Genomic DNA, 126,243 nt, shown 5'->3' with positions numbered 1-126,243 from the left:
TTGCTCCCCACTGGAATTCTCTTCGGGCAGTTTATTTACATGCAAACCAAAAAAAAAAAAAATCTCCTATTTTTCTGCCCCCCCCCCCCCCCCCCCCCCCAGCTGTTAACAATGCTCCGTTGTGCTTTTTGTTACTGACACACCCCCGGGGAGCCCCTTTCCATGCTGGAGCGTGTTGGGCCCATGGCAGTAGTAACACTGGGAGCCTCAGTTCGTCTCACGTTAGCTTTGGGAGAGGGATTATGTGTCACCAGAGCTGCCTCGGTGAACACCGCAGGGGCTTCCACTCTTCCCATTTGGTAGAAAACCCATGGGGGCTGGAGGTTCCCATTTTAATTCCACCACGAAAATTTTGTATCGGGGGGGAAATGCCTAAAAACTGGTCATTCGCCACACCCTCAGCACAGCCCACTGCTGCACCACCACGTGGTTTTTCTAGGAAACCCAGCGCTCCGGGAGGAACATCCTGGGGTTTTCTATATTCAAGGGGAAAAGGAGTGAATTCGGCTTCTTGCCGCATCTGGAGGGGTGCCTGGATGAGTCCCTTTGTCTTCATCCACCAGTGGAGGGAGCAGCCCAAATGGCAGCACTGGGAATGGATTTTTGGTGGGTGCAATCACAGTAAAAAACCAAAAACCTGCAAATGCATGAGCACCTGGACATGCCGGGACCCGCACCATGCATCCCATGCCCAGGACCAGCTCACCCAAGGGCATCCCTGGCTGAGCCTCCCCATCCCAGTGCTCCCGGGGCTTCACCATCCCGGTTTGGCACCCGATGAAGCTCAACGTGGGTCTGGGGAGCAGCTGGCGGGGAGGAAAACGCACCTTCCCCAAACCTCACCTGCATCCCCTCCCTGCGGCACAGTGGGATGCTGCGGGTGCTCACCGCAACCTTGGGGCACAGGGGAGGGGAGACCACGCACTTCATTTCACCAGCGCCTTCTTGGAGCACCAAAACCCACCGGGAGATGATGCCTGGGGTAAAGGCAGGCGGCTGGGAGCCAGCACCGGCACACGCCGCGACGCACGGCCGGCCAGCTGGAGCTTGCTGATCCGGCTGGATAGAGGTAGGGAGATGCCAAGCAGAACTGGATATTCGACAGGATTAAGTTTGGCTTGTTCTGGTAGTGTCTCACAGTAGCCGGGATGCCGTGAAGGTGCTGCTGAGGGGCCGCCGGCTGAGGTGATGCCAACCATCCACCTTTCTTAATCACTTTGATTAATTTGGCCACCGTCACCCATCAGGCTCCGGCAGCGGGTCTGCCAGGACCGGGATTTTCCAGCATCCTGAGAATTTCCAGCATCGCGGGACCATGACTTTAGCTGTGTGCATCAGGGTGCTTCTGTCCAGAAAACAGTAACGATACTAATCCTGGCAAGCTCTAAACCGAGTCTGACATTTACTGTGGTTCCGGTTTCACTGGGTATAAGCTGCCTTTTATTAAACTGGGAAGCCGGATTTCTAGCCCTGCTTGCAGAGTTCAAACTCACCTCATTAGCCAAGGAAAGCCTGGATGGGAACTGCGGGGTCATGCAATTTATTTTCACTAATCACTCCCCATGATTCCTTTAAAAAATAAACTCCTCATCAAAAGTCCGAATTCGTTAATTATTTCTCTGTTTGATCAGCAATAGAAACCATCAGCAAAAATCCATGCTGACACCTTCTGCTGAAAAACACTGGGGTTTCTCTTCTCCCACAGGGAAGCTGGCATTCCACAGGGTTTAACAACAAAATATAATAATCCGAGGGCTGCGAGTTTTGGACATGTGATGCCTGATATTTTCTGCCGGTTCACGGAGGGGTGACATCTCCCTGGAGGGGGGACATCTCCCTGCCTGGGCTGGTGCTTCCCTCAGCAGCGGCTGTGCCGAGAGCGGGGCTGAGGCACTCCAAGTGCCCAGCACCGAGGCAGAGGCATTCGTTGAAGAGGTCTCTAATTATTTCGTGTCCTTCTTCCCTAGGGAATGGGAAGAGCTATAAATTCCTGCTAAAAAGGGTTTAAAATCTGGCCACGGATCTGTCAGAGGGTGAGCCGAAATGCTCGTGGCGCCGCATCCCTGGGTGGTGGGATGGGGTCGAGATGCGCTTTGGCTGGGAGATGCTGGAGATGTGATGCCGGAGCAGGGCCCTCCTCGCTGCTCCCTTTTGGGGACCAACTCGTTTCAGCTCTTAAAACCAAGCAGACCAGCAGCTTCCAGCCTCACGGCACTGGCAGCATCCCTGGGAATCCTCACATGGGGATGGAGAGCGGTACAGGGAGACTTTATCCCAGCCCCGCTTTGTTGCCCTGCGGTGCCGCAGCCCCTGCCTTGGGGCTGGGATCCGGCTGAAGCCGTGGGGACCCCAAGAGACTGGCAAAGAGGATCCCTCCCTGGGATGGTGGGGAAGCACACCACCGCTTCCAGGGGGTCTCAGATTCCCTGAGTGCCGGGGATCCACTGGAAGCCTCATGCACAAGACTCAAACCCGCAGGCAGAGCAGCTGATCCTGCTGGAACACGCTGCCTTCGTGTCAGAGAGCAATTACCCTGATCCATCTCCCTCCGGCCCGAGCACTTAACTCTTCACACCTCCAAAAGCAGTAAAACATGCAGCACCGCAACAAAAAGCCATGCAAACCCTTCGCTCCATCTCTCCTGGCACACCACACCCTGGGGTGGGGGGCCTGGGGTGGGTGCCGACCCCCTGTCTGCAAAAAACAGCTGCAAAGGGGTCAGAGCCCAGGCAGGCAGGATTTAGGCTGGTTTGAGGTCCCCCAGTATCATCCAGCTGGGTCTGGTGGTGGGTATCAAGCCTGCAAATGTGGGTGAAGGATACCAGTTGTGCCAGTATAACCAGTTACAGAATCTGGGTATAGGTCAGGTCTAACTGCAAACAGCAGTTAATGGAGTCAGTGCCCTTAGGGAGGAATATTATTTTCAGCGTGCGGATGGGGAAACTGAGGCCAAGAAGCATTAACCAGTTGCCCACCAGCAAGCGGTAAGGATGGGGACACCCACAGGAGCCCTGACCCCCCACAGCACCGACCCCAAAACCCCAAGGGACCTCCAGGGTGGGGGGTGCAGTGCCCAGAAACTCAAACCAGGATGGAAGAGAAGAAGAGGAACAAGCCCCAGACAGATTGTCCTCCTGCTGGTTCGGATGCTCACACTGTCCACGCCTAAAGCAAGAGGCAGGTCCTTGTTTTGCCAGAGCTGGCACCATGGTGATGCCACCGTGTCCCCAGGATGGCTGCGTGGGGCGGGGGGGGGGGGGGGGGGGGGGGAGGGCAGGGAAAGGCGAGGGGGTGGGTTTGTTGGAACCAGCCCTGGTGGGTTCCTTGTGCTCCGGCCAGCGGTGCATCATCTCTGCCAAGCTGCATCATCTCCTGTGGCTTCTTCCTCTTCCAAAACCCCCAAAGCCTCCCATGATGGGGCAGGGATCCCGTGCTGGCGGCGATGCCAGTCCGAAACCAGCAGGAAGGTGACCTGGTCCCACTGAGTTTACACCCGGAGCTTGGGGAACCTCAGCTCCATCACAAAAGCCACCCATCCCAGGGGTGAAAGGCACCCAGATGGTGCCAGGGCGGCCGGCTCGGACCTCAGCCATCCCCCAGTTCCCTCCCAGCTGCTTCTGGCAAACTGGGAAGGGGGGAGGAGCTGGGATTCTGCCCGGGGAGACATTACACCGCAGCGGTCATTAAAAATCTTCCCAGGCCCCCAACTCCCTCATTCAACCAGACAACCATCAATCTACAAATTATTTTAAAGCACCGTGCCAGAGCGGAAGGTTGATTTATGCCTTACAAGGCTCGAGCTATTTTCATTTGTCTGATTTATTAACGTTACATAAAATTACAGAGAGCTGCTGATTTATTGGCAGTGGGGCTGCTGGATCCTCACCGCTCGTGTTCTCTCCCGGGATTCGGGGATACCTGCTCCCGGTGACAAGACCAAAAAACACGCCAGTTCCTAAGAGGGACCATCTCTGCTGAGTCCTCGCGTGAAGCAGTCCTTCAGCCTCCAGCAATTGCGATTTGCCTCTTGGAAATGGGTCTGCCGTTTCTCAAGGGCTTGCACAGAATTTCTGGAGGAGGTGATGCTCATAAATAAGGAAGAAACGGGGAAGAAGCTCGTGGCACGAGCCTTGAGCTTGGTTTTAGCAACGAGAGGCTCCCCGCATCCTCACATGTGAAAGAGCTGAAGCGGCATCGTCCCCCCCCCAAGGCCAAGCGAAGCCCCTGGTTTCAGTAACCACAGTGGAGGGGGCATGGGGAGGAGTGGGGGCCCAGGACCCCCCCGCCTTAGCCTCTGCTGAGAGCACAAAAGGAGTTTAACAGCTTCATCTCCCACATCTGGTTGTGCTTAAAATTCATGGAGCTAATAGGGCTTTTTCCAGCCCAGCTCAAGCAGAAGGCTGGAGCCGGGGGCTGTGCTGCTGGCGGCTGGGGCGCGTCCCCCATCCCGAGCATCCCTGCTCCCGTTTGCAATTAAAGCCGGCTCCTCCTCTCCGGCGAGAGGGGAAACTGCCTCAGTTCCCTTCCCTTTCCCCGTGGCTGGTTGCTTTGCTCCCCACTGTGATGGAGAAGGGCAGTGGTCCCCGAAGGGGAGCAGCACCACGGGCGAGCCCCGAGCCCCAGAGCATCACCCCCAGCACGGGGACCCCCTGCACGCCAAAGCATGGGAAGATGGAGAAGGCAGAGGGTCCTTTAGCAGCTTTATTTATTTCAAACAGCTCCCGGGGATAAATAAAGCTGCTCGAGGATCCCACTCCATCCCAAGGAGGGTCCTCGTGGGCTTATCTCTGTTGCAAGGCAGAGGGGAGCGGGGAGACGATTTCCAGGAGCTCTTTGTTTAGTCCGTTCATGTAAGGAAAATCGTAATTCAGACTCAAGACCTTACCCCAGGGCAAAGGTGTCCCCTGAATTAAAAAAAAAAAAAAAAAAAAATTCCCATGACTATGAGAACGATTTGGGCATCAGCCACCAGCATGGACCCAACCGAGCGGCCACCACCCCGCAGCTGGGTGCTACCCCCCATGGGGGTCCAGCCGTGGGGTGCCAGCCCCCCAAAATGCCCCATGGAGCAACAGCAGCCGCAGAAACAAGGGCTGCGCTCTGCAGGCACAAAGGGAAAAGATTTATCTGGAGAGGCTAAATCCACTTAGAGGAGCTTTAGGGGCCATAAATTGATTGCTCAGGGGACACGGCGACGGCAACAGGAAACAGCTCCATATTTACCGAGGTTTCTGTGTTTTTTCTGCGTCATACGGGGCTGGAAGCGCAATCAAAGCCCACGCTGGCAGGGTTGGGATTAAAAGGAGGTGGCTGGAGCCTTGGCAAAGGGGGATCCAGCATCCCCGAGGCTGCGGCAGCCCCCATCCACTCTGCCGGGGGGGCTCAGGGCAAGATGTGGCATGAAAGCCTCAGCGAAGGCAGGGAGATGGTGGCTCTCCCTGCAGCTTCCTGTGTCCCAGGTGACCTTGAGCATCCCCAGGCCACCTCGAGCATCCCCAGGTCACCTTGAGCATCCCCAGGCCACCTCGAGCATCCCCAGGTCACCTTGAGCATCCCCAGGTCACCTCGAGCATCCCCCGGCCACCTCCAGCATCCCCAGGTCACCTCAAACATCCCAGTGGGCTGCATGTCCCGCGGCTGCAGCTGGACCAGCACCTGGTGCTTGGAGCTGGGAGAGCAAAAGCAAGATGCAAAAAGCTGAACACTCAGAATCAAAGCCCCTGGTGAAGAACTGCATCCTCGCCGAGTGGAGCAAAAGAGCAAAAACCAAGTAAATCGTACTTTTTCTGCTCATTTCATCCATCTGACTCAATTCTTCTTCTTTCTAACCCTGTGTCTTATTTTCAGCCAAGGAGATGTTTGCATCTGAAGTGAGAAACAGGGGGGAATTTTTCCCTGAAGGATTTGGTTCCCCAGGAGGTCAAACAACAACCAGCGCATTCCCCCCGTGCAACCTCAGCACGATCCCCCCCCGCCCTGACCCATTTTCCACTCCTTTGCAGAATATAGCGTATCATTTTAAAAAAAAAAAAAAAAAAAAAAAAAAGACACTCATTTCCCCTGCACCAGTTTTTTTTCCAGGGGCCAGAAATTCCTCTGAGCAAGTGGCCTCATTGCTGGTAAACATCAGCCGAGCATCTCTGGCTCCGCGTGTTAAACAGAGCGGAGCGACATGAGCAACGGCTGCGTTTAAGGGTGGACGTGGATGGGGCCAAGCACGGGGATGGGGTCTTGCACCACGTTCCTCGTGGGGTGGGAGCTAACACTGACCCGAGCCTCAGAGGAGTTGAATTGAGGCATGCGCTTGCAGATGTGGAGCTGGGAGGCAGAAGAGGACAGGACACCGGAGCATCCCACGCAGATGATAAAAAAAAAAACAAACCGAAAACATTGCAAAACCCCAGAGCATCCTCTGCACGTGGTACCCAGCGCCCGGCGGGCACCCTGCCCTCCAGAGCATCAGTCGAGGGGGGTTTTGCTTCAGATATATATCAAAATTTTTGTCATTAAAGGCTAGTTTGCCCCTTGTGTTTAACCCAGGCGGTTTCTAAACATTCACAGCCCGCTTCCCTGCACCAAGGCGAAGCCCCAACGGGAGCACAATGGAGTCTTGTTTCTGGTAACCCGAGATGCTTTCGTCCCAGCTCTTTAATTTTAGACTCCAACACGCTTGCATTCCTCAGCACTACAATGGCAGATATTTATACTCTGGAATGCAGAGCCCAGTGCTAATTTAACAGGGCTGGGTAACCCAGGGCTGCTCTCCAAACTGGGCTCTCGCCGAGATAAAATTGGACCCGGCGGAGTTTTATGGGTTTACAAATCTCTGCGTTTGTCGCCTCGTCCCCTCACATCCCCGTAAAAGTTAAACGATGCTCCTGGTGAAGGTAGCGGCCACCTCGCCGAGCCGATGGACGGGGCAGCTGGGTTGGGTGGGAGAGGGTGGCACGGTCACGGCCGGCCACTACCCGAGGAACCTCTGACAAGGGGCCATAGAGGGAGGTCCAAACCCCTTGGTGGTTCGTCTGGACATGATCCCATCTTCTGGCTGCAGGAGAGAGCTGGCCCGGAGTGCAGAGCATGAAGGACCTGCAGAGGCTGGTTTAGCTCGTGACACGGGACCTCTTGCTGGAGCTGATGTGATCATGGAAGGTCCCATGTCTCAGATCTTCTTGCAAGGCCAAAAAAAATCTCTTTTATGACCCTCAGCAGGACACAACTCTCCTAGCAAGAGTTTCCCACTGTGGCCCTTGGGAAGGACCTTCTGGCTGGACCACAGCAGCAGCTCGAGCTAGTCCAGAGGGGTCACCTCCCTTTGGTTCACCAGGGCAGGTGGGATCTCAAGCTGTTCCTCCTGGTGCCCTTCAACATCCAGGGAAATGAGGAAAATGCCCTGGAAGTCTCCTTCGATGTGGTTGAGGAGGCTGGAGCTGTAACAGGACCTTCACAGCAGCTTCATCTTCGTGTCACCCCCTGCCACGCCTCAGCTCCCCCCACCTATAAAAGACAAGGAGGATGGGTTTTTGGGTGCTGGTGCCCAGGTGGACATCCCTGCCTGGAGGCCTGTCCCTGAGGAAGGATGCTGTAGGACAGTGACAGCAAACCTCAAGGGAGCAGCTATGATCTCCGTTTCAGAGCCATGGAGGTGAGCATCCTTGGGTGTGGAGGAAGCCCCACAGATGCCTGCAAAGTGGTCCCTAACTTCACCGGGTCGGGGGGACGGCAGCTAATTGAGAGAGGAGCAGTATTAGCAGATAAGGGAAGAGGTCAGCGCTGCAAAGCTAAATCCTTGACCTGTTATTTAAAAGGTCAGGCAGAGTTCAATAGACTACTCCAGGTCAATTCACTCAATTAAAATATTAAAAGTTCGAGGCAGGAGCATAGAGATGGAGGTTATTCCCCTCTTCTCCTCGCAGGGGGAGAGAGATTAGGGATTATGGGGGGCGGGGTCCTGGGTCCTGGTGGGCAAGGGGTGTGCACCAAGAGGCAAGGAGCAGAGATTTATTCCCAAGTTGACCGATTGTAAACCCAAATCTCTGGCAGTACCCAAATCTACAGAATCCAGCCTTTACCAGAGCTCCCACCAGCCCCAGGAGCCCGGACCCTGTCGATGGCATCAGGGAGAAGAGAGGAGAACCCCTGCCACGGCGTGGTCCTCAGCCTGACGCTGCTGGGAGGCAGCAGCCACCCCCACCAATGTGCTCCACCACCAGCCCTCAGGGAGGGAAGACCCCAACTCCCACCCCCGGCGCTAGTGAAGACACAGAAAACCCATCCCAGCCAGGGTCCTCCTCGGTACTCCAGCTGGCTAAAAAAAGGGCTGGGATTTGGGTTGAGATGGCAGAAAATGGGTGCAAAAGGTGATGAAGAGGTGGGTTTGCTTCCGAACCAAAGAGCCAGCACTGCCACCAATGAGCATCACCTGGAGATCCTTCTGTACCCCCCACCATGTCGGTGTCCAGAAGGATCTCCAAGAGTTACGGATTCATGTTCTGTGCCTCCATGGGTTTCTGGGCTTTTCTGCCGACGGTGGCCAGGACCCTTGGCCATGGCACAGCTGGAGCACACAGGAGACGTTCAGGCTCCTGGCACTGTAAGTCACCCACTCACACCCCCACCAAAAGTGCTTCTCGCACCCTCCCGCAGCAAGTCCAATTAATCTTTGTCACAGGGTAATCAAAAGGAGAGGAGAGAGGGGCATAGAGATGCGTCAGCAATTAATCTAATTCCATTTAATGGAAAGAAGGGAAGGGCAGGCTCTCGGGCCAGAGGCATCGCCTGGGAGGACCCCCAGACCCCCACAGTGGTCAAGGCTGAGGACACCATGGGGTGCTCCTGCCTCCGCGGGGGTGGGGAACGATTTAGACCCCAGCACTGCTGTACTCGGAGGAGAGGATTACTCAGACCACAGAAACAGCATCTTCAAAATCCCAACTCCCTCATCCATCCCTACCACAGCCGCATCTCCTCCATGAAAGTGGGGTCGTGACAACGGCCCCCACGAGCTGCCTGCGAAACTCAAGGACCGAGCAGCAAAGCAGGGATGAAATCCTCAAGAACTGCTCTATCTTCCATAAATACTCGAGGAGAAGCTGGGATTCTTCTTCCTCCTGCCCCAATACTCGGCCAGCTCCAAGCCTGGCCGGTTAGATCCCATGGTCTTCTCAGCAGCCAAGCTGTGGTCAAACAAACCATCAGCTCCATCAGGAAAAACCATTCCAAAATGACTGAAAATTGGCCAGATCTCACCAGCTGGATGAAAGCAAGCAGTGTCCTGCCTCATCTGGAGTGATGCCACCCATGGTTTGTGTCCGTGATGTCCCACGTGAGCCATGGGAGAGCAGCCAGGGCTTTGGCCGTAGAGGATAAACAAAAGTTCCTCCTCTCCATGTGGACCTTGCACCGAGCCAGCACGCTTTATAAGAATAAATAAAAGCTTTCAGCAAAATTAGCAACAGAAGGAATAGATAAACACTAAGGAGATATTGACTTCTGTTGAGGTGAACGTCAAGATTTATTGACCTGGGGAGGTAAATATTGACCAAGGCAAAGCTAAGGTCAATAATTAACTCAAGGGATGATAAATCAACGCGCAATGAAACATGAACTCCCAGCAGGCGTTGTTACAGACGTTTTGAACATCTCCGTTGAGGAACCTCTTGACTTTTTTTGGTTAGTTAGCAGGACTTCAAACACATCGTGGATGTGCCTACCGACCTCCAGGAACTGAGGAAAGAAGAACAGTATTTTGAAGAAAAAAAGTCCTAAATCTGAAGATTCTACAGCTCTGGGCATTGGATTTGGTTTGGGTTTGGAAGAAGCAAGCCATGGGTCTAGGGGGGATTTATACTGGCAGCGATGTTACTTGAATTCAGGGCAAAGCACCAATTGTATGACTAATTCCAGGCTTATGCAAGTCCAGATTTGGTCCTTCTTGCTCAGGAACCCGTCGAGGCAAAGCTTTTATTCTGGGCTGAGGCTGTGGTGGAAGCAGAAGAAGGCTGAGAAGGCAATGGCTGGTCCAGCACCCAGGACAACGGTGTTTCCCGTCCAGTTTCATCCCAACTCCTCGAACCGAAGGGCTCAGAGGGAGGAGGAGCCGCAGGTCTGCTCCGAGCTGAAGGATCCCGAGCGGGTGGATCTCAGCAGGCAGATGCAGGACCCCAAACCTCTCCTCCCTCCGCAGGGCAAGGAGGGCGAGTGGGGTCAAAAGCCTGTTCAAACGAAGCGGGAGGGAGGAACGTGCCGGGGCAGCTCCGCTGGCACAGAGCCCCCGTGTCCCAGCAGCTCCATCGCTTCCTCACATCCCCAGGGTCCATCCAGCCACATCCCACCTCTCCAGCTGGTTTGACTCCTTCTGTCCCCAAGGTCTGGGGACACCAGATGAGCTTCTGGGGTCTCCCCTTGCACGGTAAAAGCTGGGCAACAGCGGCAGCCCTCTCCCTTCCCCACACCCCTTCCCCTCTGCTATTTTTCATGCTTGGTTGAGGTGCAGCACCTGGATCTGCTTTCCCACAACAAGCCTCTGCAAGCAGCTACCTCCTCAAATTTTTTTTTATTATTCTTTTCCCCCCCCAGCCCTGGGCAGTCCTGCCAGCGCCGTGGCTCAGCGCAGCCCAGCGGCCGGCACCTCCAGCGGCCGTGGCATCAGACGGGCATGCAGAGCCGTGTCCTGCCCTCGCTGCTGGCACGGGTAAGACCAAACCTCACCGTAACACAGGCAGCACCGGTCCCTGGCATCATCCCCCGGTGAATCCCCCAGTGCCGCATCCCTGGCCAGCGGCTCGGCTCCGACACCAAAGGGAAACGCTGATGGCCGAAGGGCTGACACTTGATGGAAAGCAGAGCAAGATCTCCGTTGTCAAGAGCTTTTCTCACTCTGCTTGCAGCGCCCTGCACCCTGGCTGACCTCGATGTATACGAGAATAAATTAGTTAAGATAGAAGAAACACCCTCGTTAAGCTCTTTGGCGTGAAACCGTAGCATGGGGGTTGTGCCGGGAGCAGGGAGCTGATGGCCTGACACCAGCGGATGGTGGTACCCAGCACATCACCCCCAGCTGAGGATGCAGAGGTGGGGGGGGATCTCCACCAGCGGGCAGAGCATCCTTCACCAAACGCTTTGTGCTGCTCGCCTCAACTTCCAGAATATTTTTGCCCTGGAAATTGCTAAGAAGCAAATTCTGATGCCGCAGCTTTCCCAGCGGAGCCTGGCTGCAGCGGAGGAGGGATAAGGATGAGTTTTCCCAAGCTCAGGAGATCCTGGGCAGCCCACCCTGCCCCTGCCCAGCTCCCCACGTGTGCAACTACGTCCCCAGGGAGCATGGGGACGGGGCCAAGCAATCTGGCAGTAATTAGGCAGGGAAAGTCAAAACCCTGCTGGGTTGCTTCAACCATCAACGTGTCACGACTCAGAAGGGAGATATTCCAAACGCCGAATTCAGATGTCATCAGCAATAACCTGATATACGTACAAGGGGCAAGAGGCCCATCGGTGGCACCAGCAGCACCAGCCCTGCCCTGGCTGCTCCGTCGTTTCTCTCTGGAAAAAAGGGGAAAATGGGAATGAGAGCAGAGCGCTGGGATGCAAAAGGCACAGGGAACCCCCAGAAACCCAGCACAGAGAGGGACAGCCCCAACGCTTTCCTTCAAGCTGCTCACAGGCTTAAAAAGCAAAGCTTAATTAGTTAATTAATTAAGAAAGCAAGCAAAGTTTAATTGCCACTGAGGATGGTGGGTATTAGGCATGTAACAAGGGCCAGGGAGGCACCCAGGCACTCCAAACCTGTTCCCATCCCTATCCCCATGCTCATCCCCGAGACCCTGCCGGGGATGTCCATGTGTGCCCGCACGTGGAGCCGAGCTTGACCGGAATTTTCCTTGGATCCTGGAGCTGCCGATGCCGGCGCTCCCTGACAGCGTTATTAGGAAGGCGAGGGTGAGGAATGGCAGGGGTTTGACCTTGGAGAGAAGCTTCGCTGTCATCCCTCTCCTTGCCCCCCCGAGCCGTAACAAGGGGCTTTGCAATCTGTCAGCGCTCCTGAGGCGCAAGCAGAAAGCACTTTTTATCGAAGTAATTCATTTAAAACCTATTAAATAATATTAGAAAGATGCTTGTGGGCATCTCGAGGTGAGGAGCGTTGCAGAAGAGGCAACCTGGAGTACAAGCACCCTCGGGATGTTCAACACAACCCACCCATGAAGGCAGCAAACCCCAACGGGACAGGGCAGATCGCTCGGTCCATATAGCATCCATAGTGCCTGGGCAGGGATCAGGTACCTGAGCAGGGATCAAGTACCTGGGCAGGGATCAGGTGCCCGGGCAGGGATCAGGTGCCAGGGCAGAGATCAGGTGCCCGGGCAGGGATCAGGTGCCCGGGCAGGAATCAAGTACCCGGGCAGGGATCAGGCACCCGGGCAGGGATCAGGTGCCCAGGCAGGGATCAGGTACCCAGGCAGGGATCAGGTGCCAGGGCAGAGATCAGGTGCTCGGGCAGGGATCAGGTGCCCTGACAGGGACCAGATGCCCAGGCAAGGTTCGGGTGCCCGGGAAGGGAACAGGTACCCAGGCAGGGATCAGGTGCCCAGGCAAGGATCAGATATCTGGGCAGGGATCAGGTACCTGGGCAGGGACCAGGTGCCCGGGCAGGGATCAGGTGCCCGAGAAGCTCAGTCTTCCCATCCCAAACCCAAACCCACGCACAGGAGCTGCTTTCACCTTGTACAAACCAAACTGGGGGCATTTCACCCCACACACCCCCCCCCCAGATTCTTCCCCGAGAGGCTGGGGTTGGGTGAAGGGGACTCCCCTCTGGTCGGGGGAGAGCGCGGAGGGTCTGCATTGTTTTTTCCGCGTCCATAAATCACTGCTCTTTGTGGCCCCTTCCCCATCCATCGCCCAATTCAGGTTAGGTTATAAATAGGGTCCTGGGCTCTTTCAGGTTGATAAAGGCCAAGGGGGGTGGAGCAGCAGGGAGGCGTCACGACTACATAACACTTTCATTGCCCTGTCAAAATAAAGAATACCGGCGCTGCCGACCCCTTTTTTTGCAGCATATATCAGCCGGGCTTCTGACACCACATTTCAGGCCAAAACAGGGATTGAAAACCCTGCCCACAACACCCTCTCCCCCTGTTTCCCAACAGAGCAGGGATGCTGGTTGCCCAACCCCGTGGCTGGTAGCCCAGTGGCCGCTGGACATTGATGGGAGCTCAGTTTCGTGCTGGTTGTGCCCAGAGGGTGGTCCCCCCCAGGGGCCATCTATGTGCCGTGTGGCATCGGGGTGGGGATGCTGGAGATGCGGGAGCACAACCAGACCTTCACCTCCGGGCAGTGGAAGGGGCAGAAGCCCCCGGGGGAGGATGGGGTGGCAGGAGGAGGCGGAGGAGGAGGAGGAGGAGGAGGCAGCAGCTGTGGGGGCATGAGATGGAGCTGCCATCCCACCGGCAGCCACAGCACGAACCCCATCCCTGCTGGAGCATCCAAGGCTGGAAAGGTTTAAAACGGAGCCGCCTGCCCCACCGTGGTCTCCTGGAGAGGATTTTGCCCAGGGATGCGGCGTGTGGTGATGTTCACAGCCAACACACGGAGCTTTTGGGCAGACCCAGACCCCCAGTAACCCTGCCTGGACCCCCTTCTGAAATGCCGCACGCATCCGTCTCAGCTCTGTCACCCAAGCATCCTTGTTAAGGCATCAGCACACGCTCGGACCTTGTCCCCAGACATCCCAGGACATGGGGACTTCCCCCTCCTCAGACACCCCAGGCCACCTCCTCCTGCAGAGAGGAGCGGGGCTGATGCTTCAACCAAAACCCAGCTCCCCCAGGGACCCCCCGCCAGGGCTGAGCACCCCGAAGCTTTGTGTGCTGCCAGCATCACTGGCAGCAGCAGCCACCGCAGGGGCCGGGGACCGACCTGTGAACGTGATGGAGGAGATGCCCTGAGACAGGGGAGGTTTATGCTCCATCCTTGGGTGACAACGATAATCAGAGAGATTTATATTAGTGAAAGGACAGGGGGGAACCCCAGGGAGATGAAGAGCGTGTTTGTGAGCAGGTGAGGTGGGTCTCATCCTAACATCCCGGCAAGATGCTATCAGAAGAAGGGAGGTCCTTGCTTCTGGGCTGCTCCTCATGGAAGGACTCTGGGTTGCATTGCCTGCACAACCTTTGGCCATCACATCATTTCAGCTGCAAAATTAGGGGCTGGGAGGGAAAAAATAATTTAAAAAAAAAAAAAAGAGAGATGCCCGATCTCACCCCCAAGGAGCCCAGGCTTCCCGCATCCCTGCGAGAGGCACTTGAACGTGGATGAGAAGCACTTCTGGAGAGGCCAGGCTGCGAGGAGGAGCCGCGGTCAGGCAGCTGGGGGTCCCCAGGGTCGTGGTGGTCCCAGCCCAGTGTTCAGCCCCACCTGATGTGGGACCAGCACACAGGCAGCATCCCATTCCCTGGGGAGCATCACCCCATTCCCTGGGGAGCATCACCCCATTCCCTGGGGAGCATCACGCCGGACCAGGGAGAGGTGCCATCGCTGTGGCAGCTGCGTCCCCTCTCACCCCCGTTCCCAGATACAATGAGCCCCTTTACAAGGGCAGGGACGTTACCCCCCAGCCGAGCCCAGGGACAAATCTGACACAGATCTGCCTTTAACAGCTCCAGTGATAAAAATGCCAGTTTATTGGAAACACATGGAGTATTTATAGGGGACATCAAAGCAGGAAGGAGGTTTACATAGCAACAGGCCAGATTAAGCAGAAGGCATCTGCTTTTTCGGCAGCCATGGGGCTCTCGGGAGGCACAATAAATTGGCGGCACACTGGCCCTTTCATTCCCTCCTTTGGGAAAAGCAAAGGTTGGCAAAACAAAATATAACCACATGCCCGGCCCTGTAAAACACGACAGGAATGGGAGCGTCAGGTTACCGGCTGTGCGGCTGCACCCCGACACGCAGGGCTTGCAGGGACCCCGAGGGGTTAAATAGCCTTGGCGACGTGGTGTCCCCAGTCCGGCTTGGTTTGCCACCCCAGTTTCTCCATCCTCGCCTTGGGAATGGCACCCAGTGTCTCCCACCGGCTCCAGCGCGGTGATGCTGAAGCCCCCACCAAGCTGCCAGGCGCGGGATTTCCCTCTAAATGCAGTTTATGTGGAAGGGATAAACCATTGCCCTGCCCACAGCGCATCGTTCCGAGCTGTTTCTGGGTTTATCCGTGCCTCGGGGCTCACAGGGGATGAGAGGCAGCACCCAGGCAGGGTGATGAGGTGGCTTCTTGCTGCTGAGCTCCCCTCACAGCTCCATCCCTCAGTTTCCCCACTGATGAAGCACATCCCCTACATACCTGGTACCTATAGGGCTGGGATAACCGGGCAGCATCACACCAGGGATGCTCTGAGGATGCTCTGAGGATGTTCTAAGGATGCTCTGAGGATGTTCTGAGGATGCTCTGAGGATGCTCTGACACCTCAGTGAACCATCGAAGGACTGGACGGTGCCAGGTCTAATCCTGCACAAAGGAGGCTGTACAAAGGCACCGGGTGGTCCTGGGCGCACCGTACCGGGACAGGTTTTATTTCAGGGTGACAGCCTGAACTCGGCTGGCCGAGCGCTAACCCACCGGTGCCACCGCTTCCCATGCTGCGGTGCCTTGTGTTAATTAACCTTCCAAACACATATTTTGCCAAATCTAATAAGGCGGCGCTGGCCGAGGAGCTGCAGGAGGGAGCGGCAATGCCGGGGGCTGGGAGGGTCCCTCGGGCTCCAGCTGCCGGTCACAGTTTGCTGCCCCCACCCCCCCAACACCCCCACACCCCCCCATTACCTCCCCTCCCCACACAGGCCATGCTGGGGCTCATCATCCTCACTCCTGTGATGAGCTGCCGATCTCAGCCTGCCCACCCTGTGCACCCCTCCCTGCTGGCTGGTGCTCCCCCCGCAGCACCCCAAGCCCCCAAAAAACCTGGAAAAAGAGAAAAACCTGTGTTTTCCATCTCGGATCCAGCCCTCCCAGCCCCTGCCTGCTTTGTTCGGAGCAGCAGCATCCCACCCATCTGTGGGTGTTTTGGGGGCAAAACCAGAGAACCAGAGCAAAACCGCATCCTCCAGGATACACGCAACGGAGTTTTACCCCCCAGGCATCCTCAGAAAGGGTTAACCCCCCCACCGGGTGCTGGACACTGGGTGTTCACAGTCATACGGGGGCCTGGGGAAACATGATAAATAGCTGGGGATGTCCTCTCCCCTCCAGTAACACCAGCGGAGCCCAGCTGGGCAGCGGCGTTACCCACCTCCTATCCATCATTTTCAGCTGCTCTTGTCACATCTTGTAAATCACCGAACCCAGCTTCATCCCCATCCCTTCCCCAAGCTCGGGGCATCCCACCCATCCCATCCGTGCGGTGACGCTCTGGCTGGATGCGGCTCCCATCACTTCACTCTCCTGTTTCTATTTATTGCCTGCGTGATCAGATAACTTGGGATTTTATTTACAGAGCCTGGCATGCGGCACCTCTTTTACCTCCCCATGGCCACTCCAGGACAGTTTAGGTACCCAAAAGAGACCCTGGTGTGGCTGGATTAAGCATCCTGGAGGTGGGGGAAAAAATTGAGGTGTTTTTTTTAATTTTTTTTCAGCCCCAGGAGCTGTTTTTACCCCGGCTGCGGATCGCACGGAGCCGTTGGAAAACCCTTGGTGAGCGTTTGGAGGAAGAGGATGGGTGTGGGAGCATGGCTGTGCACGCCTGCGGTCCTGGGAGATACCCAGGCAGCTGCTCCAGAAACTGTTTTATAACGATGGGGAAATACCTGCAAGTGTCACAACCGTTTTCCCTGCCACAAGCATTAAAAAAAAAAAAAAAAAAAAAAATCAATTCCTTCGTTCACGGTCACCACCAGCCCATGGGAGCTCCACTGCTGTCCTTGGGCTCATTTCCAGGCTTTTCTTTGCAGCCCTGATGGCCAGGCTCTTCCTCAGCCTGCACCTAACAGCTTTTCCAAGATATTTTCCAAGAATTAGCCTGAATATCAGGCAAATCCTGCACAGAGACATGTGTGACCGTGCAGCCACCACGGTGCTACATCACCCTTAGCTGGACCTGGGCTCCTGGTGAAAAGCTGGTTTTATGGAGATAGGCTGAAGGATGCGATGCCAACAGGGAAAAATGGGCTGGGGAAAAAAAAAATAAATAAAAACAGGTGGATGCAGGGCCACTGGCTGGGGCTAGTGGCCACTGGATGTGGTGGCCTTTACCTGCTGGGCAATTCCTTATTGTCCCGGCTCCCGCTGCCTTGTAAAGGGCCTGATGGATAATGCTCATCATGAAGGCGAGAGAGCGATGCCGTCACCTCGCCTCCCTCCACGCGCCGCGATCCATCTTCTTTATAGCCAGGATCCGGAGCCAGCACCATCTGCGGCACCAGAAATACAATTACTGGGGGGGGGGTGGGGGGGTGGGGGGGGAGGAGGGGGGGAGCAGCCCCTTTCCTTCCAAATTTCCTAGAGGCCTCACAAAATTACTCTTTGCACACCAGGGACCTCACGCAGCATCGTTTCTCTTTAGCTATAATTACAGCTGGGGAATTAGCAAGTCTGATTTTCTGGCCCCCCCCCCCCGCCCCCCTTCTGTGACGTCCCCCGGTGCATCCCCCCTCCAAAAAAAAAAAAAAGGGGGGGGGAGAAATTGAAATTGATCCCCAGCACTGGCCAGCTGTAATTTAATCAGAAAAGCCTCTCTCTTGGCATTTATTTATTTTTTTTAACCCCAAGGTCCTAAATTAAAATGGACGGTGGCAGGGTGGAAAGGGGAGCAGCCGGAGGGGACCCGCAGCATCTCACCAGCCCCAGCACGTGGAGACTGGTTTGGGCATTGCTGCTGGGCGTCCAGCAGTGCCGGGGCGCTGTGCCCAGCTGCTGGATAACCTGGACCCCAGGGCCCAATCCTGCACCCTACTCCGCATGGACACCCCCCACCCAGCGGCTCTGTTTTGGGCTGGGGGCCGTTAGTCGTGCTGGGCTCCAAAAACAAAAAGGCAAACGGCACGAGGGCGATGCAAAAACCTCGGAAAAACCCTCTGACCTGCTGCTGGTTTTATGGGAGCAGAAATGAGAAAGAAATTACTTCTAAGGAAGGCGCCCAAGTCCTTAATTGCATTTTCAGGCAACGAAGCTGGGCTGTGCCAGGGCTGCATACCCCTCTGCCTGCACTGGGGTTGGGAAACTGTAAAATAAAATGTAAAAAAAAAAAAAAAAAACCAAAAAAAAAACCCAACAGATTTCCCTTGGATTTTCTATTTTATCGCTGCCAATGACAACTTTTGCTCGCAGACGCCCGAGCGCTGCCGGGTGGCTTTGGACCAGGAGGCAGGAGAAAACATCCCTGCCCAGCGCACCTGCCTGGATAAGGCGCTTTATGGTCTTAACCTGCCTTTAAGGTAAATCCCGGTGCAATCCCTGGGGCTGGAGCACGTGCCGGAGTGGGCAGGTGGGCTGCTGCTTCCCCGCTCGACGTGGGGCACCGGCGGGGGGGTCCTGGCACAGCCCCCAGCAGGGAAAAGACAAGGGGGTTCTCGTCCCAGCACCCCGAACCCGGCGGGCAGCAGGTCCCCAAGGTGGGCAGCAGAGTGTGAGGGATGCAGGGCTGGCTTTGTCCTCGCTGGTGGCAGGGGGGGACATTTCTCAGCACGGCCGGACCCCCCCGGGTGGGGGGCAGTCCCCCCCCTCCGCTGTGTTTTAGGTAAGGAAAGGGGATGCAGGCAGCGGGGAAGGGGTGGTTTGGTGTCTGGCCACGTGGTGGATGGGAAAGGTGGAGAGGATTCTACACCAGGGTGTAGGCGGAGAGGATTTTGCACCAAGGTGTAGGAACCTCTGCACACACGTCGTGCACAAATCCCGCTGCTGCCCCCAGCAACCTCCTGGATGGGAAAGCAGCGAGGATTTTGCACCAGGGTGTAGGAACCTCCGCTCACAGGTTATGCACAAATCCTGCTGCTGCCCCCAGCAAATTCCTGGATGGGAAAGCAGCAAGGATTTTGCACCAGGGTGTAGGAACCTCCACTCACACGTCATCATGCACAAATCCTGCTGCTGCCCACCCTGTGTTCTCCATGGTTTGGCTGCCCGTGCAGGAGCAGCCACCCACTGGCACAACCGCCCTGGCACCACCGCGGCGATGTAAATCCCGGCTTGACCCCCGGGTTGCACCAGCTGCCGGCCTCTGCCAAGGGTTGGCTTTGTCACCTTGGCCGGTGACACCCGCTGCTGATTTACCACCCGGTTGGGAGCAGGGCTGTGACACTCCAGCCCCCTCCTCACCCCTCGGGCAGCATCCAGCCCTTGGGCTGTCGCTCAGCTCCTCCATCGGGCATCACCCCAGCGCGGAGGCAGCGGGGCTGGATGCGGCCACGCAGCGAAGCGTGTCCCCGTGTCCCCACGGCCCTCGGGAGCTGCACTCGGCCGTGACCCAGCCCTGACCGCGGTGGGGAGGGCCAGGGTTAGGAGACCCCGTCCCCAGGTTTAAATCAACGCCCTCCACTTCCCTTCCACGCTGAGTTATTGCGCGCCGGTTTTGTGATGGAGATGACCAGGCAGTGAGGGAGGAGTGACCTGGGCCAGACCACCGGGCTCGGCGTTCCCAGCCGGACCCTGGGCGAGGGGTGAAAGATCAGGGCTGGCCTCCAGCCCCTTCCCAGCCCCTTCCCACCCCCCACCCCCCACCTGTGCAGATGCTCCTGAGTGTCGGCTGTGATTTAGTGCGTGTGGGTTCACCCAGAGATGCTCCGCTGCTGGAGGAGCCGCTCTTCAGCAGCATCCCACAGCAAAAGAGCCAGTACCGGTGCTCTGGCCAGGGCTGTCCTCCCCATCACCGCTTCCACCTGTCACCTGGGTTGTTCATCCCCCAGCTGCGCTTCCCTCCCTCCCTCTCTCCGGGATATCCTTAAGGAAGAGGTTCCCAAGCTGTGAGGCTCAGGTATGTGCAATGGAGCCTGAGAGGATGCCGTCACATCTGGGAAGATGCTATGATGTCTCAGAGGGTGGCATCACATCTGGGAAGACACTATGAGATCTGGAAGGATGCTATGATGTCTGGGAGGATGCCAGCACATCTGGAAGGATGCTATGGTGCCTGGGAGAGTGACATCACATCTGGAAGGATGCTACGATGGCTGGGAGGATGCTATGACATCTGGAAGGATGCTATGATGTCTGGAAGGATGCTATGATGTCTCAGAGGATGCCATCACATCTGGGAAGATGCCATGAGTTCTGGAAGGATGCTATGACATCTGGGAGGTTGCCATCACATCTTGGAAGATACTATGATGTCTGGGAAGATACCACCACATCTGGAAGGATGCTACGATGTTTGGGAGGATGCCATCACATCTGGAAGGATGCTACGATGTCTGGGAAGATGCTATGATGTCTCGAAGGATGGTACAATGGCTGGGAGGGTGCCATCACATCTGGAAGGATGCTATGACATCTGGAAGGACGCTATGATGTCTGAGAGGATGACATCACATCTGGGAAGATGCTACAATAGCTGGGAGGATGCTCTGACTTCTGGAAAGATACCATCACATCTAGGAAGGTACTATGAGATCTGGAAGGATGCTATGACATCTGGGAGGTTGCCATCACATCTAAGAAGATACTATGACCTCTGGAAAGATGCCACCACATCTGGAAGGTTGTTACAACACCTGGGAGGGTGCCATCACATCTGGAAGGATGCTACGAAGGCGGGGAGGATTCGTCCAACGTCTACAAACTTCTTATAAAAAAAAAAAAAGTCAATAATAAAAAGAGATCAGATTTAACCCCAAGATGGGGGGGGGGGGGGGGGGGACACGACCGGGGCGCAGCCTCCTCCCGCGGCCTCCGGCATCCCCTTGTGGCAGCCGGAGGCTTTGCAAAGCCCCACCGGTGCCAAAAGGCTTTGCCAGAAAGATCTGTCCCCTGCTGCCACCCCTCCTTGTCCCCTCCTTGGCCTGGCTGCCCCCATAGGACTGCACCGTGCTGGGGAAAACCCCCTCCCCACCGCAGGTACCAGCAAAAGGAGGGGGGGGGAGGGTGTGCTGCACCCATGGCACCCCAGACCTCATCCTTATGCAACCGGCTCACCACCTCACGCTCACGGCAGATTACGGTGCTCCCCAGATAACTCCCTAAGCCCTAAATCTGCTCCCGGTCCTCTCCCGAGCTAAAGCAGCATGGGAGGGGGGCTGTGGGGCAGGGGGTGTCACAGCGGGGTGACACCCAGCCGGCCACACGGTGACACAGGGCTGGGGGGGGACACACTGGGTGCAGAGCCCAGCTCCAGCTCCGCAGCGTTCTGCATCGGAATCCCGATGTTCTGCATTGGGATCCCAACATCCAGCATTAGAATCCTAACATTCTGCATCGGGATCCTGATGTTCTGTATCAGGACCCCAACATTCAGCATCAGAATCCTAATGTTCTGCACTGGGATCCTGACATTCAGCATCAGAATCCTAATGTTTGTTCTGCATCGGGATCCTGATGTTCTGCATTGGGATCCCAACATCCAGCATCAGAATCCTAACATTCTGTGTCAGGATCCTGATGTTCTGCATCGGGATCCTGATGTTTTGAATTGGGATCCCAACATTCAGCATTAGAATCCTAACATTCTGCATCGGGATCCTGATGTTCTGGATTGGGATCCCAACATGCAGCATCAGAACCCTAACGTTCTGCATTCAGAATCCTAACATTCTGCATCGGGATCCTGATGTTCTGCATTGGGATCCTGATGTTCTGCATCGGGATCCTGATATTCTGGATTAGGATCCCAACATTCTGCATCAGAATCTTAACATTCTGCATCAGGATCCTGATGTTCCACATTGGGATCTTAACATTCTGCATTGGGATCCTCATGTTCTGCATCGAGATCCTGAAGTTCAGCATTAGGATCCTGATGTTCTGCATTGGGATTCCAACGTTCTGCATCAGAATCCCAACACTGAGCATCAGCAGCCCCGTCAGGATGCGCCCAGCACAGAGGAAACAGCTGGGATCCTTCATCTGCTCCGTATTTTCATCCTCACGGATGCGAACACAGTGACCTTTGGGATCCCGCCTTAACGGCTCCTTTCCATGGAGAACGTGACTTCCCACAATCTACTCCGGGATCACGCTCCAGCCTTTTTGCTGTGAAAACAGCTGATCCAGGGACTCAAAGCACCTTTTCCCAGATCCCACAGGCCAGCTGGCCACCGTACCTCAGAAAACACGTTAAAAAAACCCAAAACCAAACAAAGGAAAAAAAAACTTTATAAAAAATGAAAGATGAAGATGAGACAGTGGTCAGGTTTCACCTGGAATTCAGGAAACCAGTTTTTGCAGCTCCTTGGCTGAGGTTGCTCTGAGGGGTTTGGTATGGTGATGCCTGGAGGAGGAGGAGGAGGGTGAGGATGAGGGTGAGGATGAGGATGAGAATGAGGATGAGGATGATAAGGAGGATGAGGATGAGGATGAGGAGGAGGATGAGGATGAGGAGGAGAAGGAGGAGGAGGAGGAGGAGGAGGTGATGGTGGGCTGGATGCTGCACAGCACCTCCTGAGGGGGGGTTGCAGAGTTTATTTAGTCCCACTGCACGGTCACAGGTATCAGTGCCCTTGGCTGAAGCAGCAGTTCCCAGTTTTTCCTGCTCAGCAGACTCACCTGCTTGTAAAGGAGTTGGAAGGGGGGTGTTTTATTTGGGGGGGGGGGGGGGGGGGGGCGCGTTTAGCAGAGCTCTGGGAGCTGCTCAGGCAGCAGCATCTTCTCGAGGTGAGCTGGGTATAAAAAGCCCAGGACTGCCAACAGCTCCTCAGCTAAAGATGCTAAATCCTGCCGGAGCAGCCCTGATCCTGCTCAGGATGGATGGAGCCATTTTAAGCAACGGTTTAAATTAAGATACCTTGGCCAGCTGAGCCCGCGGCAACGTGCCACTCGTCACAGCTTTGGTGCCTAAAGGCCACCTCAGAGCCGGAGCAGCCACCTCTTTCTCACTGCCAGGGGTAGGGGTGATTTTTTTTTTTTCCCTGCTCTTTCTCGTCAAGTTTTCCTCCCCGGTTGGAGCTGGGATGGTCTCCGGCTGAGGAGGGACCCGTGGGGAAGGTCTGAGCAGCCCCCAGGTAAGATCAGGGTATGGCGAGAGGAGCATCCTTCATCCCCAAAGCCTGCTCTGGGATGCCTGAGAGGGGTGGGAGAGTGAAATTTGGTGGAATTGTGAAGGTTTTCCTCCTTTCACAGCACCAATCAATTCATAGTTAGGGCCTAATTAGAAGCAAAAATGGTTTAATTTCTGCTGCTGGGCTGTAGCCAGTGGGTTCCGGCCCCAGGGCTGTGGGTTGCCCTGTGCAGTGCTGTTCAAGAGGCTCCTCAGGAGCTGCTCCAGCCCCTGCTCCTTGGTCCTAAGGAGCAGGATTTAACCCTTCTCTCTAGTTCTGCAGCTAGGAAAGGTCTGCAGCTGCTTTGGTGTGCACCGGATTAAGTGGGGAGGGGCTCAGACCCCCACCGTGTGGCATGGGGAGGGATGGAGATGTCCCCATCCTGATAGCACTGGGCATGACAGCCCGGATGCCCCCATCAGCATCCCTACCGCCCTGTAGCCATTCCCAGTGTCCCCATCCTGATGGCACTGGGCATGACAGCCCCAATACCCCCATCAGCATCCCGGAGCCATTCCCAGTGTCCCCATCCTGCCGGTGCTGGGCACAACAGCCCCAGTGCCACCATCAGCATCCCAGAGCCATTCCCAGTGTCCCCATCCTGATGGCACTGGGCACGACAGCCCCGATACCCCCATCAGCATCCCAGAGCCATTCCCAGTGTCCCCATCCTGATGGTGCTGGGCACAACAGCCCCAGTGCCCCCATCAGCATCAAGGAGCCATTCCCAGTGTCCCCATCCTGCTGGTGCTGGGCACGACAGCCCCAATGCCCCCACCAGCACCCCTGGAGCCATTCCCAGTGTCCCCATCCTGATGGCACTGGGCATGACAGCCCCGAGGCCCCCACCAGCATCCCTGGAGCCATTCCCAGTGTCCCCATCCTGATGGTGCTGGGCACGACAGCCCTGATGCCCCAATCAGCACCCCTGGAGCCATTCCCAGTGTCCCCATCCTGATGGCACTGGGCATGACAGCCCCAGTGCCCCCACCAGCATCCCTGGAGCCATTCCCAGTGTCCCCATCCTGATGGCACTGGGCATGACAGCCCCAGTGCCCCCACCAGCATCCCTGGAGCCATTCCCAGTGTCCCCATCCTGATGGTGCTGGGCACGACAGCCCCAATGCCCCCACCAGCATCCCTGGAGCCATTCCCAGTGTGCCCACTCCTGTGGTTCAACGCCTAGATCGTGGGACATCTGTCCCCCTTTTGGACCCCCAAGTTGTCCCCTCATTTTCCCCACTCGGTGCCGTGGGGAGCTGCTCTCCCCGCCAGGCTTTCGCAGCATCCAAACCCCCAGTACAAACGTTTACATGGAACAGAGGATGGAAACTGGACCCACTGGTTGTGCCGGCGGCGGCTGGGAACCAACTGACGCTTCCCAGTGGGATGAGGGATGCCGGAGCCCACACTATTCCCACGCCCCCTCTGTGTCTGCGCAGGGGGGTGATCGGCGCGGAGTGTCCCCTCGTCCCCCGCAGAGGGGCTCCTGGCCCCAGACAGGGCTCGGGGCCAAGCCGGGCGCGCTCCCCCCGGCCGGGCCGGATGACAGATGCCTGCGGTGGAGGAGAAGATGCTGCAGCCCCCGCTTCCAGCCTGGATGCCTCCGACCCGGAGCTGCACTACGAGGAGGAAGAGGAGGAGGAGAATGAGTCAGAGCCCTCGGACAGCAGCAGCATCTTCTCCGATGACTCCGTTTACCCTTGCTACGAGCTCTCCCCGGGGGCTGGTGGTGCCGGGGGTCTCAGCCTCTACCAGTGCTGTGCCAGGAATGATGCCAAGCTGGTGCAGGAGAGGCTGGAGCACGGGGTGACCCGGAGTGAGGCCACGGAGCTGGACATCAATGGGAGGGTGAGTGGTACCCTACAGAGGTGGTGTGGGTACCCTACGGAGTAGAAAGAGGATTCCCTGGGAATAGACAAATCCTGAAGGATGGTGGTTGCAAAAGCAGGTGGGGAAGCCCTGGGTGGGATGGTTTGGGAAGCCCTGGGTGGGATGGGTTTGGAAGCCCTGGGTGGGATGGTTATGGAAGCCCTGGGTGGGATGGTTATGGAAGCCCTGGGTGGGATGGTTATGGAAGCCCTGGGTGGGATGGGTTCAGAAGCCCTGGGTGGGATGGGTTTGGAAGCCCTGGGTGGGATGGGTTTGGAAGCCCTGGGTGGGATGGTTATGGAAGCCCTGGGTGGGATGGTTATGGAAGCCCTGGGTGGGATGGTTATGGAAGCCCTGGGTGGGATGGGTTCAGAAGCCCTGGGTGGGATGGGTTTGGAAGCCCTGGGTGGGATGGGTTTGGAAGCCCTGGGTGGGATGGTTATGGAAGCCCTGGGTGGGATGGGTTTGGAAGCCCTGGGTGGGATGGTTATGGAAGCCCTGGGTGGGATGGTTATGGAAGCCCTGGGTGGGATGGTTATGGAAGCCCTGGGTGGGATGGGTTCGGAAGCCCTGGGTGGGATGGGTTTGGAAGCCCTGGGTGGGATGGTTATGGAAGCCCTGGGTGGGATGGGTTTGGAAGCCCTGGGTGGGACGGATTTGACGATGGATGAGTCCCCTGGGATTGATCCACTCCTTGCGGCAGACCCTCATCTGTCTTCCTATCCTGAGCCTGTCTGCTTTGGGGTGGGGGGACCACGGGGAGCACCGTGGTGGGGAGGATGATGCTGTGCCAACCCCGGTGCTGAGTGCTGCTCCCTCTCCAGAACGGGCTGATGGTCGCCTGCTGCAAGGGCTTTGTGGACATCGTGCCGCTGCTGCAGAAGTGCCCCTACCTAAATGTCAACCAGCAGGACAAGGATGGCAACACGGCCCTCATGATGGCAGCCCAGGCAGGTAGGCACGGCGCTCAGCCTGGGCACGGGGCAGCCCCCTGAGACCCCTCCAGTGATGTGACCCTGCGTGCCCCCTTCAAAAACCCGAAAATCAGGAAAGCTGAGTATCCCAAGGGATGTGACCCTCTCTGGCTAAAGCCTACAGTTGGTCTTAGCACCATTATAAAACCAGGCAGATGAGGGAAAAATGGGAATTCCTACAGGAATATTGTCTGGCTTGATGTGTCACATCCAGCAGCGGTGCTGAGCCCGAGCTGCCCTGTGTGTTCTGGAAAAGTCCCACGAACCACAGGGATTTATTTCCCTGCGCCAGGGCTCCGAGCTGGCAAACGTCACGTGCAGGGACCAAATCTCCCATCTCAATGGTTTTCCTCATGGCAGGAGAAGAGTCCAGCTCCCTCCATCCCGACTAACGGTGGGGAAAAGGAGGATCTCAAAGTCAGGATCACGCTTTATTCCCACTTTATCCTTGATGCTGATTTTATTTATTTTTTTTCCCTGCTTTTTTGGACTCTTTCCTGCCTTCTCTGCTGAAGCAGCTGGTGCGCCAGCACTGCTCCCTGCACGGCCAAAGCCCTCAAAAAAATAACCCCAAACCCTTTCAGTCCTGATCCCTCCGAGTTTCTGCATCTTTGTCCTCATGGGATGCGGTTGCTAAATATTTTCTCCTGCAGGCATCAGTGGTTATCACTCGTTAACTGTCGAAACTCTAACGCAGCTTCTCTCTGGCTGTTAAGGACACATCACCATCGTCAACTACCTCCTCAACTACTACCCCGCACTTGAGGTGGACAAGCGAGACCCCAGGGGCCTGACGGCGCTGATGAAGGCTGCGGTGCAGGGGCGGCAGGACTGCGTGGCCACCCTGCTCCTGGCCGGTGAGCATCCCCCCAAGGACATCCCGGGATTTTGGGGGGAAGGGGTGGCATGGCTGCTCACTCTGCGCTTGGACCCAGCGCTCCAGGGTGGGACAGGGTGGGATGCTGCGGTGATGCTGTCTGCATCCCGGTGTCTCCAGGGGCAGACTTGGAAGCGGTGGATCCCATTAAGGGGAAGACTGCCAGGGAGTGGGCCAGCTTCACCGGCCGCTTCGAGACAACCGTGAGGATCAGAACCCTCCTGCGGCGCCCGCGGGCAGAGCAGTTTGGCACCCAGTACCGGCCCGAGTGGCCAGCCCTGGCCGAACTGGTAGCCAAAGCCCTGAGCCCCAAATCCAGGACCAAGAGGCTGTCAGAGAAGATCCGATCCATATTCACCTTCAACTTCCCCCGCAACCCTGAGGAGGACGGCGTGATGGACCACATGGTGAGGATGACCACCTCCCTCGCCAGCCCCTTCGTGGCCACCGCTTGCCAAACCATCTGCCCCAACAGCCCCCCCGAGGTGGGCAAGCGCAGGCTGTCCGTGCCGGAGATCCTCGGGCAACACGTGCCGGATCCAGATGTTGAGCCAGAATCGTGCCCCAGCACCGGGGCATCCTCTTGCAATGGCCAAGCCGTGTCGGAGATCCGGCTCCTGCAGCCGCGCCAGCCGGCTGGTGGCCTCCTGCGCTTCCTGCCCCCGCGGCTGCGGCGCATCAACAGCATCTTCCCTGGGGAGCCCATCCCCAAAATCAAAGTGAGCAAAGCCTCCTGCCCTCCTGCCGGCTCGAGGGAGCGCAGGCAGCGCGGGAAGGACAAGCACCTGCTGCAGCCACCCAAGTGGAGGTACAAGGAGCTGAAGGAGGAGAAGAAGAAGGCGGAGGAGGAGAAGAACGAGGGGAAAAAGAAGAAAGGGGAGAAGAAACGCTAAGGTGGGAGGTGGCAGGGTGGGGGCAAGGTCCCCACTGGCCCCTTGGACCTGCTTAAGTTCTTGGCACGGGGTGGTTTCCTTGCACAGCAGGATGGCGATGCTCAAGGGAGAAGGATGCTGTGGACATACCCAGCTACGATGCCACAGCCCCTGTGGTCCCAGGTCCCCGGCCCCTCGTCCTCTCCCACCTCAAGGGCAGCCACCCTGGCCTGGCACTGGTCATACTGGGCTCTGCCGTGCTGAGACCCTGCCCTAAGCCAGGTTCTGGGTCTGCCGGGGAGCAGATCTGTGGCAGAAGTGGCTCTTTTCTCCTCTCTTTTTTCCTCTTTTTTTTTTTTTCCCCCCTCTGCTCTTCCTGAGATCTTGATATCGCAGCGTGTGGTGGAATGTGGCTGTGCGAATTAAAATGGAAGCGGTTGCCATGTTAACAGCATTGATTTCATGAATAAAGCTCAGGGTTGCTTGTCAGGCTGGCAGGAACACTTCCCCCTCGCTGCCAGCATCCCCTGGCCCCCCTGTCACCCCCTCGGTGACATTCGCTTCCCTGTTCCCACGTATTCCTGGGTTGCAGAAGGACAAACCAAGGCTCGGCATGGGGAAGCATCTCTGCTGGAGGAAGGTTGACCTGAGCTCCGGGTGCCAGGCAAGGGCTGGAAACCAAACCTGGGGGGGGGGGGTCCCAGGCTCCCTCCCCCGCTGCCCTCCGGGGCAGGGGTGATAGGAGGGGAGGCAGCTCTTGTGTTCCAACATTACCCGGGATGGGACCTAGTGCTCCCTCTTCCCAAGCAAACCACCCTCCAGGAGCTCCAGCCTGTGCCCACACGGAGCCCTGGGACCCCTCACCTGCACCCACGAAGCCCTCGGGACCCCCTCCCACGGGGAGCCGTGCAGATGCTTTTTTTGGTAGGTGCTGGCATCCCCTGGATGTGCTGCAGTGGCGGGGAGTTTGTGCTCCCTGGATTCCAACCCCTTAAATCAGGCTTTTTATAGGAATAAATCGATCCAAAAAAAAAAAAAAAATAGGAAGGTGAAAGTGGGGTGCTGGCTCCTGGAGCACCCAGGGTTTGATCCCCAGGGAGAGTGACCAGCAGCGAGAGCGGCTTGATTATACTAAATAAGTAATATAAAAGAATATAAAATACAGCAAATAACCCTTGGCCAGGCACGCAGCCCAGGACGGAGCCCCTTCCCCTCGCTGCCCCCTTCTTTAGGGGGACAGAAGCCCCCCTCCCTGCTTTTGGAGGGCGGGGGGAGGTTTGGGGTGCGTTGTGGGCAGGCAGGGAAGGATGAGCGTCAGGAAGGAGCCGTAACCTCCCCGTCTGTTCCCCTCCAGCCCTTGGCTCACGTTGGGCTCCCCGGCACGTGGCTGCCCTCCTTCGCCAGCTCCCGGCGGCTGGCAGATGAGCCGGGGGCGGACGGCACATGGAGAAGCCGCGGCACGCACGGTGCCAGCCGGGCTCCTGCCACGTAGGGGGAAGGGAGAGCCGGGTCCCACCGGCCCCTCAACCCCCTCTGCCACAGCGGTGGAACCATGGTAGGGGTCCGACCACGCTCCGGGGATGCCGGAGCCCCGTTGTGGGGTGAAGTCGTGGCGCTGAGAACCCAAACGACAGCAGAAAAGTCTTGTCTTTGACGTCGAGGGGGTGGGGGAAGGTTGCGCCACGGCCGCCGCGGGACGGTGAGGTGCGGTGCTGCCGACGTGCCGGCGCTCAGCCCAGTGCCGAGGCGGGGGCCCAGCCCCGCTGATTCACCCTGTCTGCCCCAGCCGGGGGCTGGCACCGGCACCGGTGCAACCGGGAGCATGGGGTGCGTTGGGTATCTTCGTTAATGCACCTTTAGTCCTGGATTAATTTGCTTTCCCACCACGGCAGTGCCAGAGCTGCAGCCTGGCTTGGGGCTCCCACCCCTCCCTGCCCTTCAGGTCACCCAGGATTAAGACTTAGTAACTTCTAGATTGTTTTAAGCAATTATTTCTCCCCGCAGTGATGATTATGGTTTAAAAAAAAGCGCTGCCGCCCCATTTGGAAGATGAAAGCTCAGGGACCGAAGCAGCCAGCACCAGCCGTCACCAGAGAGCTGGGCTGCGAAGGGAAAATCCTGCCCAACGTGTGCCTGCACCCATGGGAGGCAGCTGGGACACAGGAGCCACCCAGGAATAACCCCAGGAGGGGCTGATCACCAGTCAGCTCCCCAAGACCCGCTCACCGGAGCAAAGATGGTCACGGCGATACAGTGTCTGCAGGCACCGGCTCCCTCCCGGGTGGATTCTATCTGATGGAAACTGCCCGTTTCCCCTGCGCCGGTCCTGCAAAGCTCCCGGCCCCCGCGCGGGCAAGGTCACCCATGAAGGTCCCTCCTGTTTTATCCTGGTTTTGTGCTTTTGTTTGTTTGAACTTCCTAGATCATGGGCGATAAGCTGGGAAGAGGCGGCTGGCAAGACTCGAAGCTTCTCGGCTGCCCTCCCCCCTCCGGCGCCGGGAGGCTCCGGGTGCCAGTTGGGTTCATGGTGCAACTGGGGTTGGTGGTGCAACGGGGAACAGGGAGGGAAATCAGGCCCTGTAAGTTCGTTAGGGAAGAGGTTGCGATGCCAGCCCATGCGTTGCTGCCTGCCCGTGGGAGTGGGTCACTGTGCTGGGGGAATGGCTGGGACCAAGGCAGGGATGGGGCTCGGGAAGGCGCTGGAAGGAGAGGAGGGGGCCGGGAGGAGCGTGAAGCTGCTGAAAGTGGGGTGGCCCAAAGACCAACCCCGAAATGACAAAAGGGGAAGCGATGCTTCTGCTGCCCGCAGCCCCACATGTCCTGGGGGAGCGGGAAGTGCCCAGCCTCCCCCCGTGGGAACAGCCCCGCTGCCGGCATCCCAGCCCCCATCGCTACAGCATCTCAAGGACCACGGCGGGGAACGTGTCGGCAGGAGGCACTGAGCAAACCCTCTGGGCCCACCCCAGCCCTGCTCCGTGCCCACAGACAGGGCAGAGCATCCCTATGGGGGGTGGGGGTGTTCCCCCCCCCTCCAGCACAGCACCCTAAAAGCGTTGTGGCCAGCATCGAATAACTGGGGAGCCCCTTGGCTCCATCGTGATGCTCCCATCCCCAGGAGGGATGGATGCTGCGGCAGGAGGGATGGCCAAGCACATCAAGGTCATTCCCACAGCATCTCTCCAGACCATTCCCACCCCCGGCACCATCAAAGCAACTGGCAGCGTTTCTGCCCAAGGTTTTATGATGCTCGGGGTGGGAGACGTGGTGGACATCCCCCCACCAAGGCTTTGGGGTTGCCTTGCCAGCTGGAAAATGGGATTGGAAAGCAGCCGGTGAAGGGCAGGAGCAGGAGGAACGGGTTGAGGGAGAGCAACCAGGATGGAGCTGGGGCCCGGGGTGCGGGAGGAAGGGAGGCTGGCCCTGGATGTGTGCTCAGCAATAGGAAATGCTTTATTAGCTGGGAGTGGTGGAGAGAAGCCAGGCAGGAAGAGGCAGTAATAAGAAACATTTTTTTGACTTCTCCCACATCCAGACCACAGAGCACTTGCCAAGCAGCTGCGTTCGGACAACGGGGGCCGCTGAGCCAAGCCCCTGGGGCTGGGACAACATCGGAGACCTTCCGCCACTGGGACAGGCAACGCGGCGGCCACGGGAGCCCCCACCGGGACGGGACGGGTGGCGGGAGGGGAGCAGATCCATGAAGCTCCTCCAAACCGGGGCGCACGGCACGGAGCAGAGCTGCCCTGGCTGAGCTGCGCACGCCGCTGCCGAGCTCAGGACCGCAGCCGGGAGAGCCTTGCCGGGGCCCGGCGGTGCCGTGAGCGCCTGCAGGACGCGGATGCTGTAGGTGAGTGGGGAAGCACCGCGTGTCCGTGGGGTCCAGGGCTGCACCGAGCTCAGCACCTCCCTCCTGATTTACCCCTGGGCAGCTGAAGTCAGGATTTGAGCCCATTTCCTTCATGTTCGGTGCAACACCGGGGTTGACGTCAGGATTAGCAATGGCTGGAACTGGGGCACTGGTGGAGTTGGGCACATAAATCTGGGTTTACACCGGTGCAGTGGTAGCAGGATGCACCCCCAGGTCCTTGCTAAAGAGCTGCAATAATACACGGCTGCTGCTGAAAGCCTGGCGCTGACACGGGAAACGGGGAGTTTGGGTGTATTTGGAAAAGCCATGGGGAAAAATTGAGGAAAAGTTGACAATTCAGCTAGCCGGGGGTTGGAGCAAGGGCAATGGGGCACCGAGGGCAGCGCCGCTGCAGAACGCAACGCCTCCACACACCCCTTTTACAAAGCCAACCCCCGGGTCCCTGGAAGGAGGGGTGGGCGAGGAAGAGCCAAACAGCCCCTCAAGAGGCTCCGTTCGCGGAACAAAGCCCCTAAAGCGAAGCTGGTGCCGGCCACACTGTGGGAGCTGTGCCCCGTCGCCGGCATCCAAACTCCACCACAGGGCAGGAGCACCCCCCTCATCCCCACGCTGCACGAGGAGCCACGCGTGATGCCAGCCCCGCGGAGAGATGAACACCAGCCGCTTTGCCACGCTCCGTGCGTGGCTCTGGTTTACGGTGCAGCGATGCCCAGCGGTGTAGGAGGCACCGGGGCGGCGCAGCCCACCCGTGGGGGTCCCCGAGTCGAACCGGAGGATGCCAGCGGGTGTGTGTGACCAAGCCGCATCTATGGGGAGCGGGGAGAAAAACCTCTCCTTGTTGCCTGAAACCAGGAGAATCCGTGGCAAAGCTCTTGTTGACTCCAACGTGGTGTCCAACCTGCCCTTCAGACCTGCAGCCGGCCGGCGCCCGCCTGGCTCATCCTGCTTCCCACCGGCTCTCCGGCACAAGGGTCTCTGCGGTGCCTGGCTCCCTGCGAAAAGGCAACAGGGGGGAACTGAGTCACGAGCCGCATCCTGCAGCAAAACCCCCCTGGGAGCAGCAGAAACCGCAGGGCAGAGCAGAAGCAGGGGACTGCAGAGCTCCGCCGAGCCGCCCTGGTAAAGCCAGGGCTCCTTTAGCCATCCTGCATGTCCCCAGGGACACCTCCTGCTCCATCTCCCCACCACCACCACCAGCCCCTTCACTTTTCTCTCCGCAGGGTTTCCCCATCCCTGAAAATTTCCCATCCCTGGGTTTGGGTCTTGCTCCAGACCCCCCACGGCTGCCTATGGTTCCCAGCCACCTCTGCCAGCACCCGCGCCCCATCCAAGAGGTTCCAGTTGGGTTTTTTTTCCTTCTCCTCCTGCTGCTGCAAATCCCAAAGGATGGAAGGATGTAACATGGCACCATGACTTGCCATCGCCCCCCAGCCAGGCTGGGAAAGATGCTCTGGACACCAGGAGGGTGCGTGAGCTGCAGCTCCAGCATGGAAAAGGAGGGAGAAAGGCTGGGATGGGGATGCGCAGGCTGGTTTGACCTGTTACAGAAGCACCAGGGATACTTTTCCCATGGGATGCCAGGGATGGCTCTGGGTTGTTTGCTCAGTTCTGGGTGAGGTTTCAGGGCAAATATCCCGCAGCCGTCTAATGGCTCCGGATTTTATGGAAGTGGCCCCGAGGAGGGAAAGCATCACCTGGGAGTCTCAGCTTCCCTTTAAAAAGATGCGTTTTGCAGCTCTCGGGATTGCAAGGAGAAGCGCTGTGCCTGGGAGCATCCCGGAGGCTGGGAGAGCAGCAGCCCCCCTCCAAGGGGAATTAATTTTATAAAATCAAGCTGATCCCAAGCCAGCCGAGGGAGAAGTGCTGCTTCAGCTGGTCATTGCTCCTGGTGCATGGGACCAGATCCTGCTCCTGCCCTCCAGCCCCAGGACCCAGTTGCCGTTTCCTCCCCACCAAGCGAGCTATTTTGGGGAGGAAAAGCCCGTTTTATGCACAGCCGGAGCCTGCCTGGGTCAGCCGCAGACATGCGTGCTCCTGAGGGCTGGGCTTGCGTGACTTCGCTTCCCCATCAAGGCCAAAATCTAAACAATCTTGATTCCTGTCCCGGCAGCCCTGGGCAGGGCTCCTTCAATTGCAGGAAACGGCGACTTTGGCGTGTTTATGTCGGGAATCACGAAGAATGAACCGAGGAGGGGCTGGGGAGCCCCGGTCGCCGCCAGCCAAGCTCTCAGCCATGTGAAAGGGGCAGCGATGCCGTGGGGTGGAGGGCAACGCCGGTTCCGCCGTGTTTGGCTTGGCAGAAATGTCTCTTTCACTCGGAAAAAAATAGAAGAGAGAGAGAGAGAAAAAATAGCCAAACTTCCCCCAAAGGCACAGCGGAGGAATTTTTGGCTTCCCGCAGCACCTCTGCTTGTGTCATGGATAAACTCCGTACAAAAGCCCCCCTGGGAGCCAGCGCTGCTTTTACCCGTCGGCTGCGGTGCTGGTGGGGGGGTGCAGAGCAGCGTGGGGGCTCTGAGCTCCATCTTCTGCCTGGAGTCTTGCCAAACCTGGGAACGTGGCATCACCGCACTCGCCGTGGCGGCCGAGCCCATGGGGTCTGCCAGCGGCTGCGTGATGGGAATGGTGGGAAGCACCGGAATAGGGACTGCTGGGATAAAGGCTGTTGGGGCAGCACGGACATGGCGAGGTCCCCATCCTGGAGGGCTCCTGAGCACCGAGGGGCCGGGTGCGGTGTCCCACGCCACCGTGGGGAGATCCCCCAAGCTCAGGAGGTGCTAGGGATCTGCTCTCAGGAAGGGCTGTACCCAGGACGTCCGGAGCCAAACTCCACGTGCAAGCAGCACATCCCACCTCCCACCACCCTGCCTGTCCTCCATCGCTCACCGGTCCCCCCCATTTCCTTCCCAAAGCCCCCATGGCCACCCCCAGCCTGGTGATGGGGGGTGCGGGGGGCTGTCTCTCACCCCCTCTTGCTCTCCGCAGGAAGATGCTGTGCGGAGCCTGCGGCCGGGTGGTGCTGGTGCTGATGACCCTCTCCCTTGGCTTCGCCGCCGGTGAGTACCAAAGCGATGTGGTGAAGGCAGCCAGTACTCTGTCACCCACCCGGGGTGGTTAAAATAAACCCTGGGCTCTTTGGGAACGTCATGGCTTTGCTCAAAATAAACCACAGTGGAGGGCGGCTCGTTCAAGCTCGCCCGGAGCGAGCGCCGAGGGATGCGGGCCTCCTCGGGGACCCGCGTTGTCCCCAGCAAGGGGCTTCTCCCCCTTGGGATGGTGACGTGCCTCCCAGAGAGGATCTGGGCTTAATTAATTACGGTTCATCAAGTGCTTTGACATCACCAGAGGGGAGATGAGGGAAAGGCTCGCACGCACGTGCTTTAAAACGTGGGTTTTCCCAGGGGTGATGGTGGGGAGCAGGGACGAGCTCCTCGTCACCCCTGGGGTGACATGGGGACAGAGCCTGGCTGGGTGCTTGTGCCGGGAGGACCGAAGCAGCGTGGCTGTGCTGGGGGTGGGGGGCAGCACAGCTTGTCAGGGGGACAAGTCCCCACTGGGTCTCCATCCTGCCCATGGGGCCACCAACCACTGGGGGGGTCACTGACCCAGCCCCATCACCCCGTCACCACCCCACGGCCCTGGCACGGGGCAGCTTTTGGGGCAGGGGGGTGACAGGTACAGGACGGGGGGTGGCCACAGCCATCCGTTCCCCGGCCGCCGGCTGGCTGGCTGCCCTCGCGCTGAACTTGCTGATTCCAGGAGGGATATTTTCTGCGCGAAAGGGCAGAGCTAAATCGGGAGGTTGGGAGCGGGGCTGCCCTCTGTGCCGCTCCGGCGCTGCGGCGGGGGGGAAAGTTGGGAAAAGCTCCAGGAAAGACCCCCGGCCTCAGCACCCAGCGCCCAAAACACAGTGTCCCCACAGCACCCACTGGGGGGGCACTGGGTGAGTTGGTGGCTTTGGGTCCCATCCTGGCTCCCGGGACCTTCTCCCGTGTCCCCTGGGACCCCGTGGGCGTGATGTGACACTGTGCTGTGAACCAGAGCATCCCAGTTCATCCCAGTTGGGGGGGTTGAATGCATGTCCTCTCTGCTGCCTCCCTGGGGTGTGGGGACAGGTGACCCCCCAACTTTGGAGCTGGTGCTTGGGTGCCAGCCAGGAGCAAGCAATTTTCCAGCTCTCAGGATGGGCTTCCCTGTGCTGAGCACCCACAGCCACCTTCCCCAGCCTGGACCATGGTGGTCCCAGGTTGCCCACTCTTGAAATTTGGTTCGAGAGTCTTCAGGACAGATGTCACTGTCCCCCAAAGCCCCTAAGCCACCCTGGGATGGGCAGCAGGGTGGTCCCACGGCACAACACGCCCTCTCCTCGTGCCTGCAGACGAGCTGCTGTGCGCCTGCGACGTGCCCCACTGCAGCCTGCCCACCTGCACGGGCAAGGTGTGCTTCGTCAGCAAGAGGAAGGAGGAGGGGACCATCACCCAGCACCGGGGCTGCTTCTCCCAGAACATTCTGGAGAACTGCCACACGCTCGTGACGGAGCAGTACGGCATGAGGTGCTGCGACTCCAGCATGTGCAATGCTGACCTGGAGATTTTCCTGCAAGGTACAGGGGTATGGTCCCCTTGGAGGAGCCAGGGGGAGAGGGGCAGAGCTGCCCATGTGGCTGGTTGGGTCTCCAGATCCTCCTCATCCTCACTCAGCACCTGGAGGGTTGCCCTCTCCCAGGTGGGACAGGGCCAGCGAGATGCCCTCAGGTGTCCCTTCTTGAGCTGCCATCCATAGGGTTGACCGCAGCACAGAGCCACCCAACCCAGGTCCAAGCCCAGCACCAAGACCTCCACCCACGTCCAAGTCCAAGCACCAAGACCTCCACTCACCCACCCATGTCCACCTTCATGATGCCACCCATCATTTCGCCCACCTAGGAGAAGAGACCCTGGGACAGACGCCTTCCCTGCCCAATGTCCTCCTGATGATCTTCGTCCCACTGCTTGCCCTCCTCGTCCTCGCAGCACTCACAGCACTCTTCTGCTGGAAGGTGGCCCAGCACCGCCACAAGAAGAGTGACTTGGGAGACACGGACCTCATGCTGAAGGCATCCATGGTGGGAGACAGCACTTTAGAGGTGGGTGAGCTTTAGGGGGGACCCTGAATGCCCCCGAGGTGTGGGAGAGAGGGATATACCCGGGGTGGGGGTTGGTGGCTGGGCTGACCCCGCTGCCACCCCGGCTGCGCAGGACCTGCTGAATGATGACTGCACCACGGGCAGTGGCTCGGGGCTGCCCTTCCTCGTCCAGCGAACAGTGGCTCGGCAGATCACCCTCGTGGAGTGCGTGGGTAAGGACAGTGGCCACACATGGGGGGAGGCTGCCCCGGCCACCCCAGACGATGCTTGGGCAGGTGCCGGACTCCTTTGCCCCTGCAGCCAGAGATGGCACCAGATGCCAGACCCAGGAGGGGGCATTGGATGGGGCCGTCTCAACCAAAACCCCGTAGAGACCCCAAGTTGTCCCCCTGTCCTGCTGATAGGGGAGGGGGAGAGCAGCTGGGTGGGTGGGTGGCAGTTGGCCAAGGTCAACAGACCCTGTGGGGCTCCATTGCTCTTCCACAGCAGAAACCATGCTCATCACGTTGGGGGTGGGGAGGGCACCAGGGGCTGGAGGGGCCGCGTGATGTGGTGCCATGGCCGTGGCAGGCAAAGGACGCTATGGCGAGGTGTGGCGAGGCGTGTGGCATGGGGAGAGCGTGGCCGTGAAGATCTTCTCCTCCCGGGATGAGCAGTCGTGGTTCCGCGAGACAGAGATCTACAACACCGTCCTCCTCCGGCACGACAACATCCTGGGTGAGTGGGGGACCAGGGGGTCCGGAGGGTGGCTGTGCAGTGGCTCCATGGTCCTAACCTTCTCTCCATCCAGGCTTCATCGCCTCTGACATGACATCAAGGAACTCCAGCACCCAGCTCTGGCTCATCACCCACTACCACGAGAACGGCTCGCTCTACGACTACCTGCAGAGGACGGCCCTGGACGTGGAGACCTGCCTGGGCTTGGCCTCCTCCATCATCTGCGGCCTCGTCCACCTCCACGTGGAGATCTTCGGCACCCAGGGCAAGCCCGCCATTGCCCACCGTGACCTGAAGAGCAGGAACATCTTGGTGAAAAGCAACCGGCAGTGCTGCATCGCAGACCTGGGTGAGATGGGAGGGCGGGATGCAGCACCCAGGGATGTGGTACCCCGGGGAAATGGTACCCTGGGGATGTGGTGCCCCAGGGATGTGGTGCTGTGGGGATGTGGCACCCTGGGATATGGTACCCTGGGGGTGTGGCACCCTGGGATGTGGTATCCCAGGGACGTGATACTCTGGGATGTGATACCCTGGTATATGTTGCCCCAGGGATGTGGTGCCCCAGGGATGTGATACTCTGGGATGTGATACCCTGGTATATGTTGCCCCAGGGATGTGGTGCCCCAGGGATGTGGCACCCTGGGGATGTGGTGCCCAAGGGATATGGTGCCCAAAGGATGTGGCACCCTGGGATGTGGTACCCCGGGGATTTGGCACCCTGGGGATGCGGCGCCCTGGGATGTGGTATCCCAGGGATGTGATACTCTGGGATGTGATACCCTGGTATATGTTGCCCCAGGGATGTGGTGCCCCAGGGATGTGGTACCCTGAGATGTGGTACCCCAGGGATGTGGTACCCATAGATAAATGGTACCCAGGGATGCGGTACCCTGGGGATATGGCACCCTGGGGATGCGGCGCCCTGGGATGTGGTATCCCAGGGATGTGATACTCTGGGATGTGATACCCTGGTATATGTTGCCCCAGGGATGTGGTGCCCCGGAGATGTGGTATCCTGGGATGTGGTACCCCAGGGATGTGGTACCCATAGATACATGGTACCCAGGGATGCAGCACACTGGGGATGTGACACCCTAGGCATTTGGTGCCTCAGGGATGTGATACCCTGGGGTTCTGGTACCCCAGGGATACGGTGCCCCAGAGATATGGAGCCCCAGAGATGTGGTACCCCAGGGATGTAGTACCCCAGCATCCTAAGGAGACAGCACAACCATGGTGCTGACCGTGGCCAGCATCCTGGCATTTTACAGTTGGACTTGATGATCTTAATGGTCTTTTCCAACTTCAATAACTCTACGTTTCTACCCCTCAAGGACTGGCCGTCATGCACTCCCAGGGCAGCGACTACCTGGACATTGGCAACAATCCCCGGGTGGGCACCAAGCGCTACATGGCCCCGGAGGTGCTCAGCGAGCAAATCCGCACTGACTGCTTTGAGTCCTACAAGAAGACGGACATCTGGGCGTACGGGCTGGTGCTCTGGGAGATCACCCGGCGGACGGTGGTGAACGGTGAGCAGCTCCCGGCCGGCTGCCCCGCTCTGCACCCGCTCCCTCCTTCCCTCCTTTTTTGTCCCTTTTTTTATTTTTTTTTTTTCTTTCCCTTCGCCCAGAAGATTAGCTGTAAATTATAAACACTGTAATCTAGTGTCAGCACCCGGCTCCCTGATTAAAGGGCCCATTAGACTCAATCAGCGCTTTGTTTGTTCAGTGCTGATTAGAAAACAAGCAGCTTCGAGCGCTGCCTGGAAGCTGGCCATGGCCGGGACCTCCGGCCAGCGGGGCTTGGCTGGGGAATGATGGGATTCGGGATGGGGACAAGGTCCCCCACGCTGTGGAAGAGCCTCCTCAAGGCTGCCATGGCCAGCGCTGCTCACCACCACCGGCAAAGTCCATTAGAAGCATTAATTAAATGGTGGGCACTGGCGGGTGAGGCAGGAGGTCCCCCCCCCAGGCTCAGGCTGGCCCCCATAATCTCATTTACTGCCCCAGGGCTCCTTCAGATTAAACATTTACTCCGAATTACCAAAGCCATGGGTGGGGGATGACCTCCAACCAGCTGGTTTTAACCCTTCCAGGCATCCCTCCCCTCCAGGCTGGGCTGTACGGCCCCCGGCACAGCCCCAGGGCAGGGGGGACGCGGGGTGCAGGGGACCCCCAGGGAGGTGATGGGTGCTTGGGGTGGCCCAGAGGGGTTAAATCCGGTGGGGACACAGCCATATGGAGGCCCTAAGCAGAGATTAGCTGGGCCAGCTGGTGGGCTGGCCACCAGGCTGGCTGCCAGGTGGAGGCACAGAGCCGAGCTGTGGCATCGGTGCCGGGAGCTGGATGCCGGTGCTAGAGCTGCTGCTGGGGCTGTTATTCATAGGAATCCTGGTGCTGGCCTATTGCCAGTGATGGAGCTGGTGATGGAGCCACCAGCGGTGCTGGTGCTGATGCTGGAGCCACCAGCAGCGCTGGAGCCACGAGCGGTGCTGGAACGAGTGCTGGAGCCACCAGCGGTGCTGGAACCAGTGCTCGAGCCACCAGCAGTGCTGGAACCAGTGTTTGAGCCATGAGCAGTGCTGGAACTGGTGCTGGAGCCACCAGCAGTGCTGGAGCTGGTGCTGGAGCCACCAGTGGTGCTGGAACCAGTGTTGGAGCAACCCCAGTGACGTCCCACTTTGCAGCTGGCGCTAGAGCCATGCACCCCATGGGTAGCATCACCGCCGGCACGGTGGGGCAAATCACACCTGGAGCCCCACGTGCCCCCCAGGGGGGGCAACCCTTGATGTGGAGGGGGGTGAGCCCTGCGCCCCCTCCCCACTGCCTTCACACCGCCCCGCTCCCACAGGCATTGTGGAGGAGTACCGGCCACCCTTCTTTGATGCTGTCCCCAGCGACCCCAGCTTCGAGGACATGAAGAAGGTGGTGTGCATCGACCAGCAGACCCCCGTGGTCCCAAATCGCCTCTTTTCCGATTCGGTGAGTCCCCGGGGGGGGCTGCCCCACTCCCATCCCCAGCCAGATCTTTGCTTTCCATGAAATCCATCCCTTTTCCTTTTCCTTCTTTTTTTTTTCTTTGGTGCCTCCCCCAGGTTCTGTCAGCGCTGGCGAAGATCATGAAGGAGTGCTGGTACCAGAGCCCCTCGGCCCGCCTCACCGCTCTGCGGATTAAAAAAACGCTGAAGAAGCTGAATAATTCCCTGGAAAAGCCAAAACCAGAGCAGTGAGCGCCGGGCACGTGCCGGAGGCTGCGCCGGAGAATCAGCGAAGCCAACACCAGGATGGCTGCCGGACACAGAGGGGGTTTTGCTCACAGCCTCTTGCCTTTCCCAGCCCTCCTTGGAGCCTTTTTAATTTGCAAGGAGGAGGAAAAAATAGGAAAAAAGAAAAAAAAAAAAAAAGAAAAGCCAGGGAGGAGTCTTCCAGCCTGGTTATAAAAATCCCCCCTGGATCCATCATCGGACGCCTGGCAGGGATGCCAATGGAGGTGGTAGCCCACCCCAAGCCCCCCGGTTGGATGCCACAAGCGCCGGAGCCTCTGCTGCGGTCCCCATGGCCAGCTGGGCACCCACCCCATCGCTGGCACCCATCGCAGCAGGCAGGCAGTGGGTGCTGCCCAAACCTGCCCGCCCGGCACGTTGGCAGCGGCGATGCCATGGGCTCGGCGGAGGCAGCAGGAATTCCCTGGCAGGCCTGCAGTGCCCGGCGTGCCTCTCCCAGAGGAGGGCTGGATTATACTGGGAAAGGACCGTCCAGCAACAGCATCCCCCAAAACTGGGCCAAATCCACGTCCCGGCGCATCTCGTGGCTCCCCAGGACGAGGAGCCGCCGGCACGGAGCAGCACCCAAGCATCCCCCGTGGCACAGGGACCCACCAAGCTGGGTGCTGCCGCAGCCGTGGGGAGGGGGGCAATCCTTCCCTGGGGGACAGCCAGCAGCCCCCCTTTCCAAGCCCTTTGGAAAGATTTTGCCAAAATACCAACATTTAGGTGTTTTCCAGGGGGTTTTGGTACACCCCACGGCCGGCTCCCACCCATCCCAAAAAACCCACCATTTGGGGCAGTTGGGACAGGACCAAGATGTTCAGCAGAACCCGCTTTGCTCCGTAATTATTTAATTCTTAAGATTTAATATATTGAATAAAGCGTAAAGCTATTTGATCACTTAACAGCTGCCAAACCTCCCCCAAGCGGGCGACGTGGCAGGATGGGACCCCCATGACTTCTGCATGACTTAATTTATTGCTTCGCCACCGCGTAGCTGCTCCGTGTATCGCTCCGGTACCGCTGGATCCCACAATAAACCTCGCTCCAGCCTCGTGCCCACCCTTTCCCTGCACCCCCCAAGGATGAAAGGGGGGGGGGGGGCTTGGGGGACCCTGGCCATCCTTGGTTCCCCGCACATCCCTGCAGCCACTCTGGGCTTGGCATGTCCTGCCCTTGCGTCCTGCGCCCAGTTAGGGATTGGGGGAAACTGGTCTGGCACTGGGGTGAGGGGTTTGTAGGGGTGAGGAGGTCTCAGGGTGCTCAGCCTGGGGGGGGGGGGGGGGGGGGTGCCCTGCCTGGGGGCTGGGAGCTTGGGTGCTCAAGCCAGGAGCTGGAGTGCCCTGCCTGGGGGCTGGGGGCTCAACCCAGGGTCTTGGATGCCCTGTCAAGGGTGCTCAGCCCAGGGGCTGGGGTGCTCAGCCCGGGGTCTGGGGTCTTCAACCCAGGGTCTGGGGTCTTGGGTGCTCAGCCCAGGGGCTGGGGTGCTCAGCCCGGGGTCTGGGGTCTTCAACCCAGGGTCTGGGGTCTTGGGTGCTCAGCTCAGGGGCTGGGGTGCTCAGCCCCTACCACGCCCCAGCTCTCCAGGCCAGTGGCTCGCAGCACCCTGCTTGCACCAGCAGCACAAACGCTGCACATTACACACTCCCACCACGCCAAGGACATGCTTTGCACACATCCTGCACACAACACGCAGCGGGACAGCACGCTGCACACACATGCTGCATGTCCCCCCATGCATGCATGCTGCACACACCCTCCCAGTGGTGCACAGCCCTGCATATCCACACACCCCTGCATGCATGCTTGCATGCACAAATCACACATGCTCACACAAATCACATGTGCATGCACAAATTATGCATGCTTGCACAAACCATGCATGCACACACAAATCATACATGCATATGGAAATCACACATGCATGCTTGCACACCCGAATCATGCGTGCACACACAAATCATGCATGCACACAGCACGCACACATGCTTGCACACATAAATCATGCATGCACACACAAATCACACATGCACACACAAAGGCATGCATGTGGAAGTCATACATACATGCATGCTTGCACACACAAATCACACATGCACACAGCATGCACACACAAATCACACATGCACACAGCATGCATGCTTGCACAAACCACGCATGCACACTTGCGCAGACAAACCTTGCCTGCACACACAAACCACACATGCATGCTTGCATAAACCACGTGTGCACAGAGCACGCATGCATGCTCGCACACCCCACACACAAACCATACACGCACACAGCATGCATGCATGCCTGCACACACAAACCTTGCCTGCACATTTGCACAAACTGTGCATGCACACAGCACGCATGCATGCTTGCACACATAAATCACACATGCATGTTTGCACACATAAACCTTACCTGCACACACGAACCTTGCCTACACACTTGCACACACAAACAACGTGTGCACACAGCATGCATGCATGCTCGCACACCCCAATCACACACAGCACACATGCATGCTTGCACACACAAATCACGCATGCACGTTTGCACACATAAACCTTGCCTGCACACACAAACTACGCATGCATGCACACACAAACCACGCATGCATGCAGCATGCATACATGCTTCCACGCACAAATCATGCATGCACAAATCATGCATGCACGCATAAACCACGCATGCACACAGCACGCATGCATGCTTGCACACACAAAACATGCATGCACACACAAAACATGCATGCACGCTTGCACACACAAACTGCGCATGCACACAGCACGCATGCATGCTTGCACACACAAATCATGCATACACACACAAACCACGCGTGCACACAGCACGCATGCATGCACACGCAAATCATGCATGCACACACAAATCATGCACGCACATGCAAATCATGCGCGCACACGCACGCTTGCTTGCACACGCACGCTTGCTTGCACACGCACGCTTGCTTGCACACGCACGCTTGCTTGCACACGCACGCTTGCACGCTGCCCGCCCCCAACACGCCAGTTCCGTGTCGGCCGGCCGGCGCCTGGCGGACCCTCCCCTTTAAGACGCGCGGCGCGGGCCGTCCCCTTTAAGGCTGGCCCCGCCCCCAGCCGCGCGCCGGCGCTCGCCCCTCCCGCAGGCGCTGCCGGCCGCTCGGCACCGAGGCCGCGGCGCTCGCCATGGCCGCCCCGCCGCCGCCCCCCCGCGCCCGCCGCCCGCCGCCGCCGCCCGCCGCCGCCGCCGCCGTTCCCCTGCTCGCCCTGCTCCTGACCGGCGTGCTCGGCGGGGCCCGCGGTGAGTGGCGGCCCCCGGGCCCGGCCCGAACCGGGCACAACATGGCGGCGCGCCGCCCCGCCCCCGCCCGGCGTCGTGAGGCGAACCAGGGGGTGCTGAGGGGAGCCGGGGCGGGGGGGGGGGAATCGTGAGGGGAAACGGGGATCTGTGAGGAGAACCGAGGGGCGAGGCGGTGCGGGGGGCTGTGGGAAGCGGGGGGGGCACCGGGGGCGAGGCCGGGCCTGGGGGTGAGGCCGGCCGGGGGGGCTGTGGGGCAGCTGAGGGGGCGGGGGGGAGCTTTTAGTGGGGGTCGGGGGGGGGAGGGGGAGGAAGGGGATGAGGGGGGATTGGGGGCCTGAAGGTGCCACTGAGGCTGTGGGGAGGGCCCTGAGGCGGGGGGAGGGGGGGGCTGCCGGCGGGGGGAGGGGGGATGGGGCAGAGGCGGGTGTTTCAGGGGGGGGAGAAGGACCGGGGGTCCCATAGCGGAGGGGGGGGGTCTCAGGAGCCATTAAGGACTTCAGCAAAGAGCTGAGTCCCCGCTGTGTTGGTGGGGGTCGATCCTGGGGGGGGGGGGGGGTTGGCTCGCAGGGGGCGTTTGCCGGGGTTTGTGGTGTGGAGGGGACCCTTGAGGTTTGGGGGGGGGGGGGGGGGGGTTGGGGAGGGGCATGCTTTCCGCAGTGTGTCTGGGGGGGTTGCAGCCATTGGGGTGCGGGGGAGTCGTGCGGTGCCGGGGGATGCTCCAGGCTTTGGCTGGGAAGAAAACTGGGAACCTTCCAGCCCGTCTTCAGGAAATCACGAAAAAAACCCTACAATTGATGGGTTTTTTTCCCCATGGTGAGGAAGAACGGGGGGGGGGGGGGGCGGGTTCTGTGTGTTGGGGGGCTGGGGGTGCGGGTCCCTGGCGGTGGGTTTGGGGGGGGCAGGAGCTGGGTGTGTGGCTCAGCCCCGGGGTGGGAAGTGCCATCACGTTGTGGCTGAGCCTCCCTCAAACCTCTGGAGTTTGTGGCTTTTTCCCATCCCTCTGTTAACCCAGCTCAGGGGGGGCTTGGGCAGCCCCCCTCTCTCCGCACCAGCGATCAGCTTGTGCTTCATCTACGCCCTCTTGGAATCTGCGGGTAATTTTTTTGGAATAGAAACCTTTCTAAAACCCTGTGCTTCTGGATTGTGGCAACTGTAAATATTTGTTTGGAGGGAGGGAAAACTCATTGTTTCGGTTGTTTGTTCCGTGGCGATGCTTTTGCTTTACCTGGCGGGGTGCAACCGCTGCTGCTTCTGGGTGAGGGGTACCGGCTCCGTGATTTTGAAGACTTTGACCCTTTTCCCCAGAGGTGGACGAGCCCAAATCATCTCTGAGCATCAGCTGGCAGGGACAGAGGACAAACTGGTGGCAGTGGCCTCTCCGGTGTGTGAGGCTTCACCAACACAGTCCATCTCTCTGTGGCTATCGGGGGCAATTGCTGCTTGTGTAACGCAGGTACCTGTTCCAACAGGAACCACACTGAAATATTTTCTCTCCTCCCCAATCCTCTCACCGTCCGTGTTATTACCTTCCGACAGTCGGTTGGTAATACATAACTTCGCACGTGCAGATCCGGACTTGTTAGCTGCAGAAAATGGCTTTAAACCCCACTAGGGCAGTAGGTTAGGGGTGTATTTACGAGTCCTGTTGAATCTGGCAATAGAAATGTGCTTTAGGGGAGAGTGGCTCTGCTTTGTTTTAAACCTAAAGTAAAATGCAGCTTTTGGAAGATGTTTCAGCTTTTCTGTGATAAATGGCAAAGCAGGACCAAATGAGACTCGTCGCATGTCTGCTCTCAGACTTTCGCTTCACATTTTATATGCAGCTGGTGTTGATTAAAAAAAAATAACAATAAATAAACAGGAAATGGCCAATTGACTGTGCGTATCTCCTGGAAACTCAGCCGACTCTTAGTGCCTTTGATATTGGGCTCTGTATGGCTGGCTATTGTTTCCGCTCAGTACGCGCCGTACGGTTTTGTTCGTGCTGTCCGGTAAAAGGTGTGAGCTCAGCCTGGCTTCAGGGACACGAGGGAGCTGCGTTTGTGGAGCTGGGTGCAGGGTGGCAGGGATTCGAACCCTGCAAATTGGTTGCTGCTTAGAGCAGCCATGATGCACGTTCGGTTTGCCTCCTCATCCAGCGAGGGCTGCCCTTAACTATTGTGCTTTATACAAGAGATCTTAATAGCTGCTTATTTCAGGGTAGGTTGGAAAAACATCCTCATTTCTGCAGTGCTTGGGAGCTGGGAACCTCTGTGTGCATGGGTAAACAGAGTAGAAAACACCCCCCCACATGCTCCTTCCTTTAAAAAAAAAATAAATAAAAGGTGCCTCTGCAGCAATGGTTATGGGGTGGTTATAGGTAGGCTGTGTTTGCGTGCTTGAAATAAAGGAAAAGAATACCGTGGGGAGCAATCTTGCGCCAGCAGATTTTATTATTAACACCTGCTTAAAATATTTACCCGGTTAAATCAGGCAAAACTCCGCGTGGTCCATAAGTTTAGATCTTACAACTTTCCAAGAAAGACTTCTCTAACTGGAAATTAAAAACAGTGTCCAACAAGCATTCTTGAACTCCTCCAGCTCCTTGGCCAGACAGCTTGGATTTTTTTTTCCCTGGGTACCGCCGTCCGCTGCCAGTAGTGGATGCTCCGGAAATCGCTATTGCGAAAGGAGTGAAGTAAAACGTCAATTCTCTTAACAGCAAGCAAAGTTCACTGGGTGTTGACCAGTGGAAATATGCTCTCCACCGCACAGCCAGCGCGGTTATCTGAGCAGACCAAGAAGGAATTGCTCGTCTTGAGGGAGAAAGCTGCCGTGGTATTGCAGGGGTGAAACGCTGGCTGGTGCTGAGCTGGTAGAATCAGACCGTTGTGTGTGAGCGTTCATATGGGATGGGAGCGCTCTTTTGTCCTCGTTATTTAAGCCACTGGCATGCCAGCCTTTCTTTTCTTTGATTGTGGACCCGTATTTCCTTTTTTTTCAGCAGAAAAGCAGGCTTCCCAGCACACCAAAGCCTTGCTTTTTTAACGCTTACTGCTTTCTGTGGGCTTCTTGGAAGTAACCTGTGGACCGTTGGGTGTCAGAATATAGACTGCACATTAAACAACTTGTTATTTCAACTCTGAAAAAGCGTGTGCCAATTGCCTGAGAATACACAGCATCGGTTTTAAGTCCTGAAAACCATCAGTAATGATGACCTGTGCATCTGCCTTGCCATGTGGCTGGTTTGCAAGACTTTCTTCCCCGGGACTGGTGTGGTATGGGTGGCTCCTAAACTGGTTTCCTAACAAGTTAAAACACAAAATAGGTGCCAGACCAGAGCCTGGAGAGGGAGTTTGGAGCCGTAGGTTTGTTTTCTGAGTTGAAGAGCAACAGAAATGTCAAAGCTTCTTCTAATTAACCTATTAATGATGAGAGTCCTGTCAATACACTTATTTAAAATTCATTAAGAAGCTCTCCTTTTGTGTTGAGTTGAGTGGATGCAGGGAAAGCTCTTCACTTTAAAGGTGAGGGCATGTTCTTCCTGCCTTTTTTTTTTCTTTTTCCATTTAGTATATGTTTTCTAGGCAGCCATGATGTGTTCATGTCAGGTTCAACCTGTGCCAGGGAACTGCAGCCAGCTTGAAAAAGCTGAGACTCTCGTTTCCAACTTTAAATATCCTAGTATAATTTTGAGTTTCTGGATGACATGCGTGAAAGTGTTTTTTTTCATAGTACTTTGCAGCTAATTTTAACTCTGTTTCTTTTAGCAGCAGTGGGTCAGTAGATTTCATAAGCACCAGCAAGGAGCAAAAGAGATGTTGAGATCTGAAAGTAGGAGGAGAAGTTGATGGGGCAGCGAGATGTAGGAAAGATATTTGAGGTGGTGGTACTGTATCTACAGAAGGACAAATCTGTGCTAATTTCTTCAGCTCCTTTGTAAGGAAACGGGGGCAGTGTGAGCATCCAGAGCTGGCCTCGCACTCGATGGTGGAGGTGGTGGGTGTAGATGAGCTGACTCTGGGGCTTGGAGCGATACCAGTGTGCCGTACAAGGAGGGCATTTTGGACTCGGGCATATCCTAGATGGGGATGGGGAAATCCCAGTTATTGACACCAGACAGCAGAAAAATTGTAGTGAATATAATGGGAGGTAAATCTTTTGTTTCTGAAGTCTTCATCAGATGGCTTTGAGTGTCCTCCTTCCTGCCTTTTGAAAACTAAGCCCTGGTGGTTCTCTTGAAGCAGTGTTCTTGGGGTGGTATGCTTGCACGAGGAGCACAAAGGGACTCCTGGAACGGACCTCTGCTCCCTTGCCGCGGGGGAACGGATTTTATTCCTAACCTGCTCTTGGGCAGAGCACTCTGTGATAAAGGTTATTCTTTATTTCGGCACAGCGTATAGTGAAACACTGAAAGGTATTTCTTTCTTCCAAGCATGTTTACACACGTCCCTCTTCATTATAGCATCTAAAGAAACAGCAGAGGTACAAACCCAATTGTTTTCCATTTCTCTTGCTAACATCATGCTGCTGCAGCATTAAAACATCGCTACTAGATTGGGTCTCATTAAGTTAGGTGCTGTACAGAGACATAATAAATTGCAGCTCCTGTTCCAGAGCCTTATAAAAGCTCAGAAGTCAGGGGAATCATTGTTCTTCCAGCCTCGATTCAAACTGTTGAAAAAGAACAGCAGCTTATAATCTCTGCAAAAATCTGTTTATCTGGTAAATACGTGGGTGGGTATTGGCAATTTTACCAATGATCATCTTCAGGTTGATTATCTTAATACATCTTGATCAGGTAGCGTTTAGTCCTGAGAAAATGTCATCTTGCATAGCACAGCTTCAGGAGATTTTTGGAAAATGTATTCCAAAAGGTGGTTGACACCATTACATTAGATTTTTGCTGTGAAACTTTCCCCTGTAGCTGCAGAGACATCTTGACACGTGCAATCCTGTGTGAGAATAAATATGTGCAAAATGAGCTCAGAGTTGCTGGGGGGGGGGGGGGAAGGAAATGTTCTTTGGCTGTCAGAGCTTAATATTTTAGTCTCCCTGGAGTCTAGAGCTCTAATCCATGGCCCCCTACCTGTTTGTTTGGATTCACTTTGTAAATATATGTTGCTTCAGTTTGCAAGAGGGCCTTCTCTGGTTTTCCTCTCCACTGTAGTTACGCTGTATCGCAAAGGGATACTAATACCTCCGTGCCCCGGGTTCCTGCTGGGAGCAATCCCGCTGCCACCTGTAAGCCGTGAACCTCGCTGGGGACCTCACGGGGAGCAGAAGTGACTCCTGGGCTCGGGGTGGTCACCTGAAGGAGTACCTGGCCCGGCAGCCAAGCCCTGGCTTGCGTTAGTTGAGCCTCAAGGAGAGTTTGTCTTTGGCAGCGCCGCCTGACTGCTCCAGTTTTTAGGAAGAGCGGGGAGGACCGGGCACCGGGCTGGCTTGCTTCTGCGATTGATGTCACGACCGCCTGCGCTGTGCCTTGGATGAAATCGCAGTGAGGGTTTGCTTCAGTAGAAATACCAACCTGATCCATCTCTTTGAGTGAGAACAAAGCTTTCGTCGGAGGATCTGCAGCTTAATGTTAGGCTTGTTTAAACAGCTTCTTGAAAGGGTTGGGTTTGTCTCTGAGCAGAATGTCAGAAAGAGTGTGCTGAGCAGATAGAGCAGTCTCTGCTGCCAACTTCTGTAGCACCTTTCATGCAGATTCATCCCCAGGCGTTCTGCGAGAGGGGAACTCACCCTCTCGCAACTCACCGCCCTGGCTCTGTGAACTGCTCTTTTGTTTTCCTTTGCCCCATCTATTTTCTTCAGCCCAGTCAGTTTCGTTTTTTGTGTTGTTTTTTTTTTTAAGTAGATTATATGTTTTGCTCAATAGGAGCTTTTCTTCCCAAATAAAAAGCATGCTATTGGCATGAAAAATGCTTTTATTCACTCCTGTCTCCTTTGGTTTTGCCCAGGCGTCCCCGGCTGCTCCCAGGAGCGCCCCAGAGATGTGTGACAGGGGGGGGCTCTGTGTACCCGTCTCACTTTTTCTGACCCCCACCCAAGGGGAGACAACGCTTGAGGTTTTTTCCTGGCTTCTGGTTTTACTGATAGGAGAAAAAATTTCCCTTCTGGTTAATCCAACTTGAAATGCTGGCCCCACGCAGGTTGCCCTGTAATTCTCCTCGCTGCCGGAAGCTCCTGGGTTCCCGGCGAGCCCCGGTGCAGACAGGCCTTTCCTCCCTGGCACAGCCGGTGCCTGTGGGAGCTGGCAGCCGGCGGTAGGTAGGTGATGCTTAGGGAGAATAGGGCTGTAGCCACGGCAGACTTTTTGATATCCTAGGCTTTTTCATAATAAAAATATAGATGGAGTCAACTTCTGGATGCGTGAGGGAGGCTGAAGCCAGACTTCAGCTTCTACCCGGGGATCAGACAGTCTTTCCTAAAATTTGAGAGTGCCTGCCTGCAGCTTGGGGGTTATGGAATATCAGGAAAGCCCCTTTTAGAGGATCTTGTGAAAGACGAGAGGGGTATGCGATGTGCTGAAGGCTTCGTTTTCTTTGTTCCCACCGCTTTCCTTATCATAGGGCTTTTTGAGGTGCAAACATCAGAATTTAAAAAAGAATAAAGAAGAAATGAAAAAAGAGCAGTTGACTCAAAAGGGAGGAGCATCTGCCCACAGCACCACAAGGTGAAATGAGGCCGAACTCTGTGGGGCAAACCCCTCCTTAGCAGGAAACTTCTGCTTTCTGCAGAACAGATAAGGATCTTACTCTGTCCCTGTGCGCTGGGGCTCTAGTATTATACCTTGCAGGTAAACTGATTGCTTTTTTTTTTTTTTTTTTTAATTCTGCAAATGAAAGTGAGCAGATACAACCAGCTCCTCTACTTTCCTTGTCAAAGGGATGCTTCGTTTCAAGCCAGATACTTCAATGAGAAGTTTACGAAACCAGTTTTATTAGTGCATTGAAGTGTTTTGTTTATTTCTGAGCTTCTGGAAAGCCAAACTGCCGTAGCTTAAATCTTGGGTTCGAGACCTTAGAAGTGAGTCTAACAGGAACAAAGTTCAGTTCTGCTGTATCTAATCAAATTGAAAGAGCCTACACGGTGAAATGCGTGTGGTTTAAATGTTTTTAATTTGTACCTTGAGTTTTTGATAAAGGAATAAAGGAGATGCTTTAAAAGACTATTTCCTTTTAAGTATACTTGAAGGTAGGAATGTGCCCTGGCTGCTCTTTCCTATCTCGTGTTTTCATAAAATCTCCATTATAACCAACCTTTGTTCCCCCAAGTGTGTGTATTTTTCGGAAGAGTTGTCTTTCCTGTGCTCTGCTGACCACTGGAAAACACTGTCCTCAGAGCTGTTTGTCACGTTGAATATTAGTGGGTTTGCTTTTTTCCTTTTGCTATAAAGTTTCCCCTTAAAAGCTGCATAATCCTTAGGTGCGGTGGTCTCCAACCCTTCTCGATACAGTCCAGTCTCGTGGTGTTCCCTGTCCGTTTTCTAGTCCATGTCCCTTTTCCTTGGCCTGTGCTAAGCACGTAGTAATAAGCTACATCTGCTCGTGATGCTTTTTAAAGACGTCTCACTTAACAGCTCTTCTGGGTTTTTACTGGCTTTTCACTGCTTCTGCCGAATCTGTTGGTTTAAAACTCACCAGCATCTGCGTTTAGCCTGTCTGAAATACTGCAGCCCACCTTGGAGCTGTGAAGCAGCTCACAACAGCAAGGAAATGAAGAGGGCAGCATCCAGAAAGAATGAATATTAATGCAATTAGCCTTGCTGATTTACCTAGGACCCTGGTGATAAGGGATAATGGGTGTCTTCCTCCTAAAGGAACCCTGAAGTTGATCAGGACCTGCTTATTTTTCATGAGGTTCGAGGTAGCTCTCCGCTGCGGACCGCATGCTGGCTGGGTGCAAGAGGCTCTCTCTTCCTGTGCCATGAATATCCTTGGAATGCTGATGCTCCTTAAATCTGCCGATTGCCAGAGGTGGGATGACTGAGGGCTCAGCCTTTCGCTTGCCGCACGGGGAGGTGGCTCCCGCACACCCCCCCAGGCGTTGGTGCCGATTTTGGTGCCTGTTTTTAGACCGAGAGGTTATAAGCCAACATAGAGGATTTGGCTATCGGACTGGGGAGAGTTAACAGTGGCTCTTGTATCTTTGAAAACACTTCTTCAGACTCTCTCTTACCTGAAAGACCATTTCTGCAGCGGGTAAGTACATGTTGCTGAATCCCTCCGGGGAGGCTGAAAGATCTGATGAAAGCTGAAGAAAATACTGTGTGCTGCTAAACAAGCCCCACCCTTTTTCTTGACATTGTTGTGTTCGCTCTTTGTTCCCAAGGATGGCGATGCCTGGGGATTTGCTTACAGTTTTTCAGGCAGCTTGAGAAAAGCACAGTGACAGCTGGGAGGCGGAAAAAAATGTGGGAATCTGCCTTGGAGTTTCTCCTTCGCTCTTTACCCAAATAATCTTCGTGGGGAGCAGGCAAAAAGCCAGGAATTTATTTGACCCAAGGTGGTAGTGTCTCGGATCAGGAAAGCAGTTACTAAATAAGTGACTGATCTAGTTGGGTGTAGCACGCTTGGCTTGCGTAGAGTCAGTTTGAATTGGTTTTGTTTTGGCATCTGCCAGCTGCTTGTTGTCTTCTGTGAGCTGGGGTGGTCGTCCCTCGCTGACCCGGAATGGGCAGCTCGGTTTTGGTGTAGCTGAGGAAGCCTGGACAGCGGGTTCGGGTGAAATCAAGTCTGTCAGTTGGAGTAATTGTTGTTTTCCATTTGAGTTCTGAGCCTAGGCTGGGTTGGGAGCAGATCTCGGGAAAATCTAGCCTAGTTTTGCAGGGATGACTTGGGTCGTCGCTGTTAGTGGTTGCAACAGGGGCAGAAAAAAGGGCTGTCTGGAGAGTCACCTTCTGGAAGGGATTCTCTGCTTCTTCCACATTGTATTTTGTGTTTGAATTGGGTTCTTGTGGGTCTGACATACAGAGCATGACTTGTTCTGTTCCTAAAGCAGGTTCTTCCTGAGCCTAACAACGGCCTGTTCCCTCTGAAGTGGGAGATTTTAAAGCAGAACATTTTCTCACATTCAAGCATTTGTTCTCCGGTGGGTTTTAAGGACATGGTCTTGTTCTGATTTCTGCAGCTTTGACATGTTTGTGCTCCGACTGCAAACAAGCAAACTCCACGTGTGAAACGGACGGTGCGTGCATGGTCTCGGTCTTCAACCTGGATGGTGTTAAACACCACGTGCGGACCTGCATTCCTGAAGCAAAATTGATTCCTGCTGGGAAACCCTTCTATTGTCTGAGTTCAGAAGATCTGCGTAATACTCACTGCTGCTACTGATATTTTTGCAACAAAATGATTTAATGGTTCCCAGTGGTGAGTAGAAGCTAAATAAATGGTCTGTTTGAAGTGGGGAGGAGGCAGGCTGTCTGTTTGGGATTGGGAATAAGGAGTTCTCGGCCCTGTTTTCACTTCTTCCCTTAGGTTGCTCTGTGAACTTGAGCACTGGGTTTATTTCCTTGATCTGTAAAGTGGAAATAATAACAAACTACTTCAAATTAAAATGTGAAGTTGCTCGAACTCCCCTGTGGCTGACAAAATGTCACTGATGATGGGGTTGTACTTCAGGGCAGGCGAAGTTCCAAAGTTTGGGGATTTACGAGGTTTCTCTCGCCTTGTCAGCCCCGCTGCTGTATCCGCACAGGCTCCTGGAAGCAGCAGCAGCAGCAATGTCCATTTACAGTTAAATACGAGTTTTTGCTGCATGTTGCTCTGTGTCTGCAGGGGCCTGAGGACAGTGCGGTGTTCCCCGGGCACAGCCTAGATCCCTTTTTCTGGTGCTGAACGGTGGCTGTAGCCTGCCTTTTATCAGATAGAGTTGCTTTCCTCCTTCTAAGGCTGCAGACCTTTTCAGTGATGAGCCACGAGTACAGGAACGTTGCAGCAGCTTCAGAGTAAAGCGTGTGGGGTGGAGGGGTGCCCAGATTCTGAATACGAGAAGAGGAAGCAGCCCTGCCTTGAGTGAGGGTGGTGGGAAACGTCCTGCTGCTTTCTCTAATTCCTGGGACAGAGAGGGCCATGCACTACTTCCTCATACCTCGTTAACTCTCCATTCGGGGCTGTTATTCAGTGGGTCGGATGAAGGCGACAGCGGGGAAGTCTTATCTGTTCTCAAAAAATTGTCTTCAGGCAAGAGTCTTCACTGGTGGTTACAGGGCGAAGGAGAAAGGGGGAGAAATGAGTCCTTACTGACTGGTGGTGTTTTCCTCTTACTTGGAGAGTTCAAGTGCAAGGTGAAACGCAGGCTGTTTGAGCAAATTCAGCCCAGAGCAGGCTCCTGTCCTCTTTTAAATAGCAAGTGCCAATAATCCCTGAAATCCCGCTGAAGCACCGTCTTTTTTGGAGGGGTTTAGCTGTAGTTTGCCTGCCCGATGACTTGGTAAGTCCCACGTTAACACTGTCATTCGATGTGTCCTCTACCATCCTGGAACAGCAAGCTAAAATTGTCCAGGCTCTGAGAGAATAATTAAAACACAAGAAGAAAGTCCTTAAAGAACGCTTATGAAGGAGTGAGAGTTTTCTAAAAGTGTCTGGTTTTCTCCTTCCTTTCCTCTCAAGGGCACCTGAAAGATAACGAGCCCCCGTCAAGCTGGGGTCCTGTGGAGCTAGTGGCGGTGATTGCCGGACCCGTCTTCCTTGTGTTTGTTGTCATGATCATAGTAGTCTTTGTGTTTCATCACCACCAACGAGTCTATCACAATCGTCAGCGGCTGGACATGGAAGACCCCTCTTGTGAAATGTGCCTTTCGAAGGATAAGACCTTGCAAGATCTAGTCTACGATCTCTCCACCTCTGGCTCTGGCTCAGGTATTAAGAGATGACTGGAAATGACGAATGAGAACTCGTAGTTGTAAAGGAGTAGGAGTCTGTTCTGGGCTCCTGATTGCTGCAGCTTTGTGTGGCTGTGAGGCTCTTGCCTCGTCAGCCTGTTCAGGTTGCCGTGTCATGAGTAATGTGGAGGGCATGTTTTAAATTCAGTCCTGCAGTAAACACTGTAGCCACGGCCCTGTGTCAGGCTCTAGAGGAATACTTCAACTCCTTAACTGCTGATGTGTAAAAAAATAGTCTTATGTAGCTTCCCTCCTTAATCTATGTAGCTTTCCTCCTTTTCTGCAAGAGGATAACTCCCAACGGCTGCATCTATTTCAAATTTAGCCTTGGAACTGGGTTTGGGTTGGAAAGAGACATTAACTGCTAACCGGTGAGTTGTTGGCTTTCAGAGGAGGATGCAGGATGTCACCTGCATCAAAGCTGGCAGGAAAACAGGAAAGATCCCAGCAGCTGAAAATTTACAGTGCTTTTGCACTGTAAAAAAAAAAAAAAAAAAAAATTGTAGTACATTTGCAAATGCAAATCCTGCATTTGCCCAGCCCATTTCATCCCAAAGAATCCTCAAAGTGGACGATGTACAGCATTCGCTCCTGTAGCACTTAGAAGAAATCCTGTAGCACTTAAAAGAAATTGTCCCCAGAATAGATTGGGAAGTTGTCATTTTATTCATGACTTTGAAGTATGAAAGCGGTTAGGTTTAAAAAAAAAAAAAAAATTTGCAGCAGATGGGGATCTGTAGGATAATCCACAGAGGCAGAGAGTATAACAACCTGATATTTGACCAGGGAATAAACCTTTAGCACCACATCTGCTATATATAAAATGTTTGGGGATCTTTTCTGTACACACTCTCAGCCGGTGAGCTCTGTGGTTTACATCAGAGGTGGCAGCTGCGTTGGGCCTCCTTTCTTAAGAGAAGTTCTGGGGGTTTACTCCTTTTTAGCGGAGCCTGTCTTCCATGACTTCCATTCTTCTCATGTTCAGCCTCAGGTTCCTTTGATCGTGGAGCAGAAGTACCTCAACTGCTCTGAGCCTAATCGCTGGCGGTTTGCGAGCCACTTCAAAGCGATAACGCAGATGCAGCCAAATGATGCGTCCCATGCAGGAGCTACCACCCCTTGCCGGTTTGGGGCTTGCTTAGGCTGCTGGTTGTAGAGCTGTCTAGGTTTGATGATGCTCTGTGTCAGACTCTGGGCTTTCAGGAGTTTCTTTTGCTGCAACAAGTCTTCATCCCTCTCAATTTCTTGTGCGTAGGTTTGCCACTTTTTGTCCAACGGACTGTGGCTCGAACGATTGTCCTTCAGGAGATCATTGGTAAAGGGCGTTCGGGGAAGTGTGGCGTGGCAGGTGGCGTGGAGGTGACGTCGCCGTAAAATCTTCTCTTCACGGGAGGAGCGTTCCTGGTTTAGGGAAGCAGAAATATATCAAACCGTGATGCTGCGACATGAGAACATCCTGGGATTTATTGCTGCGGATAACAAAGGTAAGAAGTGCCTCGGTCCTGAGAGCAGAGACTTCACCAGCGTGTGCAGTCTGCTCCTGGGAGCTGGCATTTCATCACTTGGTTTTACCATTAAATGGTTAAAAGAAACTGTCAGCCACTTTTCAAGTAGCTACATCTGCGAATGTGTCTCACCAAAAGATGGTAAAATCGCCAAGAGGTGCGGCGGTGCTTTAGCTGTACCTCACAGACTCGTGTTTTGCCTTGGAAGTTCTTTACCTTACTTGCCCCCAGGTTGCCTGCTGAGCTGCAGCCTTACCCAGCAGCTCTCCTCTTTATCAAAAAAGATAAGGTACAAAATGCTGGCTCGATGGCTGCACCCTGGGGTTGTATCTGAGCACAGTCTCTTTCCTGCTGCAGATAACGGAACGTGGACTCAGCTGTGGCTCGTCTCCGACTACCACGAGCACGGTTCTCTCTTTGACTACCTGAATCGATACACCGTGACTATCGAGGGGATGATCAAGCTTGCCCTGTCGGCTGCTAGCGGACTGGCCCATCTGCACATGGAGATTGTGGGTACTCAGGGTAAGAGCAAAGTTTAAAAAGGTGCTGGGAATGTTTGAGGGGAGGATAAAGCAGAACTGAGGAGAGGGGGGCTGAGTCAGCCCGGATTCATCTGGTCAGTATTGAGCAGAAATAGACCGTTGGCTTCGGCTGGCTGCAAAGTGGGTTAGCCTTGCGCTGGCTCCTGGGAGTTATAGCAGCATTTCACATCCCCGTCCTAAAACTGGTGCTACTTGAGTGGGATGTTGGCAGAATTATGAACTCCTCGCATCCACAGCGGCGTGTTCTGATGCCTGGGACGATGGAGTTTCTATCCCTCTTGAGGCCTCCGCGTGCTACTGCATTAGCAGTGCCTTGGAAGCCTGAGTAGAGCCTTTGCCTACCACAGGCTGTCAGCACTGCTCTATTTTTCAGTGCATCCAAACAGGAAAATGTGTTGCAACACTGAGAGTTTAACCGACGCCTTGAAATCCGGTACCGCCTCTGCGCCGGTTTGAGGAAGAGATTTCACCAGACCTTGACCCTCGCTACTTTTTATTTTGCTCTGTTAGGAAAGCCTGGGATTGCTCACAGAGACTTGAAATCTAAGAACATCTTGGTGAAGAAGAACGGCACGTGTGCCATCGCTGACCTCGGACTGGCCGTCCGGCATGATTCCGTTACGGATACAATTGATATTGCACCAAATCAGAGGGTCGGAACCAAACGGTAGGAGAACGGCGGGAGGCACGAGAGTGTGACTAGCAAATACCTGAGCTGCTGGTTGAGTGCTGGTGAAAATTCTCTCTTAAGCATTTCTAAATGTCTCAGAGTGTCAGCATTGTGCCCAAATTGATGGTGAAGGTATCTCGGTACCTTCATCTCCAGGCGCCATCAAGCTGAAGGGTGTAGGCCAGCTACGTAAACTTGGCACCAGGGAGCTCGTACAATACTTGACCACAAGCTTGGCGTTCTCGGAAGCTTTTTAGGGCCTGCTGTCTGGAGCCTGGTGTGCTTTTGGCTGTTTTTACCTCTTTCCCAACTTGGTATTCTTTTCTGAGTTATTTTTTTCGCTCTGTTAGACCACAGGGCCCAGTTCTGTTCTGATTAAGGCCGTGCAGAGCGGAGTTTTGTCTGCTGGGAAGTGCTGCGTGGGAAAACTTGCCGTTTGCTGTCTTGCAGAGAATCCCTGCTCAAAATTAACATGCTGTTCCCTTTCTGTCCTGCAGGTACATGGCCCCTGAAGTCTTGGATGAAACCATTAACATGAAGCATTTTGATTCATTTAAATGTGCTGATATCTATGCCTTGGGCTTGGTCTACTGGGAGATTGCTCGAAGGTGCAACGCAGGAGGTAATATTGTGTGCCCATGCCGCCGGCTTGGCCTGCTCCCGGATTTCCTAGCCTCGGCGTTTCTGTTGGTCAGGTGTTGGTGGGGTGTGAAGAGCCCTGGAGAATGGAGCTACGAGGTGGGGGGGTACAGCTATGTGTGTGGCTACCGAGGGTGTCAACCGAGGTGACCCACAACTGCTGTTAAGACCGACCCGTGGGGGTTATTGCTTTGCCTGGTGGCCGATGTTCCTTGGGATGGGTTTGGTGGGTGACTTTCTTCCCCCGAATCGGTGTGAGCGAGTGGCTCGGCACATCCAGCTGCAGGCAGGAGCACGGCACCGCCGTGCGTGTGACGATCCTGCTGCCTTCGGCTCAGCGACCCTGCCTGTGTGCTGGGAGGTGTCGGTTGCAGCTGCCTCTCTTCCAGTTTGGGCAGCTGCATTTTATTTCCCCGATTTTTTATTTATTTAATTTTTTTTTCTTGGAAACTCAAATCCCAGATTCTTCATTTCTGTTCTAAATAACTGCAAAGTGTTGACGCATCTTTGCAGTGAGTCATGTAGTCTGAGCCGGTATCAGTCGGTCTTCAGCGCAATTCCCAGGAATTGCATTTCCCCTTTGCCTTTCAGGTATCCATGAGGAGTATCAGCTTCCCTACTACGACCTGGTACCCTCTGATCCCTCGATTGAAGAGATGCGGAAGGTCGTGTGTGATCAGAAATTACGGCCTAATATCCCAAACTGGTGGCAAAGCTACGAGGTAAGGTCTGCTTTCATCTCCACATCCCCTTCCCTCGGGAGAAGGTGAGTAAGGAGGAAGTGCTGCGACTTGAGCTCTGATTTTAGGAGGTGTGGCAGCAGCCTGGCAGACCAGCTTGGGGTCGGGGGAGAGGAGAGCAGAGCGCTGACGTCTGCCTTTTTTTCTCGCCTAGGCGCTACGGGTGATGGGTAAGATGATGCGAGAGTGCTGGTACGCCAACGGAGCGGCTCGACTCACTGCCCTCCGCATTAAGAAAACCCTCTCACAGCTCAGTGTCCAGGAAGATGTGAAAATCTAGGCTCTGAGCCCCCCCAGCAGGAGGAAACTGCACAAAAGCTGCCATGCTAGAGTAGACGTGTGACGGAGGCCTACCTCGTGTTTCTGCCCAATCTACTGCTACCAACCAGACAGCGTGACCTACAGGCTGCTCGGTGGGGTGACGGAGCCTATGGAATTGCTCTCTTCCCTGCTTGGGTATGAAACAATCAGAAACCTTATATGATCACCTCCTGACAGCGTGAAGACTTGAGAGGGACTTAACCTGAGGGATCTCAGCCATGATCGTAACTCTTTGTTTCTTTAACAGAAATCCCTGTAAAGTTCAGTGCGCGCGGTGCACCCGTTGGCAGTGGTTGAGGCCGGGGTGCTAGGTGCTGGGAGTGGGAAGGGAAAGGGAAGGTTTTTCTTGCCGTACTCTGAGGATTTATTTTTTTCCAGGGACTGGCACGTTTATGCAGAAAAAGCATTTGCAAAACAAATGGTGCTCCCTTCCGAGAGGCTGAGCCTGAACAGTTTATCAGCTTCATGAAACCGTTTCCCTCCTCTTTTTCTTTTTTTTTTTTTTCTTAAGCTTGAAAAGAAAACAAAATAATTCTAAGTCAAAACCAGAAATCTGACTGGCTGTCAGTGTGCGCAATGGTGTATGCATGCGCGAGGTGCGCGTGTCCCCTGTGCCTGTTCATCTCCTTCCGTAGACGTGCGGTGTCTGCCCGTAGGGTGGCTCATCTCTGTTCGTGCTTTCTGTGCATGTGCAAATCTAGAGTGTCTGTTTTTTTTGAGCTGTGCGCGCTGGTGCTCTCCTTTGTCGAGTAGTGAGCATTGTCTAGCTTGGACAGGCTGCTTAAAACCAGATCCTTCGCTCGCCGATGGGTGCTGCGGCCTCGCCGTCCCAACGCCGGCTGCAGGAGCTTCCCGTCAGGTTGCCTCACTGCCACCCCTTCCTTTTTTTTTTTTTTTTTAAGACAAAACAAATGAGGATTTAACTTCACTCCTGGAATCCAGGTGGTTGGGGTTTTTTGTTGGTTATTTTTTTGTTGGGTTGTTTGTTTTGTGTTTTTTTTTTCTTGAGCCCCTGGGGTTTGTAATTCTTGGTAGGGTAGAAAGAGGGACCTGGGGAGGGGGAGAGATGCCAGGGAGCCGAGACGGTGTCAGAGAGCAGGCACTGCGCCCGGCTGGAAGGAGACCAGACCACAGGGAAAACGCAGGAAGACCATTCTCGTAGGAATGCAGTTCCCAAATCCCCCATCCAGGCACGCTCAGCAGCGTGGGGCAGACTCCTGGGGGGGGGGGGGGGGCTGGGTGCGCTCTGCACCCTCCGAGAGGCGCTCGGCGCTTGGCAGGCTCTCACGCCGGGGTGTGGGTTTGGAAATCGATGTCCATTTTTTTGAATATACATATATAAATAGCTCATCATCTGGAAGTGGCTGTGTATAACTTGTGGGGTGGGGGGGGAACTTGCATGACTTTTCTTTTGGTGAAATGCCGGATCGGGGCGAAGTAGAGTTGGGTTTTGAGTGTTGTCTTACAGCTGAGCCGAGCAGAAATGGAATTAGCGAAGGGTTGAGCCTGTGGCGCTGATCGCGGCGTTGAAGGCAGTCTGGGAAGTGCCGGTTGTTTGGTGGTTAGGTCAGGATCTACGGTATAGAACTCTGAAGCCATAACTTTTAACTGGAGTGGTTTTGATTATTATTTTTTTATTATTATTATTATTATTATTATTTTATGGGAGGGTCTGGATTTTAACTTTTTTTAATGTTGTTAATTCTTTATAAGAGAAGAAAAACAATCTATAATTATTACCTCTTGACCTGTTTGTAAAGAAATCACTGCAAAAAAAAAAGGAAAAAAAAAAAGAAAAAAAAAACCCCAAATGCACACAGCTCGATTTACACTGGAACTGTTTCTACTCAAACTTTGCGCCTGCTCTGTAAGGTGAGGTTTCATCTCTGCTCCGGCCACCGGGGTTAACCTATTTTATTTTTTTTTAAAAAAAAAAAACACTCTTCTTGCTGTCTGTGTATCTGTCCGTGTGTCCGTCTTCCCCCAGACTCCCTCTCTTGTCTGTGACTTGGTGTAAAGTGAGGAGTGGGGGTTTTTGTATCGTGTCTGAAGCCGTTTTTGCATCCTCCCGTGGAGCTGAGCGGTCGCGGGAGGGCCGGCGGGCTCGGGGCTGGTTCACGGAGCAGCGTGGAGTGGTCGCTGGGTGAATGTACCGCTTCCCTTCCCTCGCCCGTTCCTCCTGACGCCGTGTCTCAGCCAGGGGTTACCCTGCGTCTCCGGTACCGTCCATCCCTTCCCCAAACCCTCCTGCGTTCAGAAACCGAGGTGGTGGGCGCTTGGTGGCTGCGCTGACGGGACCCTCACCGTGGCCCGGCCCGCTGGGTTGGGGGAGGAAGGTTTTAGCGATGGAAACTGCCGTAGGGAAGCCCCTCGCGGCTGTAGGTCCGTCTGCCGCCGCCTCTCGTTCCCCAGTACGAGTCTCCCGTCCCCGTTAACCGCGCGGGCTGCTTCTCCAGGACACTAAATCAGCTACGTAACTCGCACTGACTCCCCCCACCCCTCCAACTGTAGCCACACATGCATCTGCCTCAGCGCTAAACCAAACAGCGGAGCGGTTTCAGGCCGGATTAACGGTAGAAAGGGGTGAGGGCAGGACAACGAGGGTATCCCCTACGAGCGGGATGGCAGGAGGAACCTTGTTTGTAGAGAGATGCCATCGCGAGGTGATGAAAAGCGAGGATTTGAGACGGGAACGCTGATTATGTAGCATTTATACAGCACTTTTCACGCAAACACGTGCCAGGGAGGTGCAGTGCTTACTTAGCTGACCGGTAGCAAACCTAGGGAATCGCTGCGGGGAAACGCAACGCTACAGGCAGTTGGGGATGAGAAATCCTGACGGGATCGAGGGGAGATCAGGTACTCGGGGAGAGGCGGAGGTGGAGAGCTTGTGATTCTTTGGGGGGGGGGGTCCGTTGGGGGTACGCTGGCTTCAGAACGGATCTCTCGGTACTTGCCTGCCCCTTTTTTATTTGTTTGGGTTTGTCTATTTGATTAGAAACGGACTGTAAAATAGCCACTTAGACACTTTACCTCTTCAGTATGCAAATGTAAATACAATGTAATATAGGAAATCTTTTGTTTAATATAAACCGAGGCTGTCGATTTCTGCTGTACATTATTAAAAGTTTGTTTTATTCACCTGAGGTGTTGGGAGTTGATGTGGGGGGGGGGGGTCGCTGTGGCGTAGAGGGGGGGAAGAGAGCTTTTGGGGGGGCTCATTCACCTGCAGCTAAAATAAATTCCCCGGGCATCCCGCTCGGCAAAATTGTGTTGAATGTTCCCTGTGGATGTGGCAGGGTGGGATTTCCAACCCCCACCGCGATGAGCAGCTGAAATGGGGGGGGGGGGGGGTGTCCCTTTCTGGGGGGACAGTGGAAGCAGGAGGGGGGCCGGGAGGTGGCTCCTTGAAAAGCATCCCCTCCCCGAAGCATCCTCCCCCCCTCCCTCCCCGAAGCATCCCTCTCCCCCCCCTCCTCGAAGCATCCCCCTCCCTCCCCTCCGTCCCCGAAGCATCCCCCCAGCTCCCAAGGATAAATTTCAGTCCGAACCGCCCAGCATCCCAGTAAAATCCTGTTTGCTCAGAGCGCAACTGGTGCTGTGCAAACAGCTCCCACTAATTCTCCCTAATTAGAGCCTCCCGTGAACGAGCATCTTGTGAGCGGATCAAGGGGAAAATCCGCCGGGGCCTGGGGTCCCCCGTGGGCTCAGACAAACGGTGTCGTGGGGAGGGGGAGCTGCCATCTGCACTCCCCCCTTCCTCCTTCCCAGCTTTGTCTGCAGCTTCCCTGGCCCCCGGGAAGCTCCGATCCTGGAAAGGGAGGGAGGCAGCGGGTGCGGGGAGAGTTTAAACAAAAAACAAAAAACCTAAAAAAAAAAAAAAAGGCAAAAATCATCTTTAATCATCTTTTAGGAAATGGAATGAGACAACAAGTGTGGGATGGCTTCGGCCACGTCGTTCCCTGCGCTGCCAGATTTTGGGAAGAGGATTTGGGGGTCTGCGCTGGTAAAGGGTCGTGGTTTGGTGCCCGGGGCTGGGCACTGGGCTCAATCCTGTCCTTTCCCGAGCTCTTCCCACCGCCTGCCGGGACCCCGGGGGGGGTGGGATCGGCTCGGGGGGGGGGGGGGGGGCGCGGTTGTTGGCCAATTTGAAATAAACATCTGGGCCAACTCCTGGAGTCCTGCTGGAAAATTCCTGCTGCCTCCCGGCACGGCTGCGAGGAGCTGCCCAGAGCCGCACGACGGCTCCGCGTCTCCGGGAATTGTTCTCTCGCCTCCGCGTCCCTCGGCGTGGGCTCGGATCCCTCAGTGTGGGCACGGATCCCTCGTTGCGAGCATAGATCCCTTGGTGTGGGTGTGGGCATGGATCCTTTGATGTGGGCACGGATCCCTCGGCACAGGCTCGGATCCCTCAGTGTGGGCACGGATCCCTCGGCACGGGCTCGGATCCCTCGGTGTGGGCACGAATCCCTCGGTGTGGGCATGGATCCCTCGTTGCGAGCATAGATCCCTTGGTGTGGGTGTGGGCATGGATCCTTTGATGTGGGCATGGATCCCTTGGTGTGGGCACAGATCCCTCAAGGCAAGCATGGATCCCTCAGCATGGGCACGGATCCCTCGGCGTGGGCACGGATTCCTTGGCGTGGGCATGGATCCGTTGGTGTGAGTGTGGGCACAGATCCCTCAGTGTGGGCATGCATCCCTCGGTGTAGGCATGGATTCCTTGGCGCGGGTACAGATCCCTTGGTGTGGGTGTGGGCACAGATCCCTTGGCGTGGGCACAGATCCCTCAGCGTGGGCGTGGATCCTTCAGCATGGGGACGGATCCCTCAGCGTGGGGACAGATCCCTCGGCATGGGCACGGATCCCTCAGCGTGGGGATGGATCCCTCAGCGTGGGGATGGATCCCTCGGCGTGGGCACAGATCCCTCGGCGTGGGCACGGATCCCTCAGCGTGGGGACGGATCCCTCGGCATGGGCACGGATCCCTCAGCGTGGGGACGGATCCCTCGGCGTGGGCACGGATCCCTCGGCGTGGGAACGGATCCCTCGGGAGCAGCTTTGCTCCCCCTTGGCAGCACACCCGTGGCTCCGGCTTCTGCCCCAGATTAAATCCCAAACGGGGCTTTGAGGGGGGGGGTGGGGGGTCCCACTTTGGGGGGGTCTGTCCCACGGGGTGAAACACCCGTGGGTGCTCGGCACGAGCCTGGTGAAGCCGAAGACCCGGCTGCTTTCTCCCCTTAGCGTCCCCGAAACGATTCCTGGGGGGCAGCAGCCCCCCCCCCTCCCCCACTGCACCCTGTGACATCCCCCCCTGCCCCCCCTGCCCCTCCTTGCAGCCACACAGCAGCATCCCCCAGAGCCCCCCCCCCCCCACTGCCGGGGGACCCCAATGGCAGCGACCCCCTGCCATGCCAGGACCAAGATTCCCCACGCTGTGGACCCAGATCCAGGGACCCCCACACACCGGGGACCCACCCCCCTCGCCGGGACTGGGACCCCCATGCCACAGACACCCCCCACTGGGACTGGGACCCCCCCCCACTGGGACTGGGACCCCCATGCCACAGACACCCCCCCACTGGGACTGGGACCCCCCCCCCCACTGGGACTGGGACTCCCATGCCACAGACACACCCCACTGGGACTGGGACACCCCCCCACTGGGGACTGGGACCCCCATAGCCACAGACCCCCCTCATGCTGGGACTGGGACCCCCCCCCACTGGGACTGGGACCCCCATGCCACAGACACACCCCACTGGGACTGGGATCCCCCCTGCTGGGACTGGGACCCCTATGCCAGGGTTCCCCCCATGCCGGGACTGGGACCCCCATGCCACAGACACCCACACACACACTGGGACTGGGACCCCCATGCCAGGGTTCCCCCCCCCACCAGGACCACAGCTCCCACACCGGGGACCCCTGGTGCCAGGGAACCCCCAACCCCAGGACTGGGACACCCCTATGCCAGGACCAAGACACCCCACTGGGAACCCCCAACCCCTGGGACCCCCCCATGCTGGTACAGGCTCTCCTCACTCCATTGGACCTGGACCCCATGCCAGGGAAACCCCCACCCAGGACTGGGACCCCCATACCAGAGACACCCCCCCCCACGTCAGGACCCCCCCACCCCTGGGAACCCCCAGGCCCCGGGGCCCAGCTAGGGCGGGGCGATGGTGGACAGTGGGCGGGGCTTAACGCAATGGAGGCGTGCTCTGTGCAGAATGGGGCGTGGCTTAGCCCATAACTGGTGGTGTCCTGTGGCGGAACGGGGTGTGGCTTAGCCCTAACTGGGTATGTCCTGCGCGGAGGAGGCGTGGCGTTAGCTCGTAACGGGCGTGTCCTGCGCGGAGGGGGCGTGGCTACGATGGCCCCGCCCCCCGCGGGCTATTAGCGGCGCGGCGGGCGCCGGGTGCCCGGCCATGACCCTGCGGCGGCTGCGGGCGGTCTGCGGCCGAAGGAGGAGGATGCGGCGGCGGCGGCGGCGGCCCCGGAGCGCCCGGCACCCGCCGACGTCTACCGGGCACTGGCATGCCGCCGGTGGCACCCTGCCCCGGGTTGGCAAGGTAGGGCTGCCGGACAGCCACACGGCGGGGGGGGGCCCTCCCCGGTGCCCCCGTTTGATGTGCACCGGGGGCGGGGAGTGCCGCCATCGGTACGGGAGGGGTGGGCACTGGGGGGTGCGTGGTGACCCGTCCCGTGTTTTGTGGGATGGTGCTGCGTCCTGCGGGGCTGCCCTGGTGTCTTCTCTTGGTTCTCGTCCTGTCCCGGTTCCCGGTGCCCCCCCCCCCCCGCCCCCCCCCCCGAGCCTTTTCCTGGGGTCCCGGTCCTGCCCCGGTGACACCCCCCCCAGCCTCTTGTCCTGCCCCAGCATCTTCCCATCCCGGTCCCAGCCTGCGCTGGTGACCCCCTGCCCCCCCCTACAGCGTCTTGTCCCACCCCCATCCCATCCTGCCCCAGTGACCCCCTCCCCCCCCCGCCCCAGCCTCTTGCCCTGCCCCCAGCATCTCCCCAGTCTAGTCCTGTCCCAGTGACACCTTCCCCGCCCCCCCCCTCCCCCAGCTCTTGTCCTACCCCAGCATCTCCCACCCCGGTCCCATCCATGCCCCAGCATCTTCCCAGTGTCCCCGCATCCCTTTCCCCCATGCCCCCTCCAGTCCCCACGTCATGTCCCATTCCTCCCCACGTCCCACCCTGCAGCCTTCAGGGTCGCAGTAGGACGCCCCCCCCCCCCCCATTACGTGGCTGTGTCACCAGAACACACGTGTCCCTGTGGTCCCCCTGGGCTCGGCCCCACTGACATCACAGGGGGCTGGGGCACAGGGTGCCCTGGGGGCTGGTTTGGTGGCACACAGGACCATGCGCCACCCAGGAAAGCCCCTCTCTGGTGGCACTGGGGCTGTCACCACCCCAACGCTCCCCTCCCCCCTCCCCCGCCCTGTCCCCACGGTGCTTCCTGAGCGTCGGGGAAGCCAGAGTGACATCCGGAGCAGAAGTGGCGCAGGCCAGGTCACGTGCGGTGGCCCTGGTCCTCCTCCCCGACCAAGGCCACCACAGGAGGTGTCCCTGAGGGGTCTGGGGTCAACCCCTTTGCGTCACCTTCCCATCACTGGGGTGACGTGGCAGGGGGGGGCTCGCGTGACAACGCACCCAATTCTGGTGGGTTTTGCTCCACAACGCCCCTGGATCCTTTGGGACCACCAGCCACTTGGCTTGGTGACACCTGCGGGACAGGTGACAACCGCAGGGCGCGGAGCAGAGGGAGCCGGTGGCACCGAGGTGGGCCATGTGCCGCTCTCGTGGCACAACTCACGGTGACACCGGCCACGCCAGAGCCCACCAGCCACCGAGGGGCATTTGGGGACCACAGAGGGGACTACCGAGGGGCATTTGGGGACAGCCCTGTCACCCCCTGCCCAGCGGCAAGGGTCCTGCAGTGCCCAGCCTGTCCCTGCACCCGCCCACGCCTCCGCACCCTCCACAACAGGGACATTGTTCGGGAGGGGGGGGGGGGGCGGGGGGGAATTTTGCATGAAAAACCCCCACTTTGTGACCACAACAGGGCCCCTCTGTGCCGGGGGGCGGCCCCCCCGGAGCGTGGCGTGGGGTGCGAGGTGACGTCAAAGTGTGGGGCGATGTGAAGGTGGCTTTGAGCATCCATAAAAGCTTCCTTATGCCAACCAGCCGGGGGGGGGGGGGCGCACCGCGGGGGGGTGGTTTGTGCTCCCTGGGATTTTGGGGGGTGGCTCGCTGGGGACGTCCCCGTTTTGGCTTTCCCTGGGGGAGGCAGCAGGGGGACGTGTCACGGGACGGTGCCCCCCCCCCCCCCCCCCCCCCCAATGGCTCTCCCTCTTGCCGCAGGGTGCGGGGTTCAGGGTGGGCGTCCCCAAGCCAGTCCCAGAGGAGCACAGGTAGGGGTGGGGGGTCTGGGGGTGGGGGGTGGGGGACACAGGAATGGGGCTGGGGGCTGTGTCCCCCTGGGGTGGGCTTGGCCATGGGACACCGCTCTGCTCCGGACACCCCACGGGGGCTGAAGTGGGGGTGACTTTGGGGGGGAACGGGTGACTTTGGGGGGGGAACCTGGGGCAGGTGGGAGCAGCGATGGGGGTCACAGCTCCCTGGGGGCCCCTGACGCCCCCAGGACCCTGTGGGGGATCCTGCCCAGCACCCATGGGACAGGCTGCAGGGCTCTGGCCAAGGCCATCCCGGGGGGGGTGGGGGGGTCCCATCCCGGTGGAGGGGGGGTCCTGCCCGCAGAGGGACCCCAAACCCAAAGCAGCTTTTCCTTAGGGAAGCACCCGCGGTCTCAGCAGGGGGGTGGGGGGGCCGGGGGCTCTGCCCTGTCCCTGATCCCCGTGTCCCCCAGGAGGGTGGTGACGCTGGAGAAGAAGGCGGAGGAGACCTTTGGGTTTGAGATCCAGGTGGGTGCCGGGCCAAGTTGTGCCGTGCCAAGCTGCACCGAGCCGTGCTGTGCCGTGCCATGCCACGCCGTGCCAAGCTGCACCGAGCCGTGCTGTGCCGTGCCATGCCACGCCGTGCCGAGCTGCACCGAGCCGTGCTGTGCCGTGCCATGCCACGCCGTGCCGAGCTGCACCGAGCCGTGCCATGCCATGCCACGCCGTGCTGAGCTGTGCCATGCCATGCTGCACCACGCTGTGCCGTGCTAAGCTGTACTGTGCCATGCTGTGCCATGCCACACCATGCCGTGCTGAGCTGTGCCATGCCGTGCCGAGCTGCACTGAGCCATGCCATACCGTGCTGAGCTGTGCCATGCCATGCTGAGCTGTGCCATGCCATGCCGTGCCAAGGTGTCATGCCACGCTGTGCTGTGCTGAGTTGCACCAAGCTGTGCCATGCCGTGCCAAGCTGCACTGAGCCATGCCAAGCTGTGCCATGCGCCGTGCCGTGCTAAGCTGTGCTGTGCCATGCCACACCATGCCCTGCTGAGCTGTGCCATGCCGTGCCAAGCTGCACTGAGCCATGCCATGCCAAGCTGTGCCATGCCGAGCTGTGCCATGCCATGCTGAGCTGTGCCATGCCATGCCGTGCCAAGCTGCACTGAGCCATGCCAAGCTGTGCCATGCGCCGTGCCGTGCTAAGCTGTGCTGTGCCATGCCGTGCCAAGCTGCACTGAGCCATGCCATACCATGCCAAGGTGTGTCATGCCACACTGTGCTGTGCTGAGTTGCACCGAGCTGTGCCGTGCCAAGCTGTGCCATGCCACACCGTGCCGTGCCATGCTGAGCTGCACCGTGCCGTGCTGAGCTGCACCGAGCGTGCCGTGCCGAGCCGTGCCATGCCACACTGTGCTCCCCACCCTTCCAGCTGGCACCTTGCTTTTCACCGAGGGTATTTTAAGTTGTCCCTGAGCCAGGCGGTATTTTAGCGGTGACGGAGCCGCCTGGCTCCCGAAGCCTCCCCCAGCCGCGACAGCGGGGGCGGCGGGGGGGGGCCCCACTTGGGGGGCAGCCATCCAGGGCAAGACACCCCACCACCACCCCAACCTCCCGTGGCCGGGGTGCTGCCCCACATCGCCTAACAGCCCTGAAAAGCTGCAAGTGCTACCCTATGGGTACTGCTTGGGGGGGGACCCCAGGGGTTGGGGGGGGGTCTCTGTGCACTCACACGCCCCCCCCACCCCCCCCCCCCCAAAAAAAAAAACAACCAAAAAAACCCAAACTGTTCAGACCTACGGGCTGCACCACCAGAGCAGGAACAGCGTGGAGATTTTCACCTTCGTGTGCCGGGTGCACGGGGGGAGCCCGGCTGATGCTGCGGGACTCAGGCCGGTGAGCGCCATCCCCAGGGGGGGCCGGGGGGGGGTCCCAGCAGTGGGGACCAGCATCCCTGAGCCCACCCCACCCCGCTTTAGGGGATACCATCAGGGGGTAAACGGGCTGAAGTGGAGGGTGTCCGGCACCGGGAGATCGTGGAGATCATCAAGAGCTCAGGCAACATGCTCCGGTGAGCTGGGGGGGGGGGGGGGGGGGATCCTGGGTGGCCCCAACTCCCCCCCACCCCACTGACAGCTGCTGCCCCCCAGACTCGACACACTCTATGGCACATCCATCCGGAGGGCCGAGCTGGAGGCCCGGCTGCAGTACCTGAAGGTGAGGTGGGGGTGGACAGCCTTGGAAGGGGGTGGGGGGGGGGCCCTGGGGACCCCTTTATGGGGTCCTCACCCCCCCACACTTTCCCCACAGCAAACACTCTACGAGAAGTGGGGGGAGTAGCTCGCTGATGGTGCAGGAGCAGCGGATGGTGCGGGGTGTGTACGGGGGGGGAGGGTGGGGGCGTGGGGGGGGTGGATGGGGGGCTGGGGTGGGTGTTGGGGTGCGGTGGGGGACGGGGGTGCAGGGTGGGGGTGTGGGGAGAGTGTGTGGGGGGTTGTGGGGGGGTGGGAGCGTGGTAGGGGCGGGGGGGGGCTGGGTGGCATGTGAGGGGGAGCGGAGGGGTGAGTGGGGGGCGGGGGGGTGGGGGCTATGGGGGAGGGGCGGAGGGGGTGGGGGCTGGGAGGACCCCCCCCGCATGACCCCCTCCTTCCCCGTGTCCACCATCAGGCGTGGTGGCCAAGACCCCAGCATCTACGCCACGCTAGGAGTCGATCCGCTGGTGCCTGCAGGGTGAGGGGGGCTTCCCGGGGGCTTCCCCCCCGTGCCAGCGCCTGCGGCAGCGACCGATTCCCTTACCAAACCTGCCTCTTCGCCGACGCGCCGGACCGGGACAAGGAGGGGGACAAAGAGGGGGACAAGGGGGGTCCCACACCCACACCCCCACCCCCCCGCCCCCGGCCAGCCCTGGCCCGCAGCGCCAGCCTCAAATGGGGGGGGGGGGCCGGGGGCTGCGGGGCGGCTGTGGGCCCGGGCTGGGGACCCTGGGGAGGGGGCGGCAGCCCCCCGCAAGGGTCGGCACAGCAGCTTCCGACGGCGGCTGCTCAAGTTTATCCCGGGACTGAACCGGGCGCTGGAGGAGGAGGAGAGCCACCTCTAGCCCCCCGCCCCCCCCGCCCTATTTATTTATTTATTTCGCGGGGGCCTCTGGTGCCCCCACCCCTCCCGGGGGCCGCTGGAAGGAGCTCGGGGTTCGCCTTGGGGTCCCGGCTTGACTCCCCCCTCCCCCCACGTCACCCCCAGGCCATGGGGGTCACAGCACCAAGGGGTGGACACAGGGGGACACCCACCACCCCACCCCCCCCCCGTGGAGCAGCTTGTGGAGCCGGCTCCATCTCAGGAATCGGTGCCCTCCCTCACCGGGGGGGCTCTGCGCCCCCCTCCCCCTCTTCCAGCTCGGGGGGGGGGGGGGGGCTATGGGGGTCATGCCCCCCCCCCCCCCCCCCCCCCTCAGCTGCCCCAGGGGCTTTTGTACCAGCCGCACACTCGGTGTTTACTAATACAGAGACTTTTTGCAGCAGCGTGTGGCTGTGATTGGGGGGGGGGGGGCGGGCAGAGGTGGGGGGGGGTGCCGTGTCCCCTGGGGGATGCCAAGTCCCCTGGGGGGGCCCACCGGGCTGCAGCCCCCCCCGTGCTGCCCCCTGTGCCCTCCCACCTGCCAGCCAGGCGCTGGGCACAGAGACTTCTGTCACCTGGGGGGGGGGGGGGGTCCTGGGGACCCCCCCTGTGTCCCCCCACCCGCAGCCCCCCCCCCCCTTCCCCCGTGCCAGGGGCCGTGTCCCAGCGCTGTGGGGCCCCGGCCAGGCCCTTCCTGCCCCGTTTCCTCGGGAAACCGGATCCAGCCCGAGCCCATCCGGCTGCGGGGGGCCCCCCCGGGCACCGGGGACACCCCCCCTGTGCTGCCCCCCCTTCCCCCCCCCCCCCCCCCCCCCCCCCGGAGACAGCAGCCAGAGGTCTGGGGAGATACAGAGCCCGCCCCCCCCCCCCCCCCCAAGGTGCTGCAGTGAGCAGTCGTGAGTGCACAGGGGTGGCCTTGCACAAGTGTCCCCTTGCATGAGAATTCCCTTGCACGAGGATTCCCTTGCACAAGCACGGCCTTGCATGAGGGTTCCCTTGCACTGGTATTCCCTTGCATGAGGGGTGGCCTTGCACAAGGATTCCCTTGCACAAGGGTGGCCTTGCATGAGGATTCCCTTGCACAAGTGTGCCCTTGCATGAGAGGTGGCCTTGCACTAGTATTCCTTTACACGAGGGTGGCCTTGCACAAGCGCTCTATGCAAGCACGGAGAGCCCCAGCCCCCTGCTCAGGCTCTGTGCCTCAGTTTCCCCTCCGGCTCACCCCCATCCCTGGCTGGGCTGTTGCATGTTCGAGGAGCGCCAGCTCTGCTCTGCCCTGCACCCCACAGCTGCGGGGGGGGGGGGGGGGGGGGCAGCCATAATGCAGCCCCTCCCACCCCCGGGGGTCTGCTGGGGATTCTGGGGGTGAGAACTGGGTGCATGTGGGGCTGTGGATGCATGTGTGTGCATGTGTGTGTGCTGCAGGGCTGTGTGCACATGTGTGTGTGATACAGGGCTGTATGTGCACATGTGTGTCCGATGCAGGGCTGTGTGTGCACGTATGTGTGTGATGCAGGGCTGTGTGCACATGTGTGTGTGATACAGGGCTCTATGTGCACGTGTGTGCGCTGCAGGGCTGTGTGTGCACATGTGTGTGTGCTGCAGGGCTGTATGTGCACATGTGTGTCCGATGCAGGGCTGTGTGTGCACGTGTGTGTGCGATGCAGGGCTGTGTGTGCACGTATGTGTGTGATGCAGGGCTGTGTGCACATGTGTGTGTGATACAGGGCTCTATGTGCACGTGTGTGCGCTGCAGGGCTGTATGTGCACATGTGTGTGTGCTGCAGGGCTGTATGTGCACATGTGTGTCCGCTGCAGGGCTGTGTGTGCACGTGTGTGTGCGATGCAGGGCTGTGTGTGCACGTATGTGTGTGATGCAGGGCTGTGTGCACATGTGTGTGTGATACAGGGCTGCATGTGCACATGTGCATGCGCTGCAGGGCTACGTGTACTGCATATGTGTGCTGCAGGGCTATGCGTGCACATTTTTGTGCTGCAGGGCTGTGTGTGCACATGTAGGCTGCATGTGTGTGCTGCAGGGCTGTGTGGGCATGTGTGGTGTGTGCACACGTGTGCTGCAGGGCTGTGTATGCATGTGTGTGTGTGCTGCAGGGCTGCATGTGCACACGTGTGTGCTGCAGGGCTGTGTGTGCACACGTGTGTGCTGCAGGGCTGTGTGTGCACATATGTGTGCATTTGTGGGCTGCACGTGTGTGCTGCAGGGCTATGTGGGCCCGTGTAGTGTGTGCACACGTGTGCTGCAGGGCTGCACGCGCACACATGCATTGCACAGGCGCGTGCGCTACACAGCTGCATGTGCACGCAGACGCATGCTGCAGGGCTGCATGCGCACACGTATTTTGCACGCCTGCCTGCTGCAGGGCTGCACGCGCACACGCGTGTGTTGTGTACCGGTGCGTGTGTGTGGGCCCTGGCGGGCTCCCTGCCACCCTCCTGCCTTGTCCCCGTTCCAGGACGGTTCCGTGCTTGGACATTTATGGTCTGGCTCCCCGGGGTGCACTCGTGGTGCCCGCCAGCACCCGGCTGTGGTCAGGGCACCCCGTCCCCGGTGTGGCCGTCACGGGATCCCCCGTGGCACCTGCCACCCCACGTGGAATCTATTTTTAGCCCCGAGCGGGGGCTGCGTGTGCCCAGGGATGGGCTGGCACCAGCTGAGCCGGGCACCCGGAGCAGCCCCGGTGTGAGCGGCAAACATGGGCCTGGCAGGGTGCCAGCGCCGGCCGTGGGCACCTGGTGGGACCACCGGCACCCTCCTGGCCTGTGGGCACCCACCCGTCACCGCCTGGCACCTGGGTACACAGTGGTCACTGACACCCACCCAGCCCATGGGCACCCTGCAACCCCCTGCACCCACCCACCCAGTTCATGGGCACCCTGCAATCCCCCTGCACCCACCCACCCAGCTCATGGGCACCCTGCAACCCCCTGCACCCACCCACCCAGTTCATGGGCACCCTGCAACCCCCTGCACCCACCCACCCAGCTCATGGGCACCCTGCAACCCCCTGCACCCACCCACCCGGCTCATGGGCACCCTGCAACCCCCTGCACCCACCCACCCGGCTCATGGGCACCCTGCACCCCCCTGCACCCACCCACCCAGCCCATGGGCACCCTGCATCCCCCTGCACCCACCCACCCAGCCCATGGGCACCCTGCAACCCCCCTGCACCCACCCACCCAGTTCATGGGCACCCTGCAACCCCCTGCACCCACCCACCCGGCTCATGGGCACCCTGCAACCCCCCTGCACCCACCCACCCGGCTCATGGGCACCCTGCAACCCCCCTGCACCCACCCACCCAGCTCATGGGCACCCTGCACCCCCCTGCACCCACCCACCCAGTTCATGGGCACCCTGCAATCCCCCTGCACCCACCCACCCAGTTCATGGGCACCCTGCAATCCCCCTGCACCCACCCACCCAGCCCATGGGCACCCTGCACCCCCCTGCACCCACCCACCCAGCCCATGGGCACCCTGCAATCCCCTGCACCCACCCACCCAGCTCATGGGCACCCTGCAATCCCCTGCACCCACCCACCCAGCTCATGGGCACCCTGCAATCCCCCTGCACCCACCCACCCAGTTCATGGGCACCCTGCACCCCCCTGCACCCACCCACCCAGCTCATGGGCACCCTGCAATCCCCTGCACCCACCCACCCAGCTCATGGGCACCCTGCCACCCCTTGCACCCACCCACCCGGCTCATGGGCACCCTGCAACCCCCCTGCACCCACCCACCCGGCTCATGGGCACCCTGCACCCCCCTGCACCCACCCACCCAGTTCATGGGCACCCTGCAACCCCCCTGCACCCACCACCTGCCCTATGGGCACCCTGCAACCCCCTGCACCCACCCACCCAGCCCATGGGCACCCTGCAACCCCCCCTGCACCCACCACCTGCCCTATGGGCACCCTGCAACCCCCCCTGCACCCACCCACCCAGCTCATGGGCACCCTGCACCCACCACCCAGTCCGTGGGCACCCTTCAATCCCCCTGCACCCACCCACCCAGCCAGCCCATGGGTGCCCCGCAATCCCCCGCACCCCCCACCCAGCTGCTGGGGGCAGTGAGAAGGCCTGGCTGGTGGTCACAGTGTCCCCATGAGCCAGGGCTTCCCCCCCAACCCCCCCCCCCACCGTGGCCTTGCCGGGGTGGCCGGGCTCGGTTTCCCTCCCCCGGTACCGGCGTGGGCCAGGCGGCCTCTCCGGGGTACAGCTAATCCCGGCTGCGGGGGCCACTGGTGTCACCCTGCTGCCACCACCGGCTCGGCGAGGGGTCACAGGCTCCGCGACCCCCGGGGCTTTGAGATCCCCAGCAGCTCCGGGCCCCCCGGCTCCCGGCCGTACCCCCGGGGCTGGCACCGGCTGTGCCCCCCCCCGCCCCTTCTCCAGCCCCGGTTTGCACCGGAGGCAGCCCCGGTACCGGCCGCGCCGTCGGTGGGGTGCGGGGTCCCCGAGGGATCCCTGCGGGGGAAGCCCCGGTGATGCCGCGGGATCCCGGTGACGTCAGCGGGAGCCATGACGTCACGGGGCCCCCGTCTGGGGCGGGCGGCGCGCGGGGCCGCGGCGGCGGGAACCGGGGCCGGAGCGAGGTAACGGGCGGCGGGAGGCGGCGGCCAGTCCCGGGCTGTCACCTCCGGTACCCCCGTATCCCCCTCCCTGGGCTCCCGGTGCTGCAACCCCCGGGCCCCTCCGGTCCCGGGCTTCCCCCCTCCCGGTGGTGAAACCGGGCAGGGTCCCGGCACCGGGGGGTCCCGGCAGCTCCTCCCCGGGCGCGGTGCCCGCCGTGCCGCCCCGACGCTTCGGGGAGGGGCCGGTGCGGCTGCGGCTCCCGGGGTACGGCGGCACCGGTCCGAGGGCGGCTCCGCTGCCCCGGTGGGGCCGTGCCGGGGGCTCCGCTGCTGCGGGGGGCACTAACGGGGGAAGGGACCTAACGGGGGGGGGGGCACTAACGGGGGGACACACTAACGAGGGACACACTAACGGGGGGGGGGGCACTAACGGGGTGTAACTAACGGGGGGGGGGGGCACTAACGGGGTGTAACTAACGGGGGTGCCAGCCCCCGGGGGACGACTGCGCACGGCGAGTCGGGTCTACCAAGACCCCCGGTTCGGCCCCGGGAGCGGGTACCGGTGCGGTACCGGAGGGTCCCAGGGGGGTTGCAAGGTGGGTGCTGGAGGGCGGTAGCGGAGGGTACCGGGGTGGTATCGAAGGGTACCGGGCGGGGGTACCGGGGTGGTACCGGAGGGTCCCGGGGGGGTTACAAGTGTGGTACCGGAGGGAGGTACTGGAGGGTCCCGGGGGGGGATACTGGGGTTGTACCGAAGGGTACTGGGCGGGGATACCGGGGTGGTACCGAAGGGTAGCGGGCGGGGGGTACCGGGGTGGTACCGGGGGGTTACAAAGGTGGTACCGGAGGGGGGTACCGAAGGGTACCGTGCGGGGAATACTGGGGTTGTACCGAAGCGTACCGGGGGGGTACCGGCGGGTCCCGGGTCGGAGGTACCGGCGTGATACCGGATGGTACCGGGGGGATACCGGGGCCCTCCCCGCTCCTCCCTCGCCCTCCCCGGGCCCGGTGAGCTCATCTTTCCAGCCCGCGGGCGGTGTTCCCGGCGCTGGGCGCCCGCCAGCAGCCGCCGTTCTTTCCATCGCCCCGGCCAGAGTCTCCCCGCGGGGACCGGGCGGGGGCGGGACCCCGTGTCGTCCCCCCCCGCCCCCGCACACAGGCACCGAGCAGGAGGAGACCGGGGGTACCGGCACCGGGAACGCTGGGCACCGAAGATACCGGCTCAGAATGGCACTGGGCTAGCGGCACCGGGGATACGGGGGAGCACCGGGGATAGTGGCACCGGAGGGGCACCGGGGATGGGGGCACCGATAATGCCGGCACCGAGGGGGCACCGGGGTTAACGACAACGGAGACACCGGCACCAGGATGGGAGTATCGGGGATGGGGGCACCGGAGATACCGGCACCGAGTGGGCACCAGGATGGGGGTACCGGGGATGGGGGCACCGAGGGAGCACCGAGGATAACGGCACCGGAGATACCGGCACCGAGGGGGCACCAGGATGGGGGTACTGGGGATGGGGGCACCGGAGATACCGGCACCGAGGGAGCACCGGGGATAACAGTACCAGAGATACCAGCAACGAGGGGGCACCACGGATGGGGGCACCACGGATGGGAGCACCGAGAAGGCACCGGGGATGGGTGTACCGGGGATGGAGGCACTATGGATGGGGGCACCGAGAGGGCACCGGAATGGGGGCACCAGGGATGGGGTCACCGAGAGGGCACCGGGAGGGGGGTATCGACGATGAGGGCACCGTGGATGGGGACACCGAGAGGGCACCGGGAGGGGGTACCGAGGATGGGGGCAACAGGGATGGGGTCACCGAGAGGGCACCGGGAGGGGGTACCGGGGATGGGGGCACCAGGGATGGGGGCACCGAGAGGGCACCGGGATGGGGGCACCAGGGATGGAGGCACCAGGGATGGGGGCACCGAGAGGGCACCGGGATGGGGGTACCGGCGATGGGATCACCGAGGGGACACCGTGGGTACCGGCCCCGAAGACCCCAGCAACCCCGGGGACCCCTGCCCACCGCGGTTCACCATTCCCCCCGCTACCGACATCGGGAGCCTCCCTCCCCCCTCCCCCCACCTCCGGCGGCCCCGGGAGCCCCGGGAAGGCAGAGGGAGAGGGGGAGGGGGATGGGGATGGGGATGGGGATGGGGGGGCGCCCGTTCTATTTTTAGCCGGGGCCGCGCGGGTATTTTTAGCGCGGGCGCCGCGGTTGCGTCAATGGAACCCCGCGTGCGTCACGGCCGCGCCCCCGCCGGAACCGCCCCCCCCGCGCCTTGTACGGCGCCGCCGTGCGTCACGGGCCCGCGCGCCGCCCCGCGCGTCACCGAGCGCTTAAGAGAAAGTAGTGGCGGGGCCGGAGCCCGGCGGAGCCCGCGCGGCGGCGGCGGCGGCAGCGGAGCGGGAACCGGAGGAGCACCGCCGGGTACCGGCCCCCGGGTATGGGAGGGGGGTGGGGATCGGGGGTGGGGGGGATGGACCGGGAAAAGCAGGGTCGGGGGGCACGGTGGTACCGGGGGGAGGCGGGGCGGGCATCCCGGGTGGCGGCGGGGAGGGCATCACGGGGGCAGCCGGGTCGGTCGTCCTGGGTGGCACCGGTGGGAGCTGTGTCTGTCGTCCCGGGTGGCACCGGAGAGGAGCGAGGAGGGCATCCCGGCGGGGCCGGGGTCGTTCGTCCCGGGTGGCACAGCGGGGAGCTGTGTCTGTCATCCCGGGTGGCACCGGAGAGGAGCGGGTCGTTTGTCCCCGGGGGGGAGCCGGGTCGGTCGTCCCGGGTGGCACCGGAGCGGACCGGGTCGGTCGTCCCGGGTGGCACCGGGGGAAGCCGGGTCGGTCGTCCCGGGTAGCACTGGGGGCAGCTGTGTCTGTCGTCCCGGGTGGCACCGGAGAGGAGCAGGTCGACTGTCCCCGGGGGGAGCCGGGTCGGTCGTCCCGGGTGGCACCGGGGGGAGCCGGGTCTGTCGTCCCGGGTGGCACCGGGAGTAGCTGCGTCTGTCGTCCCGGGTGGCACCGGGGGAAGCCGGGTCGGTCGTCCCGGGTGGCACTGGGGGCAGCTGTGTCTGTCGTCCCGGGTGGCACCGGAAAGGAGCGGGTCGACTGTCCCCGGGGGGGGCGGGGTCGTTTGTCCCGGGGGAAGCCGGGTCTGTCGTCCCGGGTAGCACCTGGGGGAGCTGCGTCTGTCGTCCCGGGTGGCACCGGGGGGAGCCGGGTCGTTCGTCGCGGGTGGCACCGGAGAGGAGCAGGTCGTTTGTCCCCGGGGGGAGCCGGGTCGTTTGTCCCGAGAAGCCCCGAGTCGGGTGTCCCGGTAGCACCGGGGGCTCAGAGCAGCAGGCGTCCTGCAAAGTGCATGTGGTCGGGCATTCCCGGGGGCACCGGGGGGAGCCGGGGTCGGGCATTCCCGGTGGCACCGGAGGGAAGCCTGGTCGTGTGTCCCGGTGGCACCGGGGGCTCAGGGTGGTGGGTATCTTGCAAAGTGCAGGGGGTCGGGCATGCCGGTGGCACCGGGGGGAGCCGGGGCTCGCATCTGAAAGCGACGCCACCGGGGAGAGTCGGGAGTCGCGGTGGAAGGGACCGGGCAGTGCGTGCCGTGCGGGGCTGGCCTTTGGGCGCACCGGGGAGAACCACGGAGGAGGCACACGGGGTGGGGGCTGGCAGAGCGAGGGGTCCCGTTCCTGGGGGTCCCGGGGTGAGGAGCGATGCAGGACCGGGACCCGTATCTCGGGGCTGTGCTGGGCTACGGGACAACAACGGGGCTCAGCCCCCATCCCAGGACCGCCCCCCCCCCCCCCTCCCCGGGATCCAGGCGCAGCCAGGGAGAGCCCAGGGGCTGCGGGGGGACAGAGCCACCCCCAAACCGGGCATCACCCGGGAGCCATGAGCAGCGAACGGGCAGCAACGGGCAGGCAGGATGGTGCTGGCAGCACCGGCTACACCGCGGTACGGGCAGTGCCAGGGCCTGGCAGCAGCCGCGTTTTGGCGAGGTACGGCAGCAGGTGCCGGCAGGGCTGTGGGCAGCGTTACCCACCCCCGGTGCTGCCGGCTGCTCTCTCCCACCCGCAACCCAGGACTCGGTGCCAGGGGCTACCACTAGCCCACGCAGGCAACAACCTCCAAGCCTGGGCACGGGCAGCTGCCTGCGCTCCCAAACGAGGAATCTGCAATTACTGCCCAAGCCGTGGGCGGCCGCCACGGGAACCCATGCCCGGTCCCCTCGGGGGAAGGGGGGGTCATAGCAGCGGGGGGGGGGACACCCCAAATGCCACCAGCGAGTGAAGGCAACAGCGTTCGGATGAGGAAGCGACGGAGGAAAGGTTGAGGCTTTGCATAGCCCGGCCAGCGATTTGCAGCCGGGATTTGCATGTGGGCAAGCAAAAGCATGGTGGCCCCTGGTGCCATGTCCCCAACACGGCCTCGTGTCCCCTGGCCGCATGCCCCGTCCCCTCCGCACCCACCGAGCTTGGCACAGCCCTAGTCCCCGGTAAATGGGCACAAACCCCACCGTGGCACCGGCAGTGGGTCGGTGCCACCCAAGTGGGTGCCAAGGCTGGACCCCTGGCTGGATAATGTTAACCCCAGCTCCTGGGTGGGTATCGGTTTTCTGGGTGCCGGGAGGAAACCGGGGAGCGGCGGGGGAGCCGGTGGCGGTGCCGTGCTGGGGCTGCAGCGGCCGGGGGCCAGGCACGCCATGACCTTTAAAGGTCTGCGAGATGAATTACATTATCGTCTTGCCATCGAGAACGCTCCTGGCTTGGCTTTCAGCTGGACCTGGGACTCCTGATACGTCTTATGCAGAGCTGGATCCGGGGGGAGGGGGCTGCCAGGACAGGGGAGGGGGCTCCTCTCCCCCGGCAGCCGGTGGAGCTGGCTGAGGTTGCTTTGCCAAAAGGCTCCGAAATGGGGTACTGGGGGGGGAGCGGGTTCCTCAAGCGCTGGGTCAGCCCCGGCTTTGGCTTCCCCCGGTCAGCCCCGGGACTTGGGAAGCCGCCGGCCGCATTCCTCCCTCCTTCCCTTTCGGTGCCTTTGCTAAGCCAGCGTTTTGGGGAATGTCCTTTGCGCCCATTGGGTACGGCGTGACCTTTCCCGGGGATGCCGGTGGCCACCACCGGGCAGCCAGCAGCCCCAGAGGTCCGGCTCCCGGGGAAGCCCCCCCCGTGGTTCTTCTCACCTTGCCCTCCATCCTCCACCTGGATGGATGGATGGATGGTGGTGGTTGGGGGAGGGGGTCTCCGCCGACACCCTGTTCTCTCCACAGAGATGCCCTGCATCCAGGCGCAGTACGGCACGGCGGGCACCGGCCCCTGCGATCGCTGCCCACCCGAGCTGCTCAGCCCCGAGGGTGGCCGCTTCCCCATGGAGGTGGCCGGAGCGGACCTGGCGGCCGCCCCTGCCTTGCCCAGCTTCAGCACCTTCATGGAGGGCTACGCCGGCGAGTTCGACGCCTTCCTCTACCAGCTGCCGGCCAGCAGCCAGCCCGCCGCCGCCGCCGCCTTCAAACTGGAGGATTTCCAGGTCTACGGCTGCTACTCCGGTGCTTTCGGTGGGCAGCCGGACGAGACCCTCTCCTCCAGCGGTTCGGACTGTTACGGCAGCCCCTGCTCCGTCCCCTCGCCCGCCACCCCGGGCTTCCAGCCGCCCCAAGCTCCGAGCTGGGAGGGCTCCTTTGGGGGGTACTCGCCCCTGCCGAACTTCGAGGGTGGGCAGCCCTGGGCTGAGCCGGCCAAGGGCAGTGGGTCACAGCCCCCTTTCTTCGCCTTCGGCCCCCCAGCCCCCAGCCCTGGTGGGTCCCCTGGGACCCTAAAGGGGCAGCCAGGCCCCTCGCCCCGCCTGGACCCGCAGCTGCTGGACACGGACACCTTCGCCCCCGCGCAGGGCTCCCCGGGGGGCTTCGCCGGGCTGCCCCTGGCTCCCGTCTCGCCGCTGCTGGAGGGGCCGGCGCTGACCCCCACCAAGGTGCGCAGCCCCGGGGCGGGCGAGGGCCGCTGCGCCGTCTGCGGGGACAACGCCTCCTGCCAGCACTACGGCGTGCGCACCTGTGAGGGCTGCAAGGGCTTCTTCAAGGTAAGGGAAGCCGCCCTACACCCCGCGGCGGGGATATTCCCACAATGCTTTGCAGCAGCAGGAGGATGCTGCAGGTCACCCTGGGGAAGGGCAGGGCGGGGAGCGCGGCCCCCGGGAGCCCTCCCCACGGATGTGGAGCCGGATGCCGGGTTGGAGCGGGAGGCAGGGGAGGACAGAAGGGCTTTTGTTTGACGACACAGCGCCCCGGGCTGAGCTGGGGCTGCTCCTTCCCCGCCCCGCAGCGCACGGTGCAGAAGAACGCCAAGTACATCTGCCTGGCCAACAAGGACTGCCCCGTGGACAAGCGGCGGAGGAACCGCTGCCAGTTCTGCCGCTTCCAGAAGTGCCTGGCCGTCGGCATGGTCAAAGAAGGTACTAGGGTCCCATCCTGGGGTGTAGGGGGGGTCCTAGCAGGAGTGGACCCCGCTGCTGGCTGCGCTGACGACAGATGCGCTCATGGCATGTTCCCTCGCCGCAGTGGTGCGGACCGACAGCCTGAAGGGGCGGCGGGGCCGGTTGCCCTCCAAACCCAAGCAGCTGCCGGACGCGTCCCCCGTCAGCCTCATCACCTCCCTGGTGCGGGCGCACATCGACTCCATCCCCAGCGCCACCAAGCTCGACTACTCCAAGGTAGGGCTGGGACCATCCCACGGCATCCCCGGGGTTGTGGCGGGGGCCGGATCATGACACACAGACACCCACCCCCACCCCCAATCCCCATGGCAGTTCCAGGAGTCGGCACCGTGCCAGTTGGAGAAGGAGGACTCGGTGGACGTGCAGCAATTTTACGATCTGCTCACCGGCTCCATGGACGTCATCCGCAAGTGGGCTGAGAAAATCCAAGGTTTCACCGAGCTGCCCAAGGAAGACCAGGATCTGCTGCTGGAATCGGCCTTCCTCGAGCTCTTCATCCTCCGTCTGGCGTACCGGTGAGCCCCCCGTACACCGCGGTGCAACGGGGAGCCTGGGGTTGTGCCGGGCTGGCCGCGGGGGTGACACGTGTGTGTTTGTGTGTGGGGGTGTACCCGCAGCTCCAAGCCGGAGGAAGGGAAACTCATCTTTTGCAACGGGGTGGTGCTGCACCGCCTGCAGTGCGTGCGGGGCTTCGGCGAGTGGATCGACGCCATCCTCGAGTTCTCCCAGAGCCTGCACCGCATGAGCGTCGACGTCCCCTCCTTCTCCTGCCTCGCCGCCCTCGTCATCATCACAGGTGAGACACACACACACCCCCCCCGCCATGCCATCGCTCCCCGCCGCTGTCCCCTTCCCCACCCTGCGGCCATCACCCTGGCCTCATGCCTCTGCGTGTGTGTGTCTGTCCGTCCCCCCCCCCAAGACCGCCATGGGTTGAAGGAACCGAAGCGGGTGGAGGAGCTGCAGAACCGCATTGTGGGGTGCCTGAAGGACCACGTGGCAGCGGGGGGGGGCCGAGCCCGGTCGCCCCGGCTGCCTCTCCAAGCTGCTGGGCAAACTGCCCGAGCTGCGCAGCCTTTGCACCCAGGGCCTCCAGCGCATCTTCTACCTGAAGCTGGAGGACCTGGTGCCACCACCGCCCATCGTCGACAAGATCTTCATGGACACGCTGCCCTTCTGAGCCCCCACCTGGGGGGACTGCCACCAGCCCCTGGGTCCTCCCCAGGGACGCCCAGGTGTCCCCCCTCAGATGCCTGGGTCCCCCTTGGGGTTACTCAAGTCCCTGCCCCCCAGATGCCTGGGTCCCCTTGGGATACCCAGGTGTGTCCCCCCAAGATGCCTGCATCCCCCTTGGGGACACCTGGGTGGCCCCCCAGATGCCTGGGTCCCCCTTGGAGACACCTGGGTGGCCCCTCAGATGCCTGCATCCCCCTTGGGGACACCTGGGTGCCCTCTCAGATGCCTGGATCCCCCTTGGGGACACCCGGGTGCCCCCCCCCAGATGCCTGGATCCCCCTTGGGGACACCCAAGTGCCCCCCCAGATGCCTGGATCCCCCTTGGGGACACCCAAGTGCCCCCCCACATGCCTGGGTCCCCCTTAGGGGACACCCAGGTCCCCCATGTGCCTTCACGGTGCCGGGCATGACGCACAGCAGCCCTGGTGCCTTCCCCCCCCCGAGGGGGGGCATCGCCGGCGTGATGCTCCCCTTCCCCCCCATGTAAAAATGCCCCCGTTGTAAATAGCGAGCGACTGGATCCTGTACAGAGTGGGGAGCGCGGGGATGGGGAGGGGGCTCCGCCCCCCCCCCAGCCTCACCCCCTCCCCTTTATATTATTTTTTTTTTCTTTTTTTTTTTTTCCTCCCCTCTTTTGGCCATTTTCTGTATATAAACCGAGAGCTGCTGAAAAGGGCCGTTTCTCTCCTGTGTCCACCCTGAATAATATCATCTATATTTAATATACAGTGAATTAAAGGGGGGGAGGGGAGGGGGGGGGCAGAGTGGCGGGGCTGGGGACAGCCAGAGCTCACGTTGCCCACGCCATTGCCCTTGAACCGTCACTCACCCCGGTGACAGCGGCTGCCACAGCCCCACACCTGCCACCCGCCTGATTTATCCTCCCTAAAATAACCGGGAAGCGTGACCGTGTCCCCCCGCCGTGTCCCCTTCCCCCCCCCCCCCCGCCGTGTCCCCAGGGATGTGGCCATTGGCAGGGCCAGCCCTGGTGGCAGTAGGATGGGGGAGGGGGTAGTGGTGGTGGCAGCTTTTGGGGTCCTTGTGCCAACGCGGGGGGTCTTAGGGGGTTGGGGACGAGGTGGGGATGGGGTGTTGGGGGGGTGTTAGGGGGTTGGGGGGGGCCTTAGGGGGGTGGGGACGCGGGGGGGGGTCTTAGGGGGTTGGAGGGGGCCTTAGGGGATTGGGATGGGGTGGGGGATGGGGTGTTGGGGGGGGTCTTAGAGGTTGGGGACGAGGTGGGGGATGGGGTGTTGGGGGGGGTCTTAGGCGTTGGGGACGTGGTGGGGGATGGGGTGTTGGGGGGGGTCTTAGGGGTTGGGGACGTGGTGGGGGATGGGGTGTTGGGGGGGGGGCATGCCAGGCTGATGTGGTCCCCCAGCTTGTCCCCTGCATCCTGCTGGGGACAGCCTGGCCCCGGAGCAAATGTTAATGGGGACACCAAGGGCCGGTGCCGAACAAGGGCCACATTGAGGCGCTGGGCTGGGGGGGCCCCACAGCGGGACACAACAAGGGCCCCTCTGTGTGTGTCCCCCCCCCCGCCATCCGCCCCCGCCCCGGGGAGGGCGCTGACGCACGGCGGGGCCGCGGCCGGGGGGTCCCGGGCTGGGGGGGGGGGGGGGGCAGGAGGGACTTGGCCAGGGGGGCATGGGGGGGTACTGGCATGGCATGGCAGGGATCTGCTCCGCTGTGGGGCAGGAGGGGCCATGCCGTGGGGCAGGAATGGCTGTGCCATGGGGCAGGAGGGCCATGCCATGCCGTGCCATGCTGTGCCGTGCCATGGGGCAGGAATTGCTATGCCGTGCCATGCCATGCCATGCCGTGGGGCACGGATGACCATGCCATGCCATGGGGCAGGAACGGCCATGCCATGCCATGGGGTAGGAACGGGCATGCTGTGACATGCCATGGGGCAGCAATGGCGGTGCCATGCCGTGCCATGCCATGGGGCAGGAATGGTCATCACACACCATGCCATGGGGCAGGAGGGCCATGCCATGCCGTGCCATGCTGTGCTGTGCCATGGGGCAGGAATTGCTATGCCGTGCCATGCCATGCCATGCCGTGGGGCACGGATGACCATGCCATGCCGTGGGGCAGGAATGGCCATGCCATGCCGTGCCATGCCATGGGGTAGGAACTGGCATGCTGTGTCATGCTGTGGGGCAGGAATGACCATGCCGTGCCATGCCATGGGGCAGGAATGGCCATGCCATGCCGTGCCATGCCATGGGGTAGGAACTGGCATGCTGTGTCATGCCGTGGGGCAGGAATGACCATGCCGTGCCATGCCATGGGGCAGGAATTGCTATGCCGTGCCGTGCCATGCCATGCCGTGGGGCACGGATGACCATGCCATGCCATGGGGTAGGAATGGCCCTGCCGTGGGGCAGGAATGGCCATGCCATGCCATGGGGTAGGAATGGGCATGCTGTGTCATGCCATGGGGCAGGAATGGTCATGTCATCACGTGCCATGCCGTGGGGCAGGAATGGCCATGCTGTGCCGTGCCATGGGGCAGGAATTGCTATGCCGTGCCGTGCCATGGGGTAGGAACGGGCATGCCATGGGGCAGGAATGGCCATGACACGATATGGGGCAGGAGTAGCCATGCCATGGGGTAGGAACAGCCATGCCATGCCATGTCATATGTCTGTGCTACGGCACAGACACGTGTGTCATGGCGTGTGCCCGGCCCTCCGCCCGGTGACATGCCACAGCCACAGCCCTCCCTGCTGTTTACACCAGGACACTTGTCCCCATGGCAGTGTGGGTGGCCTGATGCCAATGCCCCAGATCCCCGTGTCCCCACGCCCCTGTGTCTGTCGTGTCCCCATGTCCACCCATCCCCCTGTCCCTGTGTCCCCCATGTCCCCATGTCCATCCATGTCCCTGTGTCCCCTGTGTCCATCCATCCCCCATCCCTGTGTCCCCATGTCCATCCACGCCCCTGTCCCTGTTTCCCCTGTGTCCATCCATCCACTTTCCCTGCATGCCTGTGTCCCCATGTCCATCCACCCACTGTCCCTGTGTCCCCCATGTCCCCATGTCCATTCACCCCTTGTCCCTGTGTCCCCCTGCCCACCGTGTCCCTGTCTCCAGTATCCCATGTGCCCCCTGTCCCTGTACCCCTTTGTGTCCATATGGTCCCTGTGCCGCTGTGCTCCCATGTGTCCCCATGTGTCCCTGTGTGTCCCCATGTACGTCCCACTGTTCTCTCTTTGTCCCCCGTTGCCGTGTCCCCCCGTCCTGGACCCTGGCACTGCGGAGGTCACCGGGGTCACCGGGGGTCACCGGACCCCAGCCCGGCTGCAGTACCACGGAGAAGCCTCCAGCCCAGGGGGCGCTGTGCGCTCAGGAGCGCCCCGAGGAAGCGAGCCGTTCTGCACAGCGGTGGGCCCAGCTCGGTGGCACCCTGTCCCGGAACGAACCAAGCCGGCAGCGGTGCGGGGAGGTGAGCCCCGGCACGGAGGCGGCGATTCCGCCCCCGGGGTCTCACCGCGATCGGAACCGGCATCGTAGGGCACGCGTGAAAAATAACAGGCGTACAGTGAGAAAATGCGGCTGCTGCGGCGGCAGGGGCCGCCATTGCAGTAGATGCTGTGTGCCGACCCCCCCTACGCAGATGGGCTGCTCCACTTCCCTCCTCCCCGCGGTCAGATGGTCGGGCCCGGGCGGTGAGTGGGGGCCGGCGGCCGTGAGGGGCCCGGGGCCCGGTACCGGGGGGTTCAGGAGCCGGGAGAGGGTGAGGGGCCCGGTACTGGGAAGTGAGGGGGGCTCGGGCCCCGGGAGGGGGTAAGGGGCTTGGCACGGGGGTGGTGAGGGGGGCTCGGCCCCTGGTACCGGGGCGCTCGGGCCCCGGGAGGGGGTGAGGGGCCCCGGTACCAGGGAAGTGAGGGGGACTCGGGCCCCAGTACCGGGGGACTCAGGACCCGGGAGAGGGTGAGGGGCCGGGTACCGGGGGACTCAGGACCCGGGAGAGGGTGAGGGGCCCGGTACCAGCGGGTGAGGGGGGCCCGGGCCCCGGGAGGGGGTTGAGGGGGTCCGGTATCGAGGGGCTCAGGACCCGGGACCCCGGGAGAGGGTGAGGGGGCCGGTACCCGGCGGAGTGACAGGGGCTGAGGCCCTGGCTGGGGGCTGAGGGAGGCCTGGGGCCCTCTGGGAGAGAGTGAGGTAGGGGGGTGGGCCTGGATCGGGCCCCCTGGGTCCCTGTGGGGTGTGAGGGGTCCCAGATCGGGCCCTTTGGGTCCCTGTGGGGTACTGGGGGGCCCAGACTGGGACCCCTGTGGGGTGGGGAGGGCACACACAGGGACATCGGGGCCCACAGGTGGGTAAAGGGGTTTGGCAGAGGGGCTGTTACCCAAGCAGCAGCACAACTAACTCCCCCCAACATCCTTTTTTTCCCTGCAGAACCCGCTGTTGCGCTCCCCCCAGAGCCACCCCCGCCATGAACTGCCGCGCAGAGGTGCTGGAGGTGTCGGTGGAGGGTCGGCAGGTGGAGGAGGCCATGCTGGCCGTGCTCCACACCGTCCTGCTGCACCGCAGCACTGGCAAGTTCCACTACAAGAAGGAGGGCACCTACTCCATCGGCACCGTGGGCACCCAGGACGTGGACTGCGACTTCATCGACTTCGCCTACGTCCGCGTCTCCTCTGAGGAGCTGGACCGGGCCCTGCGCAAGGCTGTAGGGGAGTTCAAGGTAAGGGACCCCCTCAGCAAGGCCAAAAGTGGGAGCTTAAAAACCTGCGGGCTTTAACGTGTCCTCGCCTGCGAGGGGAAGGTCAGTCCCTGGCTCCCCCCGAGCGAGGCTGCGTGCTCTCTCGGCAGGACGCCTTGCGCAACTCGGGCAGCGATGGGATGGGGCAGATTTCGCTGGAGTTCTACCAGAAAAAGAAGTCACGCTGGCCCTTCTCGGATGAGTGCATCCCCTGGGAGCTGTGGACCATCAAAGTGAATGTGGTCAACCTGGCGAACGAGCAGGAGCGGCAGATCTGCCGGGAGAAGGTGGGCGAGAAGCTCTGCGAGAAGATCATCAACATTGTAGAGGTGATGAACCGCCACGAGTACCTGCCCAAGATGCCCACCCAGTCGGAGGTGGACAACGTCTTTGACACCAGCCTGAAGGACGTGCAGCCCTACCTGTACAAGATCTCCTACCAGATCACGGACTCCCTGGGCACCTCGGTCACCACCACCATGCGCCGCCTCATCAAGGACACACTGGCCCTGTAGGGCTGGGTGCCACCGAGGCAGGTTTCCCTGCGTCGTGGCACTTTTCCGGCACAGCCCCTGCTTCTTTGGGACAGTGTCTCTGGTTGGATCCTTCCTCTCCGCCTCCAAAAAGCCTCTGCAAGGAGCTGGACTTGGCCTGGCCCTTAATTGGGGGTTGCTGCTTGTTTGGTTTGCACCAAGGGGCGCTTGCCCATCCTGGAGAACCGGCTTGGTGGCTTCTGGGTTGGTGGCGAGTCCTCGCGGCAGGAGCTGCTGTGTGGTGTCAGCACTGGCTCGGTGCTGGGCTCGTGGCCTGGCAGAGCGGTGCTGGGGATCAGCACGGAGCAGGGATGGATCCAAACCCCGGCCGGCCCGGCCCATGGCCCCTCTCCAACTCGCTCTGTGTGGCACAGCCAGTGCTGGCCTTGTCCTTTGTCACCGCCTGTCCCCCCCGCCACGGTGGCAACCCCATCCCTGGGACTGAGCCGCTTCCCTGCGGGGCGCGGAGATGAGCTTGCTGCCTCTTCTGGGGCAAAAATAAAAAATATTTCTCCTTTCAGGTGGAGTCTGGTCACGTCCTGGCTGTGGATGGTGCTGGCAGCCACAGGACAGGGGGGAAGCAGGTGCCGAGGCTGCGTGGGGGACCCCATCGTGGGGTTCACTGGCTGCAGTGGGGAGTGGCAGGGCTGGGTGGTGGGAGGGGGGGGCCTGGCACCCCCCAGGGCTCAGTCAGTGCTGCCCCCACCCCCCGGGAGCGATACACCAAGTGGGGCAGCCCCCCAGGCGCACCCAGGGGAGGGGACCGGCTGATCCCCGGTCCGTGCAGGGTCCCCTCCGCAGCACCGAGGGGGGGGAAAAGCTGCTTTTTATCCCCCGGGGGGCGGCATCCACTGGGCTCCGTCTTCTCCGCAGAGTGAGGGGGGGCCACATGGGCAGCTAAAGACGGTCCCTGACATCACTTAAACCCTCCCGTCAGTCCCAGCAGACCCGCACTCCGGCTTGGGGGAGGAAGAGGAGGAGGAGGAGGAGGAGATGAACGCCACGCTGGTGCGAGCCGACGTGTGGGCGGCTGAGGCCACCCGTATCGCTGTCGTCCTGGTGCTCTGCCTCGCCGTCACCTTCGCCCTCTTCTTCCTCGGCTGCAACCTGCTGCTGCAGGCGGAGAGCCTGGCAGCACCCCCGGCGCAGGGGGAGCGGCGGCAGTCCCGCGAGGCCGAAGGCGCTGCCGAGGGGGCGTAGGGACCAGCGCCAGCCCAGAAGACGCAGGGATGGACGGACGGACGGACGGATGGACACCAGCGGCGTTGCCCGTGGTACTTGGGGACGGAGCAGAACGCTGCTGGGGGCTGCAGCGACCCCGGCTCGTACAGATGGATTAAAAGGCAACGGGGCCAGCAGAGACACTGGGGGGGACCGGTCCTGAGCTGGGTCTGGATCCGGCCGTGGGTGCGGCAGTGCTGGTAATCCCCCCCAAGAGGATTAGCGGAAACTTTTATTCTGTTGCAGAGCTAATCCCTGGGCTGGTGGGGCAGGCGCGGCTCAGGGGGGGAGCCCAGGCACCTGCGCTGCCATGGGGGCCGCATCCTGCCCCACGGGCTGGGGGGGCGCTGGGGGCCACATCCTGCCCTTCCCAGCCTCTTCTACCCCCACTGCGGAGATGCCAGGGCCACATCCTGCCCCCCCCAGACCCTTTCTGCCCTTCTCCTAAGGATGCAGTGACCGCATCCCACCCGCCCCAGCCCTTCAGGCCCCGAAAGGGCCGCATCCTGCCCCTGCTCAGCCCCGGTGATGCTCAGGTTTATCCTGCCCCTCCATCCCCCTTTTTCTTTGTTCCTGGGGCTGCATCCTGCCCCTCCATCTCCCCCTTCCCCCCCTTCAAGCCCTAAGCTGCTCCCAGTCCCCCACAGCTGCCAGCAGTGGGATGAACCGGGGCTGCCCCACCCTGCGCTAGGGCTGGTGATACTGGGGGGGGCTTCCCCTCCCCCCCGAAAAAAGCACCCCCCTCCCCCCTTGATCCTGCAGTTTTAATAATACCACCACAAAGCCCAGCTTAAGGGTCTCATCCCTGCACATGTATGGCCCCCCTGCCCCCCAACCCCTGGACCCAGGACCCCCAGCATGGGGGAGGGGGCTCCCCAGATGCCTGGGTCCCCACTGTGTCTTACCCACCCCCCCCACCCCCCCCCACCCCCCCCAAAACAGGCAGTGGCCATGTACAAGACTCCATATATTTCACATGTACAAAAAGTCACTGGGAGGGGGTCCGGGGAGGAGGGGGGTGGTCCGGGGTGGTGGGCACCATCCTGCTGCCTCCAACACCCCCCCCCCCCAACCCCGGCCTGGCTTTGGTCCCTTTTTTTGGCAATTAGTGTTCACATCAGTGGTCAAAGTGACGAGCGCGGCAGGGGGGGGGCCCCCCCTGTGGTCCCCACAGTGGGCTGGGGGCTCTGGGGCAGTGACCCCAATGGGGAGGGGACACCCCGTGGGTCAGCCACAGGCGCTGGGCCCCCACCACAGCCGGGGGTGGGATTTGGCCTATGCCGCGGGCAAGCTCGGTGGGTGGTCCAGGCAGTGAGCCCCCCCCCCCCAGGTGCAGGGGACAGGGATGCCACCTGTGAGCCCGGGGGGGGCGGGGGGGAGGACGATGGCAGGAGGCCGTGCCCCTCCCAGCATAGTGTCGGGGGGCAGGACGGACCCCTCCCCAGCACCGGGGGGGGCAGCGTGGGGTGAGGAGGGGAAACCGAGGCAGCCCCAGCTGCCCCCCCCCCCCCCCCTCCCCCGCCACCGGGGTCCTTACCCTCGCTCGGCTACAGGCGGATGCACCTGCGGGCTGTGGGATGGAAGGGACAGTGTCAGGGGGGGCCTGGCCTGGGCGACCCCCCTCAGGGGCTGTGGCAGCTCCTGGCACCGGGCTGAGACCCACTATTGTGCTGGGAACCAGTATTGCACTGGGACCTCACGCTGGGATCCAGTATTGCACTGGGACCTCACGCTGGGATCCAGTATTGCACTGGGACCTCATGCTGGGACCCACTATTGCGCTGGGATCCAGTATTGCACTGGGACCTCACGCTGGGATCCAGTATTGTGCTGGGATCCAGTATTGCACTGGGACCTCATGCTGGGACCCACTATTGCGCTGGGATCCAGTATTGAACTGGGACCTCACGCTGGGACCCACTATTGCGCTGGGATCCAGTATTGCACTGGGACCTCACGCTGGGATCCAGTATTGTGCTGGGATCCAGTATTGCACTGGGACCTCATGCTGGGACCCACTATTGCGCTGGGATCCAGTATTGCACTGGGACCTCACGCTGGGATCCAGTATTGCACTGGGACCTCATGCTGGGACCCACTATTGCGCTGGGATCCAGTATTGCACTGGGACCTCACGCTGGGATCCAGTATTGCACTGGGACCTCATGCTGGGACCCACTATTGTGCTGGGAACCAGTATTGCACTGGGACCTCATGCTGGGACCCACTATTGCGCTGGGATCCAGTATTGAACTGGGACCTCACGCTGGGACCCACTATTGCGCTGGGATCCAGTATTGCACTGGGACCTCACGCTGGGATCCAGTATTGTGCTGGGATCCAGTATTGCACTGGGACCTCATGCTGGGACCCACTATTGCGCTGGGACTGCAGAACTGGGTTCCAGTATTGCACTGGGACCACATAACTGGGTTCCAGTACTGCACTGGGATCCACTATTGAACTGGGACCCCATGTTGGGACCCAGTATTGCACTGAGACCCCATACTGGGTTCCAGTATTGCAGTGGGACACTGCACTGGGATCCAGTATTGGACTAGGACCACATAACTGGGATCCACTATTGGACTGGGACCACATAACTGGGATCCAGTATTGCACAGGGACCCTGCATTGCAGCAAAGACCCCCCATGCTGGAAACCCAGCCTTGCTCTGCTGGGATCCTGTGCCGGCACCCAGCCTTGTACTGGGATCCTGTCCCAGGACCCAGGCTTGCATCAGGATCCTGTACCAGGAGCCATGGCAGGATCCAGTGCTGGGATACTGTGCCAGAAGCCAGGCTTGCACCAGGATCCTGTGCCAGAATCCTATGCCAGGACCCACCCATGCAGCAAGATCTAGTGCTGGGATCCTGTGCCTAGACCCAGGCTTGCACCAGGATCCTGTGGCAAGATCCAGTGCTGGGATCCTGTGGCAGGACCCAGCCGTGCAGCAGGATCCAGTGCTGGGATCCTGTGCCAGGACCCAGGCTTGCATCAGGATCCTGTGGCAGGATCCAGTGCTGGGATCCTGTGCTGGGACCAAGGCTTGCACCAGGATCCTATGTCAGAATCCTATGCCAGGACCCAGCTGTGCAGCAGGATCCAGGGATCCTGTGCCGGGATCCAGCCTCACACCAGGTTCCCACATTAAGACCCTGCTCTGCTCCGCGGGGTCGGGGGGTGCTGGGCACCCCGGGTTGATGGCATGCGGGGAGGGGGCGTGCAGGAGGGGGCATGCGGGGCCGGAAGGAGGGATCTGGAGGGGGGATCCAGGCAGGGATCCGGGGGGATCCAGGCATGCAGGCGGTACCTGGGGGCTAACAGCTGGACTCGTCGTGGTGGGACGGGTCGCAGAAGAAGCGCGAGCCCCGCTTGGCAGTGCGGGCGGTGAAGGGGACGCTCTTCAGCGCTGCAGGGGGGGCAGGGGCGGGGGGGGGACACAGGGGGGGACACAGGGGGACGTCAGCCCCCGCGGGTGGGCGGGAGCCAGGCGTCCGGGCGGGGGGCGGCGGCGGGGGCCGTACCGGTGATGATGTCCTCGATGGTGCCGTCCTTGCCCTCATAGACGGGGCGATGGTCCTTGGCCTGGCGCCGCCGCAGCTCCGCGATCAGCTCCTGCTGCTGCCACTTGTTCCGCTGCCAGAGGCGCAGAGAGCCCGGGTTGGGGACAGCCGTGTCCCCTCTGTGCGTGTCCCCCCCCCAGCCCACCCACGTGTGTGCCCCCCGCTCACCTTCTCCTGCTTCTTGGCCTCCTGCGCCAACAGCTTCTCCCGCATCACCTCCTCCTGCTTCTTCCGTGTCTCGTTCTCCTGCTCCGCGTCCTGCCGGAGCATGGGGATGGCACCGGGAGCCAGCCCCGGTGTCACCGACCCCCCGCCTGTGCCCCCCCCGCCCCCCCCTCACCTTGTAGGAGCGGATGAACCGGACAAAGACCGGGAAGAAGACGGACGGGGGGGTCGTCTTGGGGCTCTCGCCAAAATACCGCACCACCGTGTTGTAGGCGTCCTGGAAGAGGGGACAGGGTGGTCCCTGATGGGCTGCGTGTCCCACAGCTCCTGGTGGCATCCCGGCACGAGGGGCATGCGAGGCAAGGCGGGCATGAGGGGCGTGGAAGGCAAAACAGGCAGGAGGGGGATGCAAAGCAAGTCAAGTATGCCTGAGGAGCATGTGAAGCAAGGCGTGCTGGAGGAGCGTGCAAGGCAAGGCGGGCGCAAGGAGCGTGCAAAGCAAGGTGGGCACAAGGAGCGTGCAAGGCAAGGCGGGCACAAGGAGCGTGCAAGGCAAGGCGGGCGCAAGGAGCGTGCAAAGCAAGGCGGGCGCAAGGAGCGTGCAAGGCAAGGCGGGCACAAGGAGCGTGCAAGGGAAGGAGGGCACAAGGAGCGTGCAAGGGAAGGCAGGCGCAAGGAGCGTGCAAGGCAAGGCGGGCGCAAGGAGCGTGCAAAGCAAGGCGGGCACAAGGAGCGTGCAAGGCAAGGAGGGCACAAGGAGCGTGCAAGGGAAGGCAGGCGCAAGGAGCGTGCAAGGCAAGGCGGGTACAAGGAGCGTGCAAAGCAAGGCAGGCACAAGGAGCGTGCAAGGCAAGGCGGGCACAAGGAGCGTGCAAGGCAAGGTGGGCACAAGGGCCATGCAAAGCAAGACATGCACAAGAAGCATGCAAAGCAAGACAGGTATATGTGAGGAACTTGCAAAGCAAGGTGTGGACGACAGGGACGCACAAGGAGCATGCAAAGCAAGGCAGGCACAAGGAGCATGCAAAGCAAGGCAGGCACAAGGAGCGTGCAAAGCAAGGCGGGCACAAGGGCCATGCAAAGCAAGGCAGGCACAAGGAGCGTGCAAAGCAAGGCGGGCACAAGGGCCATGCAAAGCAAGGCAGGCACAAGGAGCATGCAAAGCAAGGCGGCACAAGCGCAAGGCAGGGACAAGGCCATGCAAAGCAAGACATGCACAAGAAGCATGCAAAGCAGAACAGGTATAACGTGAGGAACTTGCAAAGCAAGGTGTGTGACGACAGGGACCACAAGGAGCATGCAAGCAAGGCAGGCACAAGGAGCATGCAAAGCAAGGCAGCACAAGGAGCGTGCAAAGCAGGCGGGCACAAGGAGTGCAAAGCAAGGCGGGCACAAGGCCATGCAAAGCAAGGCATGGCGCAAGGAGCATGCAAAGCAAGGCGGCACAAGGGCCATGCAAGCAAGACATGCACAAGAAGCATGCAAAGCAAGACAGGTATATGTGAAACTTGCAAAGCAAGGTGTGGACGACAGGGACGCACAAGGAGCATGCAAGCCAGGCACAAGAGCATGCAAAGCAAGGCAGGCACAAGGAGCGTGCAAAGCAAGGCGGGCACAAGGGCCATGCAAAGCAAGGCAGGCACAAGGAGCATGCAAAGCAAGGCGGGCACAAGGAGCGTGCAAGGCAAGGCGGGCACAAGGGCCATGCAAAGCAAGACATGCACAAGAAGCATGCAAAGCAAGACAGGTATACGTGAGGAACTTGCAAAGCAAGGTGTGGACGACAGGGACGCACAAGGAGCATGCAAAGCAAGGCAGGCACAAGGAGCATGCAAAGCAAGGCAGGCACAAGGAGCGTGCAAAGCAAGGCGGGCACAAGGAGCGTGCAAAGCAAGGCGGGCACAAGGGCCATGCAAAGCAAGGCAGGCGCAAGGAGCATGCAAAGCAAGGCGGGCACAAGGGCCATGCAAAGCAAGACATGCACAAGAAGCATGCAAAGCAAGACAGGTATATGTGAGGAACTTGCAAAGCAAGGTGTGGACGACAGGGACGCACAAGGAGCATGCAAAGCAAAGGCAGGCACAAGGAGCATGCAAAGCAAGGCAGGCACAAGGACGTGCAAGGCAAGGCGGGCACAAGGAGCCTGCAAAGCAAGGCGGGCACAAGGAGCGTGCCAAGCAAGGGCGGGCACAAGGAGCGTGCAAGGCAAGGCAGGCACAAGGAGCGTGCAAAGCAAGGCGGGCATAAGGAGCGTGCAAGGCAAGGCGGGCACAAGGAGCGTGCAAAGCAAGGCGGGCACAAGGAGCGTGCAAAGCAAGGCGGGCACAAGGGCCATGCAAAGCAAGGCGTGCATGACAAGGACAAGAAGCATGGGAAGCAAGGCCTGCCTGACAAGGCGCCACGCGAGGCGTGAGGCACAGCCGCCCGGCAGCGCTCACCTCGGCTGTCCGTGCGTCCTTCTGCAGCCGCTCCAGCTTGCCCTCGCTGGCAGCCAGGAAGGCGCGCAGGACGCTGTTCTCATGCAGCCCACACTCCCGGCGCAGCAGCTCCATTCCCCGGCCCAGCTCCTTCACATCCATCAGTACGTTCTCCAGGGGACACTACGGGGGACAACGGGTCAGGGGGACCCAGGGCCGCAGGGGACGGTGAAGTGGGGGGCGTGGGGACAGGGGGGCACCTGCAGCCGCCTTCTCCACGAAGTGCAGCTCCTGCCAGAAGGTTGCCAGCTCGGGGTACTTCTCCCGCACCGTCAGCGCGATGAAATGCAGCAGCGTCATCTTCCTGTCCGTCGACTTGGTGTCCAGGAGCTGCAGGAGGGTTTTGGGGGGGGTGGGAGGTGTCAGGACCGTGGGATGGGACCCCTGAGATCCCACAGGGACCCAGGCAAGGGGGAAGGGGGGGTCCAGGGCTGCCCACCAGGTCCAGGCTCTGCAGTTTGAAGCCGTAGACGGCACCACGTTTGCTGCTGTTCATGTAGTTGCCCAGCGCCAAGATGATCTGCAGGGGAAAAAGCCCCAGGGATGGGGGTGTCAGGGAGGAGCGAGACCCCCGTGGGACCCCCATGATGGATGGAGGGCAGGACTCCGGCTTGTCCCCCCGGCCGCTGGCCTCCCCATGCTCACCTCCAACATGTGCTTCAGCTTCTGGGAGGACTTGACAGAGGCTGAGGCTGCGATGATGGCATTGAGCTGCTGCAGGGGGACAGGATGGGGGGGCTCAGCCAGGGCGCAGGGTCCGGGCACCCCCGGTGGGTGCAATATCCCCCTCCCCAGCTCCGTACCGGTGTCAGCATCTGGAGGTTTTCGGCAAAGTTGCCGAGGAAAGCCATGATGGCCATGCGCTGGGGCAGCCGCTCCACCTTGCTGAACTGCAGCATGAAGCGGTCCTCGTCCGCCAGCTCCTCCAGCGGCTTGCGCTCCCGCTCGTACTGCCGCAGCGCCTTCACCTCCGCCTCCGTCGGCAGGAACCGCATCAGGCACTCCACAAAGTCCACCGGCAGCGTCGCCAGGTCGAACCTGCCCCCCACCCCTGCTGTCAGGGACCAGCTCCCCACTGGGTCCTCTCTGGGACCCCCTGGCCCCCAGATAGGGCCCCTGCACCCAACCAACCTCCCTGCACCCTGCCTGGACCCCCTGCCCCCCATCCAGCCCCCCTGCACCCTGCCTGGACCCCCAGCACCCTGCCTGGACCCCCTGCATCCCAGACAGACCCCCTGCACCCTGCCTGGACCCCCTGCCCCCCATCCAGCCCCCCTGCACCCTGCCTGGACCCCCTGCCCCCCATCCAGCCCCCCTGTACCCTGCCTGGACCCCCTGCATTCCAGACAGACCCCCTGTACCCTGCCTGGACCCCCTGCCCCCCATCCAGCCCCCCTGCACCCTGCCTGGACCCCCTGCCCCCCATCCAGCCCCCCTGCACCCTGCCTGGACCCCCTGCATCCCAGACAGACCCCCTGCACCCTGCCTGGACCCCCAGCACCCCAGCCAGTCCCACTGCACCCTTCCTGGACCCCTGGACTCCAGACAGATCCCCTGCACCTTGCCTGGACCCCCTGCCCCCCAGCCAGACCCCCTGCACCCTGCTTGGACCCCCAGCACCCCAGTCAGCCCCCCTGCACCCTGCTTGGACCCCCAGCACCCAACAAACCTCCCTGCACGCTGCCTGGACCCCCTGCCCCCCAGACAGATACCCTGCACCCTTCCTGGACCCCCTGCACCCCAACCAACCTCCCTGCACCTTGCCTGGACCCCCTGCAAGCCACCCAACCTCCCTGCACCCCAGCCAGGGCTCCCCATTGCCCCCCCCCCCCCCCGCCCCCGCTGCACCCCGGCACAGGAGCACGCACGTGTGGATGGCCCTGCAGATCTCCTCGGCGCCGCGGCCCGCCTTGCGCAGGGTGATGGCCAGGTTCTTGGCACGGTTGGCTTCCAGCAGCGTCACCTTGGTGGCCACCTTCTGCGACGCCTTGTTCTTGGCACAGACCAGGTCGAGGGCTGGACCCTGCGCTTTGGTCTTGAAAAGCTCCTCGAAGCGCTCCAGGTCGAGGTCCTGGTGGGACAAGATGCTCAGAGGGGGGCAGTGGCGGTGGCACCCACCCAGCTGCTTGGGGCGGGGGTCCCGGGCTCACCTCCAGCACCCGCTCGTCGTCCAGCTCGCTGAACACCGTCCCACTGATCTGGTTGGGCTTCAGCGCCGTCCAGTTGAAGACGGGCAGCCGGAATTTGGTTTTGATGGGCTTCTTGATCCGGATGGCTGCCAGCGGGGTAGGAGCCAGCTCAGCCCACGCCGGGGCAGGGGGACACATCCCAGGCCCACCCTGAGCCACCGGAGTCCAGTGCATCGGTCCCCAGGCTGTCACCATCCCCTGGGCCACCCCAGCCCCGTGCTGTGGTCCCTGCGCCCGTTCCTTGGCGATGGCAGCCCCGACACCCTGGTGTCTGCAGCCCGGCCCCTTCCTCTGTCCTCTCCCTGTCCCCATGGTCCCTGCACACCCCATCCCCACAGTCCCCATGCTGTCCCTGTCCCTGTCCCCATGGCCCCTGCACATCCCCACCCCACAGTTTCCACACCCTCCCTGTTCCAATCCCCATCATCTCTGCATGTCCCCATCCCCACGCTCTCCCTGTCCTTGTCCCCATGGTCCCTGCACATCCCCAGCTCCACAGCCCCCACGCTCTCTCTGTCCCTGTCCCCATGTCCCCAGACCCTCCCTGTCCTTGTCCCCCACTCTCCCTGTCCTTGTCCCCATGGTCCCTGTGCATCCCCATCCCCACAGCCCCCATGCTCTCCCTGTCCCTGTCCCCACGTCCCCACACCCTCCCTGTCCTTGTCCCCATGGTCCCTGCACATCCCCACCCCCACAGCCCCCACGCTCTCCCTGTCCCTGTCCCCACACCCTCCCTGTCCCTGTCCCCATGGTCCCTGCACATCCCCATCCCCACAGCCCCCACGCTCTCCCTGTCCCTGTCCTCATGTCTGCACACCCTCCCTGTCCTTGTCCCCACGGTCCCCACTCTCCCTGTCCTTGTCCCCATGTCCCCACGCTCTCCCTGTCCCTGTCCCCACGTCCCCACACCCTCCCGGTCCTTGTCCCCATGGTCCCTGCACATCCCCATCCCCACAGCCCCCACGCTCTCCCTGTCCCTGTCCCCACACCCTCCCTGTCCCTGTCCCCATGGTCCCTGCACACCCCATCCCCACAGTCCCCACGCTCTCCCTGTCCCTGTCCCCGCGTCCCCACACCCTCCCGGTCCTTGTCCCCATGGTCCCCACCCACCCCATCCCCACAGCCCCCACGCTCTCCCTGTCCCTGTCCCCACAGCCCCCACTCTCCCCGTCCCCACGGTCCCCACATCCTCCCCACCTACCCGAGAGCCCAACGGTGAGGGCGATGGAGGGCGAAGCCCCCGGCAGCGGTGGGGCTGGGGGGCACTTGCCTGTGCAGGGAGGAGAGGATGAGCCCATGCCCCAGTGGGGTTGTCCCAATTATGGGGACGCCCCCAGCCTCAGGGGTGGTCCAGCACCAGGGACACCCCACTTTTGAAGCCCCCCCCTTCCACCCCAGGGATGCCCCAGCCTTGGGATGTCCCAGTTTTGGGGCTGCCCTGGGGACTCCCCCATCCTCACCTGGGAGCGGGGGGGCTGGGGGTGGCAGGGGGGGTGGCGGGGGGGGCGGGGGGGGTGCAGCCTCTGCGGGGGGCAGGACAGGGACGCACAGGGCCTCCTCCAGGGGCTCGGGCTCGGGCTGGGGGGGGAGCTCGGTGGCCAGCACGGGGGGCGGCTCGGAGCCGTAGCGTCGCCGAAAAGCCTCGTCCTTCTCCTTCATCATCCGCCGCAGCGTGTGCACTTGGTGGTTCGTGCGCTCGTAGGTCTCCTGGGGGTGGAAAGCGTCAGCCTGAGGGGGGGGGGCAGGACCCTGCCCCACTCCCCATGGCCCCCCCACGCACCTTTACCACCTCCAGCTCCTTCTCCCGCTGCAGCAGCTGCTTCTCCAGCTCTGCCACCCGCATCATGTTCTCGTTCTCCAGGTCCAGCAGCTTCTCCGTTAGCTGGGGGGGGGGGGGGGATGGGACACACAGCTGTGACACCAGCTCAGAGACCCCCCCCAGTATCACCACTGACCTCCCATGACCCTGGGAGGGGATGCCCCCAGGACCTGGTAAGGAGCATCCCCGTGTCCCCCCCCGCCTTCACGTACGTGGGACAGATGCTCCTCCAGCTCCTCCACCTTCTCCAGGGCCACGTTCTTGGTCTCAGCATCCTCCAGCAGCCCCCCCACATCGAAGACATTATCCAGGTACGCCTGGATCTGCACCTGCAGCTTCTCGCTCTCCGTATGCCTCGACTTCTGCGGGCATCGGGGCAGCGTCAGGGACGGGGCGGGGGGCTCCTCGGGGCAGCCCCCCCACTCCCCGTACCTGCAGGAACTCCTCCAGCCCCAGCTTGGTGAACTCGTACTGGAGATGAACGCGGAAGTTCATGTCCTCCACCGAGTGCACCACGATGTTGATGAACTGCATGCAGGCGACCTGGGGGCAGGGGAGGGGGGGGGGCGTGTCACCAGGAGCCCCCCACCCCCATCGTCCTCAGCACCCCCTGCCAACCCAAAGACCCTCGCCCAGGAGCGGGTGTCCCACCATGAAGTCGATGCTGCTGTCCTCGTTGCGGAAATAGTCCATCAGCCGCTCGAAGCGATGCTTCTCCTTGCAGACCTGAGTGGGCAGCGAACGCGGGGTTAACCTGGCTGAGCCCCCCTACCCTGGCCCCCAGCCCCCCCCCAGCCCCTGGGCTCCAGTCCCCTAATCCCAGCCTGGGCCTGGGCCTCCCAGCCCCCCCATCCCAGCACAATCCCGGTGCCCCCAGTGCCCCTAATCCCAGCCTGGTCCTCGTGCCCCCAGTCCCCCTCAATCCCAGTTTGATCCCCATGCCCCCGGTTACCCCATCCCAGCCTGGTCCTGGTGCTCTCAGTCCCTCTCCATCCCAGTGTGATCCTGGTGCCCCCAGTCCCCCACATCCCAGCCTGGTCCTGGTGCTCCCGCTCCCCCTCAATCCCAGTTTGATCCTGGTGCCCCTGGTTACCCCATCCCAGCCTGGTCCTGGTCCCCCCAGTCCCTCCCATCCAGCCTGGTCCTGGTGCTCCCTGTCCCTCCTCATCCCAGTTTGATCCTGGTGCCCCCCAGTGTCCTAATATCCCAGGCTGGTCCTGGTGCCCCCAGTTACCCCACCCCTGCCTGCTCCCGCTGCCCCCGCTCCCCCCGTACCTCCTTGAAGTTATCGAAGGCAGCCAGGATGATCTCGTGGCCACCTCTCACCAGGCACACGGCCGCCAGCAGCTCCAGCACCAGCGCCTTCATCCTAGGGCACAGCAGCACCATCACCATCATCATCATCACCCCCAGCCAGCGCCAGGGACCACCCCGCCACACCCGACCCCCTCCCCCTTACCTCGGGTTCTTGTTATTGAGGCTCAGGGCGATCTCGTTGACCGCATGGGGATGGGACATGACCAGGTTGAAGCCATACTGTGGGGACAGAGCGGAGGACAGCGTTGGCAGCGCTGGCACGGTGACATCGGGGGGTGTCGTCCCCCCCTCCCCAGGGGGCTAGTGGTACCTGGTAGTTCATGATGGCCCGGAGACACATGATGCAGAGGTGGACGTCATCCTTCTGGCTGACCAGGCGGGAGTTCTTCAGCGCCCTTCGGCTGGGCAGCGTGCCATAGCTGTGGGGACACAGGTGCTGGTGAGCGGGACCCTCACCCGGGGTGGGGACAGCATGGGGACAGCGGGGCTTTCAGGGGGGCAGAGGCAGAGACAAGCGGTTGGAGGGCGAGAGGGACAGAGGCTACCGGAGACACCGAGCGAAGCCACCGCGAGCACCGGGCTGGCCCGGGCAGCCGGTACTTACCCGGCGGGCGAGCAGCAAAGTGGGCGCAGAGGAGAGAGAGAGAGAGCAGCAAGGTGGGCGCAGCCAGAAAGGGGGGCACCCGGCCCTGGAAGCAGAGATGGGGCGCGTTACCCCGAGGCAGAGCCAGAGCGGGGGCAAGCAGAGGCAGCGCGGTGACGGCAGGCAGAAGGACGCGCCGGTGGCACGGGCAGGATGGGGATGGCACGGCAGGCAGGACGGGATGTGGCATGCAAGGCAGCGCAGGATGCGGCACAGCGGGACGTGGCATGGACCATGCGTGCGGTGGTGCATGGCACAGGATGCACCGTGGGTAGGGTGATGCACGGCATAGGGCAGGATGCTGCACGGCACAACATGCACCACGGACAGGATGGTGCTTAGCATGGCACGCACCACGGCAGGATTGTGCATGGCGCAGAGCACGCTGGCACAGCACATGCCGTGGCAGGATGGTGCTTGCCGTGGCACACACCAGGGCAGGATGGTTTGTGGCACAGGGCAACAGTGGCACATGGCACGGCACGCACCGCAGGCAGGATTAGGCCTGGCACAGGGCTCAGTGGCACGGCACACACCACAAGGCAGTGGGCACACAGCATGCACCACAGGCAGGATGGCGCATGGCACCGGGTAAGATGGGCACACGCCACGGCAGGACGGTGTGTGGCGTGACACGTCACGGCAGGATGGTGCATGGCACGGCACACACCACGGCAGGACAGTGCGTGGCACGGCACACATCATAGCAGGACGGTGCATGGCACGGCACACGCCACGGCAGGACGGTGCGTGGCACGGCACATGCCACGGCAGGACGGTGCGTGGCATGGCACACATCATAGCAGGACGGTGCGTGGCACGGCACATGCCACGGCAGGACGGTGCGTGGCACGGCACACATCATAGCAGGACGGTGCATGGCACGGCACATGCCACGGCAGGACGGTGCGTGGCACGGCACACATCATAGCAGGACGGTGCATGGCACGGCACACGCCACGGCAGGACGGTGCGTGGCACGGCACACATCATAGCAGGACGGTGCGTGGCACGGCACACGCCACAGCAGGATGGTGCACAGCACGCAGGCAGAGCAGGGCAGGCGCAGCGGGTACGTACCGTAGGGCGGTCTGGCGGGCAGAGCGGGCAAGGGTGCTGGCGAAGGGGGCGGGCAGGGCGCTGGGGTGCTGCAGATCCTCGATGGACCTGCTCCAGGCGCGCAGCTTCTCCAGCGCGCCGTCCTCACCGCCTTCCTGGCCCTCAAAATCCAACCTGGGTGGGACACGCGCGCGTGGCGGGGGGGCACACGGCTTCGGCGCGGAGCGGCACAGCCACCGTGGCAAGCGCTGAAGCGGGTGGCGGCTGGGCAGCGGCGGGGTGGGGAGAGGCGCGAGGGTGGCCCTGGGACCCCCAGCCCAGGGTGGGCAGGATGGGACCGAGCATCCCGTGTCCCCCCACAGGGGGTCCCCATGTGCCAGCCAGGCTGCCCTGAGTGGTGTCGGCCACCCACAGCAGGGACCTGCCAGGGGGCACCAGCACCCCAGGGACCCCCCCAGCACCCCAGGGACCCCCCCCCCCCAGCCCCCTACTCACATGACGGCGCACTGGGCGAAGGACAGGTAGTTCACCAGCACATCCAGCCCCTTGTTCTCATCATTGAGGAACTCGCGCACCCACCTACAGCACCAGGCACCCATCAGGACCCGCAGGAGCCGGGGACCCCCCACCAGGCATGATCCCCCCCCCCCCACCATGGGGACCCCCGGCTTGGCGCAGGGGTGGGGTGGTGGGGGTGTCCCCGTTCTCCAGTGGCGGTTGCAGCCCCTCTGCTATCACCCGTGCCAGCACCGGCACAGCTTTATCTGCCGGCTGCAGAGTAGGGTGGGCTCGGCGCTGGGTGCAAGGCGGGAAGCAGAGCTGGGTGCTGGGGCTGTGCCCCCCAGCCTTGGGCACCCTGGGGGTCGGGGTGCCCCAGCCCCCCTGGGAGGGTGGGAGGGTGCAGGTGTGAGGTGCTGCGTGGGGCAGGGAGCCTGGTCGAGAGGTGCCCTGGGGTGGGTGTGCAAGGGATGGGGGGGGTGTGCATGGGGGGTGCACATGGTGTGGGCGTGCATGCGCACGGGGGGGTGTGTGGCGTGTGTGTGCCCAAGGGGGTGTGCATGGCAGCATGCCTGTGGGGAGCGTGTGCACGGGGGGGTGCGCGTGGGGTGGGTGTGCATTGGTGGGTGCACACAGGGCGGGTGTGTGCACAGGGGGGTGCCTGTGGTGTGCGTGTGCACGAGGGGACGTGCGTGGTGTGTGTGCACGGGGGGGGGGGGTGCATGGCAGCGTACATGTGAGGTGGGTGCATGGGGGGGTGTACGTGGTGTGGGTGCATGGCAGGGTGCGCGTGGTGCGTGTGCACAGGGGGTGCGTGTGCATGGAGGGGTGTGCAGGGGGTGCGTGTGCACGGAGGGGGGGTGTGTGCACAGGGGGTGTGCGTGCCAGGGAGCACATGGTGTGAGCGTGCACAGGCTGTGCACGTGCATGGGGGGGTGCACATGTGCACAGAGGGGTGCACGCACGTGCATGAGCGTGCACGGGGTGTGCACGTGCATGGGGGGGTGTGCATGTACACAGAGGGGCGCACGCACATGCACGGGGGGGTGTGCACAGTGTGTGTGTGCACGGGGGGGTGTGCATGGCAGGGTGCACACGGCATGAGTGTGCATGGGGTGTGCACATCATGCTTGTGCATGGCAGGGTGCACACAGTATGAGCGTGCACGGGGTGCGCATGTGCACAGAGGGGTGCATGCACATGCAGGGGGGCGTGGGGGCGTGCACAGCGCGCGTGTGCACAGGGCGGGTGTGCACACGGTGTGAGTGTGCATGAGGTGTGCACGGCGTGTGTGTGTGCATGTGCACAGGGGGGTGCACATAGTGGGTGTGCACGGGGCGGGGGTGTGCACGGAGGTGTGCATGCACGTGATGTGCGCGTGCACGGTGGGGGGGGTCTGTGCGTGGCAGGGCGCACGCGCAGGGCGAGGGGCTGTGTGCACACGCATGCGGGGGGTGTACACACGCACAGCGGGGGGGGCACACGTGCACGGGGGACACCCCCCCCCCACGTGCAGAGAGCACCGCAGCCAGGAGCACTGCGTGTGCACAGCCCTGGGGTCTCGTACCACTGCCCGTACCCCTGCCCGTACCCCTGCCCGCAGCCAACGAGTCAGGCAGCCGGGGAGGGGGGGGGTCCCGGGGGGGGCTGCGGCCGCCCCTTTCCTGCCGCCCCAGCCTGTTTCCTGTCTCCGGCTGCTGCTATTTTCAGGGAAGAGCGGAATGACGGAGCCGGTGGTGGGGCACAGCCCGGCACGTGCACCAAACACCCCGAGCACGCGGGCAGGACCGTGCCACCCTGCCCCCCCCCACCCCCCCCACCCCGGTGTCCCCATCCCTCCAGCCACCCCACGCTGGTGCATCCCCCCCCCCCTCCCCAGCACACCAAAAGGGATGAGCTGCCGGGGTGGGGTCGGGGTGCTGGTGAGCTGGCTGGTGCTGGGAGGAACTGGGCAGGATTTGGCCACGGTGCTTGGCGCAGGGCGGCATCACCGCCCCATCCGCCCGCGGCAACCGCCCCCCCCCCCCCCCCCCGCCTCCCCCCAGGACCTGGCAGCCGTGACCCACGGTACGGCCAGGGCAGGAACCGGCCCAGTTCCTGCAGTGCCTCCGACTTCCCCTGCAGCTGCAACGGGACCCCCTGCCCCCCCCGCCCCCCCCCCCCCGCCACCCCAGAGCCCCCACCCCCCACCCCGGGGACCCCACACTCACCCGATGTGGTTTGTCCTCAGGCTGATCTCCAGCTCGCGCAGGACCTTGGTTGACTCCTGCACCCTCCTCCTGAACTTCTGGGGGTAAAGCAAGGCTGAGCTGGGGCCCCCCCAGCCCCGCTGTGCCCCCCCCTGCCCCCCACCCCCCACCCCCACCCCCTTACCTTCCTCGTGACACCCGGTTCCAGGAAGCTGCGCAGCTTCTGGATGTAGGCATGGGGGGGGCTCTTCACTTGGAACCGCTCCTAGGGGGGACAGGGGGGTGTTGGTGGCACTGGCACGGCAGTACAGCCCCCCCAGGACGCCCCCCAGGACCCCCCCCCCCCACACACACACCTGGTCGCAGATGAGGTCCCACTTCTTCTCGTTGTCGTACTGGCGCAGGAGCCGGGCTTTGTCTGGGGGCAGGTTCATGGAGCTCTGGAGGTGGGGGGGGGACGTCACCCCGGGGGACACAGGGACGCTGACCCCCCCCCCCCCCAGGGGCACCCCAGCCCCACGGCACAACCAGGGTCACCCCCCAGGCCCATGGCACAGCCAGGGTCCCCCCGAGGGGCACAACCAGGGTCCCCCCCAGGGGCATCCCAGCCCCACGGCACAGCCAGGGTCCCCCCGAGGGGCACAGCCAGGGTCCCCCCCAAGGGACACCCCAGCCCCAAGTCACAGCCAGGGTCCCCCCCAGGGGCAAAACCAGGATCCCCCCCGGAGCACCCCAGCCCCACAGCACAGCCAGGGTCCCCCCCAGGGTCCCCCCGAGGGGCACAACCAGGGTCCCCCCCAAGGGCACGGTGACCCATGGCACCATGGCACAGCCAGGGTCCCCTCCAAGGACACCCTGACCCACGGCACAGCCAGGGTCCCCCCTGAGGGCACGGTGACCCATGGCACAGCCAGGGTCTCCCCCAGGGGCACCCAGCCCCACAGCACAGCCAGGGTCCCTGGCACCAGTAAGCACTGGTGGCCATGGGGCCACACATGTGACACCATGAGCCACCAGGGCCACACGCCAGACGCTGGTAGCACCAAATCTCGCCAGCACCGACGCATCCTTCCTGTCTGCACCCGCTTCCTCGCCGGCAAACCGCAGCCTCCGCTCCCCGCCCGCCACACGGCGCCCGGCTCACCGGGGCGCTGGGCATCACCCCAGCAGATGCCGGGGACCACGGGTGCAGGATGTGGCCCAGGACCCCCGGACGGGCACACAAACGGGGTGCCATGGTGGAACCTGGGGATGCTGATGGCTGTGGGCTCGTGATGCCACCCCGGTGGGAGATGCCACCCCTGAAGGTGATGCCACCCTGGCGGGAGATGCCACGCCTGAAGGTGACGCCACCCTGGTGGGTGATGCTGCCCCGGTGGGTGATGCCACCCTGGCGGGAGATGCCTGCCACCCTGGTGGGTGATGCCACCCTGGCGGCAGATGCCACCCCTGAAGGTGACGCCACCCTGGTGGGTGATGCTGCCCCGGTGGGTGATGCCACCCTGGCGGGAGATGCCACCCCTGAAGGTGATGCCACCCTGGTGGGTGATGCTGCCCCGGTGGGTGATGCCACCCTGGTGGGAGATGCCGCCCCTGAAGGTGATGCCACCCTGGTGGGTGATGCTGCCCCGGTGGGTGATGCCACCCTGGTGGGAGATGCCACCCCCGCAGGTGATGCCACCCTGGTGGGAGATGCCGCCCCGGTGGGAGATGCCGCCCCGGCGAGGCAGCTCCCAGGCAGCACCGTTAGCAGGAACTGGGCACCGCCACAACCGGGAGGTGCCGGCACTTCACCCCCCCCACGGCAGCTAAAATTATCCCTCCCCTGGTTATCCCGATCCCGTGGAGCCGCAGGAAACCGGGGCAGAGCCTGGGGGGGGGGGGGGGGGGCAGTCCCCGGGGATCTGGGGGGGTGGGGGATGGGGTCCCCCCCAAAATTACCGCGGGGACGAGGACAGTGCCGCCCTCCCCATCGAGCCACGCTTATTCGTACACCGGAGCTGTCGGCAAAATCATGGGGACACCCGGGGACACCGGTGAAGGTGGGGGAGGGGGGGGTGCAGGGGGCCCGGGTAGGGGTGGGGGGCACCGGGGTGGCTTTGAAGCGCTGCCGCCCTCCCCGGCATTCCCGCCGCTCGGTTTCCTGCCTTTGTGGCGGGAGCTGGGCCGCTCCCGGCCGGGCACTTCCTCCGCCAACCCCCCCCCCCCGGGGACCCCCCATCAGCTGCCCCGGGACTGAGCCCCCCAGGGAACCGGGGGCCACCGGGGCTGGACACCCGCCCCCCCCCCCCCCGGGGTTTAGGCCACCGGGATCGTGCCCGTCCAGCGAAATATTTTCCTCCCCAGCAGTAGCCGGGATGGCACCGGGCGATGACACCGGGGGTGGGGGGTGGATTTTGGGGACCCCCGATGCCATCACCCCCAAAATCCCCACCTCCGGCAGCACCAGCACCCGGCAGGATGAGTCCCCCCCGCTGCTGGCCCCATGGGGACCGGGCTGCCGCATCCGCCCCGCGTGGGATGTGGGGACGGGCAATGGCCCCGCGAGTGGGTGGCCCTGGCCCACGCTGGGGCGGGAGGGGGGGGGGTGGGGGGAGCTGTCGGTGCCCCCCGGTACCCCCCGGTTCCGGCTCCCCAAACCCCGTGGGATCACACTCGGCATTTCCTGCCCGGACGTGGCTTCCGCTGGCGACGGCCACCACCAGGATGGCGGGGCTGGGCGTTGGGGGGCTGGGGGGTGTCACCCAGCCATGGTGGCCTCACCAGTAGCCCCCCCCCTACCCCCACCCCCCGGATAAAGCCACCCCCATGTTGACACCATGGCCGGGCCACCCTGATGTGCCACGAGCCAGGCGCTGGGGGGATGTGGTGGTCCCCATGGCATCGGTGGGTCCCGATGGCACCGGGGTCACCGTGTGGGGCTGGGGTCACCACCGAGCCACGTCCCCGTGCCGGGGTGGCACCGTAGCCTCGGTCGGTGGTCCCTACGGGGAGGCCACCGCCCCAGCTGTGACAGCGGAGCAGGGACCACGCAGGGTGCCCGTGGGGACACTGCAGCCACAGGGACCCCCGGCCAGGGGGAAAACGCACCCGTGGGGACACCCAGCGCATGGGGACCCCCGACCATGGGGACACTGTACCCACAGGGACCCCCAGCTATAGGGACCCCCGGCCACAGCGACGCTGTGCCCACAGGGACCCCCAGCCATGGGGAGCCCTGGCCATGGGGACACTGCACCCATAGGGACCTCCAGCCATGGGGACACCACACCCACGGGGACCCCCCGCCACGGGGAAAACTGCACCCACGGGGACCCCCGGCCACGGGGACCCCCGGCCACGGGATCCCGCAGCCACGGGGAAAACCACACCCATGGGGACCCCCGGGGACCCCCACCCCCAGCTCCCTGTGCCGCCGCCTCGGCGGGACTTTCCCGGTTCCAAGAGCCCCGGGGCCAAAGGGGCCTTCCCGGTTCCACCGGGAGTGGCGTCACCCCCCGGGGCTGTCCCGGGCCGGGCTGCCCACGGCCACTGCCCATCCCCGCGGGCACCGGCGCTCCCTGCCCGCCCCCGGTTCCTTCGGGCGCCGGCGCCGTCGGTGCCCGCCCGGTCTTTGGCCCCGCAACCGGCCACCAGGAGGGGAGCTCGGCGGCGGCGGCGGGGCGGGCGCGTCCAGCCCAGGGGGGCGCACCGGGGGGGTCCCGGGTACGGGCGGCCAGGGAGGGCGCAGCGGGAGCAGGAACGGAGCAACGGGGAAGCGCACCGGAGGGGCACACCGGGAACCGGAGGGGCGGAGCGGGGACCACCAGGACCGTGGCGGGGGTCGGTGTCTTACCAGCACCAGGGCGAAGCGCTCCTCCAGCTCACAGGGCTCCGGCATCGGCATCTTCCCCGGGGCGAACAGCCCGGGCCCCCCCGGGGCTGCCGCCGCTCCCGGGCCCCGGGGCAGCGCCTCCCCGTCCGCGCTCTCCACGTTCCCCATCCCCGGCCCAGGCACCGGGGGGCGGCGGGGGAGGCTCAGCCCGTCGCGTCCGGCCGCCGCCACCGCCTCCCGGCCCCGCCCCGCCCCGCCCGGTCCCGCCCCGTCGGGCCGCCCGCAGCTCAAGCGGCGGAAGCCGCCAGGGGGCGCCCGAGAGCGGCGCGGGCGGGGGCGGGGGGGGCGGCGGCGCTCACCAGGGGGCGCCCGAAGCGCAGGGAGCGAACGGGACGTGCCGATTGGTCCGGCCATGAGGATGGTAGCCAATGAGCGTCGCGCTTCTGTGTGGAGGAGGGGGAGGATGGCCAATGGAGGCGCTCGGGTGCGGCTGGCTGCCAATGGGAGGTGGCGGCGGCTCGCCCCGTCCGGCTCAGGATGGTGGAGGTGGGCCAGTAGGATGAGGCGGGGGGCGGGACATTGTGGCGCGCTGGCCAATGAGGGCTGGGGGCGTGGCGCGAGTGGGGACCGTTCGAGGCCTGGCACGGACGGCGGAGCGCCGCGCAGGTGAGGGCTGAGGGGACCACGGCGGCGGGGGGGGCCCGGTCCGGCCTCGGGGGTCCCCGCCGCCCCCAGGGCCACGTTGCGGGGGCTTCTAGCCCTGGGTAGCCCCCACCAGGCCTCACCCGGGGGGGGCGGAAGGCTGCTCCCCTTCCTCCGAGCAGGCCTCGCCCCCGGGGGGGCCCGATGGCTGCTCCCCCCCGCAAGCAGGCCTCACCCCGGGGGGGCCCGACGGGTGCGCCTCCCCCCCCCCCCCGAGCAGGCCTTACCCCGGTGGGGCCCGACGGGTGCGCCTCCCCCCCCCGAGCAGGCCTCACCCCGGGGGGGCCTGACGGCTGCTCCCCGCCTCGAGTAGGTCCGCTGGGGGGGCCCGATGGCTGCTCCCCCCCCTCCGCGCAGGCCTCACCCCGGCGGGGGGGCCAACGGCCGCTGCCCGCCTAGCAGTCTTCACCCCGGGGGGACCCGACGGCTGCTTCCCCCCCCCCCCCATCAGGCCTTGCCCCGGGGGGGCCTGGCCTGGCCTGGGCAGCTCCTGCCCCCCGTCCCAAGGGCCTCGCTGCCGGGGTGGGGGTACACACGGGTCCGCTTCCCCGTGGGGCCTCCGGCTGGTTCCCGGGGGCTGCAGCAGGGGGGATCCAGTGGGGGGCCCCTGGAGGTGCCCCCGGGGGGTGAGGGCAGTGGCTGGTGGGCCCAGGGCAGCACCGGGGCCGGCTGTAGGCACCGGTGGGTAAAGGTCGCCCAGCAGCGATGGTGCCGGTTACCCATTGACAGCAGCGCCCAGCAGCCACCCGAGGGCCACCGCCCGGGGAAGTCACCAGCGAAACTGAAACGGCTCCAGCCCCAGCTCAGTCCCTCGGGAAGGGCTGCTGGCGCGGGACACCCGGCTGCTGCTGCCGTCCCAGGAGCTGGGACCCACCTGCCGTCCCCGCAGGGAGGGCAGGCCCTGCCTGATGAAACTCGCTGTCACAGCCACCCGCCGGGGCGGGAGGAGGCTGTCACACACCTCTGCCACCACCACACCCTGCGCAGAGGCAGCTTCCCCATTACCTTGCGCAAACCCCCGGTAGGGCTGTGGGGCAGCGGCCTCTGCTTCTGGCACCAGCAGGTCCCCACTGGTGTGGTGGCACCAGCCCAGTGACAACCGATTTCTCACTGGGGCGAATCCAGCGCAGCCCTGGACAAGGGCAGTGGGCGCAGGGGTCTGTGCGGGTGTGGCAGGAGACCCCAGGCCCTCCCCTCCTCCGGGGCGGCCGGTTGACAGCCCCACCGCCTGTGGCCCCTCGGGCCGTGTCTGCTCCAGCTTGGTCGATCCCCTCTGCCCCTGGGGGACAGGCGGCTCGTGCCACTTGCTGGGCTGGTTGGGCTCGCGCAGGTGCCAGGATAAAAATCACCGGTGGAGCCGGCCGGACCAGGGGTGGCAGAGAGGCCAGAGCAGGAAGGGGCGAGGAAGAGGAGGAGGCTTCGCAGGGAGCCTCACGCTGCCAGAGCCTCCTCTGGGGACGTCATTACGGGTACTAATAGTAGCCTGGCACAAAGATGCTTTCCAGCTGCCGGCAGCCCTCCCGTGGGGTCGGGGTGTCCCCGGGGACAACCCCGGTCTCGCAACAGCCCGCAACACTTGCACCAGCTGGGCAAGAAAGGCTCTGGAGCCCGGTTGGCACAGAGCGCAGCAGATCCCAAGCAGCTTACAGCTCCTGCCGCTCGCTCTGCCTGGGACGGGCAGGTCCTTGGCTCCCACTGAGCTCCTCAACTGCGTGGTGGGAGTTTTGGGAGTACGGGAGGGCTCCTGCAGCGCCTTGACCCGCTTCCCCTTCCCGCAGCTTGCACCTCTGCAAAGCGGCCGGTGGGCCCACTCCCAGCCCGGCACCATGAACGTCTTTGACCGAAACATCAACTTTGATGCCCTCTTCAAGTTTTCCCACATGTGAGTAACGCTCTCGGGGGGGGGGGGGGGCTCTGGGGGCTGCAGCAGCCCCTCCTGCCAGCCTCACCGTCCCCCCTTCGCCCACAGCTCAGCCTCCACCCAGGAGCACCTGAAGAGGGTCTACGCCAGCTTTGCCCTCTGCATGTTCGTTGCGGCCGCGGGGGCCTACATCAACGTGGTGACCCACCTCTTCCAGGTGAGGAGCCTCTGGGGGGTCACGGGTGGACCCCGTGCCCGCGCCGCCCCGGTGAGGCGGTGCCAGGCCCCCACCTGCCTCTCGCCCCACAGTTCAGCCTCCTGACCGGGCTGGGTGCCCTGGCGCTGATGGTCTGGCTCACGGCCACCCCGCACAGCCGGGAGACAGAGCAGAAGAGGCTGGGGATGCTGGCTGGCTTCGCCTTCCTGACGGGTAGGTGGGCACTGGGGACCCTCCGGTGTCCCGTGGGACCCCGAGCCCCGGGAAGGGGGTGACGAGGGCCCCGACGGCACCGACTGGCTCTGAAATGGCTCCGGTGACACCCTGCTTTGTCCCTCCAGGCATCAACCTGGGGCCTCTCCTGCAAATGTGCATCTCCATCAACCCCAGGTAGGAGCATTTCCCACCGCCCCCCAGTTGCCCCCCACTGCCCCCCAGGCCCCCTTCACCCCCTCTCCTCTCTCCTAGCATCATCCCCACCGCCTTCCTGGGCACGGCCACCATCTTCGCCTGCTTCTCGCTGAGCGCCCTGTATGCCCAGCGCCGCAGCTTCCTCTACCTGGGAGGTGAGAGGGGCTGAGGGGGGGGTCACGGGAGCTCGGGGGGGGGGGGGCGGGGGACACCCCCATGGGGGGCGAGGGCCAGGCCTCACTCCCTGCCCGCTCTCCGCAGGTTTCCTGCTCTCCGGCCTCACCCTGATGCTTCTCTCCTCCATGGTTAACACCTTCATGGGATCCACTTGGCTCTTCACGGTGAGGCCCCCCCCTGTCTGCCAAGACCCCATGGAGGACGGACAGACACCGGTGACACCGGTGGGTGACACCAGCACGGCACTGTCCCCATCTAACACCCCCTCTTCCCTCCCGCAGGCCAACCTCTACCTGGGGCTGATGGTCATGTGCGGCTTCGTGCTCTTCGACACGCAGCTCATCATCGAGAAGGCGGAGAGCGGGGACAAGGATTACATCTGGTGGGTGCTGGGGATGGGGGGAGGGGTGGGATAGAGTGGGGACAGCCCCCCCTGAGCGCATCCCTCCATCCCCACAGGCACTGCGTTGATCTTTTCCTCGACTTTGTCAACATCTTCCGGAAGCTCCTCATGATCCTGGGCATGACCGAGGTGGGTGACGGTCCCCCGGGTGTGGCTGGGGGAGGACAAACCTGCCCCTGGGAGCCTGGCCGGGGGAGGGGGACAGGGGCCACAGACTCGGCAGTGACCGGCCACCTCTCCTCTTGCAGAACAAGAAGAAGGAGAAGAAGTGAAGCAGCTCCAGGCCGAGCTGGAGCTGTCCCCATCCTGTCCCCATCCCCACCCGGTCCCCCCAGTCCCTTCTCTGATTCATTAAAGGGGTTGCGCTTTGCTGCTGATGAAAAGCAGCCCAGAAGCTTTTGCACCTTGTGGGTTTTTCCTCTCGTTCAGCTTTTCTTTGATTAGAAACCGGCCAATTTGCGGATCCTGCTGGAGTTTGGCTCCCCCCTCCCTCCGGCCCGGCTCCCCCCCCAGAGCCCGTGGTCCCTCGGGGTTAGCGCCGACACGGGAGCTTTCTCCAGGGGTTTCTCCCCGGGCAACTGGGGCGCTATCCCCCCAACCTGGGCAGCCGTGGGCCCCCCCATGCGAGCCCGGGGCTGGGGTTGGGGGGGCAGCAGGACCCCCCTGAAGCCAAACTCAACGGAGGAGCCTCTCCTTTAGCACCAGTGCCAAGAAATACAACGGGAAAAAGAAAACGATCTGTTGGGTGAGCCGTCCGGTGGGGCCGCGGGGACGATGTGTTTTGATTCCGAGCTCTCCCAATCCCACCGTCGCCTCTCTTTGTACACCGGGACGATTCAATAAAACGCTCAGACTTGAACCTCTCAGCCCCCTCCCTCCCTCCCTCCCTCCCTCCCGCGGGCAGGATGCGGCCGACGCAGAGATGACAGCGGCTGCACAACAACATATATAAATAAACGGGGGGAGGGTGGCTTTATTGAAATAAAAACCCGGCGGCGGGGGCTGTACACTGCGATAGCACCATCAGAGAGAGCTGGACACGGGGCGGGGGGGACGGACACAGGGCACTGGGATCCCCCCCAACCCCGGGTAGCACCCCCAGACTGGGAGCAGGGAGCAGGGGGATGGGGGGGGGGGGGGCGGAAGACGTAGGAGGGCACAGCCGGGGGGGCTCAGCCCTGGCTGCCGCAGGAGGAGAGGCTGTCGTAGAGCGAGTCGCTGAGGGACTCGGAGTGCTCCAGCCCTGGGGGGCCGTGCCCCCCATCCCGCGACCGCGCCTCCGTGCTGCCCTCGTCCCCCATGTCCGAGGCGCTGGGGGTCCGGCTGCTGCTGGCGCTCAGGGCGGGGGGCAGTGGGGGGGGGGCCTCTGGGGACGCCCCTCGACGCCCTGCCGGGCTGCACACGGGCGCCTGGGGGGGGACAGCGTGGTGAGGGGGGACCTTGCTGTGCCCCCCGCCCCGGCTCCCCACCAACACTAATTACACCCCGGGGCTGGTGGGGTGGTCCCACAGCCCCCCCACCCCACCCCAGCCCCCCTTACCAGTGCGGGGCGGTGCAGCCCCTCCAGCCCCCCGGGGGGGCAGAGGAAGGGGTCGGCAGCACCGCAGGCTTTGGCGTTGGGGAAGGTCCAGTTCTTGCTCTGCTGGACACGCCGCGGCTTCCCACCATCATCGCCAGCATCTGCGGGGGAAAATGGGGCGGGGGGGGTGTCAGTGCTGACCTGCAGCCCCCCCACCCATGACCCCCATCTCCCCGCCAGGGTGCTGAGCCCCCGCGTTGCACCTTGCACGAGCATCGGTGCACACCCAGCACCATCAGCGGGGGCTCCGCGTGCCCCCCGCACGATGGGTCACTGACCTTGGGGACCAGTGCAGTGGCCATGCGGGCCGGGGGGGGGGCGGGGGGTGGCACGCCGGGGTGCTCCGGTGTTTGCCGGCCACCAGCAGCTCCTCTGCGCTGGGCACCTCTCGCTCCAGCGTCCGGGCCTTGCGCGGCACTTTGGTGATGACCGGCGGCCGTGCCGGCATGGCACCGGCTAGCGGCTCGGGACGGCCCCGTGGTTTGGGGGTGCTCTTGGCGGGGACCCCCCCGTAGTCAGGGGGCGGGAAGGTCCCGATCCCACTGTCCAGCGTTCGCGTCAGTGACCCGCAGGCTGCCAGCACAAGGAGAGGCGTCAGTGCCGGGAGAGGGGGGCCACCCCGGTGCCCCCATCTCCACCATATTCCCCCCCTGACACCCCCCCCCCCGACACCCCCTTACCGGCAAAGTGCTGCGATGTCCCCGACTCGGACAAGCTCTCGTCTGATGGCAGCTCATCCCGGAGCCCCACATCTGGCACCTGGTGGGGGGAGGGTGGGGGGTCAGAGGGTGAGCGGCCACCCAATCCCCCCACACACACACACACCCCGGCGTGGGGCTCGGAGCCAGTGGCGGTGAAAAGGGGCGTCCTGACCTTATCGGGGGGCTCCCGCAGATGCCCCACGATGCCGTTGCGGGGCGAGCGGCAGAGCCGGGGGTCTTTGGCGTCGGGGGGGACCCGCCGGAGGTCACACAGCTCCCGCTTATGCTCCAGGCGGCTCTCGTAGGGCACGTCCTTCCCGTCCACCCTGGGGGCAACGCGGCGTCAGGGGGGGGGGGGCACCTACCACCCTCCCCCATAAAGGGGACCCAGGGTTGGTTTTGGGGGATGGGGGGGCGGGGGGGGGTCCACTGACCTGTCAAGCAGCTGCTGCATGAAGGTCTCGGCCGTCACCTCCTGGTACATCACCGGGAGGTGGCCGGGGCCGCGGGGGGGGGGTCCACGCGGGCGCCCCTTCTCCAGCGCCAGCCCTTGCAGGAAGGCGTGCTCCTCCCGCAGCACCTTCCGCAGATCTTCCGCCTTCTCCATCAGCTTCGAGATGTTGAGGCTTTCGGCTTCCAACTTCCGAGCGGCCAATTTGACCTCCCGTCGGAGGGGAGCCGGTGTCCCGGCCCATTCCCGACCCCGACCCCCGTCACCGCGACGGTTCAGAGCCGGTAACTTGCTGCGCCGGAGCCCGAACCAACTGGCCAAGCCACCGGCCGCCTTCCCCTTGGCTTCGCCCGCCGGCGCCCGCTCCTGCCCCTGCAGCCGCAGCACGTTCTCCTCGATGCCCTTCATCACCTTCTCCTCGATGGCCGAGTGCCCGGTGGCCCCCGCCGGTGGTCCCGTAGCGGGGGGGGGTTCAGGAGCCGGCGGCGTTTTGTGGGGGACCCCCACCGCCTTGGCACCGGGCGGCTCCTCGCCCCGCGGCGTCCCGCTTTTGCCGGTGCCCGCCTTGGTGGGCAGCTTGGTGGGGCTGCCGTGGGGGCTGCGGGTGGCCTTGGCAGGGGGCGCCGGGGGAGCCCGCGGGGGGGTCCTGCCACCGGCGGGGCGCCCCTTGCCCCCCACCTTCCCGGGCTCGCCCATGGAGCCTGAAGAGTAGCACCGGGCCAGGGGCTCCCCGCCATGCGCCGGCTCGGGGTGCTTCAGGCTGCCCCCCAACCCCCCCCGGGGTGGGGGGCGCAGCTCAGCGCCGTGGCCCCGCTCGGGCCGGCCCGGCCCGGGGGTCTCACGGCCCTCAGCCCCCCGCAGCTTGCCCAGGGCAGCCAGGCGCTCCTTGAAGGGCAAGTAGCCCGGCTCGGAGGGCTTCTTGCCGGGGCGGCGAGAGGGGGCTGAGCCCCCTGTGCCACGGCGGGTGCTAGGGGGGGAGGCGGCTGCCCGCTCCCCACCGGCCGGGGGTCCTGGCGGCCTGGGGGGCTGCTCGGCCGCCTCGTAGGTGCAAGGAGGGGGGAAGGCGGGGGGCTCGGGGGAGCTGGGCTCCAGGGGGGCATCAGGGGAAGGCCGGCGGCTGAGCGCCGGCGAAGCCTCGGGGTTGCCGCTGCGGCACGGGATCTTGGAGGGGTGGGCGAGCTGGGGGCTGAGGCGCAGCCCCCCGGGGGGGGGAGGCAGCTTGAGCACCTTGGGAGGGGAGGGCAAAGGGTTGCCCCCCCCCGCCAGGGGAGAGCGGGGCGAAGCCCCCCTCGGGGCTCTCCTCACCTGGGGGGTAGAGCCCCAGGAACGCAGGGTGCTCCCCGTGCCGCTGCCGGGGGGGTCCCCCTGGAGCTTCGCCATTGCGCCGGCAGCACCCCCCCCCGTCACCCCGCAGCAGCCGCTCGGCCAAGGCGCTGAGCAGGGCCCCCCGCGGCGGTGCAGCCTCCTCCGGCGAGGAACAGGGGCTGCCCTCAGCCCCCCGCCACCCCCCGGCAGCCCCCGGTGCCCGCAGCGGGCAGGGGGGCCAGCCTGGGGCAGCGCAGGGCTCGGGGGAGCCGGGGGAGGCTGGGGGGGGTCCCAGCAGCGGGTCCGTCTCCTCCAGCTTGCGCAGAACCTCCAGGATTTGGGCTTTTTTCTTGAAGAAAGGGGAGAGGGCGTCCAGGGGGGGGGCGCCGGGGCTGAGCCCGGGGCTGCCCGATGGCACCGCTGGGAGCACCTGTGGGGTCCAGGCACCGTCACCCCACGGGCTGAGCCCCACGGCACCGTGCTGGGGCTGGGGGTACCCTGGGGACACCAAGAGGGGAGGGGGGGGACAGGGCTGGGAACACAATGGACTTGGGGAGGAGGATGCTGGGGGCAGAGGGGTTGGGGGAGAGGGGCTCTGAGAGGTCAAGGCCACCGTCACGGAGAGGTGGGCACCTCAGGGACAGGGACACCGTGGGCAGACAGGCTTGGAAAGGGCGATGGTAGGGGGCTCAGGGTGGGGGGCACAACGGACCTGGGGCGGGGGGCGGGGATGGGGACAGAGGAGGGGACGCCACGGGCCCGGCAAGGGGGGTACCACAGGCTTGGGGACACCACCCGCTTGGGAAAGGTGATGGCACGAGTATGGGGAGGGGGATGCCACAGCCCAGAGAGGGGGATCCAGGGACGGAGGAGGGGGGTGGGGGGGACACCAGTACCCACCTCTGGCAGCGGGATGCAGCAGCTGGGGGGCAGCGGGGGGGGCGGCTGCTCGGCAGAGCCCAGCGGGGGGCTGGCTGGGGCGTCGGGGGGCACCGGCACCGGGTGCAGCGGCAGCTGGAGAAGGGGGGAGACGCCAGGTTAAGCTTTGGGGGGGGGAGGGGGGGAGGTCTGGCCCATGACACACACCCCCCCACCAGACAGCGGGGCACTGGGATGCTGCACCTGGGGTAAGGATCCGGCCGAGAGCTGCAGCTTCTGCTGGAAGAGGTCGCTCAGCGCCTGGTTCTGGCGCTCCAGGTCGAAGACCCGTTTCTTCAGCTTGATGCACTCCTCGCGCAGGTCCTGGCCGCAGCGGGATGGGGGGGGGGGGGGCATCAGCCAGGACCCCCCCCCTCCCCCCAACCGCCCAGCGCTCCCCCAGCCCCCCCAACACCCACCTTCTGGTTGAGCAGCGCCTGCACCACATGGTTGGCAACCTGGGGAGGAGAAGGGGGGGGAGGGGCTTGGGGGGGTGCGAGGGCACAGGCAGCCTCGTGCCCTGGCACACGCGTGTGCACACGTGTCCTGTGTCCCCCCTCCCCCCCCACTACCTCGTCCAGGCAGCGCTCGTAGGTCTCCCGCTGGTTCTCATTGGCCTGGGCCAGGGCTGAGTTCTCCGCCTGGGAACAGAGGGGGGATGTGGTTGGGGGGCCCTGGCACGTGGACACCCCCCCGCCATGGCACCAAGAGGACCCCTCCTCTGCCTGGTGGCCACTCACGGAGGGACAGGGTTGCCCCAGGAGCGGTGGCACACAAGGGCCATGGAAAGCAGGAAGGTGCTGCCCTTCACCGTGGCGTCTGGGCTGCAGCTCCGCAGCACCGGCTGCACGGTGGCAATGGCCGCGGCTGCCTGGTGGCACCAGCCACAGACTCACAGTGGCCACAGTTTCCTGGTGGCCACAGCCACAGACTCACAGTGGCCACAGTTTCCTGGTGGCACCAGCCACAGATTCACAGTGGCCATGGCTGCACGGTGACACCGGCCACAGATTCACGGTGGCCACGGCTGCACGGTGGTGGTGGCCACAGCCACCTAAAGGCAATAGCCACAGCTGGCTGGTGGCACCAGCCACAGACTCACAGTAGCCACAGTTTCCTGGTGGCACCAGCCACAGACTCACAGTGGCCATGGCTGCATGGTGACACCGGCCACAGATTCACGGTGGCCACGGCTACAAAGTGGCAGTGGCCACAAGGTGCCTGAAGGCAATGGCCACAGCTGGCTGGTGACACCAGCCACAGATTCACGGTGGCCACGGCTGCACGGTGACACCGGCCACAGATTCACAGTGGCCACGGCTGCACGGTGGCGGTGGCCACAGCCACCTGAAGGCTGGTGGCACCAGCCACAGACTCACAGCGGCCACGGTTTCCTGGTGGCACCAGCCACAGATTCACGGTGGCCATTGCTGCACGGTGACGCTGGCCACAGACTCACAGTGGCCACGGCTGCATGGTGGCAGTAGCCACAGGTACCCCATGGCAGTGGCCACAGCTGCCTGAAGGCAATGGCCACGGCTGCCTGGTGGCTCTAGTTTCTGGTGGCCACAGTGGCCCAGTGGCACCAGCCACGGCTGCCCGGTGGCCCTGGCTCTCGGTGGCCACGACTCCTGGCCCACATCGTACCTCCAGCTCCCGCAGCCGCTGCAGCAGCTCGTGGCTGGTGCCCGTCTCGCCCAGCACCGCGGGGCTCCCATCTCCCGGCACCTCGGCCACGCTCTCCGACATCGCTGGCTGCGGGGGGACACACGTCAGGCCGGGGTCCCCACTGGCCCCTGGCCCCTGGCCCCCCTGTTCCCTCGTACCTCCTGCAGGACGCCCCCAGCCCCGGCCTGACGCGGTGTCACCTGTTGGGGAGAACGGGGCTGAGAAGGGGGATGGAGCCTCAGGGGAGCCCCGAGGTCCCCAACCCCACTGGTACCCGGAGCCCCAGGGACCCCTCGTGCAGCCCAGCCACCCCTGTCCCTTCGCGGGGGGTGGGGGGAGCCCAGCACCCCCAGCACCGGGGCACTGGCAGGCACAGCACCCCCAGCAGCAGGGCAATGGGATGCCCAGCACCCCCAGCACTGGGGCACCAGTATGCACAGCACCCGTGGGCACTGGGATACACCACATCCCCAGCACCAGAGTATTGGGACCCACAGCACCCCCAGCACTGGGGCACCGGGATGCCCAGCACCCCCAGCACTGGGGCACCAGTATGCACAGCAGCCCTGGGCACTGGGATACACCACATCCCCAGCACCAGAGTATTGGGACCCACAGCACCCCCAGCACTGGGGCACCGGGATGCCCAGCACCCCCAGCACTGGGGCACCAGTATGCACAGCAGCCCTGGGCACTGGGATATACCGCATCCCCAGCACCAGAGTATTGGGACCCACAGCACCCCCAGCACTGGGGCACCGGGATGCCCAGCACCCCCAGCACTGGGGCACCAGTATGCACAGCAGCCCTGGGCACTGGGATATACCGCATCCCCAGCACCAGAGTATTGGGACCCACAGCACCCCCAGCACTGGGGCACCGGGATGCCCAGCACCCCCAGCACTGGGGCACCAGTATGCACAGCAGCCCTGGGCACTGGGATACACCACATCCCCAGCACCAGAGTATTGGGACCCACAGCACCCCCAGCACTGGGGCACCAGTATGCACAGCAGCCCTGGGCACTGGGATACACCACATCCCCAGCACCAGAGTATTGGGACCCACAGCACCCCCAGCACCAACACTGGGGCACCGGGATGCCCAGCACCCCCAGCACTGGGGCACCAGTATGCACAGCAGCCCTGGGCACTGGGATATACCGCATCCCCAGCACCAGAGTATTGGGACCCACAGCACCCCCAGCACCAACACTGGGACACTGGGATGCCCAGCACCCCCAGCAGCAGGGCACCGGGATGCCCAGCACCCGCAGCACTGAGGCACCAGTATGCACAGCACCCCTGGGCACTGGGATACACCGCATCCCCAGCAGCAGAGTATTGGGACCCACAGCACCCCCAGCACTGGGGCACCGGGATGCCCAGCACCCCCAGCACCGGGGCACCAGTAGGCCCAGCACCCCTGGCACCAACCCGTGAGCACTGGGATACACCGCATCCCCAGCAGCAGAGTATTGGGACCCCCAGCACCAACACTGGGGCACCGGGATGCCCAGCACCCCTGGCACGAGCACCGGGGCACCGGACCGTACAAATCCCCACGTACCGGCCTCAGCCCCGGGATGCACAGCACCCCCAGCCCCGGGGCACCGGGACGCACAGCACCCGGCGCACAGCACCCCCGGGGTGTAGACAGGCCCCCCCAGCGCTTCCCCGGTGCCGCACCCCCCGCTTCCCCCGGGGCTCCCCCCGCCACCGGTGCCGGTGCCTCCCCGCACCGGTCGCCCCGTGCGCACCGGAACCGGGGCCGGCCCCGCGCACCGACCCCGCGCACTCACGCCCAGGGCTCCCGGTGGCGTCGCCCGTCCCCGTTCAGAGCGGCCCCGGGGCCGGTCCCGGCGGCGGCGGCGGCTTCATCCCGGCCCGGCCCGGCCGCGCTATTGTTGGGAGGCGGCGGCGGCCCGGCTCCGCCTTCCCGCCGCCACCGGGGAGGAGCCGGGGCCGCCACCGCCCCCGGTGCGCGGCTCCGCCAGCGCCAACCCCGGGCAAGCAGCACCGGGAAGCCGGCACGGAGCGAAGGGGGGTCCGGGGCACCGGGGACCCCCGGGAGAGCCGGCAGCGGGACACCGGGCATCCCGGCAGAGGAAGCAGCGGGCATCCCCACGTGGCACCGGGGCACCCCACGGAGAGGGACCCCCCTGGGGGCACCCAGCACCCTTTGGAAAGGGACCCCCCGGAGCTCGGGCACCCTTCGGGGAGCCCCCCCGGGGCTCCAGGCACGGAGCCGCGCCGAGGCCACAGGCCGCGGTCCCCATCCTGCACCCCACGAGGGGTTGGGGTCCACGTGGGGCCACGTGGCCCTGGCTCACCCAGACCTGCCCAGCACCCCTGCCAGGGGGTCCGGCACCCCGGAGGGGACAACACGGGGGTCTGGGGGTGATGGAGGCAGGGAGGCCGTGGGGGGGGTCACTGGAAACAACAGCCCCGTCCCCTCCAGGGACCCCACACGGCTGCGCCGTGGGGTGGGAGGGCTGGGGACCACCGGACGGCCCCGGAGCAAACTCTGCCGCCTTCTCCCACCCAACGCAACGAGAGCGGCAAAAATAACCGGAGCCCCGGGGCCTACAGCCCTGCTCAGCACCGCGGCAGCACCGAGGGGGGCTGTGGGCTGCCCCCCACCTCCCCACCAAGCCCCCAGCCAGCCGTCCCCAACCCGACGGGTGCTGTGACCTTGGCCACATACCCCAGCACCCCACTAGCCCCACGGCCAGCACCGCTGGCACACGTGGCCGGCCCTCGTGCGTGCTGTCCCCAGCCCCCTGCAGCCCCCCCCCCGCCCCGGGGCTGGCAGCAAAGGCAGGAGGGTCCCCGTGGGGCCCGTGGGCCCCCCCGGCGCTGCCCCCCGTGCAGGAAGCGGCCGTGGGGCCAGTGGCTCCGGCTGCGTCACGGGGGGAAGTGAGGCTCCGTCTGGAGGGGAAGAGCAGCCCACAGCCCCCCCAAGCCCCCCCGGCGGGGGACAGTGAGGGGGGGCCCTGACAGATGGACGGCGCAGCCGTCCCCTCCCCCAGCCCGGGGCCCCACAGGGGCAACGCGAGGGTCCCTGTGGGGAGGGGGACACAGCTGCAGCAGAGCCAAGGCCACCCCAGAGCTTGTGTCCCCACCCCACCCCCCGCCCCGTCACTTGCACCCACTGCCCCAGGCCCCGTGGGGACGCGGCACATGCCCCAAAGGTCCCTGTGGGGAGGGGGACACAGCTGCAGCGGAGCCAAGGCCACCCTAGAGCTCGTGTCCCCCTCCCTGGTGTTGTTCCCCCCCCCCCCCTCGGTCACTTGCACCCGCTGCCCCAGGCCCCGTGGGGACACGGCACGTGCCCAAAGCGTGTGGCTGTGGACGTGCCAGCGCGGCAGGGAACGGTCCCCCCCACCCCGGCCACGGTCCCACAATGAGCCGGCCTTGGCCTGCCCCACGCCAGGGTCCCCACCCCGAGCTTGGGGACATGGGGGTGACAGCCCCAAGTGTCCCCAACCCTGCAGGGCTGCTCTTGGGGCAGGCAGCACGCGCTGGGGGCAGTGGGGACAGCCCAGGGACAGCGAGGATGCTCTCGGGGACAGCCCAGGGACAGCGAGGATGCTCTTGGGGACAGCCCAGGGACAGCGAGGATGCTCTCGGGGACAGCCGGGATGCAGGGGGACAGCAAGGACACCCTGGGGACAGGCGGGATGTGCTAGAGACACAGCCTTGGGGGTAGCAGGGACACATCGAGGACAGCTGGGACTCAGCAGGGACAAGCCAGGGACAGCCAGGATGCAGTGGGGACACTGGGGACAGCCAGGATGCAGTGGGGACAGCAGAGATACACTGGGGACAACTGGGATGTACTGGGGACAGTGGGGACCGGTGGGTGGGATGGAGGACAGTGGAGGGGACACCAGGGACAGGCAGGACACGGTTGGGGACAGCCCAGGCAGGAGACAGCTGGGATGTACTGGGGACAGCGGGGACACAGCGGGATGCGCTGGGGACACATGGGATGTCCTGGGGACAACAGCGCGGGGACAGTGGGGACATGGAGGGGACACAACCGGGGGGCACCGGGGCCATACCGGGGGGCACCGGGGCCATACCGGGAGCGGCACAGGGGCCATACCGGGGCTGGGGGCGGGGGAGCGACACACACGGACCGGCCGGGCTCCCCCCACCCCCACTCCCCGCCGCACGTCGCGGTGCCCGGCAGCAGCGGGGACCCCCCACCTCCTCCTCGGCGGGGTCCCCGAGCTGCGGCCCGGCTTCCCCGGGAAGACCCTCCCCACCCCCACCCCCCCGCCCGCCCCCGGTGCTCCCCGCCCGCCCCTCCCGCCGCGGCACGGCCGGACTCACCGGGGGCTACGGCGGGGCGGCGGCGCGGGGCGGCATGGCCGGGACCGGCACCGGGAGCGGGACGGGGAGCGGGGCTGGGGCCGGGGCTGGCCCGGCGGCGGCGGCGGTGATGTCATGGCTCCACCGGGCCGGCTCCGCCCTGCGCCCCCGCCGCCGCCAATCCGCGCCCGGGGGCGGCGGGGGATGGGGGGGGGAGTCCCGGTGCTGCCGCCGCCGCCGCATCCCTTCCCCGGGGCCTCCCGCCATCGCCATCCCCGGGGCTGCCCGAGGGGCGCGGTGCCCCCCCTCCCGGTGCCGTACCCCCGTAGCGGGGTGTCGGGGGGGGAGGTCCCGGTGCCGCCGCCGCCATCGCCGGGGCTGCCCGGAAGAGACGCGGCGCCCCCCACCCCCCCGGCCACGGGGGTACGGCACCGGGGGAGCAGGACCCCGCAGTCCCGGGGTGAGCGCCCCCCCCCCCGCCAAACCCCGAGCCCCGGGGGCTCCTGCAAAGGGCAGAAGGAAGGGAGCGACCCCCAAAGGGGGGTGGGGGGGTCCCAGCGGCAGCAGTTTGGGAGCAGAGGGGTCACCTCCTCCCCGGGGGGGTGGTCATCACCATAGGGCAGCCCTGAGGCCCCACCCCCCCCCCAAGATCCTCCAAGGGCAGCTCTGAGCCCCCCACCCCCCCCCCAAAGATCCCCCAAGGGCAGCTCCGAGTCGTGTGTCCCCCCCCCGCAAAGATCCCCCAAGGGCAGCTCTGAGACACCCCCCCCCCCAAAGATCCCCCAGGGTAGTTCTGAGTCGTGTCCCCCCCCCCCGCAAAGATCCCCCAAGGGCAGCTCTGAGTCGTGTGTGTCAACCCCCCCAAAGATCCCCCCAAGGGCAGCTCTGGGTCGTGTGTGTCCCCCCCCCCCCAAAGGCAGCTCTGAGACAGCCCCCCCCCCCCAAAGATCCCCCAGGGTAGCTCCGAGTCGTGTGTGTCCCCCCCCTGCCGCAAAGATCCTCCAAGGGCAGCTCTGAGACCCCCCCCAAAGACCCCCCAAGACAGCCCTGAGCCCCCTCATTCCAAGGGCAACCCCAAAGACCCCCCAAGGGCAGCTCCGAGTCATCTGTCGTCTGTCCCACTCCCCCCCCCCCCCCCCCCCAAGGGCAGCACCAAAGATCCCCCAGGGTAGCTCTGAGCCCCCCTAGGGCAACCCCAAATACCCCCCCCAAGCCAGCCCCAAGCCCCCGCCCACCCCCCCCCTAAAGGGCAGCACTGGCCGCTCCATCCTTCAGCTCTTCCACCCCCCCACCCCCCCCCAGGACACGGGGACACTCCGCACCCACCTCCATCGCTTTATTGTGGGGAGTCCCCGTGGGAGGGAGTCCCCGTGGGAGGGAACCCCCCCCTGCCATCTGAACACACCCCAGGCCTCACATCACACCCCCGGCTTCGGAGCCCCCCACCACAGGGGCCCACGAGCCCCAGCCCCCTCCCCAAGACAGAGGACCCCCCCCCCGCCCCCCAAGAATGGAAAGCCACCCCCTCCTTTCCTCCAGTCCTCCTGTGGCTTCTCCCCCAGCCACCTGGGTGCCACAGGGGTCCCCACAGGGAGGGGGGAAGGGTCTGGGGTCCCCAACTTAGGGGTTTCAGCCCCCCCCCCGTGGCTCCAAGAACCACAAGGGTAGGACACCGGTGCCGGGGCAAGGACACCGGTGCCGGGGCAAGGACACCGGTGCCGGGGCAAGGACACCGGTGCCGGGGCAAGGACACCGGTGCCGGGGCAAGGACACCGGTGCCGGGGCAAGGACACCGGTGCCTGCAGGTTGCCACCCGTGTCCCACCGCTGGGCTCCACCGGCACCGGAGATGGCCAAGGGAGCGGAGAGACGCCACGTGCTGCCGGTCTCAGCTCACGGACGCCGGCTCCAGGCTCCCGTTGGCGGCCGCTCCGCGGGGCTGGGCAGAGGTGACGGCATCCTCCGGCCGCCTGTTGTCCCTGGGCGCCGGTCGACACGCTGCCAGCGGCAGGGGACTCTGTGGGGGACAGAAAAAGGACGGTGGGCTGGTGGCAGGGGGACGTGGCCAGGCCGAGGCGAAGGCAAACGGCAGCCGTTGTTGCTCCCGCACGAATTGGCTGTTCCACCGGGCTGGGAGCGCCAACAGACCGGG

General features: G+C 62.3%; 10 protein-coding genes and 1 non-coding gene across 22 annotated transcripts in view; 7 read left to right on the top strand and 4 right to left on the bottom strand.

Annotated features, from left to right (window-relative positions):
- Window positions 1-22,864: 22,864 nt before the first annotated feature.
- On the top strand, window positions 22,865-28,744 carry ANKRD33 (ankyrin repeat domain 33). Of its 2 annotated transcripts, none has more exons than XM_037411743.1 (5): window positions 22,865-23,139; window positions 24,618-25,026; window positions 25,872-26,001; window positions 26,738-26,878; window positions 27,019-28,744. In XM_037411743.1, the coding sequence occupies exons 2-5, from the start codon at window positions 24,721-24,723 to the stop codon at window positions 27,789-27,791; spliced, it is 1,350 nt and encodes a 449-aa protein (XP_037267640.1). In that variant the 5' UTR covers window positions 22,865-23,139; window positions 24,618-24,720; the 3' UTR covers window positions 27,792-28,744. The 2 variants fall into 2 exon arrangements, with proteins under 2 accessions (XP_037267640.1, XP_037267639.1); XM_037411742.1 differs by lacking the exon at window positions 22,865-23,139 and having other exon boundaries at window positions 23,146-25,026; window positions 27,019-27,792; window positions 27,882-28,744.
- Window positions 28,745-31,505: 2,761 nt separating this feature from the next.
- On the top strand, window positions 31,506-41,706 carry ACVRL1 (activin A receptor like type 1). The gene is made up of 10 exons (XM_037411745.1): window positions 31,506-31,617; window positions 34,624-34,694; window positions 36,017-36,241; window positions 36,564-36,763; window positions 36,876-36,975; window positions 37,334-37,480; window positions 37,554-37,829; window positions 38,818-39,015; window positions 40,337-40,467; window positions 40,581-41,706. The coding sequence occupies exons 2-10, from the start codon at window positions 34,628-34,630 to the stop codon at window positions 40,713-40,715; spliced, it is 1,479 nt and encodes a 492-aa protein (XP_037267642.1). The 5' UTR covers window positions 31,506-31,617; window positions 34,624-34,627; the 3' UTR covers window positions 40,716-41,706.
- A 2,224-nt stretch (window positions 41,707-43,930) lies between these two features.
- Window positions 43,931-62,470, top strand: ACVR1B (activin A receptor type 1B). The gene is given in 12 exon segments (XM_037411750.1): window positions 43,931-44,042; window positions 53,157-53,372; window positions 53,375-53,395; window positions 54,638-54,886; window positions 56,165-56,230; window positions 56,233-56,277; window positions 56,280-56,393; window positions 56,772-56,939; window positions 57,470-57,626; window positions 58,127-58,251; window positions 58,860-58,990; window positions 59,163-62,470. Coding segments are annotated over 11 exon segments (1,353 nt in total). The 5' UTR covers window positions 43,931-44,042; window positions 53,157-53,221; the 3' UTR covers window positions 59,289-62,470.
- A 3,275-nt stretch (window positions 62,471-65,745) lies between these two features.
- On the top strand, window positions 65,746-71,249 carry TAMALIN (trafficking regulator and scaffold protein tamalin). Its single transcript, XM_037411785.1, has 8 exons — window positions 65,746-65,904; window positions 67,700-67,749; window positions 68,205-68,259; window positions 69,526-69,627; window positions 69,711-69,802; window positions 69,882-69,948; window positions 70,042-70,106; window positions 70,399-71,249. The coding sequence occupies exons 1-7, from the start codon at window positions 65,761-65,763 to the stop codon at window positions 70,069-70,071; spliced, it is 540 nt and encodes a 179-aa protein (XP_037267682.1). The 5' UTR covers window positions 65,746-65,760; the 3' UTR covers window positions 70,072-70,106; window positions 70,399-71,249.
- An 8,474-nt stretch (window positions 71,250-79,723) lies between these two features.
- Window positions 79,724-83,238, top strand: NR4A1 (nuclear receptor subfamily 4 group A member 1). Its single transcript, XM_037411711.1, is given in 7 exon segments — window positions 79,724-81,526; window positions 81,769-81,898; window positions 82,005-82,156; window positions 82,253-82,455; window positions 82,558-82,736; window positions 82,863-82,954; window positions 82,956-83,238. Coding segments are annotated over 7 exon segments (1,893 nt in total). The 5' UTR covers window positions 79,724-80,554; the 3' UTR covers window positions 83,121-83,238.
- Window positions 83,239-86,627: 3,389 nt separating this feature from the next.
- Window positions 86,628-88,943, top strand: ATG101 (autophagy related 101). 3 transcript variants are annotated; one of them, XM_037411775.1, is made up of 3 exons: window positions 86,628-86,850; window positions 87,584-87,872; window positions 88,001-88,943. In XM_037411775.1, the coding sequence occupies exons 1-3, from the start codon at window positions 86,771-86,773 to the stop codon at window positions 88,403-88,405; spliced, it is 774 nt and encodes a 257-aa protein (XP_037267672.1). In that variant the 5' UTR covers window positions 86,628-86,770; the 3' UTR covers window positions 88,406-88,943. The 3 variants fall into 3 exon arrangements, with proteins under 3 accessions (XP_037267672.1, XP_037267673.1, XP_037267674.1); XM_037411776.1 differs by lacking the exon at window positions 86,628-86,850 and adding an exon at window positions 86,851-86,918; XM_037411777.1 differs by lacking the exon at window positions 86,628-86,850 and adding an exon at window positions 86,950-86,968.
- Window positions 88,944-90,594: 1,651 nt separating this feature from the next.
- Window positions 90,595-109,609, bottom strand: FMNL3 (formin like 3). Of its 5 annotated transcripts, XM_037411692.1 has the most exons (27): window positions 109,402-109,609; window positions 105,923-106,006; window positions 105,751-105,831; window positions 105,588-105,664; window positions 103,375-103,458; window positions 102,901-103,053; window positions 101,488-101,596; window positions 101,320-101,396; window positions 101,136-101,229; window positions 100,512-100,586; window positions 100,293-100,403; window positions 100,073-100,222; window positions 99,822-99,923; window positions 99,502-99,748; window positions 99,243-99,311; window positions 98,003-98,127; window positions 97,721-97,923; window positions 96,656-96,890; window positions 96,498-96,566; window positions 96,292-96,372; window positions 96,051-96,182; window positions 95,814-95,975; window positions 93,551-93,652; window positions 93,379-93,468; window positions 93,172-93,283; window positions 92,958-93,056; window positions 90,595-91,214 (listed from the first exon to the last, which is right to left on the bottom strand). In XM_037411692.1, exons 1-26 carry the CDS (start codon window positions 109,546-109,548, stop codon window positions 92,965-92,967), a joined length of 3,063 nt encoding a protein of 1,020 aa, XP_037267589.1. In that variant the 5' UTR covers window positions 109,549-109,609; the 3' UTR covers window positions 90,595-91,214; window positions 92,958-92,964. The 5 variants fall into 5 exon arrangements, 2 of the variants coding, with proteins under 2 accessions (XP_037267589.1, XP_037267590.1); XM_037411693.1 differs by lacking the exon at window positions 102,901-103,053 and having other exon boundaries at window positions 109,402-109,608; XR_005108032.1 differs by lacking the exons at window positions 90,595-91,214; window positions 92,958-93,056; window positions 93,172-93,283; window positions 93,379-93,468 and having other exon boundaries at window positions 96,053-96,182.
- A 324-nt stretch (window positions 109,610-109,933) lies between these two features.
- TMBIM6 (transmembrane BAX inhibitor motif containing 6) lies at window positions 109,934-113,545 on the top strand. The gene is made up of 10 exons (XM_037411781.1): window positions 109,934-110,046; window positions 111,861-111,964; window positions 112,052-112,160; window positions 112,253-112,373; window positions 112,502-112,550; window positions 112,629-112,726; window positions 112,833-112,912; window positions 113,030-113,130; window positions 113,208-113,280; window positions 113,400-113,545. Exons 2-10 carry the CDS (start codon window positions 111,909-111,911, stop codon window positions 113,421-113,423), a joined length of 711 nt encoding a protein of 236 aa, XP_037267678.1. The 5' UTR covers window positions 109,934-110,046; window positions 111,861-111,908; the 3' UTR covers window positions 113,424-113,545.
- Window positions 113,546-113,591: 46 nt separating this feature from the next.
- Window positions 113,592-121,682, bottom strand: NCKAP5L (NCK associated protein 5 like). The gene is given in 14 exon segments (XM_037371282.1): window positions 113,592-114,560; window positions 114,692-114,831; window positions 114,995-115,303; window positions 115,411-115,489; window positions 115,604-115,757; window positions 115,866-117,084; window positions 117,086-117,617; window positions 118,088-118,201; window positions 118,310-118,429; window positions 118,525-118,563; window positions 118,678-118,746; window positions 119,753-119,860; window positions 119,932-119,973; window positions 121,575-121,682. Coding segments are annotated over 12 exon segments (3,114 nt in total). The 5' UTR covers window positions 119,855-119,860; window positions 119,932-119,973; window positions 121,575-121,682; the 3' UTR covers window positions 113,592-114,323.
- A 4,158-nt stretch (window positions 121,683-125,840) lies between these two features.
- Window positions 125,841-126,243, bottom strand: part of KANSL2 (KAT8 regulatory NSL complex subunit 2) — a 12,853-nt gene continuing 12,450 nt past the window's right edge. For 4 of the 5 annotated variants that reach the window (XM_037370817.1, XM_037370816.1, XM_037370813.1 and 1 more), the window contains exon 10: window positions 125,841-126,111. In XM_037370817.1, coding sequence (XP_037226714.1) covers window positions 125,980-126,111 — 132 coding nt within the window. In that variant the 3' untranslated portion in view covers window positions 125,841-125,979. The remainder of the gene's footprint in view (window positions 126,112-126,243) is intronic. The other variant, XM_037370814.1, reaches the window with a different exon arrangement.
- Window positions 126,185-126,243, bottom strand: part of LOC119140249 — a 129-nt gene continuing 70 nt past the window's right edge. Inside the window, exon 1 of the small nucleolar RNA XR_005101570.1 lies at window positions 126,185-126,243. This exon is cut by the window's right edge and continues 70 nt beyond it. This is a non-coding gene — a small nucleolar RNA (small nucleolar RNA SNORA2/SNORA34 family).

Source organism: Falco rusticolus, chromosome 19, assembly GCF_015220075.1.
Source record: "Falco rusticolus isolate bFalRus1 chromosome 19, bFalRus1.pri, whole genome shotgun sequence".
Taxonomy (NCBI): Eukaryota; Metazoa; Chordata; class Aves; order Falconiformes; family Falconidae; genus Falco; species Falco rusticolus.
This window is presented reverse-complemented; position numbering and strand designations above follow the sequence as displayed.

What these genes read in the sequence shown, in the direction of transcription:
- FMNL3 (XM_037411692.1), bottom strand. Translation starts at nt 109,548, where the DNA reads ATGGGGAACGTGGAGAGCGCGGACGGGGAGGCGCTGCCCCGGGGCCCG. An exon ending in GGGACCTCATCTGCGACCAG is followed by an intron (nt 105,832 to 105,922) that starts GTGTGTGTGTGG and finishes TGTCCCCCCTAG; the next exon opens with GAGCGGTTCCAAGTGAAGAG. An exon ending in AGGCCAAGAAGCAGGAGAAG is followed by an intron (nt 93,284 to 93,378) that starts GTGAGCGGGGGG and finishes CGCCTCTGGCAG; the next exon opens with CGGAACAAGTGGCAGCAGCA.
- ATG101 (XM_037411775.1), top strand. Translation starts at nt 86,771, where the DNA reads ATGCTGTGTGCCGACCCCCCCTACGCAGATGGGCTGCTCCACTTCCCT. An exon ending in CAGATGGTCGGGCCCGGGCG is followed by an intron (nt 86,851 to 87,583) that starts GTGAGTGGGGGC and finishes TTTTCCCTGCAG; the next exon opens with AACCCGCTGTTGCGCTCCCC. An exon ending in AGGCTGTAGGGGAGTTCAAG is followed by an intron (nt 87,873 to 88,000) that starts GTAAGGGACCCC and finishes CTCTCTCGGCAG; the next exon opens with GACGCCTTGCGCAACTCGGG.
- TAMALIN (XM_037411785.1), top strand. Translation starts at nt 65,761, where the DNA reads ATGACCCTGCGGCGGCTGCGGGCGGTCTGCGGCCGAAGGAGGAGGATG. An exon ending in ATGCTGCGGGACTCAGGCCG is followed by an intron (nt 69,628 to 69,710) that starts GTGAGCGCCATC and finishes ACCCCGCTTTAG; the next exon opens with GGGATACCATCAGGGGGTAA. An exon ending in CCCGGCTGCAGTACCTGAAG is followed by an intron (nt 69,949 to 70,041) that starts GTGAGGTGGGGG and finishes CTTTCCCCACAG; the next exon opens with CAAACACTCTACGAGAAGTG.
- ANKRD33 (XM_037411742.1), top strand. Translation starts at nt 24,565, where the DNA reads ATGAGGGATGCCGGAGCCCACACTATTCCCACGCCCCCTCTGTGTCTG. An exon ending in CATGATGGCAGCCCAGGCAG is followed by an intron (nt 26,002 to 26,737) that starts GTAGGCACGGCG and finishes CTGGCTGTTAAG; the next exon opens with GACACATCACCATCGTCAAC. An exon ending in GGCCACCCTGCTCCTGGCCG is followed by an intron (nt 26,879 to 27,018) that starts GTGAGCATCCCC and finishes CGGTGTCTCCAG; the next exon opens with GGGCAGACTTGGAAGCGGTG.
- ACVRL1 (XM_037411745.1), top strand. Translation starts at nt 34,628, where the DNA reads ATGCTGTGCGGAGCCTGCGGCCGGGTGGTGCTGGTGCTGATGACCCTC. An exon ending in CCTGGAGATTTTCCTGCAAG is followed by an intron (nt 36,242 to 36,563) that starts GTACAGGGGTAT and finishes TCGCCCACCTAG; the next exon opens with GAGAAGAGACCCTGGGACAG. An exon ending in CCGGCGGACGGTGGTGAACG is followed by an intron (nt 39,016 to 40,336) that starts GTGAGCAGCTCC and finishes CCGCTCCCACAG; the next exon opens with GCATTGTGGAGGAGTACCGG.
- TMBIM6 (XM_037411781.1), top strand. Translation starts at nt 111,909, where the DNA reads ATGAACGTCTTTGACCGAAACATCAACTTTGATGCCCTCTTCAAGTTT. An exon ending in TGCATCTCCATCAACCCCAG is followed by an intron (nt 112,551 to 112,628) that starts GTAGGAGCATTT and finishes CCTCTCTCCTAG; the next exon opens with CATCATCCCCACCGCCTTCC. An exon ending in GGGGACAAGGATTACATCTG is followed by an intron (nt 113,131 to 113,207) that starts GTGGGTGCTGGG and finishes CCATCCCCACAG; the next exon opens with GCACTGCGTTGATCTTTTCC.